Source organism: Bubalus kerabau, chromosome 6, assembly GCF_029407905.1.
Source record: "Bubalus kerabau isolate K-KA32 ecotype Philippines breed swamp buffalo chromosome 6, PCC_UOA_SB_1v2, whole genome shotgun sequence".
Lineage (NCBI taxonomy): Eukaryota > Metazoa > Chordata > Mammalia > Artiodactyla > Bovidae > Bubalus > Bubalus kerabau.
Window position 1 is genome coordinate 67,433,827 of NC_073629.1, and position 125,881 is coordinate 67,559,707.

At 36.9% G+C, this 125,881-nt stretch overlaps 1 protein-coding gene across 7 annotated transcripts; it reads left to right on the forward strand.

The window, feature by feature from the left end:
• The first annotated feature begins 772 nt into the window (after window positions 1-772).
• ZZZ3 (zinc finger ZZ-type containing 3) lies at window positions 773-121,361 on the forward strand. 7 transcript variants are annotated; one of them, XM_055585427.1, is made up of 16 exons: window positions 791-912; window positions 5,705-5,813; window positions 48,283-48,416; window positions 48,495-48,573; window positions 50,009-50,162; window positions 55,284-56,839; window positions 103,073-103,211; window positions 105,850-105,997; window positions 106,081-106,196; window positions 106,765-106,836; window positions 108,807-108,908; window positions 109,806-109,901; window positions 111,810-111,962; window positions 116,649-116,783; window positions 119,676-119,776; window positions 120,066-121,361. In XM_055585427.1, exons 6-16 carry the CDS (start codon window positions 55,335-55,337, stop codon window positions 120,208-120,210), a joined length of 2,712 nt encoding a protein of 903 aa, XP_055441402.1. In that variant the 5' UTR covers window positions 791-912; window positions 5,705-5,813; window positions 48,283-48,416; window positions 48,495-48,573; window positions 50,009-50,162; window positions 55,284-55,334; the 3' UTR covers window positions 120,211-121,361. The 7 variants fall into 7 exon arrangements, with proteins under 7 accessions (XP_055441401.1, XP_055441402.1, XP_055441400.1 ...); XM_055585426.1 differs by lacking the exon at window positions 5,705-5,813 and having other exon boundaries at window positions 773-912; XM_055585425.1 differs by lacking the exons at window positions 791-912; window positions 5,705-5,813 and adding an exon at window positions 9,173-9,290.
• The last annotated feature ends 4,520 nt before the right edge of the window (window positions 121,362-125,881 follow it).

Sequence of the window (125,881 nt, forward strand, 5' to 3'; positions counted from 1 at the left end):
CCAGACACAGGTTCTGTGGCCATAGCAAAAACAAAACTTACAGAGTCTCTGCCTTTAAGGATCTCACAATCTTGGTGGCTAAGAACAGACAAATAAGGTCTGGAAGTGCTAACTGCCATGAAGAAATGAAAGCAGGTAAGAGCAGCGTTCCAAAATGCTCCTTTGGATAGAAAGAGCGGTGGTCTGCGAAGCCTCAGATGTCAACTTCTGAGAAGGTACCTGAAATACGCCTCGCTAAAAGAAATCTGGGAGAAGTGTTCCAGCCAGAGGGAACAGCATAAGCCAAGTCCTGAGCCTGCTTGTTGTAGCAACAGAGGGAAAGCCAGAGAGGTGAGCGAGGGGGCTATGCGATCGGATATCTGGTAGGGTGGAGTATATACAATGTATACACATATTTTTCTACCTAAGACCCCAATGCTAAGGAGGGAGGGTGTACAAATCTCTCAAGAGGCCAGAAATGGTAGGATGAAGCGGACTTCCAACTGCGGCGCTACAGGGACACCTTTCCTCCTTGGGTAGGACCAAGTTAGACAACAGCAGGGGTTGGTCCGGGGACCGCCCTTAGAAGACCAACCCTCGCCCTGGGGCGGGGGCGGATGTCGCCCCCGGCCCGCCCTGCCAGCCCGCGCTGCACCGGCTGCGGTTACCAGCAGGCGGTGTACTAAGCGCGCCTGCAGCCGCCGCCGCCCGCCCGTCCCAGCGAGGACGAGAAAGGAGGGGACCGGAAGGAGCCGCTGGTGCTGCGGGAAGTGGCAGGAACGGGAGGCGGGGACCCACCTGGAAGCGCCCCGGCGCCGCTGTTGAGCTTCCTGCAGCGGCGGCCACCAGAGCCAGTGCCGTGGCGGGGGCGGAGAGCGGCCACGGCGACGGCGCCTCCCTAAGTGGCCTGCGGCGCCCAGCCCCGCACAAAAGGTGAGCAGGCGCTCGGGGCACGTGGTGGGGGCCAGATGCGGGGGAGGGAGAATGGAGGCGGAGAGTACTCGGGGATGATCGGCTCTGGGACCCGGATTTGGAACGGAGTGCTGGGAGGGGGTGGGCTGGAGGCTGCCGCGGCGACCGCAGCGGCGGCGGAGCCCCCACGTGGGGCGGGGGTGCGCGCGCACGTGTGCGCGGGCAAAAGGGGGGCGGGGGAGGGCTCTCCGGAGGCCAACGGGCGCGCGCTTGCTTAGTACCGGTCCACGTGACCGGCACGCCAAGAATCCGCTTCCACGTGACAGTCTCGGAGGCTGGCTGAGGCTGGAAGTTGCTGTGTCTCTGTAGTGTAACCGTGATCGTTGCGGGTCTTAGGGTTGTTTGCAGGTTTTCTTCTCCACTGGGGGTACGAAGAGAAATATAAGGCGGAAAAGACTTCCTGCCCTTTCTCTTTTTTATACGTTCTCCTGTTCGTAAATGAAGCCCTTTTTAAGTACTGAAATACGGATTTCTCGGTACCGCCATGTTGGTTGTAGAGGAAACTCGCGAGATGCTAGGGGGTTTGTATCGCGAGATCTCTTGATTCTCGCGGGACCTTGTTGGCAGAGCAGTTGTCCTGGATGGCGGAGCCCTGGGTTCCGGGGGCCTGGGACTCGCAACTCTTTGTACAAGGCAAGTTGCTAGGGAGGGGCCTAAGGCAAGTGCCTCTTGGTGCCGGGAGACGTGCTGTGTCAGCTTTCTCTAGTCCTGAAGGGAATATACATTGACCCAGTTTAGGCAACACTATCCTCCCCACCCCCCTGCGGGCGCTCCGCCACCTGCAGAAGCGACTGTACCCCTCAGCTCGGGCTCCTTCCCCGCTTAGTGAGAGTTCCTGTTCCTCCGCGGTCTGACTGGAAGTCCGGAGCCGTGCTCGTAGAGACGTGACGATTCCATTGGATACCGTTCCTCTTACTTTCAGACGTTCTTGTCAGTTTTTACCCTTGTTGCCATTTTCTAAAGAATTCCAGACCTGTTAACCATTCTGTCGCTTGTTTCTTCCGCAGTATCTTTCTCCACTTGTCCTCCTCGGACGCTTAAAATAGAGCGCGTTCCGTTTCTTCTCTCTGGGCATCATTTACTCCCGTTTATTTGCTCATTGATAACTTCCTCATCACTCTAACTTACTTTGTATTTACGATAACTTTTGGCAGCATTTGGAGAGATCCTTTGTATATGAGAACAATATCCGATGACAGAATAAAACCATTCTTTTAATTTTTTGTACGTGCCTATTAACTCATAATTAAAGATCAGTTTTTTTTTTTTCCCCGCAGCAAGATTTTGATTACTGTTTTTATGAAGTTCCGTCTTTGTTGTTCAGGGATGATTGTTTTAGGTTACATATTTCAGGTAATAGTGGAACGTTTTCAGTCAAATTTAAAAGCAAACTTGTCTTTAACTTTGAATTCAATTTTTCCTTGAGTTTGAGATATGATTAGCTTTTCTCCAACGTTTTATCAAAGTGAATTTATAGCATACTTTTTTTTTTAGTATGGATTTATTTAGTATTCATAGTGATAAATTAGCAATCTAATCAGGTAATCATAAGTCTTTTTAAAACTACAAACGTGTTATTTTTCTCTGCATTTAGTACGGAGTAGAATAAAGGGTAAAATATTTCCTGGTACACATTCTTCCAAGTTATCTTCCTCAGTCCTAAAATCTCTGTAACCACTCTTAGCAGTAGCTATGTATTATTCCAGATATTTTCCTTTTTTTTAACGGAGAGGAAGAAATGGAGGGGTGTTGTTTTAAGATAAACTATCACAACATTAGTAATAAGTAAAAAATTTCTTTTTATTTAGTGTTACATCTTGTCTTTTGACTCATACATACATGCTTCAAAAAATAAATTTTTGTGTTTGTACAGGTTTTTTTTGTATTACAGTTTTGTGAAAATATCTTGAGTGATAGCATTATTTTTACCATAGAAATTTAGTATGCTGGTAGCTCTGTACAAAAAGTCCACATGAAATAATATTTAAAGAACTGTTTGTCACTTGAATTTTGCACACACACCACACACACATGTATGTACGTGTGTATATATATATATAGGCTTCCCTGGTGGCTCACTGGTAAAGAATCCACCTCCTCTTGCCTGCCAGTGCAAGAGCCACAGGTTCAATCCCTGGCTTGGGAACATCCCCTGGAAAAGGAAATGGCAATCCACTTCAGTATTCTTGCCTGGGAAATCCCATGGACAGAGGAGTCGCATGGGCTATAGTCTATGGGGTTGCAAAAAAATCAGACATGACTTAGGACTAAACAACAACATACATACATTCATACATATAGCTATGTGTGTCATGCTGCAGGGCATGTGGGATCTTAGTTCCCCACCAGAGATCACATTGCTGCTGCCTGCATTGGAAGTGTGCAGATATAATCACTGGACTGCTAGGAAAGTCCAGAGTTTTATATATATATATATATATTTTTAATATTTTAATAGTTGTGCTATTTATTTACATTTATATTTGTATGTTTATATTTTTCGATACTTCTGTGCTATAAATGGTTACTCAAGTGTGTGTATTGGAGTTTTCCAATTTAAAAAGTTACCAGCTTAATAGTTCTGACTATGTACTTTAGTGAGTTCAACTGAAGAATGTAAGATATATCAGTAGTTCATAAAACAAATGTACATATACTCAAAAGTTGCTAGGCAGCATTTTCTGATAGTTTTCTGTATTTTTCCCTCCAGACTACTAGGAGACCTGTCACATAAAAAAAGTGACCACTCTTTTTGTTCGGTGTGGGTTTTCTCTTGTAATAGTTCAAGCAGGAATGTTGGGAATAAAAGGGAATGTTGAGAGCTGTGATGTGGGAAAGAGGAAAAGGAGATGTGGGGTTATGTATAGGTTGATACTGAAATGGAATTGGAGAAGTTGCAGAGAAAAGGAAGGATGGTAGAGGGTTATCAGCCATGTTCCCAAAATAGGCAGCTCGTGATGGTGGGAGTGGGGCTTGAGTTGAGAATTTGGAGTCAGTGTGTGAGGCAGTTTTTTTCCCTCCCGCTTAATTTTTTCAAACAGGTTTCAGCCCACCCCCTAAATTGTTTGATATCATTTGTCCCCTCTCCTCCCCACCCCCCAGAAAAAATCATCAACTGAAGTTGATGTTTAATTGAAACTCTGTGAATTCTTAACTTAGGTAAAGCCTGTCTTTCATTAAGTAACTTTTGTTGAGTACATTTTATTTTGTTAGAGATTGGACGTTGTGAAGATGACTGTGGATTCAAAGATGACAATTTTATAGTGACCTTTGCAAAGGTGTTTACACAATTTTGCTTGGGAATTGGGCCTTTGGTGTAGCCAGTTTTTGCAGTAGTATTTGTTGCTTATTCTTAACGACTTTGTTTTATAAACTGTGTTTGGTAGCAGATCTTAGAAATTATTAGATTTCTACAGACACTAAAATACTCAAGTACTGGGTAGAACTATACTGAGAAAATTCAAGGAGAAATATATCTTAATATGATTTGAGTTTTGCTTCAGTAAAACTTAGATAACCAAGAAATTTTATTTTCTTTTTTCTCATTTATTATTGTCATAGAAGTCATCTATGAGAGCTAATGAGCTTCAGTGATCAGAGGATATTAACAAAAGTGATAATGTCCTCACTTGGAATTTTTTTGTTTAGATATGACACAATGCTAATTTCCATAGACCTGTAACTTTGTAAACTGTATTACCTATGTCACATATTAATTATATGAAGAATATACATTTAATTTCCTTTTTCTGAACCAGTGTCCAAGACAGTTTACAGGAAATTATTTGATCAGAAATATCAAGAAAGTATGTTGTAGGACTTTTTAAAAAAATCTGCCTTTTCATATGAAAATTCAGTGTCAATTTCAGTACAAGTCTTTGGATTTTTTTTGTTTTGGTTTTTATTTTGGGGTTTTTTTTTGGCTGTGCTGTTCCCTTGGCAGTGAAAGAATGAAGTCCTAACCACTGGACCTCAAAGGAATTCCAGTCTTCTGATTTTTAAAGAATATGTGATATATACTGTAGTGCAAATTTCTGTAGTTAATACTCTGATAACCACTGTTCAGTTCAGTTCAGTTGCTCAGTTGTGTCCGACTCTTTGTGACCCCATGAATTGCAGCACGCCAGGCCTCCCTGTCCATCACCAACTCCCGGAGTTTACCCAAACTCATGTCCATTGAGTCGGTGATGCCATCCAGCCATCTCATCCTCTGTCCCCTTCTCCTCCTGCCCCCAATCTCTCCCAGCATCAGGGTCTTTTCCAGTGAGTCAACTCTTCACATGAAGTGCCAAAGTATTGGAGTTTCAGCTTCATCATACATTAAAAAACACAGTATGAGTAAACATTTTCCAAGATGTTAATTTTGACTTCTAAAAACCAAACGTTATGGACTCGGCTATTTCGTTTGAACTTGTCTTTCTCACTTTTTTGCTTCTTTTTCTTTTCATCTGTTATTTCTCACGTAGGTAACTTTTCTCTAGTCAGAGACAAGTAAGCTGACTAACTTTCCCAGAGGATACTATCAAACTATTCAATTTTTAGTATTTTGGAACTCCAGAGTATGTATGTTACAGTCAGTAATTAAACATTTTTTGAGTGATAGTGATTTCTTCCATTTGAAACAGCAGAGCTCTGAGGCTTCAGAATAACTGTAACCAAGTATAATAAGCCTGTGAATTTTATTCAGGAACTACTTACTGGAATAAATAACAGTTTGCAACCCCAACAGAGTTGGTTATCTGATTTTTTTTAGCCCACAGATTGCAAGATTGGTCATTGGAGTTAGGCACACTGACAACTGAAATGTCGTCTTATTTCAAGGCTATTGAAGAAGCTGTATTAAGTATGTGGAACTTTAAAAGGTAGTGTCATTACATGGAGACATACAGTCCTATAATTATGAACTTCTGAGGGAATCACAGTGTTGTAGAGCAGGATAGCGCATGGTCTGTCATAGTGATGATGTTAATCAGAAATAAATTTTATTCTATGTACTGTGTTTTAGGAATTAAGAAATTGATATCTTTTAAGATTTTTATGAGTTGTTCAGTTGCTGAGTAGTGTCCAACACTTTTCGACCCCATGAAGCACTCCAGGCTTCCCTGTCTTTCACTATCTCCCTGAGTTTGCTCAAACTCCTGTCCATTGAGTCATTGGTGCCATTCCAACCATCTCATCCTCTGTCACTCACATCTCCTCTTGCCCTCAGTCTTGCCCAGCATTAGGGTCTTTTCCAGTGAGTCGGCTCTTCACATCAAGTGGCCAAGGTATTGTTGCTTCAGCTTCAGCATCAGTTCTGGAAGTGAATATTCAGGGTTGATTTCCTTTAGGATCGACTGGTTTGATTTCCTTGCTGTCCAAGGGACTCTAAAGAGTCATCTTCAGCACCACAGTTCAAAAGCATCAAATTTAAGAGTAAATGTTTTCAAAGCTTTGTTAATGAAAGTGTTTCAGTTTTCTAGCAAATTCACTTAACAGTGATAATAAGAAGATGGTGCTGCTGTGTATGGACTTTGTTTTATTTTATTGCTTTTATCTTATTTAATATTTCAAGGGGCTACTTCCCAAGTAAGTCTTTGCATTTAATATTTAATAATAGTAGTAATTAACCAATTGGCTGAAGACTAGCACATTTGTTGATGAAGGAATTTTCAGAGCAGATAATTAGAATTTGTAATTGACCTTTCTCTATGAATCAGGTGTATAGTTTTGAATCCTGATGGTAACACTGAGTCTCCATCCTTAGCACAGCTGAAGGTCCTGGGTTGAGAAGTGTTTATTTCTGTTGATTTTTCTCTGTGGCTTTGCCTGCCTTTTCAGCCTCTTTTAGGCTTCCCTGGTAGCTCAGTTGGTAAAGAATCTGCCTGTAGTGCAAGAGACCCGGGTTCGATCCCTGGGTTGGGGAAGATCCCCTGGAGAAGGAAGTGGCAAACCACTCCAGTCTTCTTGCCTAGAAAATCCCGTGGACAGAGGATCCTGACAGGCTACAGTCCATGGGATCGCAAGAGTCGGACACAACTTAAAAGTGACTCAGTCTCTTTTAATATATTAATTTAAACGTTATTCTCCCTTTGTTGATAATGATGGTATGTAGCACTTGATTTAGGAGAAGGCAATGGCAACCCACTCCAGTACTCTTGCCTGGAAAATCCCATGGACGGAGGAGCCTGGTATGCTGCAGTCCATGGGGTCGAGAAGAGTCGGACATGACTGAGCGACTTCACTTTCATTTTTCACTTTCATGCATTGGAGAAGGAAATGGCAACCCACTCCAGGGTTCTTGCCTGGAGAATCCCAGGGACGGCGGAGCCTGGTGGGCTGCCGTCTATGGGGTCGCACAGAGTCGGACACGACTGAAGTGACTTAGCAGCAGCAGCAGCACTTGATTTAGGTATTAACTGTGTATCTGTGTATGTTTTAATGATTTAGTGGCTGGTTTGGGATGTTGAATATTGGGAATTAATATAACCATATTAAATTATTTATGTATTTGTTTCATTATATAAAAATACATGTTTTATATATTTACAGATAAAAATAAATTCATGTCCTGCTTTTAACCTAATTATAGATAACATTTTCCCATTCTCACAATAAGTCTTATAATCATTATTATAAATGGTTGTATGATGTTCCATGTGTAGATGTATTATTCTCCTTTTCTAATTTTTTCACGTATATAAAAAGGAATGTGAAGAACATTTATATATAAGGTATTTCATGCATATAGTATCAGTATTATCTCCTAGTACATTACAGATTTAATTTTTAGGTAAATTTTAAAGGCTGTTGAAACACAGTGTCGGGATATTTGTTAAAAGGATCAATTTATATTCATGTTATCCGGCTGTTGCTCTATACCTCAACATTAAATATTATTTAAAAATGTAATGGGGGTAAGTCATATTATACCACTTTTTTCCTTAAATTACTACTGAGGTGAAACATGCTTAACAGATACATTTCTTTTGTGAGTTTTTCAGGTAAACAGAATTTTAAAATTAATGTAACCAAATCATTAACCTAATTTTGTTTTACTTCTAATCTTATGAAAGTCTTCCTTCTCTGAAAATGTAATAAATAAATGATACTGATTTTAATACTATTTATTTTAGTTTTAGTAACTTCGATTTAAGTAAATTTACTTTCTCAACTGGCATTGGTGTGAAGAGAGAATGTAAATTTTTTCTGGAAATCGGTAATTGTTTAGTCTATTTACTAAATAGTTTTTCTTTGTTTTGCTATGTTTCATTTTTGCTTATTAGTATTGCTTTTTAAATGATTCTTACAACGTGTTTAATATCTTTTGCCCTGGCCTCTTTATTGTATTTGTTTTCTTAGTTTTTCAAAGCACTTTATAATTTGAGGATAATAAAAGCTCATTTTGTACAAAACAATGTTTTATAATTCTTTTTCTTGTCAACCAAAATTAGAAATATTCTTTTTCTATCAGAATTTAGTAGGATTAAATGAAGCAATTTCTTCTTTCTTGAAGAGATAAAATATGAAATTGCTTTGCTTCCTGGTGGCTCAGATGGTGAAGAATCTGCCTGCAGTGCGGGAGATCTGGGTTCAATCCTGGGTTGGGACAGTCCCCTAGAGGAGGGCATGGGAACTCACTCCAGTATTCTTGAGGGGAGAATCACCATGGACAGACAGAGGAGGTTGGCAGGCTCCAGTCCATCCAGTTGCAAACAGTTGGGCACAGACTGAGTGACTAAGCACTACTAGCACTAAGGGTACAAGCAGCTGCAAAGAGAAAAACTACTCTGATAGATTTTGTGGAATTAGAGAAGTAAACTTCTCCAGTCAACAATTAGGATGTGTACTTAAGGTATTTCCCTTATTAAATAGTAATACACAGCTTGATATCTTAGCCTTCTAGAATATTTAATTAAAAAGTGCTCATTAGCCATTATGAGTTCCTTTCTTTTTCAGCTGTTAAGAATGGCATGACAATATGCATTTACTGAAGTTAAATAATAATCTAAGAAATTTCATGTGAGCATTAGGGCATCCATGCCAAGGAGAACTTTTAAAATATATTTGAAATTCTTATTGTTTACAAAGATGTTTGTTTTTTCCTTTATGGAATAATTAAGATAAGCAAATACTTTTCTTTTAAAAAGTGAGATTGTTATGCTTATTTATATTTTAAAGCTGTAATGTTCCAAAACTATTGTATTATTAAATATTGACTAGTATTTTCTTTTGCCTTTAGATTAAAGTGGTTACATAAATGCTAGGAAGAAAAACCAGGTTAACATTGTGAGTGTGAAAACATAAATATTTGAAAACAGTATGTTCTCTGCTTGCGGGTTACATAAGGAGAATTGCAGGTGAGGAACCCAATGTGATGAAATTTCCTTATAGTTTGGATTGGGATGAGATTTATAGGGATTGGAACATAATTTTATACCTTTTTATTTCTACCAGAATTCTGCTACCCTGCCTAATGGATGAGTTGGGTTTTCAGAGTGGCGCTGAAGTGGTCCAGGAATAGCAGTTGTTAAAAATTGTATTCTGGCACTCACTCACCTCTTTACTAGCAACTTTTTTTTTTTTAATTGGACAGAAGTTTAAGGAAAGTAGATCCTGCAGTTCATATACACTTTTCCATTAGAAGCAGATATATGTGTTTCATAGAGTGAAATTTAGCTTGGCTGTATTATAAAGGGAGGAACCAAGATTTTTTCCTCCTGAAAAAGGTGTGTATGTGTGTGTATCTTTGTGGGATATATCCACTGATAGCCCCTTAGGGGCTCTGTAATACTTCTCTGCATTAAATCTCTACTCCCCACTCCAAACCTATAATTCTTAATCTGAATGGTCTCTACTAAACTTTAATTTTTAATGTTTTTGTAGTAATATGTTTCGTTTCCTGAAGGAGAAATTTCCTTTTTTTCCCTCTCTGCTTTTAAAAAAATGTAAATACGATTATCATATTAATACACATAGAAAGTTCTTGTAAGTGTACAGTTTAGTGAATTTTCACAGTGTGAACATAGAACTGTGTAATCATTACTGAGAAATTATTATCAAAACCCCAGAAACTGTCTTGTGCTGTATTCTGGTTATTAATTCCCCAGGCTGGTAGGAAATCACTATTTTGATATCTGGTAACACAGAATAATTTTGTCTGGTTTTGAATTTTAACTCTCTTTGTAACCATTTTTATCCTGTTTTGATATGAGTAATCTGAGAAATCCTAGAACTTGATCTAGGTTATATTACCTGGACATCTCAACAGTTTTACTTAGACATTTTTCTCATGGCGTTCATAGTTTTCAGAAACTCTAGAAGGAGACATCAAAGAAATGCTTTCTTTGCTTTCTGATTGTATGTTAGACCCTGTTTGTGTTTAAATATTATTTGAGCAAGCAGGATACTTTTAATTTCTGTCATTGATGGCCTTCAAGGATACCTCAGCTGTTTTTTCTTCCCCCTCCTACTTAGAAGTTTTGTTTTGAAAACTTTGGTATAGCATTCCTGACCAGCTAATAGCTTTTTGGACTTTTATCCTATGACTTGGCAGCTTTCTTTTCATTCTTCAAATTCCTTTCAAGCAATGATTCTCATTCTGATTTTTATGACAGCTACCCTGTGGTATCTTGTTATTTCAAAGAATGTGAGTTCCCACCCTTTCCTTTCCCTCCCCTGTCATAAAAAGTCTCAATTTAAGTTTGTCGTTTTACTTTTAAAATATTTATTTCGTATTTATGAATGGTATAACATTGTGGTGTGCAGATTATAAATCAAGTTATAGGCTACTGAAAAAACTGAGTCAGTTATACCTTGTTAACATCCCCTTTCAGGCTGGCTTCAAGTGTAAGTGCAACTTTCTTAAATGGAATTCTCCTTTTGTACTTTATTTTCTACCCTTCCATTTCACTTTATTAATTTCAAAAGAAGGCATAGAAAGATTTATTACTGTGGTCCTGTACATGTTTTTCTTTCATGTAATTCCAATGGTTAGCATGAAAGATACAGTTAATTTCCTTTGTAAATGAATTTTGCTTATTGTCATTCAGTAATTGTTAGGACCAGAATATCATAAATGGCCTGTAGCTGTGGAAATTAGATGTCTTTTTCAAGAATAATTTTAAGAGTAACATTGTATACCCTGGTACTCTTTGATTTGCTGAGCTTTTGTTAAAATTAAATGTTACGCAAAAACTTAATTTCTAAAAAAATTTCTTTTTGGCCTGGAGATTTAAATTTAAAATGTTGACTTTGGGCATCATGTTATAGGATAATATCTCATGAAGAGGGAAGGAGAAAGTAACTGACTTTTGTAAAGATTATAGAGTTACCACTAAATTTGAATAAATGCTTATTTCTAGTTTGGTCTAAGGCACGTTTATGGGTAGGTACTTTTCTTTCTGTAGTTAGCGAAATTTCATGAAGGAAATTTTGATTTGTTTGTAACTACTATAAAGCAGTGGCTCTCAAGCTTTAGCATACATCATAATCACCTGGAAGTTTTGTTTTTCTTCTTTAAAAGCAGTACATGGCTGGGTTCAACCCTAAGAGTGTCAGATTTAATAGATTAGGATATCACACTTTGAGAACCAATACTAGGGCATAGTAAGGGCACCTGCATTTAATTTTTTATATAAAATCAAAATTTTTGGACAAATTCTGTTTAATAAAACATTTATTAAATAAATATACTCTGATTGCAGCAAAAAAGAGAGTACTTGTGAAAGTATTTTGGCCGAACTATTACTATCGTTGTTACTGTTTAGTTGCTAAGTTGTGATCGGCTCTTGGGACCCAGGCTCCTCTGTCCATGGGATTTCCCAGGCAAGAATACTGGAATAGGTTGCATTCTCTTCTCGAGGCAATCTTCCCGACCCAGTAATTGAACCTTGTGTCTCCTGCTTGGCAGGCAGAGTCTTCACTGCTGAGCCACCAGGGAAGCTTTAACTATTATGAAAGTAATACTAACTTAAAATTATTGAACATTTGCCATGTGCTAGATACATGTAAGGAGAAGGCGATGGCACCCCACTCCAGTACTCTTGCCTGGAAAATCCCATGGACGGAGGAGCCTGGTAGGCTGCAGTCAGTGGGGTCGCTAAGAGTTGGACACGACTGAGCGACTTCACTTTGACTTTTCACTTTCATATACTGGAGAAGGAAATGGCAACGCACTCCAGTGTTCTTGCCTGGAGAATCCCAGGGACAGGGTATCCTGGTGGGCTGCCGTCTATGGGGTCACACAGAGTCGGACACGACTGAAGTGACTTAGCAGCAACAGCAGCAGATACATGTAAATATTGTATTCATTATCATTTATGCCTCACAACAACCTTGTAATGATGTTTACTGTTATCCTCATTCTACAACTGAGCGAACTGAAGCAGAGAGATTAAGTATATTGCTCAGTGTCACATAGGTATTGTTCTAGCTCCACTGTATATATTCTAATGAATTTTTTTGTATTACATTTTACAGTGACATTTGAATTTTCTTCTAGGTCTTAAATTCAAGGACTGTTTTTGCTAAAGCTGTGTTTTATACACAAAAGCAGAATTGAGAATTGGATGTTGCTGTGATTTGAATACTTTGACTTTTAAAAATAGAAATCACTTAAATTTATTCATCACGGTGTTATTTATCCAAACTCTTTGTTTCCCTATACATTTTGTTTTGTGTGCAGTTTTAGTAAGGCAGCTCTTATGTGGTTAGTGTTTCCTTTAAAATTATGCACAGTGGTAAGTTCATATACTTAAGAATTTTATTGGTTTATTAAAGAGGATCACAAGTGTAGTTCAGTACTTAGAGTCCCCAAGGTGCTTGAAACTATACTTGGGGTTCATTTCAAGTAAGCATGCATATTTGCAGAATAATAAATCTAAATGATGATGTTAATTTCAAGGTACTAATATAAGAAAGGAACATTTTGGTTACTTTTTTATAACAGCTTATTTTAGGAGGATTTCTGAGTTATATTCTTTTTAAGAGTATAGTTCAGTGATTTTTTAGTAAATTTACACTGTTGTGCAACTATTTCCACAGTCCAGTTTTAGAACTTTTACATCAATCCAAAAAAATTTCTTTTTCCTTTTTTGTCAGTATCACTTTCAGCTTATTACTGATTTTTAAAACATCAGCGGGTGCATTTTAGAAGTCCTTTAATATGGCACTATACTACAGCTTAGTATTAGAAACCTATTTATAAACTTTAATACCTAAATTTTTTTTAAACTTCCTTTTACAAAATAGAAAAAAAATTAGCCTTCTAGCACTTAGTTTCTGTTTACTCAGATCAATTTACCTGATTGTCAGTATTTAAAGTGATGTGAATGGTAGTGTTTAGGCCTGGGAAGCATTCTTTCATTCACTTAATTGACTATTCACAATCTAATGTATGAAGAGGGAAAGAGGAGAAGAGAAAAAGAAGATAATTAAGAGAAACTATAGTTCTATAATGATATTGACAAATTTGTACCAAGTTCTGTATGGTGTTTGCTTGGTTTCTGGAAAACTACAGTGAGTGTTTCTGTTGTCTTGATCTGCATTACTCACAAGAATGACAGTTTTTTCTTTTTTTTTTTAAAAAGCCCTTTTCTCTACGTGTTTTAAGAATTTTAAGAATTTTTGAGGATGAATGAGTAGCACATTACACTGAATAAGGTAGTTCAGCTACCTGACTTTTTATGTCTCTCTAACCCTGGGTTTTTATGATTGCGTATAATATTCTTTTACCACAAAAATGCCTGAAAATTGTGTTTGGCATAATGTGATGGGATTCTTTTAATTAAGTGGACTAATTAAGCAATGCATTAATAATAAAGATTATCAGAACTTTTGATAGATTATTCGCTGGCAGTTTAGTCTCCTGAAAGTTGTAGAGTATTGCTGGTATGAAATTGATTCTGACCAACAAGGAAAAACAGTGAGGTACATATGGAATTAGCTGTTACTGAACATTTGTTTTGGGCAAGTGAATATGTGTTATAGTCTCTTTGTGTTGTACCAAAAAGAACATGGGATTGGAATCAGATGGACCTAGATTTTAAAATCCTGGCTCTAGCACTTAGGAACTCTGTGACTTTATGCAAGTAGCTTGTATCTAAGCTCTTGTTTTCCTCAGTATAAATGATGTAGTACTTTAGATTTGCATATAAAGTATATAAGGCACTTGCTATAAGATAAAGTGAAAGTATTAGTCACTCAGTCGTGTCTTAACTCTTGCGACCCCATGGACTGTAGCCTGCCAGGCTCTTCTGTCCATGGAATTTTCCAGGTCAGAATTCTGGAGTGGATTGCCATTCCCTTCTTCAGGAGATCTTTCGGACCCAGGGATTGAATCCAGGTCTCCTGCATTGCAGGGAGATTTTTTACCATCTGAGCCACTAAACAACTTGATATAAAATAGGTGTTCAGTAAATGCTATTTGTTATTTATTGATGTCAAAGTAGAGGCTTAGAGAAGTTTGTTACATGGCTAGTAAGTGACAAATACCTGTTTGATTTCAAAGCCAATGCTTTTCCAAAATACACTATTCTTTGTCTCTTAGATAGAAATGGAAATCAAGGGAATCAAATATTAGTGTCTGTGTTACTTTGGATTTTAAATTATTAGTTAGGAATTCATAGAAAAGCAAGTTTCAAAAAGTTCAGAAAAAAGAGTGACCACTATTGATAGAAGGCACTTAAAAATGAAACATTATTTTAAAAAATGAGACATGTTATTAAAGTTATACAAAATTTCCAGAGGTGAGAAAAGTGTAAGAGTCATTCAGAGAAAATATTGTGACTTCCACATTAAGTAATTTCTAATGAATTTCAAAAGAAAACATATCAAGAATTCCCATAATACTAATAGTATATAACTGATGGTTAATACAAAAATGTGTCAGGAAGAATGTGGGGAGACTCAAGATCTGAATGAGTTGAAGTTAACAAAAAATGTATAAGACAGCAAGAAGGACTTTAGCTAAATTTAGAGCAAGATCAGTAGGGAAGAAAGAGGTCCCATTGATTGAGGAGATAATATAAATAATGACAATTACTCAAATCCTATTTTACTTCTCTTACATCTAGGAGAATGACTTTCATACTGGAAAGGAGACAACCTTGTTTAAAGAGGAAGCTATTCCATGATTATTATGGGTTGAACAGATTTCAGTTCAGTTCAGTTCAGTCACTCAGTCGTGTCCGACACTTTGTGACCCCGTGGACTGCAGCACCCAGGCCTCCCTGCCCATCACCAGCTCCTGGAGTTTACTCAAACTCATGTCCATTGAATTGGTGATGCCATCTAACCAGCTCATCCTCTGTCGTCTCCTTCTCCCGCCTTCAGTCTTTCCCAGCATCAGGGTCTTTTCAAATGAGTCAGTTCTTCACATCAGGTGGCCAAAGTGTTGGAGTTTCAGCTTCAGCATCAGTTCTTCCAGTGAATATTCAGGACTGATTTCCTTTAAGATGGACTGGTTAGACCTTGCAGTCCAAGGAACTCTCAAGAGTCTTCTCCAACACCACAGTTCAAAAGCATCAATTCTTCGCTGCTCAGCTTTCTTTATAATCCAACTCTCACATCCATACATGACCACTGGAAAAACCATAGCCTTGACTAGACGAACCTTTGTTGGCAAAGTAATGTCTCTGCTTTTTAATATGCTCTCTAGGTTGGTCATAACTTTCCTTCCAAGGAGTAAATGTCTTTTAATTTCATGGCTGCAATCATCATCTGCAGTGATTTTGAGTCCCCAAAAATAAAGTCTGCCACTGTTTCCCCATTTGCTGTGAAGTGATGGGTCCATATGCCATGACCTTAGTTTTCTGAATGCTGAGTTTTAAGCTAACTTTTTCACTTTCCTCTTCCACTTTCATCAAGAGGCTCTTCAGTTCTTCTTTGCTTTCTGCTATAAGTGTGGTGTCATATACATATCTGAGGTTATTGATATTTCTCCCAGCAATCTTGATTCCAGCTTGTGCTTCATCCAGTCCAGCATTTCTCATGATGTACTATGCATATAAGTTAAATAAGCAGGGTGACAGTATACAGCCTTGACGTACTCCTTCCCTGATTTGGAGCTAGTCTCTTGTTCCATGTTTGGTTCTAACTGTTGCTTCTTGACCTGCATACAGATTTCTCAGGAGGCAGGTTGGGTGGTCTGGTATTCCTATCTCTTTAACATTAAATCTCCCTTAAAACACCTTTTCAAGGTAAAATGACTTTTGTACTTTCTTTTTGGTTGCACTGCAGGGCTTGTGGGATCTTGAAACAACAAGATCACTATTCCCTTAAGTGACTTGCGGGATCTTGAAACAACAAGTCACTATTCCCTTAAGTGACTTTGTAAACTTGAAAGTAAAATGGAAAACTACTAAAATTAAGTAGTTCTCTGAATAGGGATCGAACCCAGGTCTGAGGCAGCGAAAGTATCCTTTTTTTACTTTTCCTGTACTACACTTACATATTTACATGCCTTTGGTTCACATGTCACTTGGTCTAGAGATGTTTTCCCTGATGAAGGAGTTTCCAAGGGGCATCATTTACATAGACTTTGCTGTGAGTGATGCTTACAGATATGGCCCTCTTTACACCAAATAAAATAACACTTCCTTCTTTGACGTTCCCTGGTTTATTTTTCTTCACAGTGATTACCATACTTGATGTTTATTGTTTGCCTGTTTTTATTAAAATGTAAGATCCATGAAGGTTGAAATTATGTTTTGTTCATTGATTTAATTCTCAGCTTGAAACGGTGCCTAGCTTGTGGCTGGTCAGTGATAATTTGTTGAATGAATAAGTTTATATTGTAAAGTACGTGGGGGAACAGTGTTGAGCGCTGGGAAAATGCTCTTTGAATGTTAGCTGTTAATAATGATACTGCTGCTTAACTTAATTACATTCTTTGTATTTACACATATACTGGATTTCATTTTATTTTTTAGCACATTACATACCTTACAGAATAAATGTAAAATTTCAACAAGCAGGTTTTTCTTGGATACTTAAAACTCTGTTAATATTAATAAATGAAACTTGGTAAATATAGTGAGTCATAATTTCTCTTAAACATTCCAGTTTTGCTTGTTAACCAAACCACATACTTTTATACTGTTAAAAGTCATAAGGCTGAAGTCAGTTACCTTTGTAAATTTTAAAGACTGTTAGATTCTAAAATGTTAAAGTTCTCTTAAGCATTATACAAACTTCAAGAAAAAAAATCATTTTAAACTTAACATGGAAATACTGATATCATGGGTTGATATACTTAATTTTGCATGCATGCTCAGTCGCTAAGTTGTGTCTAACTCTTCGCACCCCCCCGGACTGTAGCCTGCCAGACTCCTCTGTCCATGGCATTTCCCAGGCAGTAGTACTGGAGTGGGTTGCTGTTTCCTTCTCCAGTGCATCTTCCTGACCCAGGGATCAAACTGGATCCTCCTGCATTGGCTGGCAGAGTTTTTAGCACTGAGTCACCAGGGAAGTCCATGTTTAATTTTAGTAGTATTCAATTTTAGTTCACTTTAAAGTTTAGAGAGTCACTCCAGGGAATAGTTTTGTTGTTTAAAGCAAGTTAAATTTCTGTGATACAGTTGATGAGCACAGACCAGTTACCATCTGTTGACTGGCTGGTTTTCAGCCTGACTTTAGTTGGCTTTGAAAGCTGAATTTGTCCAGGTGGTTTTTCTCATTCCACATATGGACTCATTGAACCTTTAACAAAAGTTGTCCCTGTAATAGTGGATCTCCAAGAGGATGCCTTTTGGTTTCTTCTGAATTCAATTTAAGGCTTTTTGTAGCTACCTTTTAACTCCATTGTCTGATCAAGTTCTTTCTGTAAACCCCACCCAGATTGTTTTACCATTCATTGGGTTCCAAGAATTCATTTTTCTACCTGTCTGGCTAATGCCACAGGTTTTAGATCATTTAAATGATAAAAAGGAACTGAGAGAAATGTTGAGAGTGTTGGTTAATTTGTGGTGAATCAGAGTATGCCTGAAGGTTAGAAACAGACATGAAGTCTTAAAAAGAAAACAGCAATTTTGGAAATACTTTTTTAATTCTTGGAGGTGAGATAGAGAAATGGGCTAGTTCATCAGCATTAAGAACATTGCACTAATAGGTAAATAAGCTTTCTTAAACACTTTTAGAAAGGGATTTATGTCAAACTTAGAGATGTATCTAAAAAGGTATTTTTTTTGTCCTTGTCTATTTTAATATTTTTATTAATACTTTGTATAAATACACAGTTGTACTTATTTTCTGAACAACTCAGCTGCAAGGATAGATGACTAAAAGTAGCTTTCAAAATTTTGCGTAAAATCACAGACAGGAACCTGTAGTGTGAGTTGCTTAAAAGTGAAGAAGTTTTGGAAGAGTATGGAATTCAATTGAAAAAGCTCTGTGAATGAGTAGAATTTTATTTAATTCACCAATTTTAAGGCACTGGAGAATAAAACATGAATTGCACTGTTCCCTCAAACAGACTGTAATCAAAGAATATAGATGTATCAAACTGTACATTGTAAATTCTATAATAGAAGATTTAAGCGTTATGGGAACAGAAGAAAGAGTGGTTAATTCTGGTGGATCATTGAATTGGGCTTGGAGGAAGAAGAGTTTTATAGAAATTGAAGATGAGAAAACATCATTGTGGTGTTTTATATTCTTTTAATTAGGGGACTGGAAGATCAGTCAGGGTTCTATTTATTAAGACATATATTTTGTGAAATATATGTCTTAATAAATATGTCATATACATGAAATATATGTCTTAATAAATATATGTCTTATAAATATATAAATATATGCCATGAAATTAAAAGACGCTTACTCCTTGGAAGGAAAGTTATGTCCAACCTAGATAGCATATTCAAAAGCAGAGACATTACTTTGCCAACAAAGGTCCGGCTAGTCAAGGCTATGGGTTTTCCTGTGGTCATGTATGGATGTGAGAGTTGGACTGTGAAGAAGGCTGAGCGCCAAAGAATCGATGCTTTTGAACTGTGGTGTTTGAGAAGACTCTTGAGAGTCCCTTGGACTGCAGGGAGATCCAACCAGTCCATTCTGAAGGAGATCAGCCCTGGGATTTCTTTGGAAGGAATGATGCTAAAGCTGAAACTCCAGTACTTTGGCCACCTCATGCAAAGAGTTGACTCATTGGAAAAGACTCTGATGCTGGGAGGGATTGGGGGCAGGAGGAGAAGGGGATGACAGAGGATGAGATGGCTGGATGGCATCACTGACTCGATGGACGTAAATTTGAGTGAACTCTGGGAGTTGGTGATGGACAGGGAGGCCTGGCGTGCTGCGATTCATGGGGTCACAAGGAGTCGGACACGACTGAGCGACTGAACTGAACTGAACTGATATTTTGTGAACAGATTAAATAATACTTTGGGATGGGAGACTGATTAAACTATTACAGTTGTTTAAATGGAAGTGGTGATGGCCTGACTTGGAGCAATAACAGTAGGACAGAAAGAGAAGAAAGTTTTTTTCAAGACATTTCAGAAGCAGAATAAATAGGGTTTATTGATTGTATACTGGTGGGAAAGGGAAAGTGTTAAGATGTTAAGTTAGTTTGGGTGATATATGTCCTGTAGATGGTTGACATAGGGAGGAGATAAGTTTTTTGGTGATAGGAAGAAAATGACTAGGGATTTCTACTTATTTAATACAAACTACTTTTGGGACATCTAGATTGGGAACTCACAATATGCCAATCTGAAGTTTTGGGTGGTGGTTGGGGCTAGAAATACAATAGATCAAAATCATCTGAAAGAGTTTGATTTTACCTGTAGAGGATTAGAAAGGGACACATACATTTTGTAGGGAGCAGAGAGGAGTGACGATGCATAAGAAAGTGGAGGGGAAAGTCTTGGAAAATGTGTCTCAGAGGTACGAGGAAAACTAGAAGGAAGGAGGAGGAGAAATGGAAGGAGGAAGAGAAATGATGACTTGATTTAAAAGCTTCAAGGAGATTTAAACAGTGTGGCCACTGAGAATAGAAACCTTTGCAATTGGGGGAAGAACTAGCCTGATTTGATAGAGAATTTTAGTAGTTTGGTCTTGCCATAATCTGAGAGATCCAACAGTGTGAGTTGTTTAAAAAAGAGAAAAACAAATGAGGTACCAAGCTGCATTAATAGGATTCTCTCCATAATAAGGGATATAAAATGTATTCTATGTTGGTTAGAATGTATTTGCACTTTTGGCCTTGTTTCTAGAAGCTGCATTTTAAGTGAAAAATTGAGTGTGTTTAGAAGGAGGGTAACCAGATGATGATAAGTATCTAAGGACCTTTGAAGAAATTCATAGCGCTTAATGTGGAAAAGGGGTGACTTGGAAGGAAGGAGTGTAGAATGGGAGGGGACAGCTGTTTTCAGGTAATGGAAGCCTGTAATGAATAGTTTCATAGAGTGAAACTAGACCCAGGTATACTACCAGACTTTTCCCCTTAACTGGGATATTATCTTATATATTACATTTACAGTAATCAAAATCAGGAAATTTCACATTAGTTTATAGTCGATAATCAGATTTTGTTGATTATCCTAATAACTACTTTCATAGTTTTAAAATCAAGGATCATGCATTATATGGATTTCCCTGGAGGCTCACACGGTAAAGCGTCTGTCTACAATGTGGGAGACCTGGGTTCGATCCCTGGGTCAGGAAGATTCCCTGGACAAGGAAACAGCAACCCACTCCAGTACTCTTGCCTAGAAAATCCCATGGACAGAGGAGCTTGGTACAGGCTACTGTCCATGGGGTTGCAAAGAGTCGGGCACGACTGAGCGACTTCACTTCACGCATTATATTTAATTACTCTTTTTCTAGACTCCTTTAATCTGAAGATGGTTCCTTGAATTTCTTGACCTTGATACTTTGGAAGAGTTTGGGCCAGGTATTTTGTTGAATGTACCTCAATATGTGTTTCTGATGTTTCACTTTGTTTAGGTTCAGGGTGTATACACTGATAACCTTCAGTTCCAGTCTTTGCAATGTGTATTCCAGTTTTCTACCATGACATATTTGTAACTTTTCTCTAATAAAAGTAATTTAAAGTTAAAAGTTTTTTTTTTTTTTTTTTTTTTTTTTGTGGTGTCATGTTTAAAAATACCCTGTTAACAATTTAAACTGCTCAAAAATGGAGAAAGAGGGACTTCCTTGGTGGTCCAGTGGTTAAGACTCCACACTCCCAGTGAAGGGGCATGAGTGCTCTCCCTTAGTTCCTCTTCAGGATCCCACCACATGCTGCATGGCACAGCTGGAAAAAAAAAAAAAAAATTGGAGAAGGGAATATCTTATGAGTTTAGAAAGTCCCCTGATGTGGATAAAGGAAACTTGACAACATTCCACAATGATCTCATTGTATTCATATGATAATTATTAAGACTGGTAAGCTTTCCCCTTTTGTACAAGAGAAAAGTAGCCAATCTCTCCTCAGAGCATTGTAGTTTTGTTACCAAGTATTTAACTATAAAGTCCATATTCATTTTCCTCTTAAGTGTTAGAAAAGCTGTTAGAGTGTGACTTCAGGGCTAAATAACATCTGAGGATATTTTCAGTCCTTAGGTTGGAACTGTGATTTTTTTTGTGTGTGTGCCATTGTTAATTGCATACTTTTCTGGGTGATTTTTATGAAAGAGATATAGAGAAATTTTTTTTTCTGAAGTTAAAACAATGCTCAATTATTGATGACAAATGGGTAGCAAAATGAGCTTAGAGTATGTAAGGAATTTGACTTATTGAATCTTCCCAGAAACATTTTTTATAAATAAAAAACAAGTTTTGTTTTCATTGTGTGTTTACAAATATGATTCCTATTAGAACAGTTATTGTTAAGCATAAATTGGAAGAAATGGATATTAGCCCAGAATGATTGAAAACTTGGATTGATCATAATTATAGAATAAAGAAGCACAGTAGTTGGGCTATAAAATGATGGTATAGAAGTAATTATGGCCTAACCACTTATGAGACATACCCTTCACATGCTAGAAAATGAAATGTGCTTCCTCTTTATTATTGGTCCTTATTGATATACCTCTACTATAAATTTATTTTTCTAGCTTCTTGTTAACAATACTGTTAATTTCAGATGTAGTATAAGGTTTTGCAAAACCTTTTTGTTGAAGTATAACATATATATGAAAAACACATCCTCACTGAATGTAAAGCACAGTGAACTTCCAGAAATTGAACCAGCAACTAGATCAAGAAAGAGAACATTAGCAGTACCTCCTTTCAGTCACTTTCTACTTCCCCACCCCAAGGGTAACCTTTTTCTTGACATCACCTAATAGTATAATTGCCCAGTGGCTCATTGGTAAAGAATCTGTCTGCAATGCAGAAGATGTAGAACATGAGTTTGATCCCTGGATAAGGAAGATTCCCTGGAGGAGGAAATGGCAATCCACTTCAGTATTCTTGCCTGGAAAATTCCATGGATGGAGGAGCCTGGCAGGTTACAGTCCATGGGGTCGCAAATGAGTTGGACATGACTGGGTGACTACACAGCAACAAATAGTATACATTAGTTCCTTTGATTTGAACTTTATGTAAGTGATGTCATGTACCGTTAATTTTTGAAATAGTTTGAACCTGAATATTTTTACTCTTTTTGTTATGAAATTAAAGAATCATAAAAGTTTTATTTTTTAACTTCTGGGAAAAGATTCTCTTTTGTGTTTGTGTAATTAGTTGGCGTCTACGCTGACTTTTCCATCAATTTATGGAAATCTTCATAGCTCTGTGTGGTGAAGAGTATGCTAACATTTCTGGAAAAATGAACAAAAATTACATTATTTCTTCTGGATAAAAATTAAACTTAATGAAAAATAAAAAATCATTGAAAATGATTTAGTTACATTGTTGTTGTTAAGTTGCTCAGTTGTGCCCTACTTTGTGACCGCATGGACTGCAGCACACTAGGCTTCCCTGTCCTTCACCATCGCCCAGAGTTTGCTCAAACTCATGTCCATTGAGTCAGTGATACCATCCAACCATCTTATTGTCTGTCGTCCCCTTCTCCTCCTGCCTTCAATCTTTCCCAGCATCAGGGTCTTTTCCAGTGAGTTGGCTCTTCTTATCAGGTGGCCAAAGTATTGGAGCTTCAGCATCAGTTCTTCCAATGAATATTCAGGGTTGATTTCCTTTTGGATTGACTGGTTTAATATCCTTGCAGTCCAGGGCCTCTCACGAGTCTTCTCCAGCACCACAGTGCAAAGGCATCACTTCTTTGGCGCTCAGCCTTTTTTATTGTCCTGCTCTCATATCTGTACATGACTACTGGAAAAAGCATAGCTTTAGGCAAAGTAATGCCTCTGCTTTTTAATATGCTGTCTACGTTTGTCATAGCTTTTCTTCCAAGGAGCAAATGTCTTTTAATTTCATGGCTGCAGTCACCATCTGCAGTGATCTTGGAGCCCAAGAAAATAAAGTCTGTCACTGTTTCCATTGTTTCCCCATCTATTTTCCATGAAGTGATGGGACCGGATGCCATGATCTTAGTGTTCAGAAATGTTGAGTTTTGACCCAAGTTTTTCACTCTCCTCTTTCACTTTCATCAAGAGGCTCTTTAGTTCCTCTTCACTTTCTGTCATAAGGGTGATGTCATCTGCATATCTGAGGTTATTGATATTTGTCCGGGCAACCTTGATTCCAGCTTGGGCTTCATCCAGCTCGGCATTTCACATGATGTACTCTGCATATAGGTTAAATGAGCAGGCTGACAATATACAGCCTTGACATACTCCTTTCCCAATTTGGAACCAGTCTGTTGTTCCTTGTTTGGTTCTAATTGTTGATTCTTGACCTGCATACAGATTTCTCAGGAGGCAGGTAAGGTGGTCTGGTATGCTCATCTAAGAATTTTCCAGTTTGTTGTGATCCACTCAGTCAAAGGCTTTGGCATAGTCAATTAAGTTATAATAGATATAAAGTATAAAAGCTTTATGTTAAAATCAACTTGAAAAAAGTTTATATCCTAGGACCCAGTAAGTCTGTCTTAAAGAAGTTAAAGGGGGGGTGCAGAAATACGTTGTATAAGGGCATTCACCAAAGTGGTATTTATAATCGGTAATAAAATAGAAGTGGTCTTAATGGCCTTACAGAATGGATATGGTTTAAGTAGGGATTACTTACAAGGTTTTTGTATATTCATTAGCTTTCTAGTTAAGAAACAGGGGAGACTAATGGCAGCAATATAAATGTGGTTGATTGTCATTATCTGTAGGTTCTGTATTATGAATTCACTTATTTGCTAAAATTTATTTGTAACACCAAAATTAGTACTCCTGGAGCTTTAATGGTCGTTGGCAGACATGTGCAGAGTGGTGAAAAATTTGAATTGCCCAAGGCACATGTTCCTAACAGGTTGAACAGATCATTACCTGCCTCCTTTCAGCTCTCATGCTGTAGACTGTTCTTTTCATGGTCTACTTAGTACCACATCTTTCACAGTTTTGTCTTTTTTGGAGATGAGATTTTGCTCATTTTGGGGATGAGATTTTGTTCATTTGTTTAAAATGACCTCCACGTGTCATGCTGAAGTGTTCCTAAGTGAAATCTGTTTGTGATGTATCTTACAGAGAAAATAGTAAATATGTGTTAGACAAGTTTCATTTTAGTACTAGTTACAGTGCTGTTGGTTGTCAGTTCAATGTTCATGAATCAACAGTATAAATTAAGTAAGATGTATTTTAACAGAAACACACCTAAAACGAAGTTATGTTTTGATCACATGATGAAAAGGTGACCAGAAGCATCCAGGAACTTAATTGTACATTTCCTTTAGGCTAATTCAGTGTTCCATATTGGTTAACTGTTCCATGTTCAGTGTTTTGTGGCAACTTTATGAAACATAACTACTGTGAATAAGGAGAATCAACTTTTATGGTAGTTTTAGATTTTTGAAATGTTAAAACTGGCTTAAGAGCTCTTTAACCTTCTGTAGATTCTTAGATATGGTGGAGTATCCACTTAGAGGTAGATTAGAATATTGATCAATTTTTTTTTGTTCTCTCTGAGATAATAACAGTAAAATGGAAGAACTTAGAGGAATTGCCATAGATCTGATATGCTTTCAAAGTTTTTGATTTTGATATTGAGCTCTTGATGATGATATCAAAAAATATTTCTGGGAGGACTTTGTCCTGAGAGAAGAATGGTAAAATGTCCTGTTGCTGTATGAATCTTTACCTTGCTTTGTCTCCTCTTATTTTATTTGCCTTTAAGACTTTTCCTGATCTTAATTGTTGATTGACCATAACCATCGAGAATTCTTAAGACAAGTGGAACTTGGATTATAAAGTGGGTTAAATAATCATTTGTTACCTTTGACTGGTTTTTAGAGGCTGACATTAAATAACATCCTTAAAGATAAAAATCACTGAATAAAAATTAATGGAAATTTAGCATCTTCTCTAAATTTAATTAATTGACAAATTTATAACCATCCTAAATAGAGCATTGCAGAATTTGAATTTAAACTTATTATAAATATAACACTTTTAAAAACTGAAGTGTAGTTGTCGTGTATAAGATATGGGATTCCCAGTCCATGGGATTGCAGAGAATTGGATGTGACTGAGTGCACACACACATGTAAGACATATTTTTAATATTTTAAAGCAAGCTCTTACATTCATAATTATTTGTTACCAGTTTTAAAATGCTACGTACAGCTGGACAGTTGTGAAAGATAGTTTTAGTGAAGAATATTGCTGCAAGGAAGACTTTATAGAAATTGAAGATAAAAGAGGGATCTTTACATCAGACATTTCACATAGGCCTTGCTGAATTATTAATACTTAAGTTGCAAAAGCTTTAAGATTTTTTAAAGATGAACATTGTACAGAGCTGAGATTGTTAATGTAGTAAGTACATAGTAGCATAACATGCTCAATTAATGTAAACTGTTGTGCAGAGCTGAGATTGTATGTTAATGATCAGATAAGATCAGATCAGTCGCTCAGTCGAGTCCGACTCTTTGTGACCCCATGAATCGCAGCACGCCAGGCCTCCCTGTCCATCACCAACTCCCGGAGTTCACTCAGACTCAAGTCCATCGAGTCAGTGATGCCATCCAGCCATCTCATCCTCTGTCATCCCCTTCTCCTCCTGCCCCCAATCCCTCCCAGCATCAGAGTCTTTTTCCAATGAGTCAACTCTTCACATGAGGTGGCCAAAGTACTGGAGTTTCAGCTTTAGCATCATTCCTTCCAAAGAAATCCCAGGGCTGATCTCCTTCAGAATGGACTGGTTGGACCTCCCTGCAGTCCAAGGGACTCTCAAGAGTCTTCTCCAACACCACAGTTCAAAAGCATCAATTCTTCAGCGCTCAGCCTTCTTCACAGTCCAACTCTCACATCCATACATGACCACTGGAAAAACCATAGCCTTGACTAGACGAACCTTTGTTGGCAAAGTAATGTCTCTGCTTTTGAATATGCTATCTAGGTTGGTCATAACTTTCCTTCCAGGGAGTAAGCATCTTTAATTTCATGGCTGCAGTCACCATCTGCAGTGATTTTGGAGCCCAGAAAAATAAAGTCTGGCACTGTTTCCACTGTTTCTCCATCTATTTCCCATGAAGTGATGGGACGGGATGCCATGATCTTTGTTTTCTGAATGTTGAGCTTTAAGCCAACTTTTTCACTCTCCTCTTTCACTTTCATCAAGAGGCTTTTTAGTTCCTCTTCACTTTCTGCCATAAGGGTGGTGTCATCTGCATATCTGAGGTTATTGGTATTTCTCCCGGCAATCTTGATTCCAGCTTGTGCCTCTTCCACCCCAGCATTTCTCATGATGTACTCTGCATATAAGTTAAATAAACAGGGTGACAATATACAGCCTTGATGTACTCCTTTTCCTATTTGGAAGCAGTCTGTTGTTCCATGTCCAGTTCTAACTGTTGCTTCCTGACCTGCATACAGATTTCTCAAGAGGCAGGTCAGGTGGTCTGGTATTCCCATCTCTTTCAGAATTTTCCACAGTTTATTGTGATCCACACAGTCAAAGGCTTTGGCATAGTCAAGAAAGCAGAAATAGATGTTTTTCTGGAACTCTCTTGGTTTTTCCATGATCCAGCGGATGTTGGCAATTTGATCTCTGGTTCCTCTGCCTTTTCTAAAACCAGCTTGAACATCAGGAAGTTCACGGTTCACATATTGCTGAAGCCTGGCTGGAGAATTCTGAGCATTACTTTACTAGCGTGTGAGATGAGTGCAATTGTGAGGTAGTTTGAGCATTCTTTGGCATTGCCTTTCTTTGGGATTGGAATGAAAACTGACCTTTTCCAGTCCTGTGGCCACTGCTGAGTTTTCCAAATTTGCTGGCATATTGAGTGCAGCACTTTCACAGCATCATCTTTAAGGATTTGGAATAGCTCAACTGGAATTCTATCACCTCCACTAGCTTTGTTCCTAGTGATGCTTTCTAAGGCCCACTTGACTTCACATTCCAGGATGTCTGGCTCTAGGTGGGTGAGCAGACCATCGTGATTATCTGGGTCGTGAAGATCTTTTTTGTACAGTTCTTCTGTGTATTCTTGCCATCTCTTCTTAATATCTTCTGCTTCTGTTAGGTCCATACTATTTCTGTCCTTTATCGATTCCATCTTTGCATGATAGTACATAGTAACATAACATGCTCAATTAACGAATCTTGAATCAGTCTTTAGTCCAAGAATCATTTCCAAACTAGTCTGTTCCAGGAATAATGAAGCTAGTTGGGACCTCAGAATGATGTTTAGATACTTTCTTATTTCAGTTTTTGAAAGTCTCCAGTCAACTATGGAATATTTTTGATTTATGATATTGAAGTTCAGATTATTTATCTCACTTCAGGCAAAACTAAATCAAACTGTTTAAATGGTGGCCCTTTAGGGTCTGTTTCCTTCTTTTCTTGGGAGTTTGCTTCTTTTCACTGGGAGTTTCAGTGACTGACTGACTGAGGAAGTCCTTTGTTAAGCTGTGTCATTAGCCATATACACACATCTCATGGAGAAACTGTGATTGTTGCTGCTTATTCATATGCTCTGTGTGTGTGTGTTGTACATATACATGTAGATGGGGTCAGGCATGCTTAAATCAGCTGTATCACCACATATTAGTCTTACCTGTTCTTGAACTTTATATAAATGGAAACATACAGTACTCCTGTGTGTATGTCTTTTTTGGCTAAATATTATGCTTATGAGCTTTTTATTGTTGCATGAACTTACAGCTTATTTTCATGTTGTATACTACTTCATTGTGTGAATAACCCTCAAGTTATATATCTGTTGTTGATAGGCCTTTCAGTTCAGTTCAGTTCAGTCGCTCAGTCGTGTCCGACTCTTTGCAACCCCATGAATCGCAGCACACCAGGCCTCCCTGTCCTTCACCATCTCCTGGAGTTCACTCAAACTCACGTCCATCGAGTCGGTGATGCCATCTAGCTTTTAGGTAGTTATAAATAGTGGTACTATTTTTTTTTTTAACATTCTTATATGTCTTTAGATGAACATATGCATGCATTTCTTTTTTCCTCCTCATGTGTATGCGTTTCTATTGGGTGTATGCCTAGGGTTGAAAGGATTAGGTCATTCATTGAATAGAATATTACACATTATAATAGAAATACACAATTTATTATGTATTCAGTAAATACACATTATGTATTTATTGAACTGTAGATACTGATAAAACTACCAAAGTGGTTGTATCAGTTTACACTCTTGCCAGTAGCATATTGGAGTTCTACAAGAATGTGGTTGCTTCACATTCTTGTCATTTTTTTTTTTTTTTTTTTGAGAGGGCTGTGTCACGCAGTTAAGATCCCCAAATGGGGATGGAATCCAGGTCATCATCAGTGAAAGCTTGAAGTCTTAACCACTGGACGACCAGGGAATTTCCTCTTGTCAATTTTTGTTTCACCTTTAAAAAAAAAAATCTTAGTCATTAATAGTTTTTTTGTTTCCTTGATAAATAATGAAATAGAGTATCATTTTATGTTTATTGGCTAGTTGACTTTCTGTTGATGTGGTCAAATCTTTGCCTGTTTAAAAAATATTAGATGTGTGCCTTGTTCTTATTGTGTGTGTGTGCTCAGTCACTCAGTCGTTTCTGACTCTTTGCAATCCCATGAACTGTAGCCCACCATGCTCCTCTGGTGGTGGAATTTTCCAGGCAAGAATACTGAAGCGGGTTGCCTTTTCCTCCTCCAGGGCATCTCCTGTGTCTCCTGCATTGGCAGGCGGATTCTTTACCACTGAGCCATCTGGGAAGCCATTTTGTGTCAGTATTAACTATTTAATTGGCTTACTTCTCTTATATTCTAGGAGATAGGCAGGAAGTAAATAAAATTGAAGAGCACTTTTCGTATCAAGCCTTAGACACTGTCTTGTGTTCAATTCTTACACCTTTCCATAGATGAGTATCTTTTCCCTCTTCATGAACAGAGAGAGGGAATGACTGCAGGAGAGGCTGAATGACTTACAAAGAAATATAAAATTTTCTTATCTAGTTCTCTGTTAAATAATGTCATTCATTAAACAAGAAGGATACTACAGAAAATACTAATAGACCTGTCAAAATATCTTATGCTTTTGGTTAGCACTGGGATATTCTCACAGACTTTGTATAACTAGTATAATGTTATTGATATTCTAAAGTAAACCTGTGTTTTAACTTCTGGTAAATTTGACTGTTGACAGCACTTGGGAGGAAGTATTAACAAAGATCATATTTCATCTCTTTTTTTAGATGTAACTTATTTCCTTAATCTTAATTCTTCATTCACAGTGTTTGTAGAATTACTACCATAATGTAGAGAGCCACAGAACCTCATAGATTGAACTCCTTTTTTTGTTGTGTTTTTTTGACTGCCTTATGCAGCATCTTGGATCTTAGTTTCCTGACTAGGGATCCATCCTTCGAGCTTTAACCATTGGACTGCTGGTGAAGTCCTGATTGAACTTTGGTTTGAGTAGTAAGACCTGTGCTCAAATTCTGGCTCTATTAGTTGTGTGATCATAGGCATTTCTTGAGTTTGTTGCTGTATGTTGGAGGAAATGAAGATGATGCCTAGCTTGTCTACTTTTGAGACTATTGTGAGGGTATAATGAGAAAGTTCCTCTTTTATTGTAAAGCACAATATCAAAGTGGTTAAGACTCTGTTCTCCCACTTAATTAGCTGTGTCAGTCAGTCCAGTTGCTCAGTCATGTCCAACTCTTTGCGACTCCATGAATCGCAGCACGCCAGGCCTCCCTGTCCATCACCAACTCCCGGAGTTCACTGAGACTCACGTCCATCGAGTCAGTGATGCCATCCAGCCATCTCATCCTCTGTCATCCCCTTCTCCTCCTGTCCCGACTCCCTCCCAGCATCAGAGTCTTTGCCAGTGAGTCAACTCTTCACGTGAGGTGGCCAAAGTACTGGAGCTTCAGCTTTAGCATCATTCCTTCCAAAGAAATCCCAGGGCTGATCTCCTTCAGAATGGACTGGTTGGATCTCCTTGCAGTCCAAGGGACTCTCAAGAGTCTTCTCCAACACCACAGTTCAAGAGCATCAATTCTTCGGTGCTCAGCCTTCTTCACAGTCCAACTCGCACATTCATACATGACCACTGGAAAAACCATAGCCTTGACTAGACGAACCTTTGTTGGCAAAGTAATGTCTCTGCTTTTGAATATGCTATCTAGGTTGGTCATAACTTTCCTTCCAAGGAGTAAACGTCTTTTAATTTCATGGCTGCAGTCACCATCTGCAGTGATTTTGGAGCCCAGAAAAATAAAGTCTGACACTGTTTCCACTGTTTCTCCATCTATTTCCCATGAAGTGATGGGACGGGATGCCATGATCTTTGTTTTCTGAATGTTGAGCTTTAAGCCAACTTTTTCACTCTCCTCTTTCACTTTCATCAAGAGGCTTTTTAGTTCCTCTTCACTTTCTGCCATAAGGGTGGTGTCATCTGCATATCTGAGGTTATTGGTATTTCTCCCGGCAATCTTGATTCCAGCTTGTGCCTCTTCCACCCCAGCATTTCTCATGATGTACTCTGCATATAAGTTAAATAAAGAGGGTGACAATATACAGCCTTGACGAACTCCTTTTCCTATTTGGAACCAGTCTGTTGTTCCATGTCCAGTTCTAACTGTTGCTTCCTGACCTGCATACAGGTTTCTCAAGAGGCAGGTCAGGTGGTCTGGTATTCCCATCTCTTTCAGAATTTTCCACAGTTTATTGTGATCCACACAGTCAAAGGCTTTGGCATAGTCAAGAAAGCAGAAATGTTTTTCTGGAACTCTCTTGGTTTTTCCATGATCCAGCGGATATTGGCAATTTGATCTCTGGTTCCTCTGCCTTTTCTAAAACCAGCTTGAACATCAGGAAGTTCACGGTTCACATATTGCTGAAGCCTGGCTTGGAGAATTTTGAGCATTACTTTACTAGTGTGTGAGATGAGTGCAATTGTGCGGTAGTTTGAGCGTTCTTTGGCATTGCCTTTCTTTGGGATTGGAATGAAAACTGACGTTTTCCAGTCCTGTTAGCTGTGTAATGTTGAATAAAATAGTTCACTTTTCAGGCCTTAGTTTTCTCATCTGTAAAATGGGAGTTATATAAAAGGACCTACCCCCTTAGGTTTTTGAGAGTTTTAAATGAGATAATGAATATCTAGTGTCTTAGGTTTTTGAGAGTTTTAAGTGAGATAATGAATATCTAGTGTCTAGTATTAGACATAATAGATGTTATCAGTCAGTATTATGTGTATCTATTGATTAAGCACTGTGTGCTGGGAGTACTATATACAAATTATTTCATTTAATCCTCAGGATAATTTTGTGTAGTAGGAGTGCTTTATTCCCATTTCACAGGTGAGGAATGAATGTCAGGTTAATTGCTCTAGGTCACATAACTCATTAAGTAGGATTCGAACCTAAAACTATCTCCTACCCCAATACCCAGTATATTCAGGTGCCTTTCAATATATGCTGTAGGTGCATTTACACTGTATAGGCGAATTACCTTTGATTCAACATTATGGGTTTTTCCACACTGAGTTCTGGGTTTTCCAGGGTTTTCCAACATCTTTTATTTCAGTCTTCCTAGATGTCTTTAATTTGCTTAATAGACTAGAACTTTTACTAAAGAAATAAACATGGTTAGTTGACATATAATTAAGAATAGTTAATGGTTTGTTTACAAGCCACTAGACTCCTTGAGTCTGGCTATTTAGCTGTTAAAAAGTGATTTTATATTTTGCCTTTGGAAAGGGAAAAATACTCTGATTTTATCCTCTGTAAGGAACTTACTTCAAGTTGACGTACAAAATTGTAATGACTTTACAGCCAAGGGAAAAAGGTCAAAAGACCCCAAAATGTAAAAAGTACTTAGCCCTAAATATTTCTGGGTGAAGTCTTTTGATATTGAGTCTGGGAAAATAGAAATAGATAGTATATTCAAGAGAAATTTGGAGAACTCTGTTGAGGTTTTCTTCTTTTAATTTTTTCTTTTTTTCCTGATGCAGTCCATTTATTGAACTTGGAATACTAATAGAGGCCTTTAAAGTATCCTTAGGCAACGTGTCTCCTACACAATGGCTTTTCACATTCATTCCATCACTGTAAAATGGGAGCTTTAAGACTTAACTAAAGCTTTAAGCTTTAACTCTCTCACTTGGTGCTGTATTTGCTTAAAAATGCATTTTTGAAAGAGTTTTTATGAAAAGGTTTATGTATTTGGGAATCAAGATTTTCTACTGATAAGTCATCTGTGAAGTTGAGTTTAAGTCATTGGGCAAATGTGAATTTTTATCGATAACTTTGAATATATGTTCCATGTGGAATTAAATATTGGTGTTTATGAAAGATAACTTGTATGTTTATAGGATATAACACCATTGCTCAAATATTAATCCTTATAACTTTATTGTTTTATTGTATCTTGATATAATCTGTATAATTCTTTATACTTTTCTTTGACTAGACTTTTCAGCCTCAGTTCAGTTCACTCTCAGTTGTGTCTGACTCTTTATGACCCCATGGACTGCAGCACACCAGAACTCCTTGATTAAAATGGAATAAAATCATTGATTTGTGGCTCAGATGGTAAAGTGTCTGTCTGCAATGCAGGAGACCTGGGTTCGATCCCTGGGTTGCGAAGATCCCCTGGAGAAGGAAATGGCAGCCCACTCCAGTATTCTTCCCTGGAAGATGCCATGGACCGTGGAGCCTGGTAGGCTATGGTCCATGAGGTCGCAAAGAGTCAGACCCGACTGAGCGACTTCACTTTCACTTTATACTTTTAAAAAGAATACTCATTGAAATATACACTACCTGAATAAAACTGAAAGTTCATTCTTTTACTAATTTTGAAATTGTCAGCAGAGGACTGAATAATATATTTTGAGAAGTATAGAGTTAACTGAATTATCACACATAAATCCACATAGGACTCTGAAACTCATGGGAAAAATGGGAAATTGTCTCTAGTGGTTGATGAGTCTGTAGCTTATAGAAAAATTGCTTCTAAATAGGTTTTTTAAAACTCCATTTATCTCCTTGGATTAACTTTTAAAAATGTTCTTTCTTTATTCAATACTGTTTTGATCCACTAATAAGAAATAGAACTGAATAATATTTAGAAATGACAGCTGGAAATTCTCTGGTGATCCAGTGGTTAGGACACCCTGCTTTCTCAGCAGAGTGGCTTGGATCTGGTTGGGGTCCTGTTTGTCCCACCTCCAGGCAAGAAAAAAAGGAATGACAGCCTGATAATTTTGTCTTCTTAATACTTATTTTTGTATATGATGTCATAATACTGGTATCATTACAACCTCAGTGGTTCCAAATTATTGTGTTTAATTAACAAAAAATTAAAAATATTGTTACAGAGCAGTTTAGTATAATTTTCAATATTTTGGAATCAGTGTGAGAGTGCCAGCTTTTAATTTTGTTTAAAAAATATTAGAATCTTTACAGGTACCCCCTTTCATACCAAAAAAGAGGAGTGACATAGATTCAGAATAAAGGAATTCTTTAAATTGAGTAAATCTAACTTCATGGAAAATGAAGTATATTTTCTGACTTTTTCCTCACTTTATTGAAGAGCAGTTTTTTGGGATCTAGTAGCCTATGGAAATGGAGAAGGCAATGGCACCCCACTCCAGTACTTTGCCTGGAAAATCCCATGGATGGAGGAGTCTGATAGGCTGCAGTCCTTGGGGTCGCTAAGAGTTGGAAACGACTGAGCGACTTTACTTCACTTTTCACTTGCATGCATTGCAGAAGGAAATGGCAGTCCACTCCAGTGTTCTTGCCTGGAGAATCCCAGGGACGGGGGAGCCTGGTGGCTGCTGTCTATGGGGTCACACAGAGTCAGACACGACTGAAGTGACTTAGCAGGAAAGAAAGGCACAGTCACTTGAGGCAAAGGGAATAGTTTATTTATTAAATGCTATTTATTTATCACTTTTATTATTTGTTTGGCTGTGCTAGGTCTTAGTTGTGCACATGCATGCAAAACTCTCTATAGCGTGTGGGATCTAGTTTCCTGACCAGGGATTGAACCTGGGTCCCCTGCATTGGGAGGCACAGTCTTAGCCACTAGACCACCAGGGAAGTTCCTATAAAATGTAGAAATAATATTTATCCCTTTAAAATGTATAATACAGTAATTTTTAGAATAGTCACAAAATTGTGTAACCATCATCTGCAGAATACTTTTCTCTCTCTAAAAAGAAACCCCACACCCATTAGCAGTTACTTTCTTCTATCTCTTCCTTTCCTCCAGTCTCTGCAGCCACTTATCTCCTTTTTGTAGATTTTGCCTATGAATTTACCTGTTCTGAACATTTCATATAAATAGAATTACACAATACGTGACCTTTGGTGATTGTCTTTTTTCATGTGTCAGGTTTTTAAGTTTCATCCATGTTGTAGTTTGTACCAATACTGCATTCATTTTTATGGCTGTATAAATATTCCATTGTATACTACATTTTATACATCCATTCAGCAGTTTATGAACATTTGAGTTGTTTTCACTTTCTGCCTATTGTGAATAACATTGCTGTGAAAATTCAGTTTTTGTGTGAAAATGTTTTGTTTTTCCTGGGTATGTATCTAGGAGTGAAATTCCTGCCTCATGGTAATTTTATATTTAACTTATTGAGGAACTGCTAGACTTTTCCAAAGGTGCAACGGTTTGTATTTACACCAGCAATGTATGAGGGCACTAATTTCTCCATATCCTGTCGATATTGGTTTTTCATTTTTTGTCATACTAGTCATAGTGGGTATTAAGCAATATCTCATTGTGGTTTTGATTTATATTTCCCTGATGACCAACAATGTTGAGCGTCTTTTCATATGCTTATTGGCTATTTGTACGTCTTTTTTTGCAGAAATGTGTATTCAGATCCATTAGTCACTTTTTACACCGCTTATGTTTTTACTAAGTTGTAACGGTTCTTTGTAGATGAGTGATTTGTAAATATTTTCTCTCATTCTGTGGGTTGTCTCATTATCTTGATAGAGTTCTTAGAAACACAAAAGGCACAAAAAGCTTAAATTTTTGTGACTACAATTTATGTGTATTTTGTGGTTGCTTGTTTTCAATTTTTAAATTGTGGTAAAACATATATGTCTTAAAATTGACCATTTAAAAATTGAAGTATAGTCGATTTACATAATTGTATTAGTTTCAGATATACAGCATAGTGATTCAGTATTTTTGCAGATTATATTTTATTATAGGTTATTACAAGATAAAGAAGATATTTTTGGTGCTATATAGTACATCCTTATTGCTTATATATTTTATATATAGTAGTTTTTTGTCTATTAATCACATACCCTTAATTTGTCCCTCCCCCTTTTTGTCTCTCTCTTGGTAACTGCAGGTTTGTTTTTTATATCTGTGAGTCTGTTTTACATATACATTCATTTATATTTTTTAGATTTAAGTGATACATATAAGTGGTATAGTATAGGTCTTTCTGACTTATTTCACTAGGCATAATGTGCTCCTAGTCTATCCATGTGCTGCGAATGGCATGAGGAATGAGTACTATTCCTGTGTGTGTGTGTTTTCTTAGTCCAGTCATTTGTTGATGGGCACTTGTATTGCTTCCATGTCTTGGCTATTATAAATAGTGCTGCTGTGAGCATTGGGTTGCACATATCTTTAATTCAAAAAGTGTTTTTGGTTTTTTCTCATACATAAAAGTGTGGAGTCTTAACTGGACCAACAGGAAATTCCCCGGTAGTTCTATTTTTTAGTTTTTAAAGGAGCCGCTATACTATTTTCCATAGTAGGTGCTCCAGTTTACACCAATTTCCCATCAATAGTGTACAAAGGTTCCCCTTTCTCCACACTGTCACAACATTTGTTATTTGTATTATTATTTTTTAATTTGTTTATTTATTTTTGGTTGTCCTGGGTCTTTGTTGCTGCAATGGCTTTTCTCTAGTTGAAGTGCGCAGGCTTCTATTGCGGTGGCTTCTCTTGCTATGGAGCGTGGGCTCTAGGGTGTGCGGGCTTCAGTAATTGTGGCATGTGGGATCAGTAGTTGTGACTTCTGGACTCTAGAGCACGGGCTCAATAGTTGTGGTGCATGGACTTTGTTGCTCTGCAGCCTGTGGGATCTTCCTGGATAAGAAATTGAACCCATGTCTCCTGCATTGGCAAGCGAATTCTTTTTTTTTTTTAATTAATTTATATTTTAATTGGAGGCTAATTACTTTACAATATTGTAGTGGTTTTTGCCATACAGCAAGCAAATTCTTTACCACTGAGCCACCGGGGAAACCCTGTATTCTCTTTGATGATAGACATTGTGATCAGTGTAAGGTGATACCTCATTGTGCTTTTGATTTACATTTCTCTAATAATTAGTGATGTTGAGCATTTTTTCTTGTGCCTGTTAGCTGTTTGTATGTCTTTGAAAAGATGTCTATTCAAGTCTTCTGCCCCCTGGTTTGACTGGAGTATTTTTGATTTTGAGTTATTTGAGCAGTTTGGATATTAACCACTTGTTGGTCATATCACTTGCAAATATTTTCTCCCATTCATAGGTTGTCTTTCATTATACTGAAGTTTCCTTTGCTGTGCAAAAGCTTTTGAATTTAATTAAGTACCATTTGTTTATTTTTGCTTTTATTTCTTTTGCCTTAGCAGATTGATCCCAGAAAATATCACTATGATTTATGTCAAAGACTGTTCCACCTATGTTCTCTTCTAGAAGTTGTATGGTTTCATGTCTTATATTTAGGTCTTTAAACCATTTTGAGTTTATTTTTGTGTGTGTGAGAAGTGAGAGAATGTTCTTATTTGATTGTGGCTGTCCAGTTTCCTCAGCACCACTTGTTGAAGAGGCTATCTTTTTGCCATTATATATCCTTGTTTCCTTTGTCATAGACTAATTGACTGTGTGTGCATATGTTTATTTTTGGGCTCTTTATTCAGTTCCATTGTTCTATGTGTCTGTGCCAGAACAATGTTCTGTTGTTTTGTGCCAGTACTGTGCTGATTACTGTAGCTTTGGAGTATAGTTTGAAGTCTGGGAGAGTTATACCTCTAGCATTGTTCTTTTTACTGAGATTGCTTTGGCAGTTGGGGGCCTTTTTTGATTCTGTATAAATTTTGTGATTATTTCTACTAGTTCTGTGAAAAATACCCTTGGTGTTTTGATAGGGATGCATTAAATCTGTTGGTTACTTTGAGTAGTATGGCCATTTTAATAATTAATGTTGATTTTTTCCAATCCAGGAGCACTGAACATCTTCCCATTTCTTTGAATAATCTTCATTTTCCTTCATCATTGTTTTGTAGTTTTCAGAGTATAGGTCTTTTACTTCCTTGGTTCACTTTATTCCTAGGTATTTTATTTTTTAATGAAGTTTTAAGTGGGGCTGTATTTTTACTTTCTTGCTCTGATATTTCATTTTTAATGTATAGAAGTGCAACAGATTTTTACTTACTAATCTTGTATTCTGCAAACTTGTTGAATTTATGTATTAGTTCTAATAGTTTTGGGGTGGACACTTTAGGGTTCTTTACATACATTATCATGTCATCTGCAAATAGTGCCAGTTTTACTTTTTTGTTTTCAATTTGTTATCTTTTATTTATTTTTTCTTTTTTGATTGTTGTGACTGAGACTTACAATACTATGTTAAATAGAAATGGTGACAGTGGGCATTCTTGTAAAATTGATCATTTTTAGAGTGCACAGTTTTTAGTGGCATTAAGTACATAATATTGTTGGGCAGTCATCACTATCATCCATCTCATCTGTAAAGTGTCTTTAATTTTGTATAGCTGTAACTCTGTATCCATTAAACAATAACTTGCCATTATCTTCTTCTCTTAGTTCTTGGTAACCACCAATCTATTTTGTATCTGTATGAATTTGACTTACTTTAGGTACAGCATATAAGTGGAACCATGTAGTATTTGTTCTTGGTTGTTTGTGCTTTTAGGGTCATAGGTAAGAAACCATTGTCTAATCCAAGGTAACAAGGATTTATACTTACTTTTCTTCTAAAAATATTATACTTTTAACTGCTACACATTGGTCTTTGATTCATTTTTAGTTAATTTTTGAAGAGAATGCAAAGTAAGTGTCCAGCTTTCCATTGCATATAGATACTCAGTTGTTTTAGCACCATTTTGGGGGAAGGATTATAATTTTTTTCCTCATTGATTTGTCTTGGTACTCTTGTTGGAATAATTATCTGTTAAATACGGAATACAGTTACATCACTTCATTGTTTTTTAATGTTAGAAATTTATACAGTTTTTTCCTAGTGTGACAAGAGACTATTTTTATTGATTTTTATTTTTCTGTTTTCAGTTTCATTGATTTCTGTTCTTTATTTTTTCCTTCCTTTTTAATATGGGCTATATTATTATTTCTAGTTTCTTAAGGTGGGTGCTGTCATTGAGTTGAGTTACTTCTTTTCCAGTATGTTTTCTGCTATAAATTTTCCCTTAAGTGTTAACTTTTGTTGCATCTCATAGATACTAATTATGTTGTTTTCATTTTCATTTAGTTATACTATTTTCTAATTTCTCCTTCATTTCTCTTTCTTCTTTGACTCATAGGGATTTTCAGTTCAGTTCAGTTGCTCAGTCGTGTCCGACTCTTTGCGACCCCATGATCGCAGCATGCCAGGCCTCCCTGTCCATCACCAACTCCCGGAGTTCACCCAAACTCATGTGCATCAAGTCAGTGATGCCATGCAACCATCTCATCCTCTGTCATCCCCTTCTCCTCCTGTCCCGACTCCCTCCCAGCATCAGGGTCTTTTCGAAACAGTCAGCTCTTCTCATGAGGTGGCCAAAGTATTGGAGTTTAAGCCTCAGCATTGGTCCTTCCAATGAACAGCCAGGACTGGTCTCCTCTAGGATGGACTGGTTGGATCTCCTTGCAGTCCAAGGGACTCGCAAGTCTTCTCCAGCACCACAGTTCAAAAGCATCAATTCTTTGGTGCTCAGCTTTCTTCACAGTCCAACTCTCACATCCATACATGACCACTGGAAAACAACATAGCCTTGACTAGATGGACCTTTGTTGACAAAGTAATATCTCTGCTTTTTAATATGCTATCTAGGTTGGTGATAACTTTTCTTCCAAGGAGTAAGCATCTTTTAATTTCATGGCTGCAGTCACCATCTGCAGTGATTTTGGAGCCCAAAAAAACAAAGTCTGACACTGTTTCCACTGTTTCCCCATCTGTTTCCCATGAAGTGATGGGACCAGATGCCATGGTCTTCGTTTTCTGAATGTTGAGCTTTAAGCCAACTTTTTCACTCTCCCCTTTCACTTTCATCAAGAGGCTTTTTAGTTCCTCTTCACTTTCTGCCATAAGGGTGGTGTCATCTGCATATCTGAGGTTATTGATATTTCTCCCGGCAATCTTGATTCCAGCTTGTGCTTCTCCCAGTACAGTGTTTCTCATGATGTACTCTGCATTAAGTTAAATAAGCAGGATGACAATATACAGCCTTGACGTACTCCTTTTCCTATTTGGAACCAGTCTGTTGTTCCATGTCCAGTTCTAACCTGCATACAGGTTTCTCAAGAGGCAGGTCAGGTGGTCTGGTATTCCCATCCCTTTCAGAATTTTCCACAGTTTATTGTGATCCACACAGTCAAAGGCTTTGGCATAGTCAAGAAAGCAGAAATAGATGTTTTTCTGGAACTCTCTTGCTTTTTCCATGATCCAGCGGATGTTGGCAATTTGATCTCTGGTTCCTCTGCCTTTTCTAAAACCAGCTTGAACATCTGGAAGTTCTCAGTTTACATACTGCTGAAGCCTGGCTGGAGAATTTTGAGCATTACTTTACTAGCGTGTGAGATGAGTGCAATTGTACGGTAGTTTGAGCATTCTTTGGCATTGCCTTTCTTTGGGATTGGAATGAAAACTGACCTTTTCCAGTCCTGTGGCCACTGCTGAGTTTTCCAAATTTGCTGGCATATGGAGTTCAGCACTTTCACAGCATCATCTTTCAGGATTTGAAATAGCTCAACTGGAATTCTGTCACCTCCACTAGCTTTGTTCGTAGTGATGCTTTTTAAGGCCCACTTGACTTCACATTTCGGAATGTCTGGCTTTAGGTGAGTGATCACACCATCGTGATTATCTGGGTCGTGAAGATCTTTTTTGTATAGTTCTTCTATGTATTCTTGCCACCTCTTCTTAATATCTTCTGTCTGTTAGGTCCATACTATTTCTGTCCTTTATCGAGCCCATCGTTGCATGAAATATTCCCTCTAATTTTCTTGAAGAGATCTCTAGTCTTTCCCATTCTGTTCTTTTACTCTATTTCTTTGCATTGATCACTGAAGAAGGCTTTCTTATCTCTTCTTGCTATTCTTTGGAACTCTGCATTCAGATGCTTATATCTTGCCTTTTCTCCTTTGCTTTTCTCTTCTCTTCTTTTCACAGCTATTTGTAAGGCCTCCTCAGACAGCCATTTTGCTTTTTTTGCATTCGTTTTCCATGGGGATGGTCTTGATCCCTGTTTCCTGTACAGTGTCACGAACCTCCGTCCATAGTTCATTAGGCACTCTATCAGATCCAGTCCCTTAAATCTATTTCTCACTTCTACTGTATTATCATAAGGGATTTGATTTAGGTCATACCTGAATGGCCTCGTGGTTTTCCCTACTTTCTTCAATTTAAGTCTGAATTTGGCAATAAGGAGTTCATGATCTGAGCCACAATCAGCTCCTGGTCTTGTTTTTGCTGACTGTATAGAGCTGCTCCATTTTTGGCTGCAACGAATATAATCAGTCTGATTTCAGTGTTGACCATCTGGTGATGTCCATGTGTAGAGTCTTCTCTTGTGTTGTTGGAAGAGGGTGTTTGCTATGACCAGTGCATTCCCTTGGCAAAACTCTATTAGCCTTTGCCCTGCTTCATTCCGTATTCCAAGGCCAAATTTGCCTGTTATGCCAGGTGTTTCTTGACTTCCTACTTTTGCATTCCAGTCCCCTATAATGAAAAGGACATCTTTTTGGGGTGTTAGTTCTAAAAGGTCTTGTAGGTCTTCATAGAACCATTCAGCTTCAGCTTCTTCGGTGTTACTGGGCATAGGCTTGGATCACCATAATATTGAGTGGTTTGCCTTGGAAATGAACAGAGATCATTCTGTTGTTTTTGAGATTACATCCAAATACTGCATTTCAGACTCTTTTGTTGACCGTGATGGCTCTCCATTTCTTCTAAGGGATTCCTGCCTGCAGTAGTAGATATAATGGTCATCTGAGTTAAATTCACCCTTTCCAGTCCATTTTAGTTTGCTGATTCCTAGAATGTCTATGTTCACTCTTGCCATCTCCTGTTTGACCACTTCCAATTTGCCTTGATTCATGGAACTAACATTCCAGGTTCTTTTGCAGTATTGCTCTTTACAGTATCGGACCTTGCTTCTATCACAAGTCACATCCACAACTGGGTATTGTTTTTGCTTTGGCTCCATCCCTTTGTTCTTTCTGGAGTTATTTCTCCACTGATCTCCTGTAGCATATTTGGCACCTACCAACCTCGGGAGTTCCTCTTTCAGTATCCTATCATTTTGGCTTTTCATACTGTTCATGGGGTTCTCAAGGCAAGAATACTGAAGTGGTTTGCCATTCCCTTCTCCAGTGGACCACATTCTGTCAGACCTCTCCACCATGACCCGTCAGTCTTGGGTGGCCCCACACGGCATGGCTTAGTTTCATTGAGTTAGACAGGCTGGGTCCATGTGATCAGATTGGTTAGTTTTCTGTGAGTATGGTTTCAGTGTGTCTGCCCTCTGATGCCCTCTCGCAGTACCTACCGTCTTACTTGAGTTTCTTTTACCTTGAACGTGGGGTATATCTTAATGGCTGCTCCAGCAAAGCACAGCCGCTGTTCCTTACCTTGGACGAGGTTGCCCCTCTTGAACGTGGAGTAGCTCTTCTCGGCCCTCCTGTGCCCGTGCACCCTCTGCTCCTTGGACGTGGAGTTGCTCCTCTCCGCCGCTGCCCCTGACCTTGGGCCTGGGGTAGCTCCTCTCAGCTGCCGGCCCTGACCTTGGACGTGGGGTAGCTCATCTTGGCCACTGCCCCTGATCTCTGATGTGGGGTAGCTCCTCTCAGCTGCCGGCCCTGACCTTGGACGTGGGGTAGCTCATCTAGGCCACTGCCCCTGATCTCTGACGTGGAATAGCTCCTCTCAGCGGCTCCTGGGCCGTTGCAGCCTGGCGCTCTTGGTCACCACCCCGGCCTTGGCCGTGGGGTAGAAACATGCTATTATTTTAAGATATTTGGGGATTTTGAGACAATTCTTTTAATGTTGATTTCTGACTTAATTCTATCATGGTCACAATTTTTATTACTTGAATCTTTAAAAATTTATTGTTATTCTTTCCAAGAAACTTTTTCCAAATAACTGTTTTTAGGCCATTTACTACATATATATATATATACATATATACATACGTACGTATATATAGTTGTTTAAATATACTACCTTGCTGTTGTTAAAAATTTTTCATATATATGTATTTTTGTTCTCTTTTCTGTCTATCCTGCCTTCTTTTGAACTCAGTATTTTTTTCCTTTTTTATGTTTTATTTTATTTCTGTTGTTGGCTTATTAAGTGTCAATTTTAAACAGTGATTCCTTTTAGGATTTGACTTATTACAGGGTGTCTTGAAATTATACCACTTCACATGTAGTGTAAGAACCTTACATCATTGTATTTCCCTCTTCCTAATTGTTGTGCTAGTATTATTTTTCACTTCTGTGTATGTTATAAACTTCACAGTATATTAATGTTGTTTTTGTTTTAAATAGTCAATTTTCTTTTAAAGAGATATCACAACTAAGGGGAAAAAGTCTTTTATATTTACCCTGATTTTCCATTCCTGGTGCTTTTCATTTGTTTGGTTAGATCCAGAGTTCCAACCAGTATGGTTTTTCTTCTGTCTGAAGAATTTCTTTTTAATGTTTCTTATAGTCTATTTCTAAATCTTTCAACATTTATAGTTAGAAGTCATCTTTATTTCACTAGTAGACAGTTTCTTTCAGTACAAAGATAAACTTCACTGTCTTGTGTCGTTTCCAGGGACTAGTCTGCTTTCAATCTTATTGTCATTTTTCTCTGTTCTCCTTTTTTTAAAAAAAAAAGTTATTAATTTTTGGTTGTGCTGGATCTTTCTTGTTGTGCTCAGGTGTTCTCTAGTTGTGGTGAGTGGGTGCTACTCTTCATAGTGGTGGCTTCTCTTGTTGTGGGCTCTAGGCCCTCCGGCTTCAGTAATTGTGGCTGGCAGGCTCTAGAGCATGTGGCACGGGCTTAGTTGCCCAGCGGCATGTGGGGTCTCCCTGGAGCAGGGGTTGAACCTGCATTGCCTGCATTGGCAGGCAGATTCTTTTTTTTGTTGTTAAATATTTATTTAATTCTTCATTTGACTGCACCAGGTCTTAGTTGCAGCATGTGGGATCTAGTTCCCTGACCAGGGATTGAACTTGGGGCCCCTGAATTAGGAGCCTGGAGTCTTAGCCACCGGACCACCAGGGAAGTCCTGCAGGCAGATTCATAACCACTGGACCAATCATCAGGGAAGACCCCAATTATATTATTGCTTATTACTATTTTTGTGCTTTGGTGGTAATTTATATCTATTGTATCGTTATTGTAGAAACACTATGTAATGTTTAATGTGCTGCTATGTATCTCTTCTCATCTTTGCACTCAGTGATATTGCTTGATAGCTTGAAATTGGCCATGGGTAGGAATATTCACACCAGAGTCACTGGTAACCCTGTGAACCAGGAACTATAAACCACTAACTGTCCTTGGTTGTTGCACATTTCCTAGTATACCCCTGGCTGTGGGTAGGAGTGATTTTCCAGGCCTTGGATATACTGCATATACTTATGAGTGGTCAGCTCAAGACTTGAGGAGGATATCTGTAGATCTTCTGAGGTCTTGCTCTCTTTGATGTTACTTCCTCTCTGGTACAAGTGTTCTGGAAACCTTAGCTGCCTGAGTCTCCCCAGATTCCATGCTTTGTCTTAACACTGGGAGACTGGTTTGCCTGAGATCACCCTCCTCGCTCTGCAGTCTGGAAACTCAGTCAGGAAGCTGGGGCTATTAAAGGCTTTGCTTTATTTGTTTCTTCTCTTTCGTTGATCACTGTTCTGTGTTGTCTGGTTTCAAGTGTCTGAAAAACATTTTTGTACAGTTTGCCCAAATTTTCAGTTGTTTTGAATAGGAACATACCTCTCATCTCTGTTACTGTCTTGGCCAGAAGTGGAAGTCCCTTGAAAGCGTTTTAGACAAGAGAGTGACAGAAATGTGCACCTTAGACTTCTCCATGAATTTGTAAGGAGCAAGACTTAAAGGAACCAATTACAAGGCAGGTGGATTAGTTGAAGTAGGAAATGATGAAGGTCTAATATTGGTCATGCCCTTCATGACACTCAGTTCAGTTCAGTCGCTCAGTCGTGTCCGACTCTTTGTGACCCCATGAACCACAGCACACCAGGCCTCCCTGTCCGTCATCAACTCCTGGAGTTTACCCAGACCCATGTCCATTGAGTCAGTGATGCCATCCAACCATCTCATACTGTGTTGTCTCCTTCTCCTCCTGCCCTCAGTCTTTCCCAGCATCAGGGTCTTTTCAAATGAGTCAGTTCTTCACATCAGGTGGCCAAAGTATTGGAGTTTCGGCTTCAACATCAGTCCTTCCAGTGAACACCCAGGACTGATCTCCTTTAGGATGGACTGGTTGGATCTCCTTGAGTCCAAGGGACTCTCAAGAGTCTTCTCCAACACCACAGTTCAAAAGCATCAATTCTTTGGCACTCAGCTTTCTTCACAGTCCAACTGTCACATCCATACATGACTACTGGAAAAACCATAGCCTTGACTAGATGGACCTTTGTTGACAAAGTAATAATGTCTCTGCTTTTTAATATGCTGTCTAAGTTGGTCATAACTTCATGACACTGGAGATGGGGAAATTTGAAATTTATTGAAATTAGATTTGAGAAATGTACAAGGGGAATAATCTGCTTTAGGGTTTGTAGAAGTGTGGGTCCTGAGTTCAATCACCTGCAGTGAGTGTGATAAAAATGAGGATTCCGTGCCCTGCCCCAATTTCATTAAATCTGAAGTTCTAAGGAGATTTAGAAATTTGCATTAAATCCCTAGGGTAATGCTTTACAAGCATTAAAGTTTCTTCAGAAGAAAATGATGGAATTTTTTTCAAAGTGTGAGCCTCATCTTTGGGGGAACCCCTGCACTGGAATGACCTAAAGTAGTTAATTAAAAATATTTACGCTTGCCATGTCCAGAACTGCTGAATCTAAAGTTTGGAAAGCAGTATAAAAAAGTTCAAAAACCAGCATTCTATAGTACTTTGGAGGCATAAACTTACTGAACTTCACAGTAACCCTGAAATGTAGTGGGCAGGTGTTATGTCTCCTATTTTATAGACGAAATGCAAAAGGGCAGTGTGGTTTTCTCATGATCAAACAGTTACGATTGATGGTGGGTAGAGAATCATATTTGTGTCTCCTTCCACCAAATCTGATGCTCTTTCTAAGTCCTTTATGTTGCCTGTGAAATATGCTCATCTCTAAAACCTGTAGGAGGCATCCAACACATTGAACCTCTGGTTCTAAACAACTTAGGGAGCCAGGATGTTGTCATCTTCCTGATCATACTTTGTACCAAGTGAAAATTCAGTTCAACTCTCTGTAGCAAGTAACGATGATACACTTAATTGTTTAGGAAAAATGTTTATGTCTTTGGCCACTATCTTCATGCTTTTTATAACCAGCTTTGACTGCCTCTCTCTGTTTTCTTTTAAAATAATTTAAAGTGTAGTGTGTGTGTTTAATATTTTCGATTATAACTTAGGAATTGGATGTCAAATGTCTGTGTTGTAACCTTTGTTCTGAGTTTTTTCCCGAAGGTCTTAGAAAAGTAAAAAAAAAAAAAAAATATATATATATATATTATAATTTAGATTGCATTTAGCCTAGATGTTACAGTTTTACTTTTATACTAAGTGTGTAGCATATAACTTTGCTATGTCAATAGAACTGATACGTTTTCTAGTGAGGTTTTTTTTGTAGTCTTTTGAGGTGATTTCACATGTGCTGTGAATCTGAGATCCTGTAATCTGTTTAACACAGTAGTACTAGTGTTAGACTGCAAATAGTAGGAAAAGTAATTCTTTTCAGTCAGGATTGGTTTTTGGAATTCTTGAATAGTCAATGAATTTTGTTAGTATGTGAACACAAGCAAAGCTCTGTGGAAAGGCATAAATAAGGCCTTAGGAATGGGATTTAAATGGTTTGTTTTCTATTTTGTGTGCTTTAAAAGGACAGAATAGCTAACCTTTTTAAACTTCTGGATCAAGTTACTATATTTAAATAATATAAAATTTAAAATTATGGTGGCTTGTCGCAATTCTTAATAGTTTACCTCCTCCAAAAGCATATAGTTTTGTGTAGAATCTTAAATTTGAAATGCTTAGTGAATGAAATGAAGACTGCTGTGTAGTGTAAGGAATGTAAGAAGAGTTTTGACTAGTTTAACTCATTTTTACAAGAGATTTATTATCAACTTTTAAATTTAGGTATACTAAGATGTGTATTAAATTTTTTTGTGACATTACCTAATGTGTTTTTTAACATTTGAAAACAAATGAGGGAATTCTCTGGTGGTCCAGTGGTTAGGACTCTATGCTTTCCCTGCAGTGGAACTCTGGTTGATCCCTGGTTGGGGAACTAGGATCCCACAAGCCATGCTGTGCAATTAAAAAAAAACAAAACAAAACAAAAAAGAAAACAAATGGAATAGAAATGAAGTGTTTGAGGATAGATATTAGTATTTCTTAATCACTATCTACTCTATTATTCTGTTTCTCCAATTAAAAAAGTTGAGATATAATTGACATTGTGTATTTTATTTTACAATTTTCTACGGTATTTTAGTGAACATCTCCAGTAACAAATTTTATACACAAAATAGGCCATCTGCATTTTCTGTGTAGATTTTTACTTTTTATTATACAGGAATTTGGAATGGTAAATTATGTTGAATCATTTTAGAATGCCACTGATAAATTCTGTGACATATATGACATTTTTAAGCTTATTTTTTCACTAGTAAATGGGTAGAAATGACTTAAGGTTTTATATAATGCTTTTCATTATCATTGTACGCACTTTGATATGTTTCTCACTTGCAACCTATAACCAAGGATATATTTTTAGGAAGCTTACATGTAAGGAACATTAGCACAGCTACATCTTGATTTATTTCTTCACTTATTCTGTCACATTTATTTCCTATTTATAGTCAAAATAACAGGAACAAATTAGTCACAGAGGGATAATCTAACCAATACAAAAATACTAGCTGAAAAGAAAACAAATGTTTTAAAGTCATGTTTAGGGGAAAGTCATGATCTTTTTTACTGCATTCTTAAGTTTTCTAGATTTATTCCCCAATGTTATCATAAAACACAAAAAAGTACTTTTCTATTAATATCTGAGAAATTGCAGACTTGTGGCAAGTGAGGCATATTTATATTGGTAGTCAGAAAAGGAATCTAAGTTCTAAAACTGATACAGATTTTAATGTAGAATGAAATTTTGAAATATTTTATGTGGGCACTGTGAGAAGAATTTATAAGAGAATTAAGAAATCCTTTTAGTCTGTTAAAGTAACATTTTATAGTGAAATAAAAGGAATTATTTGTGAAATTTATTAAAAAATGCAGTGTGCTGTGTGTTTAGAAATACTGTCAGTTTTATCCACAAATCTGCAAATAATAACACACCCATAGTGACTATATTGTGGTTTTCCTTCACAGATATCAAGTTGTGCTAGTTCAACTATATAAATAATTAATACCTGAAGTCTCAATGTAAAATGGACTTTAACAGTGATGACAGATAAATGCAGACGCTTGGAAATCAAACACTAGGTGAAACACTTAAAAGAAAGGTAAGAAAAAAATGTAATCTTAAGGCCAAGTGCGCTTTAGTTAGTACAAGTAAGTGACTGAAGTAATTTCTTTTTCAGTGTATTAGGTTTTTCAGAAGCCTAATCTGCCTAACCATCTGCATGACCCTGTTTATCTTAATACTGGTAGGACTTAGCTGTAAGTATCAGTTTTCTGAAAATAACAGTTGCAGATCTCCTTGCCTGGCAAATATAATGGATGATGTTTCTACAGCAATCCCTATCCAAATAGGATAGTAACCTGACTGGTTGGAACTTGAAAGAGTACTGAAATGGGAGTGCTAGGGAATACTCAGAGACACATCCTAAAGGGTGGATCTTCTTTGGTTCTGTTGATTGCTACCATCACCACACACCATACAGTGCAATGCGTTACCATGTTTGTGAAAGGATTTCAGGGTTGAGTACAAGGGAGTTGGCAGTTGGAATGTGTTATAAGAAGAGTGAAGTTTCAAGTCAAGGGTTACTTTTTTATAGGCCCATTTTTTACTGTGTACCCTCCTCATGTTAATTTAGAACATTCTTTAATGTAGCATTAAATAATTTTATTTAGACAATTTTCCTACCTTGTGCTTTTCAAGAATTTGCAAGGCATATCTGGGAGAGGTTGCATCTAGAGATATTAAATATTAGCCTTGTTCCAGTCTTACTGACCGAAACTGTGCTCTTATTTATTTTTGCTATTTATTGATAGTTTACAAAGCTTGATAATTGCATCAGTTTTTTATTTTTAAAACTTAAATTTTTTTTTATATTTTCAAATTGCAATCCTTTACCAAAAATACTGTCACTTTTAGAATATCTAGTTTTATGTTTATAGTAAAGTGACAGTTTCCATCATAAACCTTGCCAGTCTTTTTCCTGGTGTTCCTCCTTATTTTCAAATGGGCATTCATAATAACCCATTTGGCCAGCTTCTCTGAAAAGGATATTGTAATACATTATTATAAAGTAAACTTAAAATTAATCAGACTGTCCAAGAAATGCATTGTAATTAGGCTAATTAAAATACCTAGTCTATTGGGTACCAGAGCCAGAAAATCCTTATTGTTTTTGTTGAAAATCCATATGCCAAAAATAATAGAAATTTCCCTTTATAAAAAATTTCCCTTTGTAAAGTCCTGTAACACTTCATCACAATTATCATGTATATATAGAAGATTTGGTTGATTCTTTGTTGTACATAACCTAAATTATTTTTGTTGTTCAGTCCTCAGTTTTAAATACTCGAAGGCCAAACTTTGGGAAGGGCTCTAGAATAAGAGTAAGAGATTATAAATTCTGTATGAGAAATTTTAAAAGGGCAGTCTTTGGGTCATCTCAGAACAGTATTGCCTTAGACTCTAGAAAAGAACTGAGTCACATTTTGACTCAAAATAATATTGAGTTGTAAAGATTTAGTATATTTCAAACTCTTTTTGATTTGTTTTTGTTAGTTTCTAAAAATCCTTTTCCAGTTTCTTGATATTTCTAAGGCTACAAAGTTAATGAGAATTACCAAAGTGTTACTAAAATCTGTTAGCATAAGTTAATTTGCTTCTTTAATTCTTTTTTTTTATTATTTTATTTTAAAGAAAGGAATTTAGGAAGTTCTAGTATTCTCCATGGCTGAAGCTGAGAGTCTGAAACCCTGATGCTTAAGCTCTATTCTAGATCATAGCTTCAACTCCTTCAGGATATAAGGAAAAGAGATAATATTTCCACAATGATAGATCTTTGGTTGTACAGGTAAGTTATTTAGTTTTGCAGTAGTGAAGACAACTATAGTTTGTTTGTTTGCTTGTATTTAAGGAGAGGAGACTTGTTATTTTTATATACTTCCTTTGGTGTGTGGAAAATAGTGCAGTCTGGGTAGCTGTTCATAGGAATGTGGAGCTATAGGGAATTGGGTAGGAATGAAATATTTTCCCAACAAGGGATACATGAAATGACTCAAAGTACGTTAGAATCTCTAAAGCATTATACCTTTCAGTACTTGAGGTATTGGGCAGTATGTGATTCCTTGACTTCTCTTTCTCCCCACTTATCTTTTTAAGTGTATATACATTCACCTCTGTCTATCTGTATTTGTCTGCCTATCTCTTTCTCTCTCTATTTCTCTGAAAGGGGAAGAAAGAAGAGATCCCTTTAAACAAGAGGTCAAGATAGTATGAAATAGAGTTCCCAGGCTTCAAAGAGACTAATATTAAGAACCTTAAGTTGAATTGCATAGCAGCATCCCCAGGTCTCACTCTCCTTCTTTCAACCTTATAGATACTTTTGACATTGTAGATAATGGTGTCATTGTTCAGCTGAAGAAATTTGTCTTAAGAGAATTGTATGACAAGGATAGTTCCTACACCATTATTAAACAGTTCCTATTCCTGTTCTAGACAAATAGAAAAAGAATCTTTAGTGACACTTCCTATTGCTTTTGCTCTTTTAGCCTTTCACTTTGGTTTGTCTACGTGATATCATGACCAGTTTCCTAAAAATTGTTCAGTTAATAAAACTAAATAACTATCAGCTAGAATATTGATGTTAATGAAGGATTGCCAGTCCCTCAATTCCCAAAATAAACTGTTCTACTTCAGTAATTATAGTGCAACAAAAGCTTATAGGTAGTGCTTTTGAGATTTCTTTCTCTTAAGTAAAGGTGATAGCTGGAGTAGTGTTTCATTAGGTGGAGCATTTTAGTTTCCTTTTAGTTCTTATTGAAGCAGTTATACAGATGTGATCACAGGGGCTGGAAATTTATTATCTGAAACAAAGCTGATACTATTTCAGAGTGTTTCAGAATCCCATAATTAGATTTGAGAATCCTATAATTAGGTTCTATAATTAGATTCAAATTTGGGAGAGGGTAATTCAACAGTAAACAAATGGGTGAGATATGTGAAATTGTAGGCAGGATTTGGGATTTAATGTGAATGGACAGGCTAAAATTTAATTGACTGTCCTTTTCAGGTATGTCCTGCAATAGGATGAAAACTTATGAGGGTGGGGAAGATAAGAATCTCAGTAATCGATTATATTCTCTTCCCTCTATTGTAGAAAATGCCATATTCGTCAGTTTGTGGGTAATATAGGAAAAACTTGATTCTAGTTGCTAGATTGGATTTTGTCTTTATGAATCTTTTAACCAACAGTTTCCCTCAATTCTAAAACTAGAGTGATTAAATTTCCAGTTCCACTTGGGTACCTAGCTACTGTTTTCACCATGTCAACTATTTGGTTAACTAACAGTGGTATTTTCTGAGATACTTTGTAAATGAGTTTCTTTTCCTTTAGCAGTTTAATTTTTGGCAGAAATATTTTGTACTCCAAACCTCTTCACTGAATTTTTTTAGTAACTCTTGTGTTATGCAGCTAAAATGAGGAAGACAACTGGTTTAGTCTATAATACTTTGCAATGCATACCAAAACAATATTGAGACTTGGTTGAGATAATCAGAGCATTGTTAATCTCTATTTAGTAGTTGAATTTTGCACTCAAGTTTATCAGGTAACTATAGAAAATACGTGTATTTATAAATTCTTATTCAAAAATAGAAAAGATAATGAAGAAAAAGATGAACACAGAAGAAAAAATCATTAGAGGGAAGAATGTTAAAATTTCATTTCACTCTAATCTTCAGAATTTTAATCAACTTAATATCTTAAGTATATGCAATATGTTAATTTCAGGCAAGAAATTTTTATAATCCTCTATTTAGTGCTTCCTTAGTCAAAGTGATCATGGTTTTATTTATAAGTTTTTATTAGAATCAGATAAAGAACTAAAGGATAAATGGCCTAATTTAGTTTGAAACTTGGTATATTTTAATAGATTACTGTCTGATGCAGTGGTCTAAGGCAGTGCATCTTAACCTAACAGACATTTAATCACCTGGGAATCTGGTTAATCAAAAGGTCTAGGGCAGGGCCTGATATTCTGCATTTCTAACAAGCTTCCAGTAGATGCCCATGGTGCTAGTTCTCAGGCCACTCTGTTTTTTGTTTTTTAAGACTTTTATACTTTACTTTAAGGACAGTAAATATGAATCACCAAATTTCTGTACAAAATACTCTATATTTTAAAAAACATTTTATTAGATTATAGTTCATTTACAGTGTTGTGTTGGTTTCAGGTGTTTAGGTCAACACTCTGAGTTGCAAGAGTTTGAAATAGCTCAAGTGTTCATGTCACAAAGCAGTTTTGCTTTAAATGTGGCCCAATAGCATAAGGTTTGAGAACTCTAAAACTTGCACTTCATTTTAGTTGTGGATGGAATAAAAAGATTTTGAGGGAACAAAAGAAATGAAAACAGTTCTAATATTTCATGTTTGTAAGTATTTTGATTACTGGAATGGTGAAGAAATAAAATAGGCCCTCATTATCATCATAGTTGGTCTTTTATAATGATACATATATATATTTGTTAGTAGTTTTCTTTACTATTAATAATGGAATTGTTTCATTGATAATGATAAGACAGAAATTTTGCTTTCAATTTGGATTGGTGTGGAAAGAAAAGGACTAGGAATGCCTGTTACAGAATCATTTGAAGTTTTGTATGCCCTTGATTGGCATCCATATTTTAAAAAATAAAGATGAACAGTTTTTTTTGTGTGTGTTTATAAAATATTACTATTGCCAATATTATTTTTGAACCATAAGTCATGAATATAATCAAATTTGCATTAAAGATACTTGCATTAGATTTTATAAATAAAGTTTGTGAAATTAAAGTATTATGTTTTCTTTGTTATATTTACACAGGTATTGAATATTTAAAAATCTATAATCTTCAAATTTGAAAGCTTCAGATTTAGGTATATGGACCAAATGCATTGATTTTAATATTTTTTAGTTTGTGTTCTTTTGAAACATCATTTGAAGTTTAACTTAAATTATTTGTAATTAAAAATAGATATTTATGGATCATTCAGTGTTTATTACCTGTGAATAAAGAGAGACTGTAACCTTAATAACAAGATTTTAACTAAAGAGAATTATACATGAGGTCTGACTAAATGAGTCCCCAAACAGTAAAAATTTGCTTTAAAAAACATAAAGTTCTGATTTATGTTCCATGTTTATTGTTCACATGATTGCTATGGAATTCTCTAGAACAAATTTTCATGCTTTAATCTTAGGTCCAATTTTTTTGAGTCATCTTGTAATCTAGTCTTACAAGATTAGAAAAAATTGTTAATTAAAAATTTAGAAGTATACCATACTCTGAAACAAAACTAAATTCAACCAACTTACATATTTTACAGGATACTTTTTCACTTTATCAGCAGGCAGGAAGAAGAAGACAGTTTCTTTTTTTTTTTTTTTTGTATGTGGTAGCATGTTTCTATATCTTCTGTAGTTCCTAATAACCTTTCCAACTGTTATACTTCTAAGTTGAGGCAAAGGAGAGACTGTATTTGATTTGTGGGGAGAAGGGGTAGAATGGCATTTGGAGAGTTAAAGGAGAGTGAGCCTGTGGGAAGGCCGGCAAAAGGGAGGAGGGAAGAGGGTCCTGGGCAGCTATGTCCTACAGCCATTGGCTGGCTTCTTTCTCTGTCCATCCTGCACTCCATTCGAAGTTAGACAGTAAAGTGACAAAGTATGTTTTGAAGGCTAAAACAGAAGAGGTGCAGAAAAATGGAGACTTGGATTCTTAATAGGTCCTTTATTCTGCTTGTTGGGAGAACGTTGGAAAATAATTACTAAATCACTCAGTTTATCGAGATGGATAAAATAGGGCAGTATTCTATTTTCTGCTCATTTGTATTATATCAATAGAAACAGCAGAACATCCACATGAACCTGCTCATATCCTCAACATGCATTAATACTGTGACATACACATATACTCAAGAGTTCAAAGAAGGAAAAAATGGGGTTATACGTGTATTCTTGATTTCTTAAATGTAGTGTATGTTTGGCGGGTGTGCTTCTTTCCGTTTTTCTTCTATCCTCTTTAGAATACTTCCTTTCACTTGCTAATTTGTAGTTCTACTTCTAGAGACTAGGGTGTCTTGACTTTGCTCTATATTGCTCTTAGCAGGTATTCAGTACAACCTAGGGTTATGGTTTCTATCCATCTGCTTAGTTACAGAAAATTTTACTGCAATCCAAATTTTTTAGATACCATGTAGTTTGTTATCAAAAGATTTGACCTGAAACTCGTTTTAGTAAGAGTGAATTAGAAAGAGCAGAGCCTGTCTTTTTACCTCCCAGAAATGTTTTGAGAAAACATGAGAAGTGATTGGGTTAGTTTATGTGATAGCTGTTATATAAATTTGAGATTATTATTTTAATAACCAAGATGAAGTCCTGTCTTTGAGAGAGATCATTCTGGGCCTTTTGCCCCTGAATATCTGAGAAACATATACACAGCAAGAAAGGTTAAGAGCTTATTAGCTGCGTGGTTTTAGATGTATTACTTACACTGTATATATGCTTCAGTCTCCTTATACGTGAAATAGGAGTGATAATAAGTACTTTTTCTTTCTTTCTTTCTTTCTTTCTTTGGCTCTACCAGGTCTTAGTTGCATGTGGGATCTAGTTCCCTGACCAGGGATCGAACCTGGGCCCCTGCTTTAGGAGTGCAGAGTCTTAGTCCCTGGATCACCAGGGAAGTCCCAATGAGTACTTATTCTAATTGCTGTTAGACTTAAGTGAGTTAATGTATTTAAAGCATAGAGATCCCTGAAACATATAAGTGCCTTATAACTGTTAGCTATTATTAACACTTTGGGAAATGTTAATAAATTATATCACATTATTTATTAATATTGGCTATACCTGGATTAAAAAGTTATAGTTTTATACTTTTGTTTTAGGATATTAACTATTACCTTTTTCTCATTATTTTGTTTACGTTTTTGAAGGTTTCCCAATGAGTGGATCATGATGACCGTATTGTAGGGACTTGCCATAGTATGGCTGCTTCCCGATCTACTCGTGTTACAAGATCAACAGTGGGGTTAAACGGCTTGGATGAATCTTTTTGTGGTAGAACTTTAAGGAATCGTAGCATTGCTCATCCTGAAGAAATCTCTTCTCATTCTCAAGTACGATCAAGATCACCAAAGAAGAGACCAGAGCCTGTGCAAATTCAGAAAGGAAATAATAATGGAAGAACTACTGATATAAAACAGCAGAGTGCTCGAGAGTCATGGGTAAGCCCTAGGAAAAGAGGACTTCCTTCTTCAGAAAAAGATAACATAGAAAGGCAGGCTGTAGAAAATTGTGAGAGAAGGCAAACAGAACCTGTTTCACCAGTTTTAAAAAGAATTAAGCGTTGCCTTAGATCTGAAGCACCAAACAGTTCAGAAGAAGATTCACCTATAAAATCAGACAAGGAGTCAGTAGAACAGAGGAGTACAGTAGTGGACAATGATGCAGATTTTCAAGGGACTAAACGAGCTTGTCGATGTCTTATACTGGATGATTGTGAGAAAAGGGAAATTAAAAAGGTGAATGTAAGTGAGGAAGGGCCACTTGATTCTACAGTAGTTGAAGAAATCACAGGCTATTTGGCTGTCAATGGTGTTGATGACAGTGATTCAGCTGTTATAAACTGTGATGACTGTCAGCCTGACGGGAACGCTAAACAAAATAGCACTGGTTCCTATGTGTTGCAGGAGAAATCAGTAGCTGAAAATGGGGATTCGGATACCCACGCTTCAATGTTCCTTGATAGTAGGAAGGAAGACGGTTATATAAACCATAACGTGCCTTGCACAGATTCAGAAGTGCAGGTCAAGTTGGAGGACCACAAAGTAGTAACTGCCTGCCTGCCGGTGGAACATGTTAATCAGCTGACTACTGAGCCAGCTACAGGCCCCTTTTCTGAAATTCATTCATCTTTAAGGGATTCTGAGGAGGAAGTAGATGTGGTGGGAGATAGCAGTGCCTCAAAGGAGCAGTGTAATGAGAGCACCAATAATGCCCTGGACACAAGTCTTGAGAGTATGCCAGTCTCCGGAGAACCAGAACCATCTTCTGTTCTAGACTGTGTTTCGACTCAAATGATGTCTTTATCAGAACCTCAAGAACATCGGTATACTCTGAGAACTTCACCACGGAGGGCAGCCCCTACCAGAGGTAGTCCCACTAAAAACAATTCTCCTTGCAGAGAAAATGGACAATTTGAGGAGAATAATCTCAATCCCAGTGAAACAAATGCAACTGCTAGTGATAATATAAGTGAGTCTCTCACAAATCCTGGTGAAGTTTCTCACAGTGAAAAAGGCATATGTTGTGACTCTGAAAATTATGGGAGTGAAGGACTGAGTAAGCCATCCTCAGAGGCAAGACTCAATGTTGGACATCTGCCATCTGCCAAAGAGAGTGCCAATCCGCACATTACAGAAGAGGAAGATGATGATCCTGATGTTTATTACTTTGAATCAGATCATGTGGCACTGAAACACAACAAAGAGTATGTGTAAATATGGTAACCATGAATTCTGCTTTGTTTATTATTCCCTAAGTTTTCAGTATCTATTCATAAATGTCTGTAGCATTTTTATTATAACTAAAATTAATGCTTTTAACTGAAATTTTGGGTTTCACACAATAATATTCTCAACTCTTAAAAAATCTTCAAAAAAAAAGAGAGTAAAATCCAGCTTTATTAGTAGTCTTCTCAATGGCGATGTAATTTTCCAGTTTTGAGATTTCACACATTTCTCAGTTAGACATGTGGAAACATGATTGATAGTGTTATACTTTTTAATAAGTTTTTTATCATTTGAGTTAATTTATAAAATGGAAACCTCTTTAGTTATCCCAGTACACTTTGATTTATAGTTAAAGAGCGTTATGAATTGTATATGCCTTCCATAGAATGTAGAATAGACATCATCCAAATAAGGGAAATCTGACAGGCTACAAATCTACATTTATCTTAGTTACTTATAATTCCAGTTAAAACTTTTGATTTAAAAAATGTGCTTTATGCATCATCATTGGCTTTTGTGATGTAGAGAAGTATTACTATTAGTACTGTGACAGCTAATTGTATGTTGTAATTGTCTTATTAGCAAGTCAGTCTACACTATAGTTTACATAAAGCGTTTGAGAAAGGTTTTTCCTAATTCTAAATTATAGGGAGACTATCTTAAAATACTGTTTGTTTTCAACTTTGTCATAAAGGTACTTTTTAAAATGAAGAATTCACTGTCCAGATTTATCACAGTTTTGCTTAGATTTTCTATACAGTATTCTGGGCAGTAACACAAAAGAATTGGAGCTGCCTTTGTCTAAATCAGGAAAGGAACTGTTAACAAAAGTGTTTATCATAAATATGATGAGCAGCAGTAAAAGACAGACTTATATATGACTTAATCAGTTTTACTTCTACAGAATAGGCTTTTTAATTATTATCACAACCAGATTATCTAGACTGTGTAAAGTACTTATTTGAGGAACCTTTTTAATATTTTTGTTCTGACAGTTGTCAGAGTCTGCTATATATTGGATGAAAGTATCAAATCCTACTTGTAGAATATAATAATCTTTTACCATGCCTTATAAATAGTTTAATTTGTTTTTGATAACATGGTAGTCTTTTAGCATAGATCTCTTTTCTGAAAATTTCCTTCGGTTTTCTTTATAAATAGCATTTTAATATTGTGTTTAATAGATCATTTTGTCTGAGCATTTTACTTATTTTGTGGAACTATTAGCATTTTCATGTATTTAAAATGTTTGAGGTCCATTGTGAGGTGAAAAAACAATTCATTAAGTGACGTTTTTTTCAATTTGAGATGAGTTGAATTCTTACCATTAGTACACATGTATCAGTTTTCAAAAGAAGAGTTGTTTTTCTGCAGGCACTAGGAAACAGAGTATATGTCTTGTCCAAATACCAAGAACTCAGGAAGTATGCATATTTACAAAATGATACCTATTAATTCTATTTTTTGCTTTTTATTGTTTCTTTGCTAAAAAAAGTTACTCTCTTATTAAGGTTTAGCTGGTTATTAAGATGGAAAGTATTTTCCCACTGAAACATTGTTACTTTTTTAGTACATGCTCTTCTAGTGATTCTGAAGAATGATGTTCCGATAAAAACAATTATCTAAAGATAGTGGCCATAATATTTGAAGAGTGAGGTGCATATTCTTAAACCTGAAAATGAGACCAATATGGTTTCATGGGTTGCTTAGGATATAGAGTCCTTTGGAATTTGGAGGATAGTTGCTTTATTAGGACAGTGTTCTCAAGTTAAATTAGTGCCTTGTTGGATGATTTTGGGCAAAAATAAATCATTCCTTCTAGCTTTTTTGCCTTTTCCCAGATCTTTTGAAAATAGCACCTCTTGACACTTTAGTTTTAACTTTTTTCCCCCAAAGGAAGCAAATCAGAAGTGAGATGGAGAGGGAGCATCTAGATTAGCATCTTGGTTAAAGATAATCTAAGGAAAATTGGGAGGCGATGCTTGATCATATCATATGTAATCTCTTTCATTAAAATCCCTGTTCCTATGCTTTTTATCTAGAATCAAGAGTTGGTTAGATTAAATATTTTGGTTTTGACTCTTTTTATCCAAATTGTCATTGTTAAAAATAGCATCACGATACCTATCTAATGCTTTAAATTCTCAAGTAAATTTCTGGTGGTTGGAAAGTGTTGTTAAAAGGTACTTTGGGGAAAGGGGAAAAAAAAAGATACTTGGAATAGATGGGTTACTGTCCTCCTGCACATGCAGACTCCACTGGTAGGGAGTGAGTACTTCCTGATAGCCAGTTTAGAAAATATATTATGAATAGAAGACACTGAGAGTGATGTAGTTCTTTGTCTGGAACCAGGAGGCCATAACTCTTATTTATTCAAGTTTCAGTTTTCTGAATTAACATTCACTGATTAACAACCTTCTAGCATTCATCAGTGCTGCAGTCCATGAGGTCGCTAAGAGTCGGACACGATTGAGCGACTTCACTTTCAGTTTTCACTTTCATGCATTGGAGAAGGAAATGGCACCCCACTCCAGTGCTCTTGGCCTGGAGAATCCCAGGGACGGGGGAGCCTGGTGGGCTGCCGTCTGTGGGGTCGCACAGAGTCGGACACGACTGAAGCAATTTAGCAGCAGCAGCAGCATTCATCCTATAATTTATCTTGTTTGCAAGGATATCACATATAGGGTTATTAGTCGCCTGTAAATGTTTGAAAAGGTATTGTATGTCTAAGTCCTAGGTTTAGACCCTCTTCATGGCAATTCGGAGAAGGCGATGGCACCCCACTCCAGGACTCTTGCCTGGAAAATCCCACAGACAGAGGAGCCTGGTAGGCTGCAGTCCATGGGGTCGCTGGGAGTCGGACACGACTGAGCGACTTCACTTTCACTTTTCACTGTCATGCATTGGAGAAGGAAATGGCAACCCACTCCAGTGTTCTTGCCTGGAGAATCCCAGGGACGGGGGAGCCTGGTGGGCTGCAGTCTATGGGGTCGCACAGAGTAAGACACGACTGAAGCTATGCCCTGTTTCCTCTCTAGATGCCATCCCTCTTCTCCAGCACATAAGCCCATAGGTGCTTTTATATATTTATTTTTTCAAATGGAGAACTCCACTGTGAGCAAGGGGCTAAAGTATTTTCTTCTCTGGCAAGATTCCAGCTGTGGATTATTTTACTAGAATATGCCTTAAAGATTAGGGGTTAGAAGATCAAAAAGAAATGTACTTTATCTCAAGACACTCTCATCTTCAAGGTGGATTGAGTCTGTTAAAGTGGCAGATAATACCTGCTGCTAAGTTGCTTCAGTCGTGTCCAACTCTTTGTGACCCCATAGACTGCAGCCCACCAGGCTCCCCCGTCCCTGGGATTCTCCAGGCAAGAACACTGGAGTGGGTCGCCATTTCCTTCTCCAATGCATGAAAGTGAAAAGTGAAAGTGAAGTCGCTCAGTCATGTCCGACTCCCAGCGACCCCATGGACTGCAGCCTACCAGGCTCCTCTGTCTGTGGGATTTTCCAGGCAAGAGTACTGGAGTGGGGTGCCATTGCCTTCTCCAAGATAATACCTAATGATCCCCTTTTGGCCTAAATAACAAGACTGAGATCATGTGCTTACCTGTGGATTGCCCTTTTGGGGAATTGATCTTTTGCTGATTTTGAATCAGAAGCACTAAAACTGACCTCTAAATTTTGAAATTCTGGTTCTATGGAGAGTAGATATATAAGCTTTTAGGTCCTGGCCTTTATTTTATTTTTTAAGCTTTTTATTTTATATTGGAGTATAGTGATTAACAATGTTATGATAGTTTCAAATGGTCCTGGGCTTTAATGTTCAGAGCTTTCCTTCCTATTCACTGGAAAATAAATTTTCAAATGATAATGTGATTTGGTCAGTTGCCTCTCAATTCTCATTGTATCAATATAAGAATACTTAAGTAAAATTGTATTTGAAGGGCCTTGGTTAGCTTCATGTATGCTTTTATGAACAGAAGGTAAAAAATCAGATTTACGGTTCCTAGATTTTTGAGGTCTTAGAAAAGATTTAGCTTACTGATAATATTGCTAATGTTTATACTGATTTTTAAGTTTCTAGATAATTAAAGAGTAAAACAGTTTTTGCTCTTCTAAGTATTGCTCATGTAGTCTTCAGGTAAGAATCTTATTTTTAAATTATATTAATATTGCAAGAATTACAGTTTCAACCTTGATTTTCTAAAAACATTAATGTACTAAATAATTATGATATGTCCTTCTGTTGCACAGTGCTTATGAAGAATCAATTGATATTTCATCAGCTTCAGAAGCTACATAGGAAAATCCTCATGAGTTCTTCTAGATTCACTACTTTCTTTGACATTAGTTTTATTGTTAGTCAAAGTAATTTCTCTTGAAGGGCCAGAAAACTCCCAAGAAGAGGGATGGATTTTGCTTAGAAAGCACTAGAGTTGTTATTTTGCCCTGCATAAAATAATTTTACATTTGTACTGTGTTTCATATTTTGTAAAGTAATTCCATCTAGTTTCTCATTTGACAGCCACAACTTGGAAGTAGACAGCATAGGTGGCAGAATACAGTCTCTATTTCCTAACTCATAGTTAAAGTTTTTAGGTTATTTACTTAAAGTATGATGAATTCTAGGGAGAAATGAGGTTAGAACTTCAGTCTTTTAATTGATAGTCTGAACTACCCTTGGTTTCCTCATCTAATAAGGATTTATACCATGGACTTTGGGGGTTTCTAGGTTGAGAATGCTCATGGAACAGATCTTGGATACTCAGTTTTCAGAATTCCTTAGCCTAAATTTAAGCTTGATAATTACGGTCATAATTACTTGGTTTTACTTGTCACAGAATCAGCTTTATAGGTAAGTAACCTGTTTATTGAATGAAATGCTTTCATGTTCATTGTCTTGAAGAACGTTTTGTTAGTGTGTCTGTGAAGGATAGCTACCAGCTACTGGGGAAATAAAACAACAGCTGCAATTTGACTTTACATAGAGGATTTGGATAATTTGCAAAAATCTTGTGGCGGGTGGTTTAGAATGCATTTAGGTGTAAGTCAAAAGTTACTAGGGAAAACTTGTGGGAAAAGGCTATGAACTATAAGAGCCAAAATGGGCCAGTAGTTTGACACAAAGATTGATGGGAGAAGGAAGATAACTGTCCTAAGTATAAATTATTTTGGTTGTAAGTGGAGTAAGCCATTGACTAGCCAAATACTCAGTGAATTCTTTGTCTTTTCCTTTGAATACCAACATCTTTTATTTCAACTAATGTCAATGGTATCTAAAATGTTATGTGTCTATAATTCAAGTATATTTGTACTCAAATATTATTTAATCTGTTCTTTTTGATTTAGGGTCATCTTTGCTAACGGAGGTTATGTGGTAATACTTTTTCTGGCATCACTGCTGGAATAGGTCTGTTTTCACTTAGGTTAAATGATTTGGGCTTCTCCGCTTTTTAATGTTTTTATAACATGGCTTCTTTTCATTGTTCTTTTCTAATTTCGCAGGCTTCTTATGCTTTTCTTCTTTTTTAAATTTTTGTTGACTTTGATTAATCACTTGTGCTGTGATGGTACTTTCCTCTGGTAGCTCAGCCTTCCATTCATTTTGGCTGTTTTTAGCTTTCTTTAAACTTGGAAATAAGAATAACCAAGCTTATCAGAACTGTCTCATGATTGTTAACAGAGAGACTAAGCAGTTTCTTTTTGAATGAGCAAATAAGCATTAGCATTTGAATGAGCAAATTCGTTAAAAAAAATGAATTTTTTTTTAAATTGTGTATTTTCTTGTTTGCTTCCTCTGATTTGGAGGCTGTGTCCTATGTAGGTTACCAGGTATCCAAAATTTGAATAAATAATAGTTGTTTCTTTGTATATGACAGTAATCAATAGTAATGCTATGCTATGCTAAGTCACTTCAGTCATGTCCGACTCTGTGCGACCCCATAGACGGCAGCCCACCAGGCTCCCCCATCCCTGGGATTCTCCAGGCAAGAACACTGGAGTGGGTTGCCATTTCCTTCTCCAATGCATGAAAGTGAAAAGTGAAAATGAAGTTGCTCAGTCGTGTCCGACTCTTAGCGACCCCATGGATTGCAGCCCACCAGGCTCCTCTGTCCATGGCATTTTTCAAGCAAGAATACTGGAGTGGGGTGCCATTGCCTTCTCCAATCAATAGTAATGAAACCCATCTAAAGTAATTATCATTTATTTGAGACTAATTGAATCTTAGCTTTTAGTTGCAGGAGCTTTATTTTTGTGAATTTTATAGTAGACTGAAAATGTTGTGTTTTTGTGTATTAGTAGCCTATACCATGTATACTGTATCTGTGGTTTGTCATCAGGTATTATAACGTACAGTAATAAGTGGGAAGATCTGTTTTGTGACCTTTCTATTTCTCCTCCCCACTCCTCCCTCTTTTTTTAAAAAAATTAACTTATTTTTTAATTGAAGGATAATTGCTTTACAGAATTTTGTTGCTTTCTGTCAAACATCAATATCTCCCTTTTTCTTTAGTGGAATCTATCTACCATGTTTCCTTTTCATTATGATGGAAAGCTGCTTCTACTTGTCTCTTTAATTTCTGATTTTAATGAGAGGAAATTTGTCAGGTGGTTAGAAGAGATTGAATAATTTGTTCAGGGATCTCTCAGTAGACAGAATTCTCTGTAGTGTGTCATGATTTTATTTTCATGTGTCTAGTAATACTTATTTTCATGTGTTTAGTAATATTGTATTATTTTGAGGGTCTGGATTTTGTTCTCTTTCTTTAAAAAGTATTGAAATTTGATCTGACAGGCAGTTAATTTTCTTGATGATAAGATTGATCTTAATAGGCTTATATGCTTTTAGCTCTGTTAGGGGGAAGTTCAGGGTAGCGTATGCTCAAGATCAAGTTTACCCTCACTTCTATGGCATGGCCTTCCTGGTGTCTCATTTTAAAAAGGTCTTTACTCTGGCTAGTTGAAACCCTATTTGACTCTAGCCTTGTGAAAACGTTGGTAGTTACTTTTTGCTTGGTCCTATGGAATATCATAGTTTTATATGAGCAGCCTTATGTTCAACCAAAGACTCTAGGTTTCTGTGTTCCATCTTTTTCTCTTTTGCTACTTCTTTGGTGCTCTGTCCCACAAATTCCAGTTGCCTTAGCTTGCCCAAACTGTTTTCTTATCTTTTTGCTCATCAAGATCCCTTCTTGTTCCATGATGCCTCCATGTAGAAAGTGAGTGTGATCCTAGGGCTTTGAATTAGCTCATTTGTTTGCCCTCTCTCACAGGTCATGATTCTGCACTGCCTAATGCCCATTATCTAATTATTTCTATGTTTTCTCCAGTTTTCTAGTTATGTATAGCAGAAGGGTATTCAGCGTTAGCTACTCTGCCCTGAAAGTCTCTGATTTAATTTTAATATGCGTTAGGTCCTTCCCTAGTGGCTCAGATGGTAAAGAATCCGCCTGCAGTGCAGGAGACCTGGGTTTGATCCCTGGGTTGGGAAGATCCCCCAGAGAAGAAAATGGCAACCGACTTCAGTATTCTTGCCAGGAGAATTCCATGGACAGAGGAGCCTGGAGGGCTACAGTCCATGGGGTTGCAAAGAGTTAGACATGCTGCTACTGCTGCTGCTGCTAAGTCGCTTCAGTCGTGTCCGACTCTGTGCGATCCCATAGACGGCAGCCCACCAGGCTCCACCGTCCCTGGGATTCTCTAGGCAAGAACCCTGGAGTGGGTTGCCATTTCCTTCTCCAATGTGTGAAAGTGAAAAGTGAAAGTGAAGTCGCTCAGTCGGGTCCGACTCTTTGCGACCCCATGGACTGTAGCCCACCAGGCTCCTCCGTCCATGGGATTTTCCAGGCAAGAATACTGGAGTAGGGTCCCATTGTCTTCTCTGAGTCAGACATGACCGAGTGACTAAGCAGAGCACAGCACATGCATTAGGTATCTTTATGACACTCACCCCAAGCCTACCTACAGTTTGACCATTTAGAAATTAAAAATTTATTTATGTATTTTAATTTATTTGGTAACATTGGGTCTTGTGGCACACAGGATCTTCTGACATGTGGGCTTAGTTGCCCTGTGGCATGTTGGATCTTAGTTCTCTGACCAGGGATAAAACCCATGTCTCCTGCATTGCAATGCAGATTCTTTACCACTGGACAAGTCCCTGAAAATTATTTTTTGTTGATGCTCCTTTGACAGTGAGGGCTAGTTTTTAGCTATATGATTAATTAGTTTAAGTAACTTTTTCTAAGAAGCTTATGTGAGAGAAATTGGAATAATAACAATTTGAAGAATGAAGGTAAAAGAAACTTGACAATGTTTTTAGTTGTGTTGATGAGGTGTTGTTATGGTTGAAGCAGAAGTAAAAACGTGGGTTTCTGGTTCCGATATAGCTCAGGAGAATGGGTAGAAGAGAAAGTGACATCCAAGAACATGCAAGACATTGTTTACTAGGTTTAGAATGGTAACTGTAAATAATTAAGGAATAATGTAATGTATCTGGATTTTAGTTAAGTATTTTTCTTAGACATTTTGGATTTTTTTTGCTGGACCAAACTTTTTGTATTATATTTTCAGAAAACCAGGGCTTCCCTGGTGGCTCAGACATTAAAGAATCTACCTGCAATTCGGAAGACTAGGGTCGATCCCTGGGTCGGGAAGATCCCCTGGAGAAGGCAATGGCAACTCACTCCAGTATTCTTGCCTGGGAAATCCCATGGACAGAGGAGCCTGGAGGGCTACAGTCCATGAGGTCTCAAAGAGTTGGACACAACTGAGCGACTAATACTTTCAGAAAACCAGGGTGCTATTTTTATGACCATCAGTTTAATCCAGTTTCTTGTATATATTTTTTTCTGAAATAAAATAAATGTAGAATATTTTGCAGAAATCTTTTTCATGGTACTGAATTTTTATCATTTGTATTAAGTTGAAAAACTTTGACTCGACCCTTTTTTTCTTTGCTACTTTTCATTTGTCTCATGTTATCCTTCCTCTTAATTTTTAAAAGTGTTTTGATCATATTTTAAATAATAAGTCTCAGAATGTATAGGAGCATAAATTGTTTTGCTATGTTTAAACTTTAGTTAGGGGGAAGGAGTCATCCTAGTAGCTTATTGGCAATGAGGGTAGGAAGTGTGAGTGAAAAAAGATTGAAATCAAAACTTTAAGTATCTTCTTAATAAACTTCAAAACATAAATGCATGTGAAGAGTCAGGTTAAAGTCAGCAAATATAATATTTTCTGTCATAACTAGAGTTTTTTTTTTTAAGCTACACGACAGATGATATTTGTATTTTTTTTTTTTTTTTATATTATTTTTGACTGTGCTTTATAGCATGTGAGATCTGGAAACATGGAGTCTTAACCATGTGACTGCCGGGGAATTCCCAATGTTTGTGTTTTAAAAATATTAAGTCATTTAATTTTAAAATCTTCAGTATTTAAAGCTTTTTTTATTTGTAAATTATTTGGAGAGGTTAAACCCGATCTGAGGAGTGCTCCAATCCCCTTCCATTACCATTTTAAACTGGTAGTAGGGAACTGGGTAAATGTCTTTAACTTCTATAGTGGTCAATTTTCTCGTCTGTAAAATTGACATTTGATTTCTGTAATTCTAGTTATTGTTTCACATATGTCTGTCGTGTGTGTGTGTGTGTGTGTGTGTGTGTGTGTGTTTGTATGTATGATTTTGAATTCTCTTTTTCTGCCCTTCCCCTTACTTTTGGCTCTGCTCAGGTTTAGTTGTTTACTTTCTTCTTACTTTGTATGCTCTCTCTGAGCATTCGAATTGCTGTGAAATTACCATCTATATATTGATAGATTTCCAAATTTGTATCTCCAGTCAGATTATTCTTGAACTTTGGACCATTTATAAGATACCATTTGCATTTTTCACAATAAGTCAGTGAAACATGTCTGAAGTTGAATTTAACCATTGCTTCCTCCACACATACTCAATGTTTAACATCATCTTTTTACTTAGTTGGTAGAGTCTTTCATTTAGTATGGAAAATGTACTCACATTTTTCTTCAATTATTCTTCACCATACTGTTCTCTCCCACCAGTGTTGAGTCAGCTTTATTTCTTTGTTATTAATGGTCACTTTCTTAAATGAATGTCACTGTCTTCTTTGCCTAATGGCTGCTCTATTTCACTATTACTTCCATTTTCCTGGTTACCTTCTTTCCTCTGTCTGCAAAGGGAGAAGGTTGTCTCAGTTTTAGATATCATATTCTCTGTAAAATCTTTCCTGTCTTCCCATGACTGATTACTCCTTGTGAACTCTCTCATAGAAAATTATTTCCTGTAAACATGTACCATACAGTAAACCTCATGCTCTTTGTGGGATCCATGGTTTCTCGTTGGTTGAGGTATCATTGAAATTTCAAGGCTATCCAGTTTGAAAATGTCAGAGAAAAATTTGGCATGCTTTTCATACAAATTTTTTTATACCATTAGTTTGACTTTAAAGATTATGAATTTATGAAGTTAATGCTAGTGATGATTTCCCTGTTTTTACTTAAATCTAAACTTTAAAAAATGAATAACCTACATAATCATTCATATAATTCACTAAACATAGGAATTGGGCAAAGATAATGGCAGGGTGTGGGGAGTTAAAGGATGTGTCTCATGATCAGGAATGGTTGACTAAAGTGCTTGGTAAAATAATGTTTCTACATGGCCATGTAAAAAAGTAAGCTCAGTTTTTAACACCAGACTGTAAGATAGGAAGTCATTGTATTATAAAACAGACTTACAAGTTTGGTATGATCAGAATGTTTTATATGGCTTCAGATGTATTTTTACAATCTAGAGTTTTGCCAGTAGGCTTTAAAAAGCATATGGAATGATGAGAATTTGGTTGGGGTTGTCTTTTGAATTGAACGACTTAAAAGAAAATGTGTGTCCTGATCTATGTGTTTCTGTCTTACTATTTGAAGATATTTATCAGAGGGTATTATCCAACTTTCTCTGTACAAACTAATAATTTTGAGTAGATACTAGAAATAAATACGATAAAACATGTCCTATGCCTTTGAAGTTATTGTGAAATGATCAGATATCTTAACAGATAGGCAGTTTGCTTATATTTGAGGTGTGTTGCTTGTTAAGAATTTGAAATTCTAGCTTGTCTCAGTTATTTGAAACTTCAATGTATTTGCAATTCCAGAGTAGAATTTGAACTTTTTAGATGGTTATAGTGGATTATTTCTTAGAATGGGTAATTTCCTAGGTGATAAGTAACTTTTATAATATTGACCACAATACAACTGCATTCAGCTTCCTATTTAAGAGGGAAAACTCAATAATTCTTTGGATTTAGGGAAACAGGTACTAAGAACAAGCAGAAATATCTTCAAGTTTACTACCACAAGAAACATGGAGTCTTTAGAGAGGGGGAAAAAACATTATTTGGAAAGCTATAAAATTATGAATTAAAAAGAATGACACATTCTTTTTAAAATGTCCTATGAAAGCCTTTGTACAGTTCTTCAAATGGTATTCAGTCTGATACAAATTGAATCAAAGTATTGAATACTTTGAGTTTAATAATTTGAATACCAGGTATTAAAATCCATAATTAGTAAGAAACCTCTAAGTTATTTAAAACTGTGGAGGAAAATAAAGTCAAGGTAGTCAGAGCTTGTTTTAGTAAAACCATGTTGGCTTCAGGAATCAGAAATCCATTCAAAGTATGTAAAATAAAAAAGTTTATTTTGAATAAATAGTAGACAGTCTTACGAATATCCAGGGTGAGGACATAAAGTCTAACCATGCCTCATGGGATTATAACTGTCAATATTCAATATTGTACTCTCTCATCTCTGCTTCTCTTTGTGCAGTACAGACTGTGGGTTTTTGTCTTTGTAAATGATTTTTTTTGGCATACAATTTTGTCTTCTTTCTCCCATAATTTTATTTTGCAAATGGCAGTGACTTCCCACTGTTTGTCTTTGTCCCCACACTATATGATCTTTCTTCTGCAGAGCCGCTTCTTAACATTCTCTAAAGAGAAAATGGTTATTGACTCTTCAGTAGATGGACTCTGCAGTGTCACGTTTCTGTCTCTGGCAAAATTCTCAGTGGTCAGGGGTGGAATTACTGTGGGGGGCTGTGGGGTGGAGCTGGAAGCAGTCTGTGTTGGCGTTTTCTTTGTGCAAGGATATGTTTTAGAAAAGATGTTGCTGGGCTATATAGGTGGTCAAAACATGCTCATTATAGTCCATTTGGTGTTTGGGGTCAAATTGTACTCTTGATTAGTTAGGTACCTATAAAATGGGTTATGGGAACCCTCCTACATTGCTAGTGGGAATGTAGAATAAAATGATGCACTGCTGTAGCAATCTGCCTGGCAGTTTGTTGATATATTAAATATAAATTACTGTATGATCCAGCAGTTCTATTTTTAGATATATACTGAGAATTCTTAAGAATACGTGTTCAAATAAAAAACTTAGACAGATGTTCATGATAGAACTGTTCACTGTAGGAAGAAGGTAGATACAACTCAGATGTCCATAAAGTGATGAATGGATAAAAAAATTAGTTTTATCAATACAATGAAATACTGCTCATCTGTAAAAAGGAATGAAGTACTTTTATGTGTTACAACATGGATGAATTTTGGAAACATTCTAAGTGAAAGAAGCCAGACACAACAGATCACATATTGTATGATTTTATTTATGTGAAATATCTAGAATAAGTAAATTCATAGAGATAAAAAGCAGATTAATGGTTGCTAGCAGCTGATTATTGCACAACATTGTGAATGTACTAAATGCTGCTTGATTGTATGATTTAAAATGGTTAAAATGTCAATCTTTATTATGTGAATTTTAACACAGTAAAAAAGAATGCCAAAAAATAAAGTGTGGATGAGGTATATGCATACCAGAGGATGCTTGAGATAATCTCTTGGGAGATAGGAAGAAAATGCTATTTATATGTTTTTTTTCCCCCTAGGGCTCTTGTTTGTGTTTATATAATATAACTCCAGTACTCTTGCCTGGAAAATCCCATGGGCGGAGGAGCCTGGTAGGCTGCAGTCCATGGGGTCACAAAGAGTCGGACACGACTGAGCGACTTCGCTTTCACTTTTCACTTTCATGCATTGGAGAAGGAAATGACAACCCACTCCAGTGTTCTTGCCTGGAGAATCCCAGGGACGGGGGAGCCTGGTGGGCTGCCGTCTATGGGGTCACACAGAGTCGGACATGACTAAAGTGACGCAGCAGCTACATATATTGGAAGCATGTGCACACTTTTTATTTTATTTTTACCAAGAGAGGTGATTGGTACAAAAAATATGAAAATCATTGTTTTTAACACGGAAAAGTCAATTATTAGTTGTTAATTTTTTTTTACTTAATGAGTGATTAAAAAAACTTTTTTATTGAAGAATAATTGCTTTACAGAATTTTGTTGTTTTCTGTCAAACCTCAACATGAATCAGCCATAGGTATACATATATCCCCTCCCTTTTGAACCTCCCTCCCCATCTCACCCCTCTAGATTGATTGGGGGATTTTTAAAAGAGTATTAGATTCTCTTTTGAAATCAGGGTTATAGAATCCTAATATAGGTGTAGAGAAACTGTTGGCCTCAGCTGACATTCACTTTACAGTGAAAACAAATTGGGTTACTTTTAGCCAGATTGTGGTGATCTGTTACAATTAGACTATCATTCTTAAGAAGAACATCAAAAAGTGTCTTAGGAATTGGAGAGGGTTGCCATTTCCTTCTCCAGAGGATCTTCCCAATCCAGGGATTGAACCCGGGTTTCCTGCATTATAGGCAGACACTTTACTGTCTGAGCCACCAGGGAGGTCCGTCTTAAGAATTAGAGACTTGTAAATTTTCTTCATACTGGGAAGATGATGCCAATAATATTAATGATAGTAAGCTGGGTATTTAGAGAAAAACCAGCGATGTGGGGAGAGGAATAATGATTTCTTCAAAGGCAGGGATAAGAAGCATGCCTGGCCAATTAATGAAAATTCTTTAAGAGAAAATTGTTAGTAAGGTAAATAGAACTCAGGAATGTATAATGGATGTAGACATTAAAAACCTTTGAGAAGGCTTCATGTTGCAGTTATTTCCTTTTTAATATGTAATTAAAAATATTAGTTAATTTGAAGAGGCATTTGATGTACAAGAATCATGCAGTGGTTATATTAGGTAATGTGACTACAAGATAGTACTCGTAGTAATTTGCTGAGTCTTATGAAAAAAGTAAAAACAAATCGAGCATCTTTCACTTTATATATGTATCAGTGTCTCACTGTACTGGACTCAATCATCATGTGGAAAATGTTTTTGGAATTCAACTTTTATAAGAGCTTACAGAGTATCCTCAGTGGGAATTATTTTTGAAGGATATTTAATTTTTACTTGGTTTCTTAATCAAGTTTGGTACAGAAATACCACATGGAGAAATAAATATACTTTGTGTCAGAAATGAAATTATAACTAATGAAACTGACATTCATTTCCTCACTTAACCTGAACCTAATGTGATTAATGAACTTGGCTCTGAAGAATTTCAGAAGAACTATAGACATTTTGTGTATGCTTCATTTAACACCATCTTCTTTCCTAGATTGTGAGTTTCTTTGAAGGTAGGACCAGGTTTGTTGTACATGATGTAGTTTCTCTGCAGTTATTTAATCATCACCATCTTCTCTTAAAGATTCATAATATTTTATGGAATCCACCCCCACCCCCACCCCCCACCGCTCCCGCCCAGTTGCTGTCTCATTTTTCTAATCATAGTAAAAACTTCTGGGAAGTCATTCTGTTTAAAGACCATCCTCTTTCTTCATTATATTCTGTAGTTTTGCATCTGTTTAATTTTGAACAACCTTTCTGACTATCCGAAGTTCATTTACTGTGATGGTGATACTGCCATTTTTTTTTTGTTTTGTTTTGTTAGATAGAAAGAAGGCTTCCTTGAATTATTTGGTCTGCTGATCATCAGCTGTGAAAGCAGAGAGAAGAGGGAGCAACGGGGGCTACACCATTGTGGAGACTGATGGCTGTGGATGCCTCTAGTATTGGCGCCATGCTGTACAGTTATTCCTGCTGCCCCATTCATTAAAGCTTCTCTGAAGAATGAATGTTTTTACATCTGCTTGCTTCTATAATATTACAAGTGGATTATAACATCTATTCCCTTGGCCATGATTAGATTCTGAAGCTATGAGTTACAGTTTTTTGTTTGTTTGTTTTCACTTTTTGGCCACACCCCCACAGCATGTGGGATCGTAGCTCTCTGACAAGGGATTGAACCCACACCCCCTGCAGTGGAAGTGCACAGTCTTAACCACTGGACTGCCAAGGAAGTCCCTGAAGTCCCTAGTTAATGATATTAAAGTAGATAAATACAAATATTGTGAGGAATTTGGAACTAACATAAGCCAGCTAGGCACACCCTGGACTCCCCTGTTTTGTTTTTTTTCCTCCTCATTTTATTACTCTTTGCTATCAACACTGTACTCACATCTGATTTTTACATCCAGTCATTCTTGTTTTACTTCTTTGCTACTTTAGGATAAAGATACAGTATTCACTAAGTTATTTAATAAATGACTAGAGTAGATCTAAGATTCAACATGATGAGAGTCATTAGCATAATATGCTAGTCCATTTGATTAAACCTGGCTTTTAGTTTTCTCTTGAGGGACATCAAAATTCTTTATTATTAATATTATGACCTACTGGATAAACAATTTATAATTGTTTATTCTGATAATTTACAGTTGATGTAATGAGAATGGTTTCCAGAGTCTGTTTTGTCCCTCTTAATTTATAAATTTAAAAACCTAGACCAGAAAAGGTGAGTCATATTCAAGATTACAAAAATGAGTGACAGAGTTGTGTCTTGCTCCATGTTTCCCAACTCTTGGGGCAGCCATTTTCTACTCTTAATTTCTTATAAAAGTTTAAAATTATTACTGTCATTATTGTGTTTGGTGTGCATAATGGTCCTGAGGGTTTGCTAGTAAAATTTTGTCACCCTCATGAAATTATAAAATTCTCCAAAATTTTTTAAATGGACTTTATTTTTTAGTACAGTTTTAGATTTACAGAAAAATTAAGAAGTGCAGAGAATTCCTGTGTCCTGCACTATTTCCTCTGTTAATATCTTACAGTAGTGTATTTGTTATAATTTGTAATTTGATAGCTTTTTATTGAGTGCATGCTCAATTGTGTCTGACTATTTTCGACCCCGCAGGCTGTAGCCCGCCAGGCTCCTCTGTCTGTGGGATTTTCCGAGCAAGAATACTGGAGTGGGTTGCCATTTTCTCTTCCAGGGGATCTTCCCTGACACAGAGATTAAACCTGCATCTCCTGTATCTCCTGAGTTGGCAGGTGGATTCTTTACCACTGAGCCACATGGGAATCCGATTAGTATACCACATTTTTTTTTTTTAGTATTCATGTCTTTCTTGGTTGTAGCAGTTTCTCAGACTTGTCTTGTTGATGACCTGGGCAATTTTGAAGGAGGCTCATTAGGTATTAACCAATAGTAAGTGCCTCTGTATTGTGATTTGTCTGGTATTTTTTTCTCATGATGAGACTGGGGTTGTGGGTTTGGAGGAGGGAGACCAAGAAGTAAAATGCCATTTTTATCATGTCATATCAAGGAATATAGTATTAATGTGATTTATTACTGTTGATGTTGACCTTGATCAATTGGCTGAGGTGGTGTTTATCAGGTTTCTAATTGTAAAGTTACTCTTCTATCGCTACTCTCCATATTATATTGTTTGGAAAGAAATCTGCACAGCCCATGCTTAAAAAGGGGCAGCTTATCTATGTAAATTATTTTAAATTCTTCTGTATGGGAGATTTTTTTTTCTTTTTTCTTTCACTTTTTTAATCAGTCATTTACTTGTACCAGTATGGACTCATAAATATTTATTTTTATGCCATGAAGTAGAATTTTGTAATACATCATTTTATTGCTTGACTTGTTTTAACTTTGGCCATTGGAAACCTTTCTGTTGGCTCCTATATCCCATTAAGGTGATGTGTTTTTGTTGTTTGTATTTGTTTGATTTTTGAGCACTTTCTTACTTTATGGCGCTTCAAAACACTCCATACTCAACTTGTATACTTCCTGCCCCAGTCCTAGAATCAGCCTTCTCTGTAAGGAACCTCGGTTCCCTTTATTGGCAAATGGTATTAGAAACCAGTATTTGGGTGCTGTGAGTGCTCACTGATACTAGAGTTGCTATTGCTATTATTTAGTTGTCAGAGCAGATCAGTTCAGTTCAGTTCAGTTCAGTTCAGTCGCTCAGTCGTGTCTGACTCTTTGCAACCCCATGAATTGCAGCACACCAGGCCTCCCTGTCCATCACCAGCTCCCGGAGTTCACTCAGACGCAGGTCCATCGAGTCAGGGATGCCATCCAGCCGTCTCATCCTCTGTCGTCCCCTTCTCCTCCTGCCCCAATCCCTCCCAGCATCAGACTCTTTTCCAGTGAGTCAACTCTTCGCATGAGGTGGCCAAAGTACTGGAGTTTCAGCTTTAGCATCAGTCCTTCCAAAGAAATCCCAGGGCTGATCTTCTGAATGGACTGGTTGGATCTCCTTGCAGTCCAAGGGACTCTCAAGAGTCTTCTCCAACACCACAGTTCAAAAGCATCAATTCTTCGGTGCTCAGCTTTCTTCACAGTCCAACTCTCACATCCATACATGACCACAGGAAAAACCATAGCCTTGACTAGACGGAGCTTTGTTGGCAAAGTAATGTCTCTGCTTTTGAATATGCTATCTAGGTTGGTGATAACTTTTCTTCCAAGGAGTAAGCGTCTTTTAATTTCATGGCTGCAGTCACCATCTGCAGTGATTTTGGAGCCCCAAAAAATAAAGTCTGACACTGTTTCTCCATCTATTTCCCATGAAGTGATGGGACCAGATGCCATGATCTTTGTTTTCTGAATGTTGAGTTTTAAGCCAACTTTTTCACTCTCCTCTTTCACCTTCATCAAGAGGCTTTTTATAGTTCCTCTTCACTTTCTGCCATAAGGGTGGTATCATCTGCATATCTGAGGTTATTGATATTTTTCCTGGCAATCTTGATTCCAGCGTTTCTCATGATGTACTCTGCTTAGAAGTTAAATAAGCAGGGTGACAATATACAGCCTTGACGTACTTCTTTTCCTATTTGGAACCAGTCTGTTGTTCCATGTCCAGTTCTAACTGTTGCTTCCTGTCAGAGCAGATAGAGAATGACAAATAATTGCGTATAATAATCTATGTATCTGTAAGTCTGTATGTAATCATCTTTATACCAAACTAAACATGAATTCATATTTTGACTCTGCCTTTAATTCAAAACAGGCATCCTTTGTTTTATTGTGCTTGTCATATGCTGCTGTTCTGTTTTGTTTTCAGGTGCAATGCTATCGCATACTTCATAGACTACATATAACTTTTACAAAACACTGGGAAACCAAAAAAATCTGTCTGACTCTCTTGTGATACTTACTTTATTGCAGTGGTCTGGAACTGAACCCAAAAGATCTGATGTTTGCTGCTTGTGTATTACCACATGGATAATGTTAGCCACTTTCCCTTCTTTTTTGGTAAATGCCCAGTGGTGACAAACCTGACTCTCCATTTACCATTCACTTAGTGTTTCGGTTGCATTGTTGTATCAGAATTGTTAACCCATATCTCCATGGGAAATAATCAACTAAACTATAGTTCTTACCTGTAAGTCCTTTTTGTTTTACAAATACCACTCATTTCCAAAATTACGTTGGCCAGGACCTTAGTCTTCTACTTCCTTCAGTGAGGTTTTTCAAGCATTTGTAATATAGTTAGATCCTTTTGTCATATTTTGCGTTCCTGACCTAAATTTTTTTTTTTTCCATATGTTAAGGCTCATCCTTTTTTTTTTAAGGCTCATTCTTTGTATTGTAAAGTTCTATGGCTTTTAACAAATGCATATTATCATGTATTCACCAGTACAGTGTCATATAGAATAGTTTTATGGCCCTAAAAATCTCCCGTGCTTCACCTATTCCACTTTCCTTCCCTATTGTGGAACTTCTAGGTAACTTCTAGTGTTTTGTTTTTTTTTTAATTTATATTTTATTGAAGTATAGTTGAAATATTAGGTTGGTGCAAGCGTAATTATGGTTTTGGACCGTGACTTTTAAATCATAATTCGGCTCAAACACATCTTTATTAATCAAAACATTGCAGTCACCACATTTTTGCCAATGAGAAATCAGTTTGTGTATTCCTGTAACATAAAAATCCATGCCTCAGGATTCGAAGAACTCTTGGAATGTATTTTTCTGCCTCCTGCTGGTTGTGGAAGTGTTTTCCCTGCAAAAGTTGTTGAGATGCTTGAAGAAGTGGTAGTCGTTGGCAAGAGGTCAGGTGAATATGGCAGATAAGGCAGAACTTCGTAGCCCAGTTCATTCAGCTTCCTAAGTGTTGGTTGTGTAACGTGTGGTCGGGTGTTGTGGTGGAGAATTGGGCCCTCTGTGTTGACCAATGCTGGCTACAGGCATTGCAGTTTTCGGTGTATCTCATCAATTTGCTGAGCATACTTCTCAGATATAATGGTTTTGCTGAGACTCAGAAAGCTGTAGTGGATCAGACCAGCAGCAGACCACCAAACAGTGACCATGACCTCTTTTTTGGATGCAGGTTTGACTTTGGAAAGTGCTTTGGAGCTGCTTCTTGGTCCAGTTTTGGAGCTGGTATTGCTGGTTGTCATTTAAAATCCACTTTTTGTCACATATCCCAATCCTATCGAGAAATCAAAAGGACAATTTTTTTGATTTGTGGTTAACTCATGAGGCACTCAGTTATTGAGATTTTTTCACCTTACCAATTTGCTTCAAATGCTGAATAACCATAGAAAAGTTGAGGTTAAGTTTTTTGGCAACTTCTCATGTAGTTGTAAGAGGATCAGCTTCGGTAATGGCTCTCCGTTGGTTGTTGTCAATTTCCGAAGGTTGGTCACTAAACTCATCTTCAAAGCTCTTGTCTCCTTTGCAAAACTTCTTGAACCACCACTGCACTGTGTGTTCGTTAGCAGTTCCTGGGCCAGTGCGTTGTTGATGTTATGAGTTGTCTCTGCTGCTTTATGACTCATTTTGAGCTCAAGTAAGAAAATCATTTGAATTTGCTTTTTGTCTAACATAATTTCCCTAGTCTAAAATAAAAAATAAACACCAAGTAATGTTATTACCAAAAAAATAAAGTGAGAAGTGCACATTAAAATGACATGTAACATAACCACATTTATTTATAATGTGTTCTAATACCAAATGGCATATTTCAACAGTGCAAAAGCCACAGTTACTTTTGCACCGACCTAGTACAGTGTTGTATCAGTTACTGCTTATAGCAAAGTGGTAACTGAATTATACACACACATGCACGCATTCTTTTCCATAGTTTTTTTCATTATGGTTTGTCACAGGATATTAAATATAATTCCTTGGGTTATACAGTAAGACCTTGTTATTTATCCATGATATATATACCAGTTTGCATCTGGTAATCCAAACTCCCACTTCTACCCTTTCCGCCTCCCTCCCACTTGGCAGCCACCAGTCTATTTGTTATGTTCCTGACTTTCTGTTTTATAGATAGGTTCATTTGTGTCATAGTTTAGATGCCACATATAAGTGATAATCATATGGTGTTTGTCTTTATCTTTCTGAATTACTTCACTTAGTATGATAATCTCTAGTTGCATCTATGTTGCTGCAAATGGTATTATTTCAGGGTTTTTTTTTATGGCTGAGTGATACACCCCATCTTTATCCATTCATCTGTTGATGGACACTTATGTTTTTATGTCTTGGCTCTTGTGATTATTGCTATGAATATAAGGGGCGCATATATCTTCTGAATCTTTAGTTTTGTCTGAATATATGCCCAGGAGTGAGATTGCTGGATCATATTGTCATGCACTTTTAGTTTTCTGAGGAGCCTCCATGTTGTTTTCCATAGTGCCTGCACCAATTTACATTTCCACCAACTGTGTAGGAAGGTTCCCTTTTCTCCACACCCTCTCCAATGTAGACTTTTTTTTTTAACCTTTTATTTTATATTGGAGTGTAGCTTATTAACAATGTTGTGATAGTCTTAGGTAGACAGTAAAGGAACTCCGCCATATATATGCATGTATCCATTCTCTCCCAAACTCATCTCCTGTCCAGGCTGCCACATAATATTGAGCAGAGTTCCCTATGCTATATGGTAGGTTCTCTTGGTTATCCATTTTAAATCTAGCAGAGTGTACATGTCATTCCCAAATTCCCTAATTATACCTTTTTTATAATTTTCTGGTAGGGCTTGCTGTGTATTTTTAGAAGGCTGTCATTCAGACTATAATCAGAGTCAGCACTGCAGATTTAACTGCTTCTTTTGTATTTGTTGAGTTGTGGTATTTCGTCTTAAAAGCCCTTTGAAAATTTTGATATGTTAAAAATGCATTGTAAAGTGTAAAGGTCCTAGATAAGTTTTTAAAAGTGTGACTTAAGTATAGAAGTAAGCCATTGAGTATATAGGCTGTACCTTTGGTATATCAGGAATAGCACTCCTGGTATATGTTTATGTGGAGTCAGAAAGTATGGCAAGAAGTGGAGGAGGTCGGGAGGAAGGAGAAGGGTTCTTGGCTGGGAGTCTTTATTTTATTCTAATAAACAATTTTACGTCATTTCCTCCTTTTAAAAGTTTCTTTACACTATTCTCTCTTGCTCATATTTGAAGAGCAATGCTATAGATGAACCACTGTGGCTCCTTAATCTCCATCCACCCATACATATACTAAGAAAAAATAATAACAGACAAGTGCTTTCCTGGTGGTCCACTGGTTAAGATTTTGAGCTCCTAATGCAGAGGACATGGATTTGATCCCTGGTCAGGGAACTAGGATCCTGCATACTGCATGGGGTGGCCAAAAACTAAAGTTAAAAAAAAATTACAGACAGCTTAGACGCAGGATTTAAATTTTTAAAAAGTACCCACCCCCACCCCCCACTCCCCCAAAAAAAAGGAAATAGGAGGAATAGCAGTGGTGAGTAAGGAATTTTCTTTCTCTTGATTCAGATGAAATCAAGATATTTATTGCATTATTTAAGACGTGGTCTTCACACTTGTAAGTATAATTCAGCCAAATCAAATGAAAACAAACATCTATTTAAGAGAACTATCAGTTACACTCACATTTCTTCAGAGATTTAAGCATTATTCCTTCATACTGTTATAAGGGATTGTGTATTTAGACCAGTAAGTTAACAGCAGCTAGATGATGTTTTAATCATTTATTGATGAATGTAAAATGTACCAACTATAACCCAAAGAAGTGATGAAAGTAAAGATTGTCAGACACTTTAAATACTTTATATAAGGGCGCACTCTGAAAATACTGATTTTCTTGGCCTGGATAATTTTCTTTTTTCCCTTAGCTAAGAAAAATAAATGATATTTCTGTTTTTAATATACAGGCTAATATTTTCTAACAAGATTGTATTTTTGCCTTTAGGATTTTTTTCAATCAGAGCCATGTAGGTGAAAAATTTTCCATCTTAAAAAATATTGTGTGTGTGTATAATTTAAATAGAGAAGGGAGCTGATCTACAAGGACAGGTATTCTTTAATTTTTTTTTTAACCAGAAACAGCATAAGCATAAGAATATGTCGAAGCTTAAAGGAAGTGAGGGCTAATACTTATTGTTGTTTATTCGCTAAGTCCGGTCTGGCTCTTTGTGAACCCATGGACTATATAGTCTGTGTCCCTCCTGGACTGTAGCCTGCCGGGCTCCTCTGTCCATAGGATGTCCCAGGCAAGAATACTGGAATCATTTTCTTTTCCAAGGGAATATCGGGACCCAGGGATCTATCCAGTCTCTTGCATTTGTAGGCAGATTCTTTATCACTGAGCCATCAGGGAAGCCTAAGGGCTGATACTATCAAATGCTTATTAAAATTTTTTGAGATGTGGTAAGCCTCAATTCAAGCATATTTGCATTCAAAAGCAAACAGCAAGGTCAGAGATCCAGGGAATGGGTGTAGAACATAAGCGATTGGTGAATTGTCTGTTCTCATATAGTTTACTAGAAATATTACTTCTAGTACGTGGCACTGCCTAAATTTGCTTTCTTGATATGTAAAGACAGTTGAGCTCAGAAATAATTTTACAAAGTTAATTGGTGTATGATTGATTTATAATGCGGGCTTAGTTTCAGGTATACAGCAAAATGAATTAGATACTCATATATCTACTCTTAAAATTCTTTATATAGGCCATTAGAGTATTGAGCAGAGTTTCCTATGCTATACAGCGAGTCCTTATTAGTTGTCTCTTTTGTATATAGTAGTATATATATGTCAGTCCCAGTCTTCTACTTTTCCCCTCCCTCCCTTATCTCCTGGTAACTAAGTTTTTAAAAATAAGTTCATTTGTATCCTTTTATTACTTATTTGGCTGCACCAAGTCTTAGTTAGTGGCATGTGGGATCTAGTTCCCTGACCAGGGATTGAACCCTGGCCCTCTGCATTATAAACTTGGAATCTTAGCCCATGGACCAGCAGAGAAGACCCGTATTTTTTTTTTAAGATTCCACATTTATATAAGGGATATCATATGATACTTGTCTTTCTGTATCTGACTTACTTCACTTAGTATGATAGTCTCTAGCTCATGCTGCTAAGTCACTTCAGTCGTGTCTGACTCTGTGCGACCCCATAGACGGCAGCCCACCAGGCTCCCCCATCCCTGGGATTCTCCAGGCAAGAACACTGGAGTGGGTTGCCATTTCCTTCTCCAATGCATGAAAGTGAAAAGTGAAAGTGAAGTAGCTCAGTCGTGCCCGACTCTTAGTGACCCCATGGACTGCAGCCCACCAGGCTCCTCCATCCATGGGATTTTCCAGGCAAGAGTACTGGAGTGGGGTGCCATTGCCTTCTCCCTCTAGCTCATAAGTAACTTCTAAAAATTGTATTGCAGTTATACATTGTCCTTGCTGCTTAATTGTTAAATTATTTTTTTCATCTCAATTGTGAATAGTGGTTTCTTTTTTAATATTGATAATTCTTAATATTTTTAGGATTGATGCAGTTCTCAAATAGCACTGCACACTAGAATTACGATATTTTAAAAATATGTGAGTGCCTAGCCTTGCCCTAGAGATTCTGATTTAGTCTGTGGAATCTCAGAAATCCCCATCTCCCCCCACCCTGCCTCCTTTTTTAAAAAGTTCTTCAGATGATTCTTATAATCAACCAGATTTGGAAATCATTGCTATACACAGAGTAGTTTTAGAACCCATCTTAAAATTTTAATACTAAATTTTTTTTTGGCCACCCGTGACTTGGAAGGTCTTAATTTATTGACCTGAGATCAGACCTGAGCCCATGGCTGTGAAAATGCCGAGTCCTAACCAGCAGACGGCTAGGGGATTCCCAACTAATTTTTTTTTTTTTTAATGATTGAACTCAAAAAAGAGAAATTTCAGGACTTCCTGGTGGCTCAGTGGTTAAGCATCTGCCTGCCAATGCAGAGGACATGGTTCAGTCCCTGGTCCAGTAAGATCCCACATGCCATGGGGCAGCTAAGCCCGACAACTACTGAGCCTGCATGCTGCACCTACAGAAGCCCATGCGCCTGGTGCTCGTGGTCTGCGACAGGGAAGCCGCCATGAGAAGCCAGCGCACTGCAATGAAGAGTGGCCCCTGCTTGCCGCAACTAGAGAAAGCCCGTGTGTAGCAATGAAGACCCCATGCAGCCATAAATAAGTAAATAAATAAAACAAATTTCAGATTGGATTTTTAATTCAAACATTTCATTAAAAATTAAAAGTTTATTTTTAGGGGAAAAGCTTTTGAACTTACAGCATGTATTTTCCTTATTTCTTTTTCTTTTTTGACCCTTAAAAATGAGTGTTAATCTGTAATTTGGCATCTATCAAGATGTTCTCTGATACTTATTAAACATAACTGTTACAAACTATGGGCTTCCCTGGTAGTTCAGATGGTAAAGAATTTGCCTGGAATGTGGGAGACCTGGTTCGATCCCTAGGTTGGGAAGATCCCCTGGAGGAGGGAACAGCTACCTGCTCTAGTAGAATTGCCTGGAGAATTCCGTGGACAGAGGAACCTGGCAGGTTACAGTCTCTGGGGTTGCAGAGAGACGGACATGACTTTCACTTTCGTTATAATCTATAATGGCTAGTACTCTTGCCTGGAAAATCCCATGGATGGAGGAACCTGGAAGGCTGCAGTCCATGGGGTTGTGAAGAGTCGGACACAACTGAGCAACTTCACTTTCACTTTTCACTTCATGCATTGGAGAAGGAAATGGCAACCCACTCCAGTGTTCTTGCCTGGAGAATCCCAGGGACGGGGGAGCCTGGTGGGCTGCTGTCTATGGGGTCGCACAGAGTCGGCCACGACTGAAGCGACTTAGCAGCAGTAGCAGCAGTAAAAGATTCTTACATTGTTATTAACCCATTAGATGACAGGCAGCATAGAATTCTAAAACTGAAAGTGAAAGTTGCTCATTCAGGTCTGACTCTGGGACCCCACGGTCTGTAGCATCTGCCTGTGGAATTCTCCAGGCAAGAATGCTGGAGTGGGTTGCCATGCCCTTCTCCAGGGATCTTCCCAACCCAGGGATCAAACCCAGGTCTCCCACATTGCAGGCAGACTCTTTACCGTTCGAGCTACTCAGGAATCTGCCTGGAATTCTAAAGGGACAGTCCAAATAACATGTGAGAAGTGGTTTTGTGTTAATATTTTGCACTCTGATCATATTTGGCCATATATTTTGAAGAGTAAGTAATGTGTGTAAATGATCAGATACAGTTTCCTTCTGACTTTATTTGTGTTAATATTTACTGAAAACGGATACGTCCTTGAGAACATCGTCCATTTTTTTTTTTTTAATTCTAAGAAATGATTCAGATCGTCTCAGTTTTCTGGAAAACTTCAGGTAATATGCAGTACCATTTGAATAACCACAACAAAAAAGAAAACTCAAATTATATGGATTTGTTATGATAAAAATAGATATTATTCTTATAAATATGATTTTCTAATGTCTTAAAGGACTTCCATGGTGGCTCAGTGTTAAAGAATCCATCGGCTAATGCAGAGGACGTGGGTTCCATCCCTGGGTCAGGAAGGTCCCCTGGAGAAGGAAATAGCAACCCACTCCAGTATTCTTGCCTGGGAAATCCCATGGACAGAGGAACCTGGCAGTCTGTGGAATCACAAAAAGAACTGGACATGACTTAGCTACCAAGCAACAAAAACAACAGATATCTTAATAACCAGCTGAAACTTTAATTGGCAGGCTCCTTAAGAAATACATGGTTCTAGTTTTAAGAAGTTATTGCTTGTTTTCTGGACATAGTAATTTTTATCTGCTATGTTCAGAGTCCCAGGTTTAGCTAGTTAATTTAAAACTATCTTAAAGATGGGCTGGAAAAACTCAGAGGAGCTTGTTAATTATGCTTGTAAATCATGTAAAAATAAATGACTGTGTATGATATATATTAATTTTGATGTATTAAATGTTCTCAAGTGTAGATGAAATCCCAGTTGGTCACTGGCATTGTGATTTAGGGCTCATAATTTTTCAGTGCTAGGATGATTACCTTTGCTTAACGTTGGTGCTTCAGTATTATAGATCCTTTTTTTCCCAGTTGAGTGTGTTTGATTGACAATGTTGTGTTAGTTTCAGGTGTATAGCAAAGTAATTCAGTTATACATGTATCTGTTCTTTTTCAAGTACTACTCCTATTCAGGTTATTAAAGAGTATTGAACAGGGTTCCCTGTGCTATATACAGTAGGTCCTTGTTGGTTACCTATTTTAAATATAACTATGTACATATCAATATACATTGTCTAAATAGAAATTCTGTTTAGGTTTTCTGCCTATTATTTGATTGGGTTGTTTGCTTAGGACTGTGTTGGGTCTTCTATTCTCCTGCCCATCTGCCCTAGATCAAGAAGTTCATTCTCTAAATCTGTGAATCTCTTTCTATTTTGTAAATAAATGTTCATTTGTATCTTTTTTTTAGATTCTGCATATAAGTGATAGTATATAATATTTGTCTTTCTCTGACTTAGTGCACTTAGTATGATAATTTCCAGGTCCATCAATGTTACTGCAAATGGGATTACTTCATTCTTTTTAATGGCTGAGTAATATTCCATTGTGTATATGTACTACTTTTTCCTTATCCATTCATTTGTCAGTAGACATTTCGATTGCTTCCATATCTTGGCCATTTTAAATAGTACTTCAATGAACATTGGGGTGCATGTATCTTTTTGAGTTACAGTGTTCTCCTGGTATATGCCCAGGGGTGAAATTGCTGGGTCAAATGGTAGCTCTCTTTAGTTTTTGAAGTAACCTCCATACTGATCTCCATAGTGGCTATACCAAAATTTATATTTGCATCAACAGTGTAGGACGGTTCCCTTTTCTCCATACCCTCTCCAGCATTTATTGTTTGTAGATTTTTTGTTTGTTTGTTTTATTATGGCCATTCTGGCTGGTGTGAGGCAATATGTAATTGTAGTATTGATTTGTGTTTCTCTGATAATTAGCTATATTGAGCATCTTTTCATGAGCCTGTTGGCCATCTGTACATCTTTTTTGAAGAAGTGTCTGTTTAAGTCTTCTGCTCATTTTTTGTTTGGGTTATTTGTTTAGTTTTGACTGTGTTGGGTCTTCATTGTTGCATGGGCTTTTCTTTAGTTGTGGCAACAGGAGCTACACTCTGATTGCAGTGCTTGGGCTTCTCAGTGCAGTGGCTTCGCTTATTGCAGAGCTCAGGCTCTAGGGCCTGCAGACGTCAGTAGCTGTGGCACATGGGCTCATAGTTGCAGCTCCCAGGCTCTAGAGTACAGGCTCAGTAGCTGTGGTACATTGGCTTAGTTGCTTGCAGCATGTGGGATCTTCCTGAATCAGGGATCAAACCCATGTCTCCTGCATTGGCAGGTGGATTCTTTACCACTGAGCCACCAAGAAAACCCCTGGTTGTTTGTTTTTTGTTGTTGTTGAGCCTCATAAGTTGTTGGTAAATTTTGTAGATTAATCCTTGTCAGTTGCATTGTTTCCAAATATTTTCTCTTACACTGTTGGTTGTCTTCTCATCTTGTTTATGGTTTTCTTTGCTGTGGAGAAACTTTTGAGTTTAATTATATCCCGTTTGTTTATTTTTATTTGTATTTCCATTACTATGGGAGATTGTTTGAAAAATTGTTCTACTTTATGACAAAGAATGGTCTGCCCATGTTTTCCTTGAAAAGTTTTATAGTATCCAGTCATAACGTTTAGGTCTTCAGTCCATTTTTGGTTTGTTTTTTGTGTATGGTGTTAAAGAATGTTAATATTCTTTAAACATTTTTTAAAGAATGTTAATTAAAAAAAAATTTTTTTTTTAAATTTTATTCATGGGTGTGCTGGGTCGTCGTTGCCTGTCATGGACTTTCTCCAATTGCTTTGAGTGGGGGCCACTCTTCATTGCGGTGTGAAGGTTTCTCCTTGCAGTGGCTTCTCTTGTTGCAGAGCACAGGCTCTAGAGCACATTGGGTCAGTAAGTGTGATGCATGGACTTAGTTGCCTCACAGCACGTGGAATACTCAGAGACCAGGAATCGAACTCACATCCTCTGCATTGGCAGGCGGATTCTCAACCACTGGACCATTAGGGAAATCCCTAAACAGTGTTCTGATTTCTTTCATGTCCATGTAGCTGTCCAGTTTTCCCACACCATTTACTGAAGAGACTGTCTTTTCTTCATTGTATGGTCTTCCCTCCTTTGTCATACATTAGTTGACTGTAGGTGTGTGGGATTATTTCTGGACTTTCTGTCCTGTTCTGTTGATCTGTATTTCTGTTTTTGTGCCCATATTATACTGTTTTTATGACTGTAGTTTTATAGACTGAAGTCGGGGAGTCTGATTCTTCTAACTCTGTTTTTCTTTCTCAAGATTGCCTTGGCGTTTCAGGGTCTTTTATGTCTATATATAAATATTAAGATTTCTCTGTTCTAGTTCTGTGAAAAATGCCATTAATAGTTTGATAAGAATTGCTTTGCATCTGTGGATGGCCTTGAATAATATAGTCATTTTAACAATGTTGATTCTTCCAGTCTAAGAACTTGGTATATATTTCCATATGTTTGTGTCAACGTTGATTTGTTTCATCAATGTCTTGTAGTTTTCAGAGTATGGTAAGTCCCCTACATACAAACGAGTTCCCGTCTGAGGGCGATTAAGTTCAACAAAGCTAGCATATGTTCCCAACTAACACAGTTGACTGTATATTACAGTATAAGAATGAGGGACCTTGGCCTTCCCGGTGGCACAGTGGATAAGAATCTGCTAGCAAGTGCAGAGGACATGGGTTCGATCTCTGGTCCAGGAAGATTCTACATGCTATGGATCAATGAAGCCCGTATACCACAACTTCTGAAATCTGTGTGCTCTAGGGCCCGCAACAAAGACTAACCCCTCACTCTCCACAACTAGAGAAAGCCCTCACACCCAATAAAGATGCAGCACAACCATGAATAAATAAAATTATAAAAAGGAAAAAAGAATGAGGGACTACCTACCATCTTTTCATTTGCTCCACTCAATTATTTTCACCTTTTTTTTTCCTATTGTAATTGCTTGTTACTTCTTAGTATTACCAGGTACATCACTGCTGCTTTTAAACTTGCTTCCAGACAACCTGGACTTGAAATAGATACTGTACTAATGTACTGTATACAGTACTATACAGTAAAGTACAGAAAAGCACAACCACTTGTAGAGGATGCACACATGTGACAGTGTATGCCAGACACGTGAATTGGACATTCAAATGCTATTTGCATCTTTGAAAGTTTGCAACTTGAAGGTTTGTATGTAGGGAACTTACTGTGCAGGTCTTTTGTCTCATTGGGCTTCCCTGTGGCTCAGCTGGTAAAGAATCCACCTGCAATGCAGGATACCTGGGTTCGATAGCTGGGTTGGGAAGACCCCCTGGAGAATTCTATTGAACTGTATAGTCCTTGGGGTTGCAAAGAGTTGGACACAACTGAGTAACTTTCACTTTATCTCATTAGGTAGGTTTATTCCTACGTATTTTATTCTTTTTTTATGTGATGGTAAATGGGATTGTTTCTCTTTTGAAAATTTATCTATTTATTGGCTGCACTGGATGATCGTTGCTGTTTGTGGGCTTTCTCTAGTTGCAACAAGTGGGGGCTACTCTTTAGTTGTGGGGTGCAGGCTTTTTTCTCATTGTGGTTGCTTCGCTTGTTGGGTAGCACAGGCTCTAGGGTGTGCATGCTTAGTTGCCAGTGGGATCTTCCTAGACCAGGGATCAAAGTCTTGTCCCTTGGTTTGGCAGGTGGGTTCTTAACCACTGGACCACCTGGGAAGTCCTGGGATTGTTTCTTTAGTTTCTTTTCCTGATCTTTTGTTTGGTAGTATATAAAAATGCAACAGTGCATTAATTTTATATCCTGCAACTTGACTGAATTCACTGATGAGCTCTGGTAGTTTTGGGGTAGCATCTTTATGGCTTTCTATATGCAGTATCATAACTTCTACAAACAGGGACAGTTTTAATTCTTTTCCAATTTGGACTTTTAAAATTTCTTTTTCCCTTCTGATTGAGGTGGCTAGGGCCTCCAAAATTATTTTGAATAAAAATGATGAGAGCAGGCACCCTTGTCTTGTTCCTGAGCTTAGAGGAAATACTTTCAGCTTTTCACCACTGAGTATGATGTTAGCTGTAGGTTTGTCATATATGGCCTTTATTATGTTGAGGTATGTTCCCTCTATGTCATTTTTTTGGAGAGTTTTTTTTTAATCTTAAATGGGTTTTGAATTTTGTAAGAAGTGTTTTCTGTATATTGAGATGATCATATGGTTTTTATTCCTCAGTTTGTTGATATGGTATATTGCAATGATTGGTCCACAGCTGTGCATTCTTGAACGTTAATTTTATCAGTCAGTGAACATACATTCTATTGAGTGCTTCCTGTAAGCTTGGCATAGTCTTAGATACCATATATGTAAAGATGGGTAAGAGTTGGTCTCCTGGAGGAGTTTGCAGAGACATTTTTATTTATCTAATGTATTCATTAAAATTTTTTATTGGAGTATAGTTAATTTGCAGTGTTGTTTTCACTTCAGGTGTATAGCAGAGTGATTTAGTTATACATATGTATATATAAACATATATATATATATATATATATATATCTGAAAGATTCTTTTCCTATATAGACCATTACAGAGTTTTGAGTAGAGTTCCCTGTGCTATACAGTAGACCCTTATTAGTTATCCTTTATATATATGTAGTAGTTTAGGGAGACACATTTAAAATTTTTTTTAATTGGAGGATAATTGCTTTACAGTGTTGTATTGGTTGCTGCCATACAACAACATGAATCAGCCATAAGTATACATTATGTCCCTTCCCTCTTGAAGCTCTCACACCCTACCTATCCCACCCTCTAGGTTGTTTCAGAGCACCTCGTTGAGCTGCCTGTGTTGTACAGCAGCTTCCCACTATCTGTTTTATGAATGGTAATGTATATGTTTCAGTGCTACTCTCTCAATTCCTCCTGCTTTTTCCTTCTCCCTGTGTCCAGAAGTCTGTTGTTCTCTGTGTCTGCATCTTTATTCCTACTCTGCAAATAGGTTCATCAGTACTGTTTTTCTAGATTATATGTGTGTATATGTGTATATATATATATATATATGCATTATTATACAATATTTGTTTTTTTCTTTTTTACTTCACTCTATATAACAGGCTGTAGGTTCATCCACCTCGCTAGAACTGACTCAAGTTTGTTCCTTTTTATGGCTTAGTAATATTCCATTTTATATGTATATCATAACTTCTTTATCCATTCATCTGTCGATGGACATCTAGGTTGCTTCTGTGTCCTAGCTAATGTAAATAGAGCTGCAGTGAACATTGAGGTATATATTTCTTTTTCGGTTATGATTTTCCTGGGGTAAAGACCCAGGATTGGAATTGCTAGGTCATAGGGTAGTTTTATTCATTGTTTTTTAAGAAATCTCCATACTGTTCTCCATAGTGTTTGCATCAATTTACATTCCCATCAACTGTGCAAGAGGGTTGCCTTTTCTCCACATCCTCTTCAGCATTTATTGTTTTGTAGATTTTTGATGATGGCCATTAAGCGGTGTGAGGTAGTATCTCACTGTAGTTTTGATTTGCAATTTGCTTATAATTAGCAGTGTCAAGCATGTTTTCATGAGCCGCTTGGCCATCCTTATGTCTTCTTTGGATAAATGGCTATTTAGGTCTTCTGCCCATTTTTTAATTGGGTTGGTTGTTTTTCTGATACCAAGCTGTGTGTATATTTTGGAGGTGAATCCTTCATGTCAGTTGCTTCATTTGCTGTTATTTTCTCCCATTCTGAGGGTTATCTTTTCATCTTGTGTATGATTTTCTTTGCTATGCAAAAGCTTTTAAGTTTAATTATGTCCCATTTGTGTATTTTTGTTTCCATTATTTTAGGAAGTGGGTCATAAAGGATCTTGCTGCAATTTATGTCATAGAGTGTTCTGCCTATGTTTTCCTCTAAGAGTTTTATAGTTTATGGTCTTTAGTTATTTAATCCATTTCGAGTTTATTTTTGTATATGGTGTTAGGAAGGGTTCTAATTTCATTCTTTTACACTTAGCTGTCCAGTTTTCCCAGCACCACTTTTTGATGAAGGTATCTTTTCTCCATTGTATATTCTTGCTGCCTTTGTCAAAGATAAGGTATCCAAAGGTGTGTGGGTTTATCTCTGGGCTTTCTATCTTGTTCCTCTGGTTTGCATTTCTGTTTTTATGCCAGTACCATACTGTCTTGATGACTGTAGTCTTATAGTATAGTCTGAAGTTAGGAAGGTTGATTCCTCCACCTCCCTTCGTCTTCCTCAAGATTGCTTTGGCTTGGAGTTTTTTTTGTTTCCATACAAATTGTGAAAGTTTTTGCTCTAGTTCTGTGAAAAATGCCATTGACAATTTGATCAGTATTGCAGGACTCTGCAGATTGCTTTCGGTAGTATAGTCATTTTCACGGTATTGATTCTTCCAATCCAGGAACATGGTATATCTCAGAGAGACACATTTTAAGCCACTACGCATTTCCATCCCAATTGTACTTTAGTGACACTGTTCTTATGTCTGCAATGTCTCAATTATTTAATATCTCAGGAATATTTATGAAACTGTTACTTTCTCACAATGCTTGAGATGTGATTCCAGTGTATTTGTATATGGCTTATCGTTTGTTTTCCTCCCCCAGTAACTGGCCCTGAATAGATTGAGTGATGATAATTGGCATATAAAAACATAGAAGAATACAAAAAGTTTCTTGCTCCCTTAGCAGCTCTACATTTTCTATATTTGCTGTGATCTGTCCTTGCTTCCTTTTCTTATCTGGCTTGGATTCCCTGATCTTTAACTGCATAGTTTTCTTAGCAACATTTTCCCTCCCCTCTTCCATTGCTTTTCCTTTGTTCCTACTGAAGAAAAGTCACAGACTTCTGCATACTGGTACCTCTCTAAGTTTGTGGTTTCCAGTTACAGTTGTGGGCCTCTCAGGTGCCAGGTACCTTCCATGTTTCCCTAATCAGCTTTTTTTCATGACTTTTAAAAATCTTTTTTACTCTGACTAAGCTACCAGTCCCTCAATCCACATATGATCTGGTTTTCTATTTCATAGGTTTTCTCAGTCAACATCTTGTCACATATTTACCTGCATCTGTATCCATCCTTCATTAGTGAGTGGATAGTGTCCTCATTTGGAGAAGGCAATGGCACCCCACTCCAGTACTCTTGCCTGGAAAAATCCCATGGCACTAAGAGTTGGACACAACTGAGCAACTTCACTTTCACTTTTCCCTTTCATGCATTGGAGAAGGAAATGGCAACCCACTCCAGTGTTCTTGTCTGGAGAATCCCAGGGACGGGGGACCCTGGTGGGCTGCCGTCTATGGGGTTGCACAGAGTCGGACACGACTGAAGCGACTTAGCAGCAGCAGCAGTGTCCTCATTATGCTTATGGGAATTGGAGAGGTTCAGCTGGGTTCAAGTCCACTACTTGAAGTAGTTGGGGAAGTAGTTGCCTGAGCAACTTGCAAGTTATTTAACCCCCTTTAAGTTTTGTTTCCTCACCTACAAGAAGAGAGTACTAATACATATAGGGCTGTCAGTGGTTGTAAAGGGATAACATAGTATATTCAGTTAGTTCAGTTCTCTCAGTCGTGTCCGACTCTTTGCAATCTGATGGATTGCAGTATACCAGGCCTCCCTGTTCATCACCAACTCTGGGAATTTACTCAAACTCATGTCCATTGAGTCAGTGATGCCATCCGACCATCTCATCCTCTGTCGTCCCCTTCTCCCGCCTTCAATCTTTCCCAGCATCAGGGTCTTTTCAAATGAGTCAGCTCTTTGCATCAGATGGCCAAAGTATTGGCGTTTCAGCTTCAACATCAGTCTTTCCAGTGAATATTGAGGACTGATTTCCTTTACGATGAACTGGTTGTATTTCCTTGCTGTCCAAGGGACTCTCAAGAGTCTTCTCCCACACCACAGTTCAAAAGCATCAATTCTTCAGCACTCAGCTTTCTTTATAGTCCATCTCTCACATCCATACATGACTACTGCAAAAACCATAGCCTTGACTAAACGGACCTTTGTTGGCAAAGTAATGTCTCTGCTTTTGAATATGCTGTTCAGGTTGGTCATAACTTTTCTTCCAAGGAGTAAGCGTCTTTTAATTTCATGGCTGCAATCACCATCTGCAGTAATTTTGAAGTCCCCAAAAATAAAGTCTGCGACTGTTTCCACTGTTTCTCCATCTCTTTGCCCTGAAGTGATGGGACCAGATGCCATGATCTTCGTTTTCTGAATGTTGAGCTTTAAGCCAACTTTTTCACTCTCCTCTTTCACTTTCATCAAGAGGCTCTAGTTCTTCTTCACTTTCTGCCATAAGGGTGGTGTCATCTGCATATCTGAGGTTATTGATATTTCTCCCAGCAATCTTGATTCCAGCTTGTGCTTTTTCCAGCCCAGTGTTTCTCATGATGTACTCTGCATATAAGTTAAATAAACAGGGTGACAATATACAGCCTTGATATACTCCTTTTCCTTTTTGGAACCACATTCCATGTCCAGTTCTAACTTGCTTTTTGACCTGCATACAGATTTCTCAAGAGGCAAGTCAGGTGGTCTGGTATTCCCATCTCTTTCAGAATTTTCCACAGTTTATTGTGATCCACACAGTCAAAGGCTTTGGCATAGTCAAGAAAGCAGAAATAGGTGTTTTTCTGGAACTCTCTTGCTTTTTTGATGATCCAGCAGATGTTGGCAATTTGATCTCTGGTTCCTCTGCCTTTTCTAAAACCAGCTTGAACATCTGGAAGTTCATGGTTCACGTATTGTTGAAGCCTGAATTAGAAGAAGTACTGAATTTTTAGTAGAAGCTGATGATGGTGATGGTGAGGAGGAAAAACAGTACTTTTTCACTCAAAATGAGTGAGTGAAGACATTTCTTTTTCCCATCTGCGTTTAAACATGCTTAGGTCTTTCTTGATTTGAAAATTATCTTTTGATTTCTATACCTTTCAACTACTTTCTCTCCTTCACAGCTAAATTTCTTGAGAAAATTGATTCTATTTTCTACTTCTCTTTTGTTCACCATTCACTCAGTCTTAAAGTATTGAAGTCTAGCTTCAACCTCCCATCACACAAGTGAAGTGACTTACTAATGATTTCCTTGTATGAAATCCAGTGGACATATCTCAGCCTTTTACCTTGCCCTTTTTTTTTTTTTTAATTAGAAGTTGGCTTAACTGACCCTCCTTCTTGAAACTTTTTTTCTTAAATAGTTTTGTCTAGACAGTCACCACATGCTATAGAATCGATCTTATACATCTCTCAAATTACCTACTTACCTCTATCTCCATTCCCACTACCTTTCCCCTGGTTTATTACCATTAGAGCTCATTTAATTGGTCTTCCTCTACAGTCTTCTTTCACTTTAATCCATTCTCCTTGTTCTTCCCTGAATGGTATTTGTAAACTGCAACATTTTTTCCTTCATCTTAAAACTCCTCCAGAGCTTCCTAATTGCACTTAAAATCAAGCTTAATCTTAATTTTATAGAACCCTGTGTAATTAATCTCATTTTTCTTCTCAAGCCTCAGTTCTCTTCACTCCTAGTCTTACCAAATTTCTTTTTTGGTCTTAGGTGCTATGTTTTGCCTAGAAGCATTTCTGCATAATGTTCCTCCTGTTTGGTTGGAAAAGTCCTTGAACCTCTCCCCTTCTACCCCCATTTCCTAGCTAATTCCCATTCTTCTTTCTGGCTCAGTTGAACTTATTTTGGGAAGCTTTTCTTGACCCTCAGAGATCTCTGTTCAAAGCCTTCATATATTGTGTGCCTTTCTCTTTACGTCACTTCTTATCCCATATTGTAATTGTCTGTTTACTTATTTGTATTCCCCACCTTGACCTCTGTTAGGAAAAGGCTCTTTGTATCCCGAGTGTTTAGTTGTTAACATCATAGGTGAATGAGTTTATGTATAAATGAATGAAATCTTGCTGCTTCTTCAAATATTCGAAACTAAGAAAAATGATGTTAAAAACCGTACTTTAGCATCAGAGTATAGAAATATATGTGAAACTTGTTTAAGCCTTCTATTTAAATTAGATCCAAATAAAACAAAACATGATAAGAGAAAAGGAAATTATAGCTTAAATGTCATGCTTTTTTTTTTTTTTTTTTTTAAGTATTAGATTGTCGACTCCATTCTAGATCCACTCTAGGCCAGTTTCCAGGTACTAAGATAGATTCAGAAAAGAGATGCCTGATAATTTTTTATTGTAGAGACCATTGAAAGAATGACTGTGTCTTTAGTATATTTGATGAAACCTTAATGTGAAAGGAATTAACCTTTGAAAAACATCAGAAATCAGACTTCTTTCAGGGGATACCTATACATTGAGAACATACATAATGAAGGCTTTTGGGGAAGGGGGCAAATATTTTTATACAACTGTTTGAGACTGTCAAACCTCTTTTTTGATTGTAAGTGACATTTTAGTTAAAGCACTGCTTATTCTGTTTATGATACATTTGATTAGAAAAAAAAGAACCCCGATGCTCTTCTTTCTTCTTTATTGTTACTAAATTAATATTTGGTACTAGCAGATGAGTAGAAAAAGGAAGAGTTGTTAAATAGGCTAATTTTATTACTATTCTCGTATATTTAAAATTGGGCAGAATATTAAGGCCTCATGTTAGGTTTTGGAAAATGTTTTTGATTTAGACTAATTTTCCTAGTGTGTGAAATCTAAACTCAATATTACATAAAATTAGGTTGTATAAATCATGTTATGGAAGGAGATTTGTGGCAGGAATCTTCTAATTGTATTTCTAAGTTTTGATTATGTCATCTGTAAAGTGGCAGTGATACCTTTTCAAAGTGTTTTTGATCAAGGGTAAATATGATCGATCACATATGTTATGTACTCAGTAAATATTCATGAAATGAGGATTCCAAGGAAGGAAACAATCGCTGCTGCTGCTGCTGCTAAGTCGCTTCAGTCGTGTCCGACTCTGTGCGACTCCATAGACGGCAGCCCACCAGGCTCTGCCGTCCCTGGGATTCTCCAGGCAAGAACGCTGGAGTGGGTTGCCATTTCCTTCTCCAATGCATGAAAGTGAAAAATGAAAGTGAAGTCGCTCAGTCATGTCCTACTCTTCGCAACCTCATGGACTGCAGCCTACCAGGCTCCTCCATCCATGGGATTTTCCAGGCAAGAGTACTGGAGTGGGTTGCCATTGCCTTCTCCAAACAATAGCTGAGCAAAGAGTAAAATTAATAATAGTATAATGAGATTGTAAGGTAGCAGTGTTAGTATGAGAAGTAAAAAAGTTTTTATTCCATCTTGTGACTTGAAAATTTTATATAAATTGAATTCTTTAACAGATGCTTATATACCTGCATACAACTTTTACCACTCGTAAATATACTTTACAAACCACTGTGTTTCAAATAACTAAGGTTGGTCTCATTCATTAAAGGTCTACCATTACTCAACTGAAGGAACTATTTTTCTTAACCTTTTTCTCCCTGCAAGGGAGGCCATCAGAATGTATTTTTTAAGAGTTTTTAATAGCTAGATCAGGCATCATGGTGTTTATTTTACATCACTACTGTGCTGAAGTACTGAAATTAAAAGACTAGAACTGTGCTTATACAATAGCTTAAGTTGAATAACTGTAGTAGGTCTAGAGATTAGATTTATTTGACAAAGATCTTACATTTGAAATACTCTAGTGATGATTACTTTTAAGCAGAATAAAGGTAATAACCTAAAAAGGTATTTTCAACAAATACTCATATTGAGCAGAGATAACAGCTGAATTTATTTGTAAACTGGCACATTCTAGAACCATTAAAATGATTGCTCTATATGGTAAAGTTTAACCAGAATTAATGACAGTTTGCTAACATAAAATAGTTTAAAATAATTGGATGGGATCTCTTAAATTCTGATATTTAAAGTGGTAGAATCTTAAATACATATTTCAGATACTTTCCCTTTTGCTTTTCCAAGATAGTAAAGGAATAATGGATATAGAGAAGTTGAGAACTTTATCTTAGTAAAAGAACAATTTTAGATTTATAGTAAAATCAAGAGCATGTTACAAAGTTCCCATCACTCCCTACCCAATTTTCCCTATTAATAATATTTTACATTAATATATTTATTATAATTAATGAATCAATATTAATACATTATTATTAACCAAAGTTCATACCTTATTCAGAATTCCTTAATTTTTTTAAATTTTATTTTATTTTTAAACTTTACATAATTGTATTAGTTTTGCCAAATATCAAAATGAATCTGCCACAGGTATACATGTGTTCCCCATCCTGAACCCTCCTCCCTCCTCCTTCCCCATACCATCCCTCTGGGTCGTCCCAGTGCACCAGCCCCAAGCATCCAGTATCGTGCATCGAACCTGGACTGGCAACTCGTTTCATACATGATATTTAGAATTCCTTAATTTTCAATTAATGTCCTTTCTGTGTTCTAGAATCTCAGTTAGATTACCTTGTAACATTTAGTTTTTATGTCTCCTTGTTGTGGTAGTTTCTCAGACTTTGTTGATAACCTGGGCAGTTTTGAGGGATACCAGTCAAGTATTAATAGATTTCTCTCTATTGGAATTTGATGCTTTCCTCATGATTTGGGATTGTGGGTTTTGGGAAGAAGACCACAGACATGAAGTGCCATTTTTGTCATGTCATACCAAGAGATACACTATTAAAATAGTATTATTTTATTGAAGTATAGTTGATTTACAATGTTGTGCTAATTTCTACTCTATGGTAAAATGATTCAGTTATACATATTTGTGTGCTTTTTCCTATTCTTTTCCATTATGGTTTATCACAAGATATTGATTATAGTTCCCTGTGCTATACAGTAAGAATTTGTTGTTTATTCTCTATATAATTGTTTATGTCTGTTAATCCCATATGCCCAATCCCTCCCCCACTTCCCTTCCCTCTTGGTAACCACAAGTCTGTTCTGTATGTCTGTTTCTGTGTTATAGATAGGTTTATTTGTGTCATATTTTAGATTTCCACGTAAGTGATGTTGTATAGTATTTATCTTTCTCTTTCTGACTTAATTCACTTAGTATGATAAGCTCTAGGTCTGTCCATGTTGCTGAAAATGGCATTATTTTATTCTTTTTTATGATCAAACAGTATTCTACTGTGTATATGTATTACATCTTCTTTATCCATTTATCTGTCTGTGGACATTTAGTTTGTTTCCACGTCTTGGCTACTGTGAACATCACTGCAGTTTATATTGGGTTGCATTTATCCTTTCAAACCGTGTTTTTTTCTGGATATTTGCCCAGGAATGGGATTGTAGGATCATATGGCAACTCTATAGTTTTTTGAGGACCTTCCATACTATTTTCCGTAGAGGCTGCACCAGTTTCGGTTCCCACCAGTGGTGTAGGAGGATTCCCTTTTCTCAACACCCTCTCAGCATTTGTTATCTGTAGACTTGTTTAATGATGGCCATTTTGACAGGTGTGAGGTGGTACCTCATTGTAGTTTTGGTTTGTATTTTTTAATAATTTGCAATGTTGAGTACCTTTTCATGTGTCTAATGGCTATCTGTATGTTTTCTATTAATATTTGGGCGTTCTTTGCTAATTTTTGATTGGGTTGGTTGTTTTTTGTCATTGAGTTTTATGAGCAATTTGTATATTTTTTGAAATTAAGCCCTTGCCATTCCTTTCATCTGCAAATATTTTCTCCCATTGTCCTTTTGTTTTGTTTATGGTTTCCTTGGCTGTACAAAAACTTGTAAGTTGACTAGGTCTTATTTGTTTATTTTTGTTTTTATTTCTATTGTCTTGGGAGACTGACCTGAGGAAACATTGGTAAGATTTATGCCAGAGAATGTTTTACATATGTTCTCTTCTAGGAGTTTTATGGTGTTATGTCTTATATTTAAGTCTTTAAGCCAAAGTCTTTAATCCATTCTGAGTTTATTTTTTGTATGGTGAGAGGGCATGTTTTAACTTCATTGATTTACCTGCAGCTGTTCAGCTTTCCCTATATCACTTGCTAAAAGGATTTTCTCTATTGTATACTGTTGCCTCCTTTGTCAAAGATTAATTGACTGTAGATGTATGGGTTTATTTCTGGATTCTATTCTGTTCCATTGATCCATATTTCTGTTTTTATGCCAATACCACATTGTTTTGACTACTTTGCTTTGTAGTTAGTATTGCCTGAAGTCTGGGAGGGTTATGCTCCCTGCTTTGTTCTTTTTTCTTAGGGTTGCTTTGGGTCTTTTCTGGTCCCATAGAAATTTTAGGATTATTTGTTCTAGGCCTGTAAAAAATATCACTGGTATTTTGTTAGGGATCACATTAAATCTGTAGATTGCTTTGAGTAGTATGACCATTTTAACAATGTTAATTCTTCCAATCCAAGAGCATGGGATCTTTTCATTTCTTCGAATCATCTTCCGTTTTCTTTGTTAACGTTTATGATGTTTATTAATGTTTAAAACTTCTCAGAATTTAAGTCTTTACCTCCTTGGTCAGGTTTATTCCTAATTATTTTATTTTTGATGTGATTTTAAAAGGGATTGTTTGTTTACATTCCCTTTCTGATGTTTCATTGCTAATGAAAAGAAATGCAACCAGTTTCCGTATGTTAGTCTTGTATCGTGCTAATTTGTTGAATTCATTTATCAGTTCTAGTAGTTTTCGTGTAGAGTCTTTAGGGTTTTCTATATGTAGTATCATGTCATCTGCATATAATGACAATTTTAGCTTTTCCCAAGGGATATGCTGTTAAGATGATTGATTGCAGTTGTTGACCTGGATCACCTAGCTGAGGTATAGTTTGTCAGGTTTCTCCACTGTGAGGTGGCTCTCTGTCTTCCATACTCTTTTCTTTGGAAAGAAATCACTATGTACAGCCCACACTTAAGGAGTGGGGAGTTATGGGTCTCTCTCCTTGAGAGCAGAGTGTCTCCACAGATTATTTGGAAATCTTCTACATGGGAGATTTTTTTGTTCCTCCCTTTTTTTCTTTCTCCCCGCCATCCCCCACGCTTCCTCCATCTCACTCTCCCTCATTTTTCCTTTAGTCATTTATTTGTGTAAGTGAAAAGTGAAAGTGAAGTCGCTCAGTCATGTCTGACTCTTTGCAACTCCACAGACTGTAGCCTACTAGGCTCCTCAGTCCATGGGATTTTCCAGGCAAGAATACTGGAGTGGGTTGCCATTTCCTTCTCCAGGGGATCTTCCTGACCCAGGGACTGAACCTGGGTTTCCTGCATTGTAGGCAGACGCTTTACTGTCTGAGCCACCAGGGATAAGTAGAGACTCATAAATACTTATTTTCCTACTTTGAGGTGTAATTTAGTAGCACTGTTTTATTGTTCAAATTGTTTCAGCTTTGGCCATAGGGAACCTTTCTGTTGTCTCCTGGGTTCCACTAAGGTGGTGTACTTTTGTTATATAGCTTTTTTGCCACTTCAAAATACTCCAGATTCATCTTGTGTATTTTGTGTCCCAGTGCTAGAATCAGCCTTCTTTGCAAAGGAACCCCATTTCCCTTTATTGCAGAAGGCAGTATTAGAAGTCAGTTTTTGAGTTCTGTATGCTCACTGCTGAATGCAGTTGATTATTTTATTTATCTGTCTCAGCTGGCAGAGCAGGAAAATACATGTGTATTCGATAATCTATCTATCTATGTGTGTGTGTATATACATATATATATATATATTGCTACTGCTGCTGCTAAGTCGCTTCAGTCGTGTCTGACTCTGTGCGACCCCCATGGACGGCAGCCCATCAGGCTTCCCCGTCCCTGGGATTCTCCAGGCAAGAACACTGGAGTGGGTTGCCTTTTCCTTCTCCAATGCATGAAAGTGAAAAGTGAGAGTGAAGTCGCTCAGTCGTGTCCGACTCCCAGCGACCCCATGGACTGTAGCCTACTAGGCTGCTCCGTCCATGGGATTTTCCAGGCAAGAGTACTGGAGTGGGGTGCCATTGCTTTCTCCGATATTTATATATACACCTATCTATAAATACTTCTGTATGTAATTATTACATATATATAAAGCTAAATATGAGTTTATACTTTGACTCCATCCCTAATTAATTATATTACCACATGGATTCTTCTAGCTTCTCCCCTTGTTTATCTGTAAATTTCCACTCTAGCAATAGCAAACCCTGGTCATCCTCCACTCATTTGTTTATTACATTATATATGTACACAGAATTAGAATTGTTCATTCTTAGCTACTTGGAAATAGCTATGTAAAGCAGAATATGTTGCTTATGATCAGTTCCTTTTACCTTTAGTCTTTGAGATGCTACTCATTTCCAGAGTTACCTCGGTCAGGATCTTTTCCTTCTACCCCCTTCAGTGAGGTAGTTTTATATATGTATAATATACTTAGATCCTTGTGTCAGAGAATACGTTCCTTCCTAGGGTTCCCTAATCTACTAAATTATTTTTTTTAAATTTGCATACATTAAAGTTCATTCTTTATGCTTTTTAAGTTTTATGCTTTTGGCAGATCCATGTCATGGATCCAACATTATATATAGTACCATGTAGAATAATTTCACTGGTATTAAAAATTCCCTGTATGTCATTTACTTAACCCTCTTCCTTTCTCTGAACTTCTGGGAACTACTGATCTCTTTACTTTTATCTTGAACAGAATTTAATATTATTGGAATTGTAACATATAGCCTTTTCAGACTGAAGAAGTTTATTTTAATATTTATTATTTATATATTTTTTTGGTTGTACCTTGCATCACATGGGATCTTAGTTCCAGGGAGTAAACCTGCACCCTGTTCAATGGAAGCCTGGAGTCTTAACCACTGGACCAGCAGGGAAGTCCCGAAGAAATTTATTTTTATTCTTCAGATTTTAAAAACACACTTATTTATTTGAATGTGTCAGATCTTTAGCTGTATCACACAGATTATCTAGTTATGATGTGAGGGCTTAGTTGTTCCAGGGTATGTAGGATCTTAGTTCCCTGACCAGGGATTGAAGCTGTGTCACCTGCATTGCAAGGTGCCTTCTTAACCACTGGACTAATAGGAAAGTCCCATGCAAGTTTTTTTTTTTTTTTTCTCCTGTTTTTATTTTTTTATTTTTAATTGAAGGATAATTGCTTTAAAATGTTGTGTTGGTTTCTGCCATACATCAACATGAATCAGCCGTAGATAAAGACATCTGTGCAAGTTTTTATCTCTTTCATTTCTGCTTAGGTATATATGTGGTAATCTTATTGGGAAAACCTCTGAATACTCTAGGAAATTATTCGAATTAGCTGGGCTGGAAGAATTAAATTCAGTATTTTCTTACAATCTTTTAACTTATTTTGGACTTTCACATCTTTACCAGTGTATGGACTAGGCCTTTCAATTTGATAATCATTTTATTTTGATTAAAGAGAAACAAAATAGGGGGTGAAGAGTTAGACTTTCTTTGTCATCTCTGTTGGAATTATTTTTTTTAAGTCAGAATCATTGTGGAATAATTTATATACAGTAAAGATTGTCGGAAGTTATTAACTTCAAAGAGAGACCTTTCTTCTCAGTTGCAATAACTGCTATAGCACTTTTTTCAAGCTTCTGCTTGTTTTTTCTCATAAGTCTCTTCTTACTTGTGCCTCATTAATTGTTACTTGCGTGCAGTAGTTTGCTGCAAGTTTAATAGACTCAATCATTTTTATTGATGATAGAGAAGTGTATCCTGCATGATAAGTCTTTGGTTATTCAGCTAAGTGGGATAGACGTTCTGAGGGTGAAGTAGGATAGTTAAGAGTATTATAGAGAGGTTAGGTGTAGTACTCAACTCACTACAGTCACCCTAAGATTGAGCCTGCCTGGTAGAAAATACCAGCGCAGTCCAGGTTTATACACTCCATATACCTCAAAGCAAATGAAGGCAGAGTGAAAATGAGTTTAGACTTAACCTCCGTAACTTACCCCAGGAGTAACTTTTAATGTAGCCATTGCTTTCTGATTCAGTTCTAACGTTTGAATGAAGTAGCTCTATCTTGAGAAAAGTCTTACTTTTCAGTGTTAGCACTTGTAATATTAATTATTAAACATTTCATTAGGGATTAGTTAACAGAGCACTAAAGAATAAGAATATATTTTAGGTAGGGGCTGAAAAATTATTTTGATAGATACTGTTATATTGCAGTCATGCCATGGTTGTGGACATCAAAACTGCATTGCTTTACCTTTGAAATTTCTGCTTGTTTGCTGACTTATGAACTTTAAAGTTTCAGTATACTTTTGATTGCACAGAACATCTATCCATTTGTTCACTCAAAAAATGTTTATTGAACATGTGTATGCTGGGAAGTGTGCTGCAAACTGGATAAACGAAACTGAACTTTTCAGATATGTTGCTGTCATGGAGTTTACAGTCTATTGGGAAATAGAATGAAATTTATTCAAAGTTATAAAGAACAGTGGTGCTTCACTAATATTTTAAAGACCTATTAACTTATTTTGAAGTGAACTTGGAGCAGTTTGTTCTTTGTTCTTTTTGCAAAATACATTTGAGCATTCAAGGTTTTTGGGCTAACGTGTTTCCATATGTGATCCATATGTGAAATCAGACATTTCTCAGAGAGCCAGGACAGTGTGAACCAGAGGGAGAGTTGGGGAGAATATGAACAGGTAGTAGGTTTATGTGGATAAAATTCATATTAGCCTATTTATAGGCAGAGACGTAAAAAATATTTCTTTTTAATTAAGAAATATTAAGTAATTTAATATTATGTAAGTCTTTTTTTCTGTAAAAATGTTTAATATGTAAGAAATGACAAGTTAAATTCCTTTAGAATGGAGATATAACAGAAAGAATGGGCTTCCCAGGCGGTTCAGTGGTAAAAAAATCCGCCTGCCAAGCAGAATACACGAGATTTGATCCCTGGGTCGGGAAGAGTCCCTGGAAAAGAAATTGGCAACCTACTCTAGTATTCTTGCCTGGGAAATCCCACAGACAGAGGAGCCGGTGGCTACAGTCCATGGGGTTGCAGATGAGTTGGACGCGATTTAGCGACTAAACATGAACAGAAAGAACAAATGAGAATCATGACAACCAAGATCATGTCTGAATTATGTGAAAGTTTCTTGTAACCCTAGTCAAGAAATTTGTCACAGATATCTTATTCTAACAGGGTACAGCAGAGGGACTGAAAAGTGATGATCCCTCCTGATGCTAAATTATTTTCTAATTTAGCTGTTTCTTAATGACTGATTGCTTGAAAGTCAAGATGCTCATTTTCTTATTTTCTGTACTTGTTCAGGTTTGAGAATTAAGAATTTAAGATGGGGGAATAAGGCTTTGCTTTCTCTAACTGATATTTTCTAACTAGGTACTTCGTAACTCAGGAAGACCTCATTTATTCCCAGTAATATGTTTTACTAAAACTCTTTCAGGTAACTTTACAAAGACGTGTGACTTAATAGTAGATCATGGATTGAACTCAGTTTTTTATTTATTGTTGTTACTAAAAAATTTTAGTGAGTTTTTTTTTTATTTTCTTTTTGTCTCTGTAGTTATCAGAGACTGTTACAGACAATTGCTGTACTCGAAGCCCAGCGTTCTCAAGCAGTCCAGGACCTTGAAAGTTTAGGCAGACATCAGAGAGAAGCACTAAAAAATCCCATTGGATTTGTGGAAAAACTCCAGAAGAAGGTATATTTTGACCACTTTTTAAATTTATTGAGATATATTTGGTAATAACCTTATTTATTCTTTTATATGAATACTTTTTAAAATGTTTAACCATGTTATTGAAGGTGGGATATTTCCTTCCTTCACCCCCACTAAATGCACAATAAGTATACCCCCAGTGAAGATGGCTAGGAGCTTTAATTGGATGCTTGTATAGAAACTTGATGTCCTGTTTCTAGCCATTTTTAGTCTTTTTCTGTTACTTTTTTCCTTCCCCATCTTAAAAATATTTTCCCTTTTTTGCTTTCAGGACTTTTAAGTTTATTGAAACTAAAAGGAAAAATACTTTAGTATTTTTAGTGTTTATTTACTGCTTTATTTACTCTAAAAGCAGTAGAAAACAATGGTGATACAAACAAAAATTCTATTTTAAATGTCTTTAAGGATATGGTTGCCAAGGTCATGAGAATGAGGTGCAAGATGTGCGTTTATGCCGTAGTATTTGTCTTGAATTAGGGACCCACAAATTATTCAATAAATTTGAGAGGTAAATATTAGTCAGACAAAAGCATTGTCTGAAAAGATTAAAACTGAAAAACTATGAAAAAGAATCTTCTTTTTCACCTTAACACACAAATTTAGTTGTGTATGACAAGTTTGCTGCTGTTAAGTCGCTTCATTTGTGTCCAACTCTGTGTGACCCCGTAGACGGCAGCCCACCAGGCTCCCCCGTCCCTGGGATTCTCCAGGCAAGAACACTGGAGTGGGTTGCCATTTCCTCTCCAGTGCATGAAAGTGAAAAGTGAAAGGGAAGTCCCTCAGTCGTTTCCGACTCTTAGCGACCCCATAGACTGCAGCCCACCGGGCTCCTCTGTCCATGGGATTTTCCAGGCAAGAGTACTGGAGTGGGGTGCCATAGCCTTCTCCAATGACAAGTTTAGTTACTAGTTATTAATGAGTCACAAAAGTGGTCTACCAGGTGTTGAGGCAGCAGTCTTGGGGACTTCATTTTATGAACGCTTACAGTGTTTACTTATCATGGTTTCAACTAAAATAAATTGTACTTTAATCTTAAACTTATTTTTTTTCAGTTGTTGGGTGGGCAAAAAAGTTGCAGTTATACACATCTGCTATATACGTCCGTGGTTGGTTATCTGCAGATTTTCCATGTCCATGTTTAATTTAGAACTAGATTTCTTTTCACTTTATTTCAGAAACAGGGATGTGACATTGACCCTCTTAAGATTTTTTTGCAAAAATGTTCAAATGTGTATTAAATCCCAGATACATTGGTATTCATGAAAGACTTGTGTTCCTTGGAAAGAAAATTTTCTGCGAAGTTTGATTCTTTAGTTTTTCTGTGTTAACTCATGTATGCTTAATTTGCCTACTTTCTTTAAGTTTACCATAGTAGTTAAGTTGTTGACATATGATCCCATTGACATCTGAAAACTCCTAATTGAAATTAAGGAAACTTGGTTTATATATTGGTACATAGAATGCAGGGAACCTTTATGGCTTGTTAGCTTTCTTTGATGTTTTACCATCATTGTTTTAAAAGACACTCTATTCTAACTTTTCAAAAAGTTGAGTCTTAGACTGATATACATTATTATAATGATGGCTGTAGTATACTGTATCACAAGCAAAATAAAAATTAAGAATTCTGTGTCACAGTATGGACTTTGCCAGTTTCATAATTCATGACCTGATTTTTTAATGAACATTTTATTATGAAAAGTGTTAAGTAGACAAAAAAGTGGAAAGTATTATGTAGTTTTAACACACACATCCATCCACCTTCTAGATTCTACAATAAACATTTTACTGTATTTGCTTTATTGTGTGTTTTTTCAATCCTTCCACCTACCATTCTATCTCATTTCAAGATGGAATCCATTTCATGCATTCCAGAGTTGCAGACACACATACTTAACACCAAAACACTTCAGAGTGCATATTATTAACTAAATTTTTTTTAAAGCTTTTTAGGGTGAAATTTATATACAGTGAAATTCAGAAATCCCAGTTTTATCATTATATGAGTTCTGACCAATACCCCCACCTATATAACCCAAATTCTATCAAAAGACTGATCACATAATAACCTGGTTTTAGTAATGACAACTAATAACTTCTGAAGGTGATTGATAAAGTAACTGAATTCAGAGTAAAGTAAGGATATAGTTTTGATTCTCAAAATGTGGTAGGTTTTTTTGTACATGTCTTAAGAGTTATATAGTATGAAAATAATTCATTGTTTTGTGAATAAGTTAGGACCACAGGGGTCCATTTAAAATGAATTCTATGTGTCAGGTCGTATCTATTTCAGTCAAACACATTTCATATGCTGTTCTTAGAGATAAAAGCATTCTTTGCTATTTCTGTTTAAGTGTGTTAAAGAACATTATGTCTGTATAGGTCAGCTGTAGACCTCTATCAAAAAATAGTGCTTATGTTTTGTTAAGTTCATTTTTCTTTATGTGGCTATCATTATACCATTTAATGCTTTGACTGTATTTTTATTGACTGTTGGATTCAGAGTGAATAGAAATGCCAGTTGATGATGATTTAGATTTGGAATCATCTGAAAATTTGGCTATTGTTTATAATTTCTTGAATTAACCTTATATGTCACTTTCTTTTTCCCTCCCACCAGGCTGATATAGGGCTTCCATATCCGCAGAGAGTTGTTCAGTTGCCTGAGATTGTATGGGACCAATATACCAATAGCCTTGGAAACTTTGAAAGAGAATTTAAAAATCGTAAAAGGCATACTAGGAGAGTTAAGCTAGTTTTTGATAAAGGTAATAAATTACATGATATTTTAAGTAGAGAAATACCTGGCAAAGTCTTGCTTTAATAATCCTATACATGGTTTTCTTTTTAGTAGGTTTACCTGCTAGACCAAAAAGTCCTTTAGATCCTAGGAAGGATGGAGAGTCCCTTTCATACTCTATGTTGCCTTTGAGTGATGGTCCAGAAGGCTCAAACAGTCGTCCTCAGGTAGGCAGTATAAAGTGTTGGAGTAGGAAAATTTGAATTGTAGACAAAAGATTTTAACATTTGCTGACTTGTATTCTTAAATTTCAAGCAGTCTTCACTTGAAGATATAATAAGGACATGAACTTTGAAGTTAAGAAAAAGCTGGGTTGAAATCACAACTCCACTACTTATTAACAGTGGAACTTCAGATGGTCGTTTCTATTAAAGTCCCCAAGCTACAGTTTCCTCTTATATAAAATGTGATTAATATCACCCTATGTTGTAGAGTTGTGAGGATTATAATGAGTAGTACATGTAACATGATGAGTTCAGTGCCTGACATATAGTACAGTATTTATTCTAAAAATAAGAGCTCTTTGTGCATAGTGGAATATAACCAGGATTTGCTGGTTGTAACCTGGCCTTGCTGCTGTTAATTAGATGAACTTTGATAAACGTGGGTTCAGAATGAAAAAGTAGCATTTCTTTTTCTTTAAAATGAAGTTGCTGTCATCATTCATTTGTTATTTGGCCATATCAAAGAGTAGTCTGTTATGTTGTCTCTGACAAAGCCTTATTTTATATGCAGATGATAAGAGGACGTCTGTGTGATGATACCAAACCTGAAACATTTAACCAATTGTGGACTGTTGAAGAACAGGTAATAGATATTTCTCAATTGTGTAGGTTAAAAAATATGCAGTTAAAATTAGAGTAAGTATTGTGAATAAAGTGTATATTGTATATGTGTGTGTGTATGTGTGCTGAGTCACTTCAGTTGTGTCTGACTCTTCGCAACCACATGGACTATAGTCTGCCAGACTCATCTGTCCGTGGGATTCTCAAGGCAAGAATACTAAGAGTAGGTTGCCATGCCCTTCTCTAGGGGATCTTCCCAATCCAGAGTTCGAACCTGTGTCTCTTATGTCTCCTGCATTGGCAGGTGGATTCTTTGCTGCTAGCACCACCTGGGAAGTGTGTACTGTTGTATGCAATCCCTCTTAATTATGAATTTAAAATATTTAAACTTATTTCTATATACCTTTTTGCAGATGTAAAGAATTTTTCATTCTGAGAATATATGAATTCCATTTAGGAGATGGTTTCTAAAGAAGGAACCTGGGTTTTGGGAGGGGGCTTGAAAAAGATACTGAAACAGATGGAATAAAGTTTTTGTAATACAGCTTTGTGAGACAGAAAAACCTGGAGCCAAGTACAGCTATGCTTTTGTTTGGAGAGGAGCTGAAAAAGCAAGGTCATAGTATTCTGTTACATTTGGGCATATAGCTAGGATTGTTTGTGGGTAATGTTTGAGATATATTCTATCTCATATGAGGATTAGCCCCACAGCTATAATGAGTTGATCCGTTTACAAAAAACTTTGTGCTCAGTCACTTCAGTCATGTTTGACTCTGTGCAACCCTACAGACTGTAGCCCACCAGGTTCCTCTGTCTGTTGGATTCTTCAGGCAAGAATACTGGAGTGGGTTGCCATTTCCATCTCCAGGGAATCATCTCAGCCCAGGGATCGATCCTAGGTCTCCCACATTGCAGGCAGATTCTTTGCCCAAGTGCATGCATGCTCAGTCATGTCTGACTCTTTGCAGCTCCATGCATAGCCCACCAGGGGATTTCCTTCTCTAGGGGATCTTCCCAACCCGAGGATCAAACCCGTATCTCTTTTGTCTCCTGCATTGGCAGGCAGGTTCTTTATCACTAGTGCCACCTGGGAAGCCTGTGCGTGTGTGCTTTGTCAGTCGTGTCTGACTGTTTGCAACACCATGCACTGTCGCCTGCCAGGTTCCTCTGTCCTTGGGATTCTCCAGTTGAGAGTACTGGAGCGGGTTGCCATTTCCTTCTCCAGGGGATCTTTCCAACTCAGGAATCGAACCCTGGTCTCTTACAATGCAGACAGATTCTTTACCATCTGAGCTACCAGGGAAGCCCACCTGTTAAAATACTCCTTTAGCCAAGCCCATACTAAGATAGGATAAGAAGATTATTTGTAGCACACACTCCAGTCTCCAAGGCAGTTTATTGGTCTTTCAGCTCTGCAGAGATAATACCAATCAATGGTGCCTAAAAGCTGATCCTGTACACTGGGATAGCTGGGTGATAACATTCCTTTTATTTCAACATCCAGAATATTCTGCATCCTTAGGACTACTGGAGAATTTTGAAGATAAGTCAGAATATTAAAGTTAAATATTTAAATAGAGGATCACACAAAGGAGGAAAAGATCTCTTTTAGTATTCTGTCAGAATACAAATCAATTTTTATATAGTTTTGTCAGATCCATAGTCGCTAGCCTAAACATAGTCTAGCAAGAAAATGTGGTCAGTGGAAATCACTAAAATGTGTAATATATTTCCTTTGTGAGGAGTGCTTTCTTTTTACTGAGGTGAATAGAAAAATCTTTATAAGGTCTTTCATCAGTTTAGTCTTGATTCTTATTTTCCTTGTGAAGTTTTAAATTCCTACTAGAAACTTTTCCTACCATGAAGATTTCTAGTTGACCTAACCCCTAATGTTGGGGAGGGAGTATTGTAGTTTTTAAGATGAAAGGCAAATGTATTTATTTAGAAACTCAGTATTAAACTTTCTTAAATTTGGTCTTTGGTTTGGCTTAGAAAAAGCTTGAACAGCTACTCCTGAAATACCCTCCTGAAGAAGTAGAATCTCGACGCTGGCAGAAGATAGCGGATGAACTGGGCAACAGGACAGCAAAACAGGTAACTGAGGAGATGGCTCCATATTGTTGGCATGTTTTTTATTTTTTAAATTATTTAAAAGACTGTGCTGGGTCTTTGCAGCTGCCTGCAGGCTTTTTCTAGTTGCAGCAAGTGGGGGTTACTCTAGCTGCAGTGCGTGAGCTTCTCATTGTAGTGGCTTTCTTGTTGTGAAACACAAGCTGTAGCATACAGGCTCAGTAGTTGTGGTGCACAGGCTAGTTCCCCTGCAGCATGTGGAATCTTCCTGGACCAAGGATCGAACTGATGTTCCCTATATTGCCAGGTGGATTCTTCACTACTGGACCACCAGGGAAGTCCCTGATTGTTTTTTTTTTTTAAAGTGAAGGATAATGCAGCTAAAATCAGCAGATCTGCTCCTTCATATTTAGCTACACAATACTATAGTATGTGGAGTTTTAAAAAATAACATTGTTTACTGATTTTAGAAACAACTCAAGATAGTTCTGCTTTGAATCATTACGAAATACTAAAAAGTAAAAATGTAATTTAGTATTTGATGAGTACAGCAGTTGTGTGCTTTTGGGTTAGACTATGCTAATAGATTTGTGATAATGCCTTAATTAGTATTCCCTGGTTGTCTTTCTAAAAAAATATCTGCCAGCTTTCTCCTTCACGTTCCCATTGATATTAATAGATACGTTTTTATGCTTATACACGAATGTTCACAAGTTGAAGATGTGTTTAGCTTAGGAATCAAACAGATTTAATTTAACAATTTTTTTCGTCCAAGTGTCTTTGGCAATTTAAAACTATTTCTAGATTTATGTAGCTATTAAGTTGTTACTATTCATTAAGATACATGTATATTTTTAAAACTATTTTGGTACTGAATGTCTTGTCATTCATTATGTTAAAAGGCTTGTCATGTTTCCTTAGGTTGCCAGCCGAGTGCAGAAGTATTTCATAAAACTAACTAAAGCTGGGATTCCAGTCCCAGGCAGAACACCAAACTTATACATATACTCCAAAAAGGTAAAAAGAAAATTGGTGGAAGTAAACTTTAGATCTCAGATTAAGATCATCAAAGTCAGAGTTGCTGTGTAAAAGTATATATGTTATTCAGAACAACATTATTTTATTTTTAAATAAACTCACTCTAAACATTTTGTTACATTGAGCATAAGTGAACTTCAGTGTTTTCTTAGGAGTATGTTAGTATATGTGAATGAGTACTGTTTGAAAGGTATTAGATCGAATATATGTCAGAAAGGCCTTTGTGATGTTAAAGTTTTTAGGATATTTGATTCTTTAATAATACAGTCAATTTCTGTTTTATACATATGCTGTATAAATCCAATTTAATCTTCACTACAGTTCTTAAAAGTGTGGGTAGTATCACCTTCATTTTACTCATGTTAATATTAACAGCTACCTTTTATTCTTACTGTTGAATGCTCTGAGCTAGGTCCTGTTTTACAACCTTTTTTATAGATGAGAAAGCTAAGTACACTGAGTAAATTGCCTAATCACATAGCTAGCGAGTCTGGGAATCTTGGATCTTCTGATTCTGCTCCTAAGCCGCTTCGACCATTCTTTGCTTCTCTGTACAGTGAAAAAGCTATTGTAGAGCACTGCATGAAATTATAGCCAGTTTTTTGCTTTAATTGAAGGGGGGAAAAGCACATAATTGTCCTTCTTTCATTTTGTTGTAAATCATCCTGATACCTTCCCTCCCAAAAACTGCCACCTTTCATACAAAGAGAAGCAAGGAGTGTGTCTAATGCTGTTACCTTCCTTATTGAAGCTGACTATTTTATATAATTTTACATTAAGTATATTGTCTATACATCTCTATGTTTTAATATTTTTATTCTTTTCCAAACTTTGGAAGCTTGTTTTAATTTTTCATATTTTAAAAATATTTTGTATTTTTCTCTCCCCACTGTAGCATTGTCTATCTTAGGTGTGTAGAATTCATCCTATAACTTCAGAATGTTGGAACTTTAACAACCAGCATTTAACCTAATAGCTCTAATTGTCCTGATTTCTGGGTTACCTTTAGATGTGTTGTACACCTCATGTTTTCACCACTAAAACGAGATGATGCTAACAAAAAGAATACTAAAGAAGCCTAAATGTGTTTCCTCCTTTGGGAATTTAATAGGCATTTTGACTGTAGAGATCTGGCCCAGTCATAGTTATGATTCTTAGCCATGGTTAGAGTTCGAATTTTGAGATGAAACAATGGTTCTCCATGTAGCTGAAGTATTCTTCGTGGCTATGCTGTTAGTGAAGACAGGAAGTCTGCATAGTGGTTCACAGTGAGGCCATTGTTCCATATAGACCTAGTTTATAATCTTGGTTCTGCTACTTTCTAGCTGCAGCACTTTGAACATAAAAGTTCACCTCCTTGTGCCTCTGTTTTTTCACCTTTAAATTAGAGGTGATAATAACTGCTTTATAGGAATGTTTTGAGGATTAAGTGACATTGACGAAGAGTAAGCAGTCAATCAATATTAGATACTATTTTCAAACATTCATCATGTTGGGGAAATTTTCATTTTACTTGATAGTTTTATATCTGGCTTTGGCTAACTTCATCCTCCTTGATTATCTATAAGATGACTTTAAAAGTTCAGCATGTGAATGCCAAGAGTATGAAAAATGTTGGTGATACAAATACAAGCATGTGGTCCACGATACTCCATGTGGATATTCCCCCTATATTTCTAATTGCTGGTGTGGTTTGGTTTGTTTTTATTTAAGGCTGCTTGTGCTTTTAAAAATCCAGGTAGCAGAAAAAACAACCACATAAAAGTATGCTGAAGGATAGAGGTGCTATCCTTTTGATTAGACAGTCTTGCAGGAAGTAGCATTTATATTTTTGATTCTTTTAATGATTGTCCACTATCCCAATTAAAAATTTGTTTTCTCACTTAGTCTTCAACAAGCAGACGGCAACACCCCCTTAATAAGCATCTCTTTAAACCTTCCACTTTCATGACTTCCCATGAACCACCAGTGTATATGGATGAAGATGATGACCGATCCTGTTTTCATAGCCATATGAACACTGCTGTTGAGGAGGCATCAGTAAGTTATCTATATTGTATCTGTATCCTGCTGCTGCTGCTGAGTCACCCCAGTCGTGTCTGACTCTGTGCGACCCCACATCTGTCTTTATATTATACAGATCAGAATGCAAAATGGGAGCACCAGGACTTCCTATTTATTCCTGTTCTTCAGATAATGTTGCTTTCTTTTCTTTTGAATTAACTAGTTAAACTTGTTTTATATTGGGCTTTAAAAATGTTCTTAAGAAGAAACTTTCAAGCTAATTCAAAAATAAACCCACATGCACCCATTATACAGTTTTAATGGTTATCAATTTGTGGCAATCTTATTTTTATCTATACTTCCTACCCACCCCAACTTTCTTTCTGGGATTATTTTGCAGCAATTTTCAGACATTATGAAATGTCATTATCATGTTTATTAAAAAGTAATCCTTTATATAATCAGATACACAATTAGTTTACATTTTCCCAATTATAATTTGCAAAAGACCTCTTCCCGCCCCCCACCCCCCCATACTTGTTTTGTTGAAAACCTGAGTTATTTGTCTTAGAGAATTTACCACAGTGTAGCTTTTGTTGTTTGCATCTCCTTGGTGTCATGTAACCTATTCCTCTGTTTTCTGAATCTCCTATACGTTGATAGATCTAGATAATTAATCAGATTCAGATTTGTTTTTTGTTAGGGTGGGCAGGACTACTTCGTGTATACTTTCATCAGTCTGATTGTCTCTTTCTTTTGACATAGCAGCTATTGATTGTTGCTTTGACCCATTAACTCATTAGATGTTACAAAATAATAAAATTCTTCATGTATTTGATAGAATATTCTGTAAAGTAACCCTGCCATCAACTGTTTGGTTATCCTAGATCAGATCAGATCAGATCAGTCGCTCAGTCGTGTCCGACTCTTTGCGACCCCATGAATCACAGCACGCCAGGCCTCCCTGTCCATCACCAACTCCCGGAGTTCACTCATACTCACGTCCATCGAGTCAGTGATGCCATCCAGCCATCTCATCCTCTGTCGTCCCCTTCTCCTCCTGCCCCCAATCCCTCCCAGCATCAGACTCTTTTCCAGTGAGTCAACTCTTTGCATGAGGTGGCCAAAGTACTGGAGTTTCACCTTTAGCGTCATTCCTTCCAAAGAAATCCCAGGGCTGATCTCCTTCAGAATGGACTGGTTGGATCTCCTTGCAGTCCAAGGGACTCTCAAGAGTCTTTTCCAACACCACAGTTCAAAAGCATCAATTCTTCGGCGCTCAGCCTTCTTCACAGTCCAACTCTCACATCCATACATGACCACAGGAAAAACCATAGCCTTGACTAGACGAACCTTTGATTATCCTAAGATACATATAAAAAAGGCAGCATAATTGCTTGATCATCCCCTTTATTTTCTTGTTTTTAAAATAATGAGTTTGGTCTCTAATAGCCTCCAAAATGACTCATAAGGTTTTAAAATTTTTGTATTCTTATGAGTTTGTTGACTTATATTTATGTGCATTGACAAATTCAGTGCATTGACATTATTGTCTTTATTAGTGTACAAGTTGGCCCATTGGTTGGTTGTAACCTGTTCAAGTTGGATTTTGAGATCATTTGACAAGATTCTAGTTGTCTTTTATAGTCTTACTGTCTGCTGGAGCAAGGAAATTAAAGGCTCATCTTATATATTTCCTGCTTCAGAGCTAAAATTAGTTCTGTTTTCTTTTATTGAGAAATGGTATTTGGAGGCTCTGTCCCAATAAAATGGAATAAAAGTCTATGGACTTCCTTGGTGGCTCAGTGGTAAAGAATCTGCCTGCAATGCAGGAGACTCAGGTTCAATCCCTGTGTCGAGAAGATCTCCTGGAGAAGGAAATGGCAACCCACTTCAGGATTCTTGCCTGGAAATCCCCTGAACAGAGGAGCCTGGCAGGCTATGGTCCACGGAGTCATAAAGAATTGGACATGACTTAGCAACTAAGCACACACACATCCTAATCTATGATGTTACTTGCTTTTGGATTGATCATTGTACTTAAGCCTGTACAGTGGACAGAACTGAGAAATGTTACATATTTGTTCAAATGAAAAGATATAATAAATTCATATTTTTATTTAAAATTCAACTTAGGACTTATGAGAATTTTACTTACCTATATTGATCTTTAACATGTATCATTTTTCTCCCATGCTGAAAATCCCAGTTGTTAGTGATAACAACATAATGCTCACTTTCTTTGTCTCACACTGGTCACAAGTAGTTATAGAATTTAATACCAGCACCACCATCAACAATATGATACTGAAAACAGGTTTTTTGGGTGGCACTTTTTTTGCCTTAGGATATATCCCACTATAGAAATAATGTCAAATCACACTTTTTAAATATTCTAGGATTAATTCCTCTTTGTGTTGTCATCCGTTGGATGCTAATTTAGGTTAATTCTTTTCGTTTTATTTTCCCTTCATAGAGATTCCTTTTTATTGCTGTTAATATTTTTTTACTTTACTATACTAAAATTCTTAGTAAGTAACGTGATTCTGATTCCTCACTTAAAGGACATAAAGATTGCTTTGTATCTTTCCTAATATTTTGATTGTATGTGGTAACTGGATAAGGAGATTTTAATGAAAAGTCAGCAGATAAAAGTAAATCTCATTTGTTCTTTTTCTAGATTAATCAAATATTGACTGTATACTTTTGTATCAGACTACCATAAAATGTCTATATTCTTAATTTGTTTGCTTTTTAAATTGTCTTTTGAAAAGCAGCTACTATCTGCTGTGTCTTAGGATATGACATTTATGTGTAATTTTATATTTTGTGAATATTATAATTACTCAGTTGAGTACTATTCACTTATATTTAATACATAACAGGCTCTGCTAGAAATCAGCTTGCATAGTTATGAACAAAAGTGTTTCAAAAATAGGTGTGATTGTAATTATTTTAGAGGGACTTGATGTAGATTGAAAATTTAAGAGAAAGACCCAAGGAAGTAATATCAAGGTCATCATTAAAGGAAGAATAAAATTTAGCTAGGTGAGGAGTGATGGTGGGATGTTTACGAGAAATACATTTTGAGAAATTGGTAAAATGTAGTATAGGTGGTTGAATTTGATTTAAGTTTTGTTTGATTTTTGTTTATTTTTAAATAAGTACCAGTTCACACCATTCTGATTACTTTAATATAGCTATTTAAATGTTTATTTATGAACCCTCTACTGTAAAATTTATAGATTTCAGTTTCTCTTTTCAGAAAAGCAGAGCTAGAGAGAGAATCTGTATACTGTTTTAGCCCCCCTTAAAATTAGTCATAGTTTTTCTCCTTTAAGTAACTTTAAAATGATTATAACTAGGAAATCTGTTTGTGGGTGAACATTTAAAAAAATATTTGTTTGGTTTATAACATTGTATGTTTCATGTGTACAGCATTTTAACTCAACTAACGTATATTATAGCGTGCTTACCACCAATAATTGAGTTTCCATCTGTCACCATACATTTGATCCCCTCTACCCATTTTTCCCACCCCTGCCACTCTTTCCCTCCATGGGAGGGACACCAATCTGTTCTCTATACTGGAGTGTGTTTTTGGTTTTGTTTATGTATTTATTTTTTAGTATTCTGCATGAGTGAAATCATGGTATTTGTCTTTCTCCAAATAAGTGACTTATTTCACTTAATTGCCCCAAGTCCATCCCTCATGCTGCAGATGGCAAGATTTTTTTTTTTTAATGACTGAAGCATTTGGAATTTTTATTTTTAATTGTGGCAAATACCCATAACATAAAATTTACCATCTTAGCCAATTCTGAAAAATTGGGCAAATGCTATACTTTGTATAAACATCATTTTCCTTGATACAATATAAGCATAGTAATAATAATATTTAACATGAGAAGCAGGAGGAATGTGAGGTATAGGGGTTGTCTGGTCCAGGATTGGAAATTGATGGAACATGGGATTAATGAGTTGGAGGTACTTTTTAGAAGGATTGTGGGAATCAGTGACCATGGGATCAGTCATGAGGTAGCAAAGGAAAGAAATAGATACTGGGTGGCAGAGCACAAATAAATTGGGAGAATAGCAAGCAGTTAGTGTTTCATCTGTCAGCTTCAAATTAATTAATATATAAAAAACAGTGTAGTTTTTACTATTCTTTATACTCATTTCTTTGTAATCATCTTTGTAACTTAAGTTCATCCATTTAAGAGAAATGTACTGTTTTGATCATTGGAGTACTGAGCAGAAGGCAGAATAGAGATTGTTTTGCCTGTTTTAAGAAAATGCCATATTTACCTGAGGAAGCATAAAAATCTGTTAGATTGGTGAAGAGGAGCTTCCTGCAGATCAGAAAGAAATAGATTATAAGGAGTCTTCCAGGTCTCCATGAACTTGTTGGGAAGGGGTTGGGTTTGCATTAGTCTGTGGTATGGCAGAAGTGGGAGTCATGCTTATTCCCTGGTACTTGCATTATGAAGCTGCCTACTACAGTTTAGAATTACTGTTGTATTAAGAAGCCCTCCAGAAGTATTAGTCTAAAATATTACTGGTACCACCACTGATTTCCTATGAGCCCTAAAATGTTGAGGGTCTCTTTAAATGTGAAAAATACCTTGTCAATAGAAAAATAATCTTTATCAGTATTTCTCATACTAATTTGTTTTAATTGTCAAGCTAACTGTTTTTGTTTTTTGTTTTTTCCCTCAATAGGATGAAGAAAGTATTCCTGTCACGTATAGGAATTTACCTGAATATAAGGAACTATTACAGTTTAAAAAGTTAAAAAAACAAAAACTTCAGCAAATGCAAGCTGAAAGTGGATTTGTGCAGCATGTAGGATTCAAGGTAAATTCTACTTAATTTTTCTATTCATTTAATTTTTGAAAGGGTGATAAGAGATATTTAAGGTGGTTTTCAGAGCTTTCAACTCCACAACGTTCAAGCACACAGATAAAAGTAAGTTTAGCTCTTGTCCTATTTATTTATACAAAGTAGTGTGTCAGTTAAACTGGTGTCAAGAGATTTATGATTCAGTAGAAAGAAGAAAAATATACAGGTATACTTGGAGGTAATAGATGAGATCCGGTGTGTTCTCTGGTGGCTCAGATGGTAAAGAATCTGCCTTACAGTGCCAGAGACTCAGGTTTGGTTCCTGGGTTGGGAAGACCCCCTGGAGGAGGGAATGGCAACCTAATCCATGGGGTTGCAAAGAGCCAGACACGACTGAGTGACTAACACTTTCAGCTGCATTCAGGGTGGTATGGCTGTAGGCAACTTTGAGGTAGTATATGAGAGGCAAAATTTTTTTCTAGCTATTCCCAAACTTACCGAGATGTAACTGACTAAAAATTGTAAATATTTTAAGGTGTAAAAAAAAGTTTCAGATACAAAAAAAAGTTCACCTCACATAGTTATCTTGTTTTTTTGAGACAAGAACACTTAACATCTGCTCTCATAGCAAATTTCAGGTATTCAGTGCAATACTATTAACTATATATACCATACTGTAAGGGCTTCCCCAATGACGCAGTGGTAAAGAATCCCCTGCAATGTAGGAAACGTGGGTTCGATCCCTGGGTAAGGAAGATTGCTTGGAGGAGGAAATGGCGACTCACTCCAGTGTTCTTGCCTGGAAAATTCCATGAAAAGAGAAGCCTGGTGGGCTGTAGTCTATAAGGTCACAGAGTTGGATACAACTGAGCACGCACTTACTAGTCCCTCCATTATAAATTCACATTCCACCCTTTTCCTCTGTACACTTACCAGTTTATAATTATACAACCCGTACCAGTATTCTTGTCTAACGAACCTCATGGACAGAGGAGCCTGGCGGGCTACAATCCATAGGGTCACAAAGAGTTGGACACAACTGAGCACACCTGTGCACACACACATACACACACACACACCATGCTATACATTAGATCTGCAGAACTTACTCATAACCGAAAGTTTGTACCCTTTGACCAATTACACACATACCCTGCCTCCTGCCCCAGGCCCCGCAGCCCCTGCCCACCCTCAATAACCTCCATTCTCTCTGCTTCTTTGAATTCAACTTTTTTTATTCTCCATTTAAGTGAGATCATATAGCATTTGTCTTTCTTTGTCTGACTTAATTCATTTAGCATCATGTCCTTAGGTTTTATTCATGTTGTCACAAATGGCTTTGACAGATTTCTTCCTGTCTTATGGCTGAATAATAGTCCTGTGTGTGTGTGTGTGTGTGTGTGTGTAGTGGAGGACAGAGAACATCATTTCCTTTATCCATCCATTCACCTACAGAGCTATTTCTTTGGTTGTTACTATTGTTCATAGATCAGAATTTTCTTTTCCCCTTTCGGATTCAGTTATCTCTGCTGTTTTTTGTGAGTCTAGTAGAAATACATTTATTCATTCCACAAAATTTTGACCCTAACCCATTATATTCCAGGCACTTTGCTAAGTGCTAGGGGATTCAGCAATAAACAGACTCCCTTCCCTTATTCTGTTTTCATCTCATAAGTAATTTAGAGAAGTTAAATGAGTGAAATAGTTGCATATGACTAGAGTACACACTGGAGAGTAGTATGAGACTATTTAGTTGCCTTGGAAATTTTGCCAAATTTTCTCCTTAAGTGTTGGAGAACTTTTGAAGAAGTTTAAGCAGAGAGTAATATGAAATTTACATTTGGGAAAGATCATTCTATTTTCTTAAAATATATAACTCTTAGGAAGGCAGTGGGTTTACAGAGGGTAACTCTGACTATAGTATTGTTAAAATCTTTAAATAATAATTTGTTCTTGTATGCTTTTTTATGTAATTGGGAAAAAAAAAAGTAGAGGGGGGAAAAAGATCACTCTGGCCTTAATATGGAGAATGAAGAGGAAGAAAGGCTAACAACAGAGACTGGTTGGGAGATTCTCCTGGTTAATTTAGACAAAAGATGAGAATGTCCTGAACTTGACTGATGGGTATGGAAATAGAAGGATTAACAGGTTTGAGAACACCATAAGTGTTAGAACTGATTATACTTGGTGGGATTGGAGGAAGTAAAATTGAGGCCATGAACTACAGATTCACTGGAAGTGGTATACATAAAAACACTGATGTATGCTGTGACTGATGAATTTAAAACAAAATTCTTGTACCTCTGATCCTCTAGAGTGGCCATTAGCCAGACTGCATTAAGTGATTCTCTTCTCTTGCTCTTTCAGTGGCCCTGCTTCTCCCCTTAGAGATTTTCCTAATTGACAACTTGGTCTTTTCAGGAAGAAACTGTCTCTACTTCTCATAATTCTATTGCAAAAGCCAGCTGTGGCTAGTTTGCCAGTGTGTCAGCTACTCTAGTTGGCCTGATGATAAGAGAAACTAGAAATGACATTTACTTTGGTTTCTAAGTTGCACAGAACACACCTTGGCTCCCACAATGTCACAACACTGAGAAAGAGCTGCCTTTTCTTCTTGGTGGGCATTGGTTATTAGGAGCCTTCTTGGCTTTGGAAAGTAACTGAGTAAGATAAAAGTTAAGAGCGAATTTTGTGTTCACTTGGATTTATGTTAGTTATGGTAACCTGTTTTAAATAGTTCTGTAACATATTTGGATAGTTTAACTATGGTATTACGTCAGTGCTTCTCAATCACAGTCATTGTATACTGGTTTGAGGTACCTTTCAAGGAAGTAACTACTAATAATCAAATGCCCAGGTTTGCAGATGATTTTAGCTTAATACTTTTTCTCTCTGAATCTTTATTAGTGTGATAACTGTGGCATAGAACCTATCCAGGGTGTTCGGTGGCATTGCCAGGATTGTCCTCCAGAAATGTCTTTGGATTTCTGTGATTCTTGTTCAGACTGGTAAGTGTTTCCTTCACTGTAGGTCTTAAATTTTGACAAGAGCTTCTCAGCTACTAGTGAGTTTGATTTCTTAAACTACTTAAAAAACCACCACATTTAATGCATTAAACTTTGCTGTTCTAGACAATTAAGAAATTTTCCTTAATCATACCACATCTCAAGTAACTTTCCATTAGAGATTTTAATTAATGGATTTAAACAGGAAGAGCCATGAGGAAATTTGAGAATATCTCCAGCAAAATGCAAGCAGTACCATGTAATGATGTGTTTGTGTATGTTTTCATTGCAGCCTTCATGAAACAGACATTCACAAGGAAGATCACCAACTAGAACCTGTTTATCGGTCAGAGACATTCTTAGACAGAGACTACTGTGTGTCCCAGGGCACCAGTTATAATTACCTTGACCCAAACTACTTTCCAGCAAACAGATGACATGGAAGAGAACATCATACACTAGTCCTCTTCAACACATAGCAATGGTATCATTGTGAATTATGTGCACAGTTTGGAAAGATTCTCTGCTTTCCCTGAAATGACACTCACAGCATGACAGCTTCCTGAGTGTTCTCGTCAAGTCCAGCTCTGCACCGTTGTGGCTCTAGATCACTGTTCAGCAGCTGAACATTCCTGGTGAGCGAAGGGTTTCCCTGGTGAAATTCTCACCACCACCTTAAAGCCTTTTAGGTGGTGATCTTAAATGGGGGAGATGGAAACGAGAGCACATATTAAAGAGAGAGTAAATTCCAAAGGTTTCAAAGAACTTGGTCATAAATATGCTAATGAGAAGACAAAGTATTTATATTAAAACAGTTTAGTAGCTTTCAGTTTTGTGAAAATAGTTTCCAGCACAGAAACTGACTTCTTTAGACAAAGTTTTAACCAATGATGGTGTTTGCATCTAGGATATATACACTTTAAAAGAACTCACTGTCCCAGTGGTGGCCCCTGATGGCCGTTAGTAAATTGGAGCTGCTTAACCATATTGATGTCTAATTTCTTTTAACCAGAATGAACTGTCCTTATTACCAACAGTGAAGCACTACAGGAGGCAGCTGTGGCATTGCTTCCTTAACCAGCTCATGGTGTGTGAATGTTATAAAATTGTCACTCAGATATATTTTTTAAATGTAATGTTATATAAGATGATCATGTGATGTGTACAAACTATGGTGAAAAGTGCCAGTGGTAGTAACTGTGTAAAGTCTCTAATTCACAATATTAATTTCTTTAAAATACACAGCCTTCTGCCTCTGTATTTGGAGTTGTCAGTGCAACTCATTGAAGAAAACTGCCTAATATAAAAATCATATATATGATAATAATTTCCCTCTTTTGTAGTCTGCACAAGATCCATAAAAGATTGTATTTTTATTACTATTTAAACAAGTGATTAAATTTAGTCTGTGCAGTGAGCAAGAGTTCACATGCATTCTTTTATACTGCTGGATTTTGTTGTGCATCATTTAAAACATTTTGTATGTTTCTTCTTATCTGTGTATACAGTATGTTCTTGAATAATGTTCATTTGTCAGGAGAACTGTGAGAAATAAACTATGTGGATACTGTCTGTTTATATTATAGAATGCTTGTTGTGACTTCCTTTGGTTAGATTCTGGATTTTCTTTTTTAATGAGTGTTAAAACAAATTTTTTTTAGGTTTTTTTTTTTTTTTTTCCTTTACCTGTCCTTTAAGAAGAATATGGACTATATGATGAAAAAGGGTAAACTTGAGAAACTCTGTAAAAGATGGTAATGTTTTCACTCAGAGTGTTTGCTGAGACACTAAACTAGGTTTAAAAAAAGAATGCATACCATGGTTAAAGAAAAAAGGCAATAATTAATGTCCAGATGTGAAAACTAAACTTACGTTGAAAATTTTTACTCATTCTTTTTAATGAAAGTAAGCTTCCCCATGTGTTAAATAAGTAGTTTTTGAAAATCACTGTATTCTCTGGAAATTATTATTGATTAATGGAAAATGTAAATATTCTAAGATTAATAACTAAGTATACTGACACAATTTTTAGTCTCGTTTTTTCCAGTTTTAAATCAAGGGGACATTATTTACCAGTCCTCTTCAATACACTGTAGTGTACTGAAATTATACCCTGAATTTTTTAATTGAGAAAAGTAATATAATTTTAACTATAGAAATATGAGAATTTTAAAAGTAATATATTGATTAAAGTATACTGATGATTTTGGTAAAATATATCACATCAGAAAAAAGGGAAATGGACTTGAGCTAAACTTTATGCCCTGAAATTATTAGTTGGGGGAAGAAGAGGGGAATCAGCCATTTGGGCATTTGGCTGTTAAACTGCAAGTGAATATTCCAGAAGCTCTACCTTCAACTTGTAGTAAGATAGTAGGTGGCACTGACGGTAACTTCTGTAACTTCTATGTTTGTATAGGAATAATACCAATCAATTTTGAAGAACCATTCAGAGCCATTCAAAAATCCCATGAAAGAGTGATAACAAATCCACTTAAATTTTTTTTTTAAGGGCAAAAGATTTTTGAAAATTTTGAGTGACAAAGAGGATTCTTTTCTGCTTAAGCAAAGATGTGTTTATTTTGCATTTCTCAGCTCTAAGCAAATAGTCCTCATGACTTTAAAAGGGTAGTAGTTAGTGGTAATGTGTATTGTTGTTTTAATTTGAAGATTGCAGGAATGGGCAGGGCTGTCATATTTGCAAGTAGGCCTTCCATCTCCTACATGGAAGCTTTGGCGTTGAGACAAACATTGACCTACTTGTTAAAGCATCACTTATTCAGTAGTATTCAGTAGGTCAGTTGTATTTTCTGAAATATTATGCTCAAGTTATTTGCTACGAACTGAAGGAACTTCTGTTGTTGTTCAGTCGCCCAGTCGTGTCCGACTCTTTGCAACTCCATGGACTGCAGCATGCCAGACCTCCCTGTCCCTCACCATCTCCTGGAGTTTGCCCAAGTTCATGTTCATTGCATCGTTGATGCTGTCCAGCCATCTCATCCTCTGACACCCTCTTCTGCCTTCAGTCTTTCCCAGCATTAGGGACTTTTCCAGTGAGTCATCTATTCACATCAGATGATCAGAATACTGGAGCTTTGGCTTCAGCATCAGTCCTTCCGGTGAATATTCAGGGTTGATCTCCCTTAACTTTTAAGGACACCTAAAACCACTGCTTTCAGGTTTAGGCAGTGGAAATTTTGTTTGGTGTGATATGCTTTAAGAATAGCAAACACTGATAGAGTGCTTGTTATGTGCCAAGCAAGCGTATAGTAACAGATTTAATTCTTACAATTTTATGAGGCAGGTTCATTTATTATCCTGGTTTCATATCAGGAAATCTAGCCAGAGAGGTTAAGTAACTTGCCCAAGGTCAATATGGTTAGTAACGCGGTGATGTTTATATTTTAACCCAGACAGATTGCTCCCAGGTCAGTGTCTGCCTCACTACCCTATTTCCTGCACAAGAATATTCCCTTTGTCAGGGGTCACTGAGGTGTTGGAGGTGAAGGTGTGCAGGAGTTGCTTTTCTGTCTTATTCTGGTGCGCTATGCATCTTAGAGTATAAATCTGAGCAAGCATCCAGGTTTATAGCTCAGAATAGAGAAGCACATCTGTGGATGTGGAAAAAGCACTCAGCCTGCCCTGTGATGAAGTAAGGAAACAAACATAATTTACATATTCTAATTTGACAGCAAACATGTGGTCATAAGGCTTTTTAGGCAAAGCTGGGACTAAAGGCTTGGGTCTCCTGCCTCAGGTACAGTTTGTTTTCCCTGCATGTTTGGTACCTCTCAGCATAATAGTATGTCATGTCCATTTTTCTCTCCTTTTCCCTTTTGTTTAAATTGCAGAACACAATTTACTGGGGTATGAAGAACATTTTTTTATGAAATGAAAAAAACAGTATATGACATGTAGTAAGGATAAATACTTTGCAAAAATTCTACATTATAAACATAAGAGTGGCATGCTATATAAATTACTATATTTCTTACTGTGGGTAACAAAGTTTGAACGCTGTTATTCTAGGTACATTGAATGGACTTGAAAGTCTCCAGATAACAAGTAGGTTTTTCCACAAAATTATGCAGGTATTGTTCAATGTAGGTTCTAAAGGTTAGTTTTTATTTCATATCTTGATGAACAATGTGCTTCTATTTATATGATCCTGAGGTGGCCTGGGGGGACCCTTTTCCCTTAAAGTTCAAATAGCTGATTAAATGGATTTTTGAGCATAGTGTCACATTTAGCTCCATGAAGACAGAGACCATCCGTGTCTACCTTTATACCTACGGTCTGGCTCTTAGTCGATTCTCAATAAATATTTATTGGTAATAGGACTGATGTTTTGGTTACATTTTTTTCTCTAGAAAGTTAGAAAAATCACCTATGCCTGAGTGTCTGCGAGTGCGTCTGTGGGACCCTTAGAAGGTTTGCCTCAGGAGATCTTTGCAGGGCTCTGGAAGGACTAAAGGATTATTACATCCTGTCTTATCTAGAGGATGTGGTTCAGACCTAGGTGGCTGAGATTTTGGTCCTCTCTGGGAGCCCATTTTCTGCCATGTTTTTAGAGTGATGTAATAGAAACTAGAATGGAAATTCTGGGTCCTAGTCTCAGTTGTTTAAATGAGACACTCAATAAATGTTGACAAAGAACTACCTTTTATTGAGCACTAGGAACTAGTAAATGATTTACATGTATTATTAACCTCTTTAATCCTCACAACACCTCTATGAGGTTACTTATGATTGTGACCTCCATTGTACATATGAGAAAACCAAGGTTCAGAGGATTTAAGTGTTAGCCCTCCATAATGATGGCTATGTGTAGAACTGAGGATACGGAGCCTTGCCTTTCTGAAGCTTATATTCTAATGCCGAAGATCTACAGTAAACAAGTAAATAAAAATACTATATAATTTTAGGCAGAGATAAATGCTGTGAAGAAAAATAATGCTTGAAAAAAAAAATTATCAGGACCAGTCTGTCATTTAGAAGGAGTACTCAGAGAACACCTCAACAACAAGAGTCAGTTTGAACAGAGATCTAAATGGGGTGAGGGATTTAGCCTTGTGGATAATCTGGAGGAAGAGGCAGAAGGATAGCATGGCCAGGGGTCCTGATCCATTAGAGAGCTTAGCTTATTCAGGCAACAGAGGGCCAGTGTCATTTGAACCAGATGAGCAAGAGGAGAGTGGTAGTTGTTGGGGTGAGAGAGGCTACAAGGCCAGATCAAGTGAGGCTCTGAATGTAGATCATTGTAAAGGAGTTTGTGTTTTGATATTTTATACATACAGACAAGGTCTTCTTCCAGGGGCAGAGACCTCTAAAGTCCTTTCCTACTATACAATCGTATGACTTTAGTGATGTCATGTCAAGCCATTCGAATCAGTAGACTATTTTAGCAGTTTTGTAGAAGACTTGATTTGTACCTCTAGATACTCTTTGGGGCAAAGCCATTTACCCCTGCTAATTTTTTTTTCTTAAGAGGGTAGCCAACTGCAGCCATAAAAGCCATGGCTGGGCTTGTCTGCTGCCCTGCTGTCTGTCAAAGCTGTGGTGGGCATGGACTGTTTACCAATACGTGGTATGTGTTTAAAGAATGTTAATCTCGACAAAGAGTCATTTTGTGTTTTCTGGCACAACTGATAATTTTCATCCTGTAACTCTCTCTCTAATTTGCTCAAATACTCCTTGTGTTCCCCTGTAGAGAGTGTTACAACTTGGGGTAGTAATAAAGTATTTGACAACTGTGTGAGCTGTAGGAACATGCCCCTTTTTGTTCATAGAGACATAATTGTAACCAAAGAAATTTAATTTCTTCTTTAGCAAACACTGACATTTCTGTTTAAGAATGACTGCTAGAGTAAAAGGAAATATGAAAATTACCATGTATCATGAAGACACTGAGAGTGCTCTCTGTAATAGCTCAAAACTGATCTATGGCCAAAATTAAAACCATATGAGCATATCATAAATCTCAACTATTACTGTGTTTGCCTTTGAAATTCTGTTTGGAATAAGGCTTCAAATGCTTTCCAGAATGATGTGAGTTACAAATAAATAGAAAAAGAGTTATCCTGTGTTCCATTTATTTTATTTGTACAT

Coding starts and splice junctions, on each gene's coding strand:
- ZZZ3 (XM_055585426.1), top strand. CDS start 55,335: ATGGCTGCTTCCCGATCTACTCGTGTTACAAGATCAACAGTGGGGTTA. Junction 105,998..106,080: donor TAAGCTAGTTTTTGATAAAG/GTAATAAATTAC, acceptor TTTTCTTTTTAG/TAGGTTTACCTGCTAGACCA. Junction 116,784..119,675: donor TGCAGCATGTAGGATTCAAG/GTAAATTCTACT, acceptor AATCTTTATTAG/TGTGATAACTGTGGCATAGA.